This window comes from Pteropus medius, unplaced genomic scaffold, assembly GCF_902729225.1.
Source record: "Pteropus medius unplaced genomic scaffold, Ma_sr-lr_union100, whole genome shotgun sequence".
Lineage (NCBI taxonomy): Eukaryota > Metazoa > Chordata > Mammalia > Chiroptera > Pteropodidae > Pteropus > Pteropus medius.
In genome coordinates, this window is record NW_024349803.1 from 19137517 (window position 1) to 19265444 (window position 127928).

The 127928-nt window shown below is 45.1% G+C and overlaps 3 protein-coding genes, 2 long non-coding RNA genes and 1 pseudogene across 12 annotated transcripts; 3 read left to right on the forward strand and 3 right to left on the reverse strand.

Annotated features, from left to right (window-relative positions):
- Window positions 1-16940: 16940 nt before the first annotated feature.
- On the reverse strand, window positions 16941-57154 carry KIF9 (kinesin family member 9). 6 transcript variants are annotated; one of them, XM_039837588.1, is made up of 23 exons: window positions 56972-57154; window positions 56545-56599; window positions 55730-55781; window positions 52667-52764; window positions 51000-51165; window positions 49167-49273; window positions 47100-47324; window positions 39197-39280; window positions 38993-39085; window positions 38107-38254; window positions 36969-37033; window positions 34736-34813; window positions 29075-29143; window positions 28210-28314; window positions 27002-27057; window positions 26142-26232; window positions 25539-25669; window positions 23845-24036; window positions 22466-22680; window positions 20744-20920; window positions 20326-20441; window positions 19830-19934; window positions 16941-17227 (listed from the first exon to the last, which is right to left on the reverse strand). In XM_039837588.1, the coding sequence occupies exons 2-23, from the start codon at window positions 56569-56571 to the stop codon at window positions 17177-17179; spliced, it is 2451 nt and encodes an 816-aa protein (XP_039693522.1). In that variant the 5' UTR covers window positions 56572-56599; window positions 56972-57154; the 3' UTR covers window positions 16941-17176. The 6 variants fall into 6 exon arrangements, with proteins under 6 accessions (XP_039693522.1, XP_039693525.1, XP_039693523.1 ...); XM_039837591.1 differs by lacking the exon at window positions 56545-56599; XM_039837589.1 differs by lacking the exon at window positions 55730-55781.
- Window positions 20327-23034, forward strand: LOC120582287 (uncharacterized). Its single transcript, XR_005647527.1, has 3 exons — window positions 20327-20471; window positions 20598-20816; window positions 22094-23034. It is a non-coding gene; the product is annotated as an uncharacterized LOC120582287 (long non-coding RNA).
- On the forward strand, window positions 23961-33591 carry LOC120582288 (uncharacterized). Its single transcript, XR_005647528.1, has 3 exons — window positions 23961-25149; window positions 26065-26613; window positions 33496-33591. It is a non-coding gene; the product is annotated as an uncharacterized LOC120582288 (long non-coding RNA).
- LOC120582685 (uncharacterized) lies at window positions 46831-46949 on the reverse strand (annotated as a pseudogene).
- A 262-nt stretch (window positions 57155-57416) lies between the features above and the next one.
- On the forward strand, window positions 57417-106428 carry KLHL18 (kelch like family member 18). 3 transcript variants are annotated; one of them, XM_039837596.1, is made up of 11 exons: window positions 57437-57576; window positions 63862-63966; window positions 86946-87076; window positions 89531-89671; window positions 91749-91947; window positions 94217-94377; window positions 95623-95759; window positions 97264-97501; window positions 100719-100823; window positions 102363-102474; window positions 103210-106428. In XM_039837596.1, the coding sequence occupies exons 3-11, from the start codon at window positions 87012-87014 to the stop codon at window positions 103594-103596; spliced, it is 1545 nt and encodes a 514-aa protein (XP_039693530.1). In that variant the 5' UTR covers window positions 57437-57576; window positions 63862-63966; window positions 86946-87011; the 3' UTR covers window positions 103597-106428. The 3 variants fall into 3 exon arrangements, with proteins under 3 accessions (XP_039693528.1, XP_039693529.1, XP_039693530.1); XM_039837594.1 differs by lacking the exon at window positions 63862-63966 and having other exon boundaries at window positions 57417-57576; XM_039837595.1 differs by lacking the exon at window positions 63862-63966 and having other exon boundaries at window positions 57434-57576; window positions 97279-97501; window positions 103210-103596.
- A 10180-nt stretch (window positions 106429-116608) lies between these two features.
- Window positions 116609-119594, reverse strand: LOC120581973 (15 kDa protein B-like). Its single transcript, XM_039836852.1, has 4 exons — window positions 119265-119594; window positions 118534-118635; window positions 117806-117895; window positions 116609-117311 (listed from the first exon to the last, which is right to left on the reverse strand). Exons 1-4 carry the CDS (start codon window positions 119439-119441, stop codon window positions 117171-117173), a joined length of 510 nt encoding a protein of 169 aa, XP_039692786.1. The 5' UTR covers window positions 119442-119594; the 3' UTR covers window positions 116609-117170.
- Between the last annotated feature and the right edge of the window lie 8334 nt (window positions 119595-127928).

Below are 127928 nucleotides of genomic sequence, written 5' to 3' on the forward strand. Positions count from 1 at the left end.
TATATTTTGGGAAAAAAACTTAAAAAAATTATCATTAACAATAATATAAAAATATGAACTTACGGATAAATTTACAAAGGCTATTAAAGATCTGTACACTGAAAACTATAAAATAATGCTGAGAAAAATTAAAGAAGACCTTACAAATGGAGAGCTATAACTTCTTCATGATTGAAAGACTCAATATTGTTAAGGTGTCAATTCTCCCCAAATTTATCTATAGATTTAGTGCAATCCCAGCAAGCTTTTTTGAAAACATTGACTTACTGATTCTAAAATTCACATAGAAATTCAAAGAACTAGAACAGTTAAAATAACTCCGAAAATGGAGAATAAAGTTGAAAGGCTAATACTGTCTAATCATAGAGTTATTATAAAGCTACAGTAATCAAAACGATTTGATTTTGACATAAAGATAGCCACATATATATCAAAGCAACAGAGTAGAGTTCCAAAACAAACTCTCAAATGTATGGATAACTTATTTATTTTATTTTATTTTTTACACTTTAACAGTAAGGCATATATATATTTACACTGTGTGTTCACCTCCCATAATTAGATTTCTTTCTGTCACCATATATTTGACCTCCTTTACCCCTTCTACCTTCCCCCTCCCCTCACCCCCTCCCCTCTGGTAAACTACTAGTTCATATTTCATGTCCATGAGTCTCTTTTTCCTATTCATTTGTTGCTTTTAGGTTTATATCCCATATATAAGTGCTATCATGTGATTTTCAACTTTTTCTGTCTGGGTTATTTCGCTTAGCACAATGATCTCGAGGTCCATCCATGTTGTGGCAAATGGCAGTATTTTATCTCTTATTCTGGCTGAGTAATATTCCCTTGTATATATGTATCACAGCCTCTTTATCCAATCATCTATCATAGGACACTTCACTTGCTTCCATGTCCCGGCCACAGTGAACAATGCTGCTATGAACATCGATGTGTAAATATCTTTTCTGATATGGGTTTTCAAGTCTTTGGGGTAAATACTCAGTAGAGGGATTGCTGGATCATATGGTAGACCAATTCTTAGTTTTTTGAGGAACCTCCATACTGCTTTCCATAGTGGCCATACCAATGTGCAGCCCCACCGGCAGTCGGATGACTTATTTTTAACAAAGGCATAAAGGCAATTTAGTAGAGAACGGATACTCTTTTCAGCAAGTGATGCTTGGACAGTTGGACTTCCATATGCAGAAATAAATAAACAAACTTGGATCCGTATCTCACATCATATTCAAAAATTAACTCTAAATTAATCATAGGCCTAAATGTCAAACCTCAAAATATAAAACATCTAGAAGATAAGCAAAGAAACTTTGTGACCTTGGGCAATAAAAAGCTTCAATTCACACACACACACAAAAACAAGTTGATAATTGGACTTTATCAAAATTTAAAACTCCTGCTCTTCACATGACACTTTTAAGAAAATGAAAAGACACGGCACAAACTAGGAGAAAATCAGCAAAGCATATAAAAGATTTCAATTCAGAATATGTAAAGAATTCTTATAAACCAATAATAAAGAAACAATACAATTTTTTAAATGAGTAAAATACTTGAACAGGCACTTCATCAAAGAAGATAATCAGATGGCAAATAAGGATATGAAGAAATGCTCAACATCATTAGTCACTGAGGAAGCACAAATTAAAAAAGAACAAGATACACTACATACCTGTTAGAATAGCTAACGTTAAAAAGACTGACCGTGCCAAATATCGTCAGGGATGTATTGTGCTTTTTTCTTGGTGGTGGAAGTTGGAAGATGCAATAATTTGTCTTCTATTTTGGAGGTGATGTCTCAGACTATTGGACCCATAAAAATTTTCCAGATGTGGTGGACCGCTGAACCTCATAGGATTTACCTCCCAGCCATTGGAGTAATGAGTCTTACCAAAGACTCCACCATGATAGCCATTTATTGCTTATTTGATCCAATTAGCATGGACCAAATGAACAGTTACTTGTCTGACAAAAAAAGGAGGCAGGTGAAGGCATTTCCAGGCGGTGACCATTAGCCCCATTGATGAGTTTGTTAGTAACTTTAGACCATACTTGAAGCCAAAAGAGTTATTCTCTTCTTTCCTGCAGAGAACCAAAGTGGAGATCCCATAGCTTATGTGCTAGGTTGTAAGCATCCGAATGTCTTAACATGGACTTTCAACAATGGAGCAGCAGCTAGCCAAGGCATGGGCTAAGATGGAAGACGGCCCAAAACCATTGTTAAACACATGCTCATGTGAGAATGTCTAGCTCACCTGCATGTCCTGCTTCTTAGGGTTTGTACCATGGTGTACCATCACAACCATCCCCTTCTTTGGGACACATTTTCATAGTGTTTTTAAAATTTAATCCTTTACCAATGTATGAAGAATGAAGATATCCAATGACAATTTAGAGTTGGGCTCCTTGGAGGAGCTTTCTTTCTCGAAGGACACTTAATGACCCTTGGTCAGGTTAGGTCATCACAGTTGAATCCTGGCGAAGTATAATTTTCAAAAAGTTTAAAACATGACTCATTCAAATATAAAATGAACTTATGTCAAAGATTTATTAACTTAATGATAAGGGAGCCAATATGATGTTAAAGCTGATTAAAAGAGCTTATTGAGAAACTGGATATTCACAGGCATTTATAAAGGAATATTAGGAGAAAAAAAAGGAACGGTAGAATTACAATATTACACTAAATATAAAACTGGTTATATAACTGGTTAGTCTAGATATAAAACTGGCCAGCAGGGCAATCAAACCTTAACCTTTGGGGTTATCTTTTCACTGAATAGTATCTAGCATATAACTTCAGAATCTAAGCCCTTAATTGATAGTAAATAACAATGGCACAGGTAATTAAGTAACTCTTGAAAGAAACCATCATCCTCTTAATTCCCAGCATGACATTGAAAGTACATGCCATGTACCTTTTTGTCTTGTTTCCAAGTAATTTTTCTTAATAACATCTTCATATTTCTTTGGCTGGGCATTTGAGTCCTCCCCACATCTGTCCCAGCATGCCTTTATAAGTCCAACTGCCCTCTACACCATTCCCTCCATTCATCCCACACTCTTCCACCTCAGAACGACCGCCCACCTTCTCCCATCAACCAAAGACACTGCGGTTCATTGCTAAATGTCAATATACCACTTATCCTTCGAGGGCAAATGCAGTTGGCCCCCAGAATCAGTGCTGTAATGAATTGAATCAGCCTTGACACTCTTCCAAATTGTTTAGTATCAATCTTTATTGGCTGATGTAAAAAAAAAAATTGAAAAAAAATGGTTTCTTGGGGTTTCACTATTTTATTTGCTTAGGACCTCTCTAGGGATAGCCTGATGAAAATCTAAGTCTCCAATTCTTAAGGCATTTGGTCCTGTTTATTGCGTTTGACAGCCTGGGCATACTTGCACAAAAGCTTTCAAATGAAATGTTCATTTTGTTGCATGAGCCCAATTTAAAACTGACCCAAGGGGATATTTTGTACAATCGGGAAATTTGTGATATTATGTTGAGACTTAAAATGACTAAATTCAGCTTAGACTGAATTTCTAATGCAGAAATCACAAAACCTTGGAAATGATCACACCCACACACAAAAAAGGATAGACCATTAACTCTGGCAGTTGATAATGGGACAGTTGATAATGGGACAATTGCATATCACATGCAAAGGAATGAATTTGTAGTACTACCTTACAAAATTAACTCAAATGGACCAAAGACCTAAATGTAAGAGCTAAAGCTGTAGAACTCCTAGGAGAAAACATAGGGGTAAATCTTCATGACCATGGATTTGTCAGTGATTTCTTAGATATAATACCAAAAGCACAAATAACAAGAGAAAAAAATAAATATATTGGACTTACTCAAAATTAAAAACTTTTGTGCTTCAAAGGACACTATCAAGAAATTAAACACTCATATAGGAGAAAATATTTACAAATCATATATCTGATAAAGGACATGTATCTAGACTATAAAAAGAACTCTTACAACCCAATAGTAAAAGGATAAATGACCCATTAAAAATGGGCAAAGGATATGAATAGAGATTTTTCCAAAGAAGATATAAAAATAGCCAAGAATCACATGAAAAGATGCTCAATATCATTAGTCATTAGGGAGATGCAAATCAAAACCACAATGAGATACCACTTCGCACACACTGGGGTGGCTATAATAAAAAAGACAGATAAGAATAAATGTTATTTAACATGTGGAGAAATTGGTACTCTTATGCACTGCTGGGGGAAGATAAAATGATTCGGCCACTTTGGAAAACAGTCTGGCAGCTACCCAAAAGGTTAAAGCTAATAGAGCTATTTGACCCAGCACAAAATCTTGTACTTTGTTCATAACAACACTATTCATAATAGTCTCAAAATGGAAACAAGCTAAATGTCCCTCAATTGGTGAATGGATAAACAATTGTGGTATATTCACTGAAAGGAATATTATTCAGCTCTAAATAGGAATAAAGTGCTGGTATGTGCTCCAACAAAAATAAACCTTGAAGACATCATGCTAAGTGAAAGAAGTCAATCACAAAAACCACAGATTTTGTGGTTCCATTTATTTGAGTTTGTCCAGAATAGGCAAATCTGTAGAGACAGAAGGTAGAGTAATGGGTCCCTATGGCTGGGAGAGATGAAGTGGGGAAATGAGGAATGACACAATGTTCTAAAATTAGATTGTGGTAATGATTGCACTGCACTGTGAATATACTAAAGACAGAGTTGGATAGCTGTGACAGAGGCTGTACAGTTCACAAAGCCTAACATATTTACTGTCTATCCCTTTGCAGAAAAGTCTGCCAATCTCTCCCTTATAGTAACTTCTAAATTGAGAATTGTGAGTTCTCCAACTTTGTTCTTTCTAAAAATTGTTTTAGCTATCCTGAGTCCTTTGCACTTCCATATAAGTTTTAGGATCAGCTTGTCAATTTTTGCAAAAAACCTGCTGAATTTTAAGTGATTATGTTAAATTTATAGATCAAATTGAGATCTTTTTTTTTTTTTACTCCCAAATTGTCTCAGGTTTAACTTAGTGAAAGCTTCTTCAACTATCTTCTCTGTCCTTCTAATAAGAACTGTATTGTTCTTTGGGTACTTCCTTGCTTTCTGGCATTAATAATTCCAAGCTCATCTCATAATGTTTTCGTCATAGCCAAGGAGCTCTGGTTCTTTTGGTGGAGGATGGTATCTAAAAGCCAAGATCTTGGTATTGGTACTAGATTTGGAGATCTGGGTACATTGCTATTGGGGGTGTTACTGCTCCAAGGCTCTCTCAGTGCACAGAGCTAGGGAATACATACCAACATACATACATGTATACATACATACAAATGTATATCCCCTAGACACACATATACACATTTTCATCTATATCATTATTTATTTTTATGTCTACATGTTATATTTGTATATATTATATACCTATATGTATATATCTGTACATTGACAATCATGAGTAATTTACAGAGTCCTCTATTTCTAATCCAATTCCACAGAGTTCTTCCAGTTTTCTTCCTTTACATATTTATAACTCCCTTTTTTGACAATGAGAAACCTGGCTAACAGCTTTCTTAATATATCCACGTATTCATATTATATATGTATGTATATATATGACTATACTATGTGTGTATATGTATCTATGTCTATTATGTTAGTCTACATTATATACATTTATGGATGGTAGGGTTGGACTTTCTGCAACCTCTGTGACTATCAGACAGCTTGTCTTCTTTCTTCACGTTCTAAAATTGGGAACTCAAGAGGTCAAGGGACATTCCTAAGATCACCCTATTAGTGATGGATATAGTCCTGGCTGAACACAGGCCCCACCCAAATCACCAATGGGGTTGATTGTTTTCTGTGATTCTACAGCAAGCACTGGCCTGACTCCCAGTAGGAGGATGTCTTAGATTGGCTTTCCTTGAAACAGACTCTGAGCTGCAGAGGATTTTTTAAATAAACAAACCTGTGTTCTAAGATTTTAGGGAACATACTCAGTAGACACAGCTACAAGGGGATGAGGGAGGCAGAACTGAGCAGAGGAAAAAGCTGACCCCCAATGAAATTGCAAATGAGGCCTCAAATAACCCTACAAGCAGATCTGGAGCTGGGGTAGCCCCTCAGAATTTACTCAGATTGTGAGATGAAGAGCAGGCTTTTATATCTCTACATCAGCCAGCCGTTGGCTGTGGGCTGGCCCCCGGAAGGCGGCATAGCCTGCACAGGTAATTCCCTGTAGCTGAGGACAGTTCCTAGTGCAAAGTACAGCAATGCATTGTCAGCGACTAATATTTCCAGCAGCTGAGGGGGTGGGTGCATCAGCTCTGAAGAGAGGATGTAAAGGAGTCTTACAGAATCCACTAGAGGGCAAGAGGTGTAGCCTACAGGCAGTGGTGTCAGATAAGTATCCAGCATCGCACAAGAAGTAGAGCTCAAAGAACAGAATTGGGCAGGGCATGGACATTTCAGCTCTGGAGACAGGTACTGGGAACAGCTTGCTAGGTATGAAGAGACCACGTGATGTGAGGAGGCTCTGAGCTAGACTTTTACCTCTGGCCTATGTTTTCAGGGGATGGATGGTCCAAGTAAAGAAATCACAGGGTCTCTCCGAGTTCAGTTCATCAACTTCAAGTGACAATTTTGACTTAGTTTTCAGTTCCTTCTTTAGGTTCAAGTAACTGAACCTGAGACAATTGATAAATTGACCTCGTAAAAATATAAGCATAAGAATCATCAGAAAAATTCTGATTCTTCCAATGGAGTCTTAGTCTGAGACAAGTTATGACCATTGGATGCCTTTACCACCTACTTAGCAACAGCTTAAAATTGTTCCGATGCTGCCCTGTGGTCAGCTCATCCCACAGGGAAAGCCCTGGACAGAGGTCCTCTTCTGCTTCATTCAGGAGACTGCTTTCTGGGACTCTGGGATTTGTGCCTGCTCTCTCCATATCACATGGGGTTCACGTCCATCTTGTGTTGAATCCACCTGAATTTAATCCATTGATTGTTCTCTCAACCCACTCTCTGCATGGGCTCTGTTCTGTGGGAGTGCCCAGAGTCCACTTCATTTATCAGAGCAGTCAAGGATGTCCTTGTGAGACAGCCAATAGCATCAAGGAAAAGCTTAGTGGTGACTGGTCTTTGTAGGCTGGAACTAACACTAGGAGATGCTTTTAGACAACCAGGCTGTCTTGTAGGGGCCAAAATAACAGAAGTTGGGTGGTAGCACTTAATTCTCAAAAGCTAAGTGGGCACAATTATCCTAATGAAAAATGCAGCAAGCTATACAGTTGGTTAATAGAATACAGCATCCTAAGTGGCAAAACAGATGGATAGTCCACAGGGGGACTGCACAGTCAAAAGAAATAACAGAGAGATGATTTAGGAGGCCAAGGATGGCAGCCTCAATAAAAAGTCATGATCCCTTACCCAATTTCCACACTTGAGCAACTTTCAGACCCAGAATCCAATGACTGAAGGACAGCCTGGGTCCCCAAGAGGAAGGACCCTGCCACCCCACAGTGAGTGCATTCAGTAATGATTCCCCAAGTCCTTCTCTAAGGGGACTGTGGCCTTTTACTTGAGTAAAAATGCATTGGGAAAAGGGAAAGATCCAGACCGTTTGAAGACTTGCTGCTTCACCTCACACTTTTATGTTATGAAAATGGCTTCTTTCCTTAAACCTCATGAACTAGGCTCTGGTAGCTTCAAACTTTTCTTCTGTAGCTTCCCCACCTCTCTCAGCCTTCACAGAATTGAAGAGAGTCAGGGCCTTGCTCTGGATAAGGTTTTTGCCTAAGGGAATGTTGTGGCTGGTTTGATCTTCTATCCAGACCACTAAAACTTTCTCCACATCAGCAATAAAGCTGTTTCACTTTCATATCGTTCATGTGTTTACTGGAGTAACACTTTTAATTTCCTGTAAGAACTTTTCCCTTGCATTCACAACTTGGCTAACGGGTGCAAGAGGCCTAGCTTTCGGCCTGTCTCGGCATTTGACATGCCTTCCTCCCTAAGCTTAATCATTTCTAGCTTTTGATTTACAGTGAGAGACGTGAGACTCTTCCTTTTGCTTGAGGCCATTGTAGGGTTATTAATTGGCTTAATTTCAATATCGTTGTGTCTCAGGGAATAAGGAGGCCGAGGAGAGAGAGACATGAGGAAACAGCAGGTCCGCGGAGCCGTCAGAACACACATTTATCAATTAAGTTCACTGTCTTGTATAAGCGCTGTTCATGCTGCTCCCAAACAATTGTAATAGTAACATCGCAGATCACCGATCACCATAAAAATATGCTAATAATGGGAAAGTTTGACAAAAATAGTGCTAGGATTACCAAAATGTGACATAGGTGCAAATGGCTGTTGGAAAAATGGCACTGATAGACTTAATGCAGGGTTGCCACAAACCTTCAATTTGTAAAAACTGCAGTATCTGTGAAGCACAATAAAGCAAAGGACAATAAAACTAGGTACGCCTGTAACAATAATTTTAAAATAAACTAATAGTAATTAAAATTTGCATTTGAGCAAAATGTGTTTATGGTACACTTCTGGTCTACACGATTATAATTTTTAAAGATATTGCCAAATTTTTATTCAAAAAGTATGTGCTAATGTATAAATATATACCAATATATGCATTTTTAAGGCTCTGGAGATATATTGCTTAATTGTCCTCCAGAAAACATGAGCCAATTGATTCTCTCTCCAACACTGAAGAAGAATGCCTTTTATCTGTTATCAAAGGAGAACTTTTCAAAGAAATTATAATCACGACTGTCATACAGATATAAAGTGAACATGTGTCAAAGATTTTATTTAACTCACTGAGGACATTAGTAAGATGTTACAACCAGTTTAAAGAATTTAAAGTACCACATTGATATAGATCAGGAATGCTGCAATTAATTTACAAATAGATGTAAACATAACTTTTCTGGAGGGAGTTAGGAGGGGGACAAAATTTGCATGCCTATGGACAAGTAAGTTGCATTTCTATTATCTACAATCTACAACATGGCAGTAAAATAGCTCAAAGACAATGAAAGATCAGAATGCCTTTGAAATGCCATCACCAGGAAGGGTCGCTAGATATCTCCTTGTTGTCCACTGAATACACTCAGTAATATTTTGATCCATTTCAAAGTCTTTCACAATTTTCCCTTACACTGTGGGCCCACCACACTCGATTTCTTTCTTCTATAAATCTTTATAAACTATATTTTCATTTAGAAAGGAAGGAAGGAAGGAAGGAAGGAAGGAAGGAAGGAAGGAAGGAAGGAAGGAAGGAAGGAAGGAAGGAAGGAAGGAAAAGCCTAAGCAGCTGGAAAAATAGTGACCCACAAAAATGCCCCCCAGCTGGCTGTTTCTGAACATTGGGTCCAGCACCTAGACAATAGCTGGATTTTTACCCAGAAAAACTTTTGATCCTGTTATTATTTTTAACCAGATTGACGTTTTAGATCTGAAAATATAAATATTTTCATCAGAGTCATATCAACAATGGTAAATTCAATTGAGAAAATAGTTTCTTGTATCGACTCCATTAAACCGGTTTAATCCATCAGCTTTCTCCACATTACCACAAGTTAATTCATTTTTTTATTTCAAATGTATTTAGAAAAAGAGTAATAATTTGGAAAAAGAGCAATGATATTTTTTAATTCTTTTATCGAGGTTATTTTTACTACTACATTTTATCTAGAAAATATTTGAATCTTTGAAAATTTTTGTACCAAATGTATCTGATTATAGCATTTGTCAATGTGACTTTTATTTTGTGGCCTTCATCTCTATTAAAGCCAATTTCCTTGGTTTACATTTTTCTGTCTTGATGTCGTGATGAAGATTTGATTCTTTTGTTAATTTTCAGTTAGGAACAGTTTAGCCAGTTTTATTTTTTATTTATTTATTTATTTTTTCATCAGTTTATGTTACATCAGTTATGTTTACCAACTCTACTTTTTCCTAGGTCAGACTTCAGAATTCAGTTTTGCCTTGGAGAATGATGTCAGTGTCTGAAATTTCAAATTCAGCCCTTCTGTATCTTTCCAACTACTTTATGTGTCTAATATTAACTCTCTGTACTATGCTGTTACATGGACAAAGATCAAAGAATGTCCTCAGGGTAAAAAGTTTAGGAACAAAGACATCCAGTTAGGTTTATGAGGCCTGATCATTCACCCATCCATTCTTCCAACCATCTATCAATTTGCCCACTGACCCATTCATTTAGCCATTCATCAGTCCTTCCCTTCATCCATTCATCTACTTACACATTAATCTAACTTATCCAACCAAACATTCTTTCATTTACCCACCCACTACCTACCTATCCACCCATTCACTCACCAATCACTCATCCACTAAACATCCATCCTTCTATCCAAACATCCATCCATCCATTTATTCATCCACCCATCCATCCATGAATCCATTAATCCATTTATCCTCCCAGTGGTTCTTAACTAGGAGCAATATTGCCCCCTAGGAACATCTGGAAATGTCTGGAAACATTTTTAGCTGTCATAACTAGGTGATATTACTGGCATCTAGCAAATAAACTCCAAAGATGCTGCTAAACATCCTACAACACACAGGACAACCCCCCACAAAAAGGAATTATCTGACTTAAAATGTCAATAGTGCCAAGATCGAGAATTCCTGATCTACCCCATCCAACCACCCACCCACCCATTCACCACACGTATTTACTTAAATGTTTATTGAGCACCTGTCACAATGTCTTTCAATCCTGACTGTGGAGCATGTCAAAGGTAACAAGTGCACAGGTATCACCCTTGAAGATTCGGGTTTTGATAATCAGAAACCATGGACGTTTGTGAAAGTTAATCAGTAGAGAAGCTTCTGTGTTTGTTTCCAAGAGAGTATGTGGTATTAAATAGTTGTTAATTGGTTAATCGACAATGAGTCACCATATTAATCAAGTACACAAGAGCATACCAAAGGCAAAAAACAAATAAATGTCCAGGTCTTCTTCTACCTGGGGGAGGGGGTGTCTCGACTCAGCTACACATTAGAATCACTTGGGGAGCATTTAGAAAATACTGATACCCAGATCTTGGAGGCTCTGATTTAATTGATCTGGGACGTGGCCTAGGCATAAGAATTTTATAAAAGCACCCGGGTGGAAATAGTCAGGGATAAGAACAGCTGTGTCAGAACTCAAAAATCCACCTCCCTTTTTCTTTATTGGCTAATTTTTTTTTGCATGTACATAGCACACGTGGTTTTTCCTTTTCGGTTTATTCAGAATCCAATCTTAATAAAGTTTGAGGTAATAATCTGTATCCTCTTTGCCCTTGGATTCTTGGATTGCCTTATTTATTGTATGTGTTGGGGGTAAGGGGGATTGACCTAGAATCAAAGGCCCCCAGGATCACAGGATTGCTGGCCACTAAGGGAAGAGCTCTTAATCCATCTTCTGCTTCTGGGGCTTTTCAAGAGAGTGGCATTGGCAGGAGATCATGAGCTCTAAAACAAGAACTAATTATACATCTTTACTAATATTAGAATTTATAAACAGATGGTAACAAAATTTAGGTGAAAAGATTTAAAGAAAAAAGAAATGGAAACACCTAAGTACCGTTAGATGTCCCGCTCACTAACAACTAGTCATCCACTGGTGATTTAACAGATCCTGTTTTCATGTCAGGTTTGAGTAAACTCAAGTTTCAGGTCCAAAAATCTTTCTTGTGTTTGGATACTACTGCACTATATTCCACCACTACCACTATATTCTTCTACAGCTCTGGGACCTTTTTTTTTTTTGGCTTAAATAATAAACATTCGCTTCTCACAGTTCTGGAGGCTGGAAGGAAATACAAGATCAAGGTGCCAGCAGATTCGATGTCTGGCGAGAGTCCGTTTGTGGTTCACAGATGACCGTCTTCTCACTGCCCCTTACCTTCCAGAAGAGCAGCTCGGGAACTTTTTAATGCTTTACTAGGTATCAAAATGCTCGAGTTCTTTCTTTTCTGTGGCTCTAACCCAAACAGAAGAGATTCTTACCTAATTTGGTTTTCTGCCATTCCGAGGGAACAGGAATGATAACGGATGTTTATAGAAGGCTTTAGGCATTGCAAAGTCCTCATAGACATCATCTCACATGATCTTTTTAGCATCCCTGTAGTGGAATGGGTAGTAACAGCTGCTGCCCCCATTCTACAGATGCAGAGATTGAGCCTCAGAGAAGTAAGGGCACCCAAGATCACAGACTCTGAGTGTGGGGTTCTCACATCCTGTGTTCCTTTTTCATGTAACTGCCACATACACTGGCCACATTCTCTATGCACTCAGCTTTTTGGGAGGCTTCCAGGTCCTTCCTTCAACCTCTCTGACCTGCAGAAAAGACCAAGGCACAGCCCTTTAACAAAGAGGGTTCCTTCCACCCTTGCCATCTCTGCCTTTGCCATCATTCCCAAATTTAAGAACAATACTTGCCTGCTCTACACACTCATCTCCAGCCTCCTAATGCTTTTTACAGCTTTTTCTGGACAGAGCAGATTCTCCTTTAAGGGACTTGTAACAGGAAAAGCTCACCTGGGTTCAGAAATCAGTTTCTTATAAGCCTTTTGTTATTGAATCACATGATCACGGCCAGCTCTTGAGGTCCCTACATGTGAGACTCCCTCTTTTTCCTTCCAGCCTTTGCTAATACATTTCTGCAAGTGGGGTGCCTCTCCTTTATTGTTGGAAAGCTGAGCTGGTAGAAATGTCTTTCATCTGCTCATAGATAGGTTGTTTTTCTTAATAAAAATATTCTTTCTAAATTAAATGTTATTTTTATTAACGAAAGCAATTGACAAAGAAAATTAATTTAAAAACTTTAAGAAGTAAAGTCGCCTCGTTTCACCCAGAAACTACTTTTGACATTTTTGTCTTTTTTATTCACATATATGTGTGAATATCTACGTACATGATGTAATTTTCAACTAACATCATATTCATAGATATTCATACATATATGTGAATAAAACTTTTCCACAGCTGCTTTTATAGAATCACAGAATTTAGATCTAGAAGGACTCTAGAGGCCTCCAAGACCTTTTTCCTGGTTTGAGAGTTTCTCTCATGAGGACCTTGAATAGGGCTCCCAAATACTGCTTGCATCGTCCAGGCACTGGGATCCCAATTTGCACCAAGACCATTCACTCCAGGGCGGAAAACTTGTCCCATTTTTTCCTCCCAAAATGACAGAAAATCTTCCCCCTTTGGACTTCACGTCTCAGATGGAATGTCCTTAGTTTCTGTGATTATTCCATGCCTGATGGAGTTTTCAGAGCTTCTCATGATGTCGGCCACACTCCCCTGGGAAATCTGTCCACTTAAAACACTGCCTCTGGCCCCCAACATGAAGTTCCAAGTGTGGCCTGGAAGACGTGGTATGCAATGGAACTCCTACTTCCTTGACCCAAGACACATGACCTCCAGTCACACTGCCCAGGATGGCACTGGGTATATTTTTAGCAGCCGCTTCTACTGTCAACATTGGATTGGTCTTAAAAAGCTATCACAGTCATAATTAATTGGAGAAAGATAATGCCAGTCTTAATGCTGCCTTTTCAAAACTTTGGGGTGTGTGTGTGTGTGTGTGTTTGCTCACCATCTATCAGATGTAATGCTGGGCACATCGATCTCTTTGTTATTGTTGTTGTTACTGTCATGGTCGTTTCAGTTGGTTGAGGCCCTGCTGTGCACTAGACGTGTATCAATTCCTTCATTTCACAGAGCCCTAAGATTAACTATTGCTTTACACATGAGGAAAGGCAGGCAGGGAAATTGGGCCACTTGCCCAAGGAGTAGTAAAGAGGCCCATGTGGCTAGAGCAGAGAGCCCAAGGGGGAGAGTCAAGGAGATGAGAGGAAAGTCACAGGGGGCAAGATCAGGTAGGGCCTGGTGAGCTGGTTTAATGACGTGGATTTCACTCTGAGAGAAATATGAGCCATTAAAAGTTTGAGAAGAGGTGTGATGTGATCTAACTTATATTTCAGGAGGATCAACCAGGCTGCTGTTCTGGAAATAGACTATAAGGGAACAAGGCAGGAAGCAAGGACACGGTTAGGAAGCTGTTGCAAGATCAAGGCAAGAGATAATAGTGGCTTAGATCAGGGTAGGGGCTGTAGAAGTGGTGAGAAGCAGTCAGATTTCTAATATAGTAAGAAGGTAACGTCCACTGAATTTCTCGACAGATTCAATGTGGAGTGTGAGAGGAAGAGAAGGGTGAAGTATAAAACTAAGGATTTAGCCTGAGCAATTGGGCTAAGATAAAGGAGGATGTGGGTAGACCATGCTTGGGGGCAATTAGGCATTTAGTTTTAAACACAGTGATTTGTAGATGTCTTAATAGATCATTCAGGAGGAGATGCCAAGTTAGCAGATGGCTATATAGGATTAGAGTTTGGGAGAGCAGTCTAGGCTAGATATATAAAGTTGACAGTTGGTATATGGATGATGTTTAAAGCTACAAGACTGGATGAGATCACCAGGAGAGGAATCTCCCTATTACCACCTCTGGATCTGAGATGAGATGTATCCTGAATCTTTCATTCTTTCCACCATGTCTCTTATCTATGCTTTCAGTGTTCCGTATTTCTTCATCCCTCTATACTGCAATTCCAGGCAATTTCTTCAGATCCAACATCCAGTCATTAATTCTCTTTCACTGTTTCTAGTCTGTAATTTTAACTTTTGGAACTACATTTTTTTTTCATTCATAGGAATTCTTCTTTTAAAAAAATCTGTGATCCATTTTAATAGTTTATCATATTTTCATTCCTGTTTGTCTTTATTTGAATTATATATTGTATAATCTTTATTCTATAATTTATCTGAAGTTCTTATAAATCTGATCCTCCTTTCATTATGCCTCCATGATTATTTCCACACACGCGTGTGCACATGCACAAATGTGTGTGTGTGTGTCTGTGTATAATCTTTGGAGCTCGTGTTTACTAGGGTTTTGAGGGAATGCTATGTCACTGGGTAAATGGCCCATACAGTAGATTTTTAAATTTGATTTTACAAGGTGTTTCAGCCTTGGGCTAATTTTTATGCTAATTCCTCAGCCTTGTGGTTCCTGCACCACAGTGTCAATCTGAATCCCAAACCTGTGCATGGTTGCAAATTCTCATAGGACCTGTTCACCCTCATCCCTGGGGAAAGTTTTTTTTATTATTTCTCTATGGTAGTGGGGGAACTTCTTTAGCTTACCTCTTCATCAAGGATGAAGCCTTCGGGCTGCCGGCTTTATGCAGTGGGGTCCCATTTCCAGCTTCCTGTGGGGCATGGGCCAAAGTCTTACTTCTTGTACTTATGTGTGCACTAATGCTCAACAGTCACACTCCACTCACACGCCTTCTCTCCCCATCCCTAGCAGCCATAACCAGTTCACAGTGCTTTCAGCTCTCCAGCTCCTGGCAGTTCTCTTTCTTTCCTACAAATTTAGTTTTGCACTTAAAAGGATGTTATACTTTAACCAGAGTCTGTTTATAGAAGGAGTGTTTTCAGGTTATCTTATCTGACACATAGATGGAATTGGAAGTCCCTTCAGGGGTGATTTTGATGGTCAGATTAACTCAGCAGAAAACTATATTCTAGAATAACAGGCCCATCTGAGGGGACATGCTGCCCCGTCATGTTGGAAGCATCTGCTCCTGTGAGGAGCTTGCGTGGAGCGCCATTTGGGTTTATTCCTATGGCTCTGCCTATATTGATGATTACTTACTGCGGTTTGTGGCAGAGCTGACCAAAGAGGTCTATGTGGTGACAAATGAGCTGAAGACAAAGTGCCATTGCCAGCAGGCCCCAGGACTGGCTGTCCAGGAATTCTGAAAAGTGACGTCTAGCATGCTACATGCCATTCCAGCCAAAGAGGGGGAATGAAGTGAAGGGGGATAGGTAACTCCGCAAATCGCTGCTTCCTGTGTCCCCAACAAGATGACACAACCCCTGTTTGCTATGTCCTGTTTCCTGAGGTACCCCAAAGACCCAGGAACCCCAAACAAGCCCTGGTAAGGGCAGGGGCGGCCAAGAAGGGAAAGAATCAGAACTCTGCCTAAGGCCTCTAATAGCTGGGAGGGTGAGAGCCTGGGCAGACCTGCCTGTTTGGCCACAATCAAGGGAAACATGAGGACTATCCCCAGGGCTATGTGCACACCATTAGTGATGGTCAGTGACAGTCCTCATACGTGTCATCTCAAGGAATGAAGTCGGGAGACTTCAGAGCTGTTCCAGGGAGCCTTGGTGTGGGATGAGTCTCTGAAAACTGTTATAGGACCATTATGTATCGGTCAGTGAAAAAGAAAGGGGCTGGACAGGTGAGAGGGGCAGAGACCACAAGGAGAGCCTTTCTGCTTTCTCTCAACAAGACTGCCACCCATCTGCTCATTGATGGGCTGGGGAACAGAATGACAGGGGCTCTGACTGGATAGATGCCGTCTAGTTCAACCTTCCAGGCGGTGCAGGCTCTGCAACCCCCCTTCTGGACAGCCTCCAGCCATGGGGCCTTTGCTGCTGCCTTTATGGTAGGACTACTTTCACTTTAAGCTTCTTCTTATTTTGCAATAAAAATCTGCCCTTCAGCCATTTCCACCTAGACCAGGTCCTCTCCTGGTTGCTGAGGAAGGAGAGCCTCCCGCCCTCACTGGCTCAGCAACACAGAGAGGATGCTCCAGCTCCATGAGAACCAGCGCTCCTCAGACCCCGCTCCGCCCCAGGATCTCCATGTGGGCAAGGAGAGACGCTGGCCAGTGGGGCAGAGGCTCACTGGGAGGAGCTACTTTTCCACTTTCCTCCTCCTGCAGACTCGGTTCTGACCCCATCTGTACCTGGGGAAAACATCCTCCCAGACAGGAAATAAAATTAAGTTCTTGGATGGGCACTAAGAGTCCAGACTGCAACATTATTTTATCTTGTTCCTGCATATAAGACAGTAAACTGGAACCAAAAGTGTCCTGTGAAGATAAGCAATAGTGTCCTTTGAAGGCCATTCCTCCTGGCGGGCAGGCCATTTGCCTTCCCTGGGCTGGGCCCCAGGCTTGGAGCAGACTGGTTGCGAGTCTGGGCAGGTGCTTCAGCAGGGGCTGCTGGGGATCTTGTCTGTCAAGGCACTGGTGATGAGTCCCTATTTTTTGTGTGCCTGTTGGAGGCCCATCATGGTTTTTAAGTAATTGTGCTGGACACAGAAAACGGGAAAAAATAGGAATTGATTAGGAGCGTGGACTTAACAAGATTTCAGAAGCCATGCCGCTTACCCCTTCCCCCCCTCTACCCCCGCCCCCCATCATTCTTCTAGCAAACATCACAGTTTTGGGAGAAGGATTCCCTCTGACCAGCACCAATTCTGTGAGAAATAATGTTCCCATTCAATCCCTTTCACTGTCTCATCCTAAAGAAAATGTGTAAAACTGTTTCAAAATGGTGTGACGGGCGTGCTTAAAAGAAGACATGCATATTTCAAGGGCCCACTTAAATTCTTGTTTCGGACAAGAATTAGGTTCGAAAAGAAAAACAGAGGGTTCTATCTCTAGAGGGTTGGAGGTGCATGTACTCTGAAGGGCCCGCCCTCCGCAAATCAACCGGATGTTCATTAACCCTACCCTGTTAACGCACTGCTAGGTTCTCAGAAGGCAAGTGGGAAAAGTGGGCTGAAACAAATAGCGGGCGGGGAGCAGGCAAATGCTAAAACCAACTTGGAAGAGATGGAGCCGAGATTCCTTGCCACGCCTGGGGAACTGAAGCTGAAGTTCCCGCATTAAGCTGGGATTCTTTTTTTCCTCCCAAATTTTTTATTGTAGTAAAATACACATAACACGACATTTACCATATTAACCATTTTTAACCGTACAGTTCAATGGTATTAACTATATTCACAATGTGTGACCATCACCACCATCCGTCTCCATAACTCTTTACATCTTGTAAAACTCTATACCCATTACACGACAACTCTCCACTCCCCTCTCCGCCTGGACCCTGGCAACCACCACTCTACTCTTTGTCTCTATGATTTTGATGACTAAGTATCTCATATAAGTGGAATCATACAATATATGTCTTTTTGTGACTGGCTTATTTCTCTTAGTGGCTGTACCACCTTATATTCCCATCGACAGTGCATAAAGGGTCCAATTATTACCAACCCTCGCCAACATCTGTTGTCTGTTTCTTTGATTGTAGTCATCCTAATGGGTGTGAGGTCGTGACCCACTATAGTTTGGGTTTGCATTTCCCTAATGACTTGTGATGCTGAGCATCTACTTTTGTGCTTATTTGTATATATTCTTTAGAGAAATGTCTATTCAAGTCCTTTGCCTATTTTTTGAAACTGGTTTTGTTTTGGGGTTGTTGAGTTTTAGGAATTCTCTATATATTCTGGATATTAATACTTTATCAAACTGGAATTCCTGAAGTAGGTTAAAATAGTCCTGGGTTGGTCATGCCCTATAGCTAACTGTAAAAGCAGGAGCAAACCCTTTTGGAGGAAAGTAACTTCGGCTAATGCACTCGGGACTCCCAGAGCTTAAGCTCAATCAAATATGAGCTTATGATTTAAACACACACACACACAGATAGAAGCCACCATGAGACAGTTTCAGCAACATAGGAAACATTTTGACCTTGAAAAATCTGATCCTACGTATTCCATATACAATAATATATATGAAAGGTTTAAATAAATATAGAGTGGTTCAAGTGAAACATCTGCATGAAGGGTTTGTGCATCGGCACGTCTCAAACATAAAAAAAAGTCCGAAACGGCCAATGTAGAGAGTTCTAGAGACTGAGGGATAGTGGGAGAATATAACATCGATCTGTAGAAATGCATGATTCCCCCATTGAATGATTTAGATTTTAAACGTTTACCTGAGACATTGAAAATAATTAAAGAAAATACACGGTTTGCCTGGAATATCAAGAGAGATTCATGGTGGTAACTATGCAGATCATTTTGGTTCACCTTTTCTACAATCTTGAAGTAACTCATGCCAGTTACACACACCAAGCTTTAAATAATTTACAATAAGCAATAATATTTTTGAAACTCTTCCTCTAAAGCTAAAGACCTTTTCGTCCTCTTACTCAAGATATAGGATGACCTTAATCAATTGATCAAAATTAACCTCACCAATCATGGGACAAAGCAATATCCTGTGCTCCTGTTACAGACTGAATGTTTGTGTCCCCCAAAAACGCATCTGTTGAAGTCTTAATCCCCAATGTGATGGTACAGTAGTCCCCCCTTATCCTTGGGGGAAACATTCCAAGACCCCCAGTAGATGTCTGAAACCACAGAACCCTATACACATACGTACCTTTTCATTTAAAGAGAAACCCTTTATGGCTTCTCTTTGGCACATCCAATGTTCCAGTATCACTACTCTTGCAAGCTTGGGGGCCATTATTAAGTGAAATAAAAGTAACTTGAAAACAAGCACTGAGATACCGCGACAGTCAATGTGATAACCAAGAGAGCGAGTGAGTGAGGTTGTGTATACATTGTAGATACACTGGACAAAAGGATGATTCACCTGCACCGGCTGAGCACTCACCAGCACATCCTGGCCATGGTCTGTGGGACCCTGTTTAGCCTAGTCCCGTCCTAGGACTCTGGAGCTGGCAGAAGATACCCACTAGCTCTGGGTGACCTGGATCTCCCTGAGCTGGCATACTCCTCCGCCTCTCTAAAGTGGGGTGTGTGATCCTGGGTGTCCTAGTAATGAGGTCCCTGAGGCCCCGCCTTCCTGGATACATGAACCCCCCCTCCCCCCAGTTACCTTCTGTTCTGTCTTCACTTTGGCATTGTAAAAGGAGATCGAATCAGGGCCCTCGGGCAGCATCGTCTGCTGCAGCTGGCTGAACTTGTCCTGGTCATCTTCTCCCTAGAGAAGGCCCAACTCAGCACAGTCCCTTCAGCCCGGTATTGTCAGAATTCACCCTGACAAGATTTGTGGTGCACGTCAGGGCAGCTCTTGCTGGGTTTGCAAATCCCCACCCAAGGTAGCTCACAAGGCTGTTGTTGCCAGCATCATCACAGATACCCTGTAACTGCCACGGAGCAGGATGAGCCACACAAAAGGGTAGCTGCAATAATTGGTGTTTTCTGTGTCCCTAGCTTTGAAAATTGGGGAGACCGCCAGCCTGGGCCAGCTGTGGGAGAGGCTCAGAGCAGCCCGTACACTGCCATGTTTGTGGAGAGAACGGAGGACAAGGGGCACTGCCCACTACCCCGTGCTCACTCATCATCCCCACCCATGCCCCTGTGCCACTCACCAGAGACACGATCCTGCTGATAGGCAACAGGCCAGGCCGGATGCTGCCACCTGGCTTCAGTGCCATCTGCATGTCCTCGGGGATGAAGAAGGACTCGTTGTACCAGATATCAAATTCTGCAAGGAGGCAGGAGACAGCACTGTGAGGTACGAGGAAGTCCCTGAGAAGCAGGCAAAGGCCAGGTGTGCCTGTTTTGTGCCTGTCACAGGTTCACCTTCCGTCACTTCCTGCTCCAGGGTCTCACCTTTCCCATCTCCATCTCCTGCCTGCAGAGTCCTGAAAACACACATCTGAAGACCCTGCCCGGCCCCTGCCTCTGCCAGAGAAAAACTCCAAAGCCGCTTCTGGAACCCGGGGTGGCCCTGCCCTGTGCCTCCCGGGACCTCAGATGACTAGCCAATCTTCCCAAATGGCGCACCTGTGAGCAGGCGGTTGCGACACTGATCCACTAGGTGCTGGCAGTACTGGATCTCAGCCCTGAGGTCACGCAGGTCCTGATACTCAGTGCGGTACTGCTTCTTGAGGTCTTTGAGTTTCAGGATCAGCAGGAATTCCTCCTCGTCGATGATCATCAGCCCCTTGTTCTCATACTCTCCTGCAGGGAGATGGAGGCAGTTAGGGGCCAGGGCCCAGCTGGGCTGAGGGGAGGAATGCGAGCCAGAAAGAGGGAAGAGCGCTGGCAGAGCAAGACAGGAGACCAGGGGCAGGGCCGGGCCGTGGCCTGGGGGTGGGCAAAGCATGAGAAGGCCAGCTGCCAGGACAAGTCTCACGGTGGGAGGGGCTCAAATCAGAGAGCCACACTGGCATTTCTAGGACAAACAGGAGCAGTGAGCAGCGGGGGAGGGTAGAGATGGCCCATGTTCCACTCTTATTTTTGATCTTAAACCCCATCGGCCAAAGATATTCAGTAAGCACCTCTATCATATGAATGTTTAACTTTTTTTTGTAAGTTATGTACACGAAGTAGCCATCACTGGCTGGTTTCACAAGGCACTTGGCAAGGTTCTTTATTAATAATAGTGCATGTAAACCCACATTTCAAATCGTCTTTTCGTTAGAGACGATTAGATGTCTATATCATTCACCAGCTACCTTCTTCTTAAAGTTGATTAGACATCTGTGTCATATTGAGCAGCTGTCAGAGGCTCCAGAAAGAGAGGGGTTAGTTGTGCTATTGGTCTTCTCCACTCACAATCGTGTTGTATGGGCCTTTAACGTCTGTCAGTTTGATGAGGACTGTCGGGTTAAGATACAGTCTGTGGAACCATTTGCCCAGCTGTCCACTGTCCATAGCACCTTGAAAGCTCAGCAAAAGTGTCATGTCAACCCCCCAGGGTATGGGGCTTTCACCCTAAGATCCCCCGAGAGTGAGCCCTGCGTGAGACAGGTGTGTGGCTGGGGTGCGTGCAGTAGTCCCAGGTGCTGGAGAAAAACAGTAGCATTTCCAATGATGTTTACTGGGAAAAGTAAGACATTAAGTTTCACTGCCACCATTAATGTTATGTGTCACTGACACTATAACGACACCTTGGTCATGCCGATCTCCCAATTTCAAGATGTCTGGAGTTGCCCTCACAAGGTCCCTTGCCTGCCGTGGAGATCGATCTGGTCTCTGTGCTGTGTGACATCCCTGATGTGGTCACTTTGATAGACACAAATCCTTCATAGAGTCTTTACTGGACTCTGAGATGCGGGTGGCTGTGTTGAGGTCTTAGTGGCAGTGAACCCCTTGGCCCTCTGATACCTACATTCTCATTTCTCTCCTCAGTTCTCATGTCCTGACCAGCACCTCCACCCTAATCAGACCTCTGGGGGCAGTGAGGAGACCACGCCAGGACCCAAAGACCTTGTAGGGATGACCAGCCACCCATCTCCCTGGGCGGAAGCTTCTATGAGGACAAAAGTCTATATCTCTACATCTCCATGGGCAGCAGCACATATCGAGTGGAAGGCCAGCACCTGAGTCTGAGATAAAGCAATAATGTAGGGCTCGAAGAAAAAGGGTGGCTGAGAGAGAAGGACTCTGTGGCTCCCCAGGGCTAACTAGAGCCAAGTGGTGACCCAGGGATGAAAGCCGCACCCCAACAGCCCTGGCTGACCCCCTTCCGTCTCAGTCCTCCAGAGCCCGCATCCCATTTACCTTGCTTCTCTCGCAGTGACTTCTGGAAATTTAGTGCCTCTTTGGCCATGTCGATCTCCCGCTTGATGACATTGATGCGCTGTGTGGTCTCGCTGGCCCTTTTCCTGCGCTCATTCAAGATGGACTTGTTTTCTTTGAAGATGCGATTGATCTCACTACCTCGCTCATTCTTAAAGTCCTCGAAGGCCACGGGCTTGGAGGGTGGGGTGCCGGGTCTGCAGATGGAGTGGGGAGGAGGAGGAGAAATAGGGCAGCTGGTTTGGAGCCACCGGGGACTTCACTTTTCTTCCCCGGGGCTTTGTGAGCAGGAGGCCAGAATTCCTGGGCATCACCTAGCCCAGATGGGAGTAACCTGTAGGAATCATTCCCTCACCTCTATGCTACTCAGCACACAAGGCACAAGACCACTGCAGAAAATGAGCCAAGCAAGGGAACGTGTGAGAAACGGAAAATGAAACAAACCATTCACTACCCATTGGCAACCACAGTTTGGTGTATCTGCTTCATGGATTTCTTTGATAAATTTGTAAATGTCTGGGGCCATGTAGTATATATAATTTTACATCTTACTTTTTTTCACAGAAGCATTCTTTCATGCTCTTAAAAACCTCGAGAACTCCAGGTGGAGTGTTGGGGTAGGGGGAAGAGGACTGTCTGCAACTCGCTATGAAATACATCAAAAAATAAGATGGATGGAGGGATGGAATAATGGACACACGCACTCAAAAATGGGCACGAGATGAAAGAAGTATAGGACCATGTTAATTGTAGAACCAAGGGTATTCACTGTATAATTCTTGCAACTTCTCTGAATGTTTTGGAGATGTTCATAGGCTGAGGGAAAAATTTCATGTACATCCTTGTACATTTCAAGAGCAGAGATGATAATTTACTTAGAGTTATCTCCCTAGTGTTGGCTACTGAAGGTCTTTCGAAAGAAAAGAATTTTGGCTTTTTAAATTAATGATACAATGGACATATTGTTGTATAAATCTCTGTCCATATCTCTCGTTATTTCCTCAGGATAAATTCCTAACTCAATTACTGAGAGGAACTGCGTGGCTGGAGGAGGGTCTCCTACCTCGAGACGTTGTACCTTCTGAGTGCATTACTAATTCCAAAACTATGTAAATTTAATTATTTAAATAACTGCTATTTGGAGAGTCTGAAATGATTCCGTGTATCCTGGATGACTCCTGAGTCTGGACCATTTTGTATGTGGATAAGCCATCATGTTTTCCTTTTGAACTGTGCTCCTAGTCTTTGCCCATTATCCCCCTATTTTATTTCTCTTCTATCCTCAAGTGCTCTTTACATATTGAGGATCATATTTTGGTTTGGAATGACCCGGGGCAAGGGCTAGCGTTACACTAGGTCACCTGGGTGGGCGCAGTTCCTCCTTCGGGGAGTCCGAGGGAAGGGTTTCAATGTTGGAGGTCTCCCGGTCCCGCAGAAGCATGTCTTTGGCGTCTCCATCCTTGGAGGATGGGGTCAGCTGAGTCTTGGAGGTGGAAATTTCAAAGTCCTTGCCACTCACGGGGCTGCTGGCACCTTCTTTTTTTGCCAAGGAGCTGGAAGGAGAAGGCAGGGGACGCCACGTCTCAGTCATGGGCAGTGAGGTGTCTCTGGCGCTGACGGGCGTGACCTTTCTCAGCCCTCACACACCAGAAGCCCCGTCTCACTCAGCTCCTATCTTGAACACATACCTAGGCCAAAGGGCAAAGAATATGACCCTGAGCCATGCAGATGGGGAGGAGGAGGAGAGCATTTTCCTCCCTTTTATCAGAGCAAGGAGCCCTCCCTTCCGCAGCCTTGGCAGGAGACACCTGGGAAGAATGGGCCATCTTTAGGTGTGAAAGCGTATAGATCTGTGGGGTGGGCCACAGGCTCTCAGGAATAATATGGCTGCTGAGGCATCCCTGGGAGGGGGAGGCAGAGCCCCACTCAGCGTGGTTCGTCTGTGGACCAGTGGGATACCAGAACAGTCTGCCCTGGTGCTCGGACCAGTCCACGCCTGCTCTCCCCACCTACATCAGTGACCCTAGGAAAGTAGCTGCCCGCCCTCTCCAAGTGACAGTACCAGGGTCCTTGCTCCCAGAGAGGCACGTCTGAGGCCTGAACTGACAGGAGGGTGCACCCTCCCGCCCCTCACTGTTTCCTCCTTCCTTCTTCTTGCAATAAGTGTGGCTTGGTGGGGGCAAGCCTCGATCCATCTGATATGGCACCCATTGGGCAGCGGCAGAGCAGAGGGCTGGCGTGTGATTGCCCTTTCTGGTGGGGCAGGAGGAGGTCAGGGGCATCATGAACCTCTGCTATGCAACTCCTGGCCTGCATGTGACAGTCTTCTACAATCGGCTTTGGCCTGTGTCCTTTAACAAGTGATAACAGTAACAGATTCCTATCGAGTACTTTCCAAGGACCGGGACTGCGTTTACTCATCCTCACCACAACTCCAACGACTCTGATGCTATCATTATTATTATTCCCATTTTAGGGATGAGGAAAAGAAGGCATAACGTGACCCCTTGGGCGAAAGAAGTACTGAGCGGAGAGGTGAGCCCTGGTGTCACCTCTGGAGCCTGTGTTCTTGCTCACTGCTACAGCACCTCCCAGGGAGGGCGGCTCATTAAGTGAACTTTCACCCTCTTCCCACCTTGCACATGCAAACGAGTCTCATCTGAAAGGTGAATTGGGGTTTTTAGGTGATAATGAGTGCCAGTCAGTGACGGGAGGTGGGGTTTCCACATGAAGTACCAGAGGGGCAAGTGCTGGCCCAGCTTCTCACTTCATTCTACCACTGAGCAGCGGTGTGACCTTGGAAGTGACTTCCTCCCTCTGCGCCTCAATTTCCTCATCACTAATATGCAGACATTAACTCCCACCTCATGGGGTTGCCAGGTGACCAGCCCCAGCCTGGGCCCCACAGATGTTAGTATCGGCAGCAGTGACATGCACTATGACCACACAGTAGCTAAGACACCAGAGGAAAGACGGGAACAGCTTGTGTCCCCCCCTTTTCCTGGCCGAGGAGGGCCAGGAGCTGAACAGGCAAAGCAGCAAGAAGGTCACTCACCTGACCTCTTTCAACATCTTCTTGGACTTGGATTTCTTCCCGGGTTTGGTAGAGAAAGGAGAGACCCCAAGTCCGAAGCCTTGTCCATCGGTCTCGCCCACTAGGTGGCCGTCAACATCCACAAGCCCTGCCTGGATAGAGGTCAGCCACAGGCCCAAGGGTTAGATTAAGGTTTTGGGCCCCCTGAGGACCCAAGTGTATATGGGCTGAAGGCTCAGGTGGGCATTGTTCAGCTCACATCAAGATGTGGCTGCTGCTGCTGCTAGGTTTAGGCTGTCCCTAACAGAGCTGTCTCTGACCACCCCATCAAATGTCCACATTCCACATCAACTCCACTCACTGGTCTGGTGTCTCATTCCATACCCTGAGGGTCCTAAGGCTTGTTCCAACACAAATCCAGGAATTGATCTTGTTTTTATCAGCCACATCTCCAATTTTAGAGATCATTTTGAATCTTATGTGGTTTACTCTTGCATAGGTCACCCCACACTCATCCTGGTGTTACCTTTATCTGTTCCAACCCTAGATCTGCTTTAATGGATACTTGCTGGGGATGAAAAAAATCTGACATGACTGCTGTCAGCAAGAGGCAACTCTGCTTACCTTCTGGACAGCAGAAATGGTTGCAAAGTCATTCTTGTCTATGAAGGTGTACTTCCTGCGCAAAGTGGACTCCACTTCCTGTTCCTGTTGGCTTGGGAGAGAAAGTGAGAGAATATCTCATATCTGGTGTCATTCTAAACCCTCTGGAGCAAGAACCAAGTACATACTGGAGTTAAAGGCATTTGGGTGTCGCTCCTTGTGAAACAACCAGGCCTTAACCATGAACCAGACCAGACAAATCAAGCTCATTCCACGCCCAACTCCCAAATGCACACACCCATCGTCCAGCTCCCAAATCTGCAGGGCTCACCCTATGTGCCTGGCTCATCTGCTCCAGGATGACTTTAACAGGCAGTAAGGAAGCCTGCCTTGGGACCACACTTCCCCACCTGGGTACTGTCTCTCACAAGCCCTTTGGAATCATGTGACCAGCTTCTGTGATATCATCCGGCATGAGCCACTCAGGCTACAGGTATGTGTGCGTCCAAATAAACCTCAAATGCCTGCTGAGGTGGGGCTGGGGGTGGGGGAGCGGGGAGTATTCATGATGCTCTGCTCTGGCCATGCGCAGGGCCGGCGCTCCATAAAGACCTCCTGTCCACCAGGGCCCACTTCCTCTCTGAGAAGCCCCAAATGGAGGGTTGTCCTTCCCGTACCCCCAGGGGAAGGAAGGGTAGGAGGATCTGAGAGCTCAGCAGCAGAGACAACTGGGGACACCAGGGGTCTGGGCACACCCCGGGGATTCTCATGTGGCTTCTCACATGTGAGAGATGGGCGGTGTGCTTGGAGGCCGCATCCAAACCACGGGAAATGAAAAAGGCTGTCCGACGAAGGGGTCGGATGGATGCGGGGTCCCTTACCTCAGAACCACCCGGAACTGGTTGAACACCTCCTGGATCTGTCTGAGGTTAATTATCTGGAGGGAAGAGAGGTTAGACCTCGGCACCACGGGACCAAGGCTATGTCTGTGTTAGCAGAAAACCAGGGCCCCTGGGCTAACCTGTGACCACCTGTCTCGAGAACAGGACATCTGCAAATAGCCTCTCAACAAAGTGGCAGTCCAAGCCCTTCTTGAGAGCAGACCGATACCCGATTAATAGTTTCAAATGAAGCATTTACTGAGGCTATAAAAACCACCTTTTCTAAGTGAAGATGTCTATAAAACCCAAATGACTCTAGTTCTTGAAAATAATAAGAATTTTAATCAAATTCTTCAAATTTAATCAAATTTTTAAAAAAATCAAATTTGTCATTCTTGGCTCTCTGCTGCTTCCAGAAGATTCTGTTACAAGCCGTTCTGTGGGGATACAGACACATATACGCCTTGGAGGAAGGCCATCAGCCTTTTCGCCCACAAGCACTACCCTTGACCGAGGGCCAGTCTAGGGCTGCCCTTGCTGGAAAAGCGAGAAGAACCCACGCCCCCCTTGCCCAGGCTGCCCACAGTAACAGGATGGGGGGTCTGCCCACGCGGCTCCCTGATGAAGGGTTTGCTGGCCTGCACTATGAGAACAGAATGCATCTTCCTCCCAAAAGCCCTTCCCCGTGTGGCACTGTCCCTCCCTCCTTGGGCCCTGAGGGGCTTCCAAAGACAACCAGCATGACCATCATCCTTTAACAGCCTCACTCCACCTGCCACAGCCAAGCACCTGAGGTGCTGCAGCTCGGTTCATCTCAGCTCGTTTTCTCTCCCCACTGTCCAGGTGAGGCCACCAAAGTATGTGAGGTGGAGCATTTTGCTGAAGTCGCTCAGCAAGGTGACAGCTGACGGGGTGGGATTCAGCCCGGGGCAGCCTGGCTGGGCTCGTGCTCCCAGTGATGGATCGCCAGTGGGTATGAGGCTGCTCAAGGCTGCTGGCCACTCTGTGGGGCACAGAGCCTTGTAACCCAAACATGGAAACTGAGGCCCTGGTAGGACAAAGGGACCCTGAGGCCAGCAGTCCTATGCCCACTGCACCCACTCGGTGTGAGGTTCCAAGGCCGGTTCCAAGGCCATGAGCTGAGGTGTGCCCGGGACAGGGCGGCCCAGGTTGGCTGAGCATGGGGGTCCTGAGGAGGGACTCCTTACGTCGATCTCGTCCAGCGTCCCCTCCAGATACCGCCGCACCTGGGAGTTGATCTCGGCGATCTGGATCTCATCCAGGGGGTCGTAGTTCACAAGGGAGCGGTTGGCCTTGGAGGAGGATGAAGGACATGTCCCTCAGCTCGAAGCGCCTGAGCCCAAGTAGGGGCGGCAGGGGCCATTCTGAGAACCAAGGTGGGGAGGTCGGGTACAGGCCCCGGCTGCCCAAACCAGCTCCATTCCCTTCACCATCGGGTCCCGGCGGAGCAGGCCTGACTCACAGGCCAGGTGCTCCAGTCAGCAAGGGACAACCGGGTCGGGGAGGGAAGGAAAAGCTGCCTGACGTGGGCCTGCCACGCCAAGCAAGAGGGTTCTGCCAGCTGAATCTTAGCATACTCTAGGGTGAGGTCCCCAGGAGGGAAGTGGCTGCTTCTGCTTTGAGGCCCTTCTGGACCATGCGTATCAGCACAGGCAGGCCACCACTGGATTCCTGCCCCTCCCCCACCACTCAGCCTGCCCCACCTCCCCTAACCGTGACTCATCACATTCTCTGCCCCTGCACCCCTACCTGCCAGGCCCCTGGCCCCCTGCCCCTCACCCTCCTGCTGCTGTTCCTTGACCACCTTATACTCCTGCCCCCGCCCCTTGGGCCCCTCTATCCCTCCAATCTTTTTTCCCCCTCAGTCTCCCTGCATGCCTTGGGCTCCCTACCCATCAGACCTCCTGTCCACCCAGTCCTCTGCCCACTCCACCTTCCAGCATCCCTGTCCTGACCCTTGTGCCCCCTCCCCATTCCTTCTGCTCCTCTGGTACCCTGCCCCCAGTCCCTCTGGCAGGCTGACCGCTCCTATACCCGCATCTGGCCCCTTACCAGGCTGTCGTGGATGGCTAACTCCTGCTTGAGCAGTGCCAGCTCCTTCTCCAGGTTCTTGACCATTCGCTGCCAGGGAAGCATAGTTGGCAGGGGCAGGGAGGACAGTCAGAGAGGCCACCTTTCCTCTTCAAGCTCACAATCCCCCACCCTGTGCCCGGACACCCTGGCCCTTCCTAGTAATCCATGGGGTGTGATCTCAGCATCCAGACAATTCCCTCCCCGACTGAGGTGAGTTAGGGTCTGAGGGGGCCTCGGAGTCCCTGGCCTCTGCCTCTTAGAGAAGAGGAGGATGAGAACAGAGCAGCACAAGCGCCCCAGGGCACCTCAAAGCCCAAGTCCCAGAGCTCCCAGGATACTTCCAGGATGCCAGGCCACTGTGCTTCTCGGCACAGCCGACACCGCCAGGACACTTTCCATGCACGGCCGTACCTTTCCCCTCATCCTCCCCAACCGCCGCACAAACGTGGCACTGTTCCCCACTGAGTATCACCCGTATCACCTCCAATGTTTTGCTGCTACGAACGATGCTACAAGAACATCTTTGTGCTTATATCTCTGTGTCCTTATGGGTAGGATGACACAGTGATCTCTGAGGCTCTATGCGGCTGTCCCCATTACCTCTTTCCTATGGCTGTCCCCAGCTCACTGCGCTCTCACCAAAATGGCACCCCCCATCCTCGCAATGCCTGTGCATTGCCTGTCCCCTCTGCTTGGGACACTCTCCTCCTAGGTATTTCGTGGCTCACTCCCTCTCCTCCTTCAAAGCTTTGTTCAGAAGCTTCTAAATTAGGCACATTTCAATCGCCCTGTGTAAAACTGCAATCCCCCCCGCACACCGCTCTTTTAAAAAATCTTGCTCTAATTTTTGTCATAGCGCATATCCCCCACGAACCTTAGAGCAACACTGTCTACAAGAACTTTCTGCGATGATGAAAATGTTCCATATCTGTGCCGTGAGCCGGATAGTGTGTGTGATGAGTATGACCAAGTGAATTTTACATTTTATTTGACTCATTTAAGTTGCCACATGTGAGTAGTGGCTACTGTATTGAAAACTGAAGTTCTAGCACTTACCTATTTTGTTTTCGAAAAGTGTTTTTTAAAAGAAAAATCACATACATATTAAGGCGTGATGTTTGGCCATGTATATATATGCAGCGGAATGGTTGCTATATAATGTATGTTAGTCTGGCTAATTAGCATACACATCTCACCTAGGTACCATTTTTGTGTGTGGTAAGAGTATCTGAGATCTACTTTGTTAGCAAATTCCCAGTATACAAAACAGTATTATTAAATATAGTCGCCAACCTATGCATTAGATCCCTAGAATATATTCATCTTATGACCGAAAATTTGTACCCTTTGACCAGTATCTCCCTGTTCCTCGGCCCCTGCCCTACTTTCTAGCCTATGAATTTGACTTTTTTCTTTTCTACATGTAAATTGGATCATGCAGTATTTTTCTTTCTGTTTTCTTCCTTATTTCATTTAGCATAATATCCTCCAGGTTCATTCGCGTTGCTGCAAATGGCAGATCTGGAATTGACTTATTTCTTCCATTAATTATATCTATCTCCCCCACCCCCGGCAGGTTGTTGGCTCTTCAAAAACAGAGATTTGTGTTTCTGTTTGTACACTAATGCATCCCAAGAGCTTCAAAAAGTGCCTGCCACATAGTAAGCGCTCAGTGAATTTTAGGTGAATGGGTAAATGATACATTTCTAGAAACAGAACTGCTAAGTCATTTTACATTTGATAGATACTGTCTGAGTGCCTTTCATGGTGGAGGCACAAGGGACCTTATGATGAAAACCTTCACTGTGAACAGCAGGGCTTCGGTTAGTTGTCAAAAAATGGCCACTGGAGGGAGCCTCTGATAGCTGAATGCTGCGATGGGTGACTAAAGCTGTGACTGACCAGTCCACAGCAACAGGTGACAGAACCCTGGAGTCCTGGTGGCTCTGTGGCAACTCAGGGTACAAAGCCTGGTACTCAAGGCACATGACCACGGTCGGCCCTGGCTCTCTGCGCCCCCCAGGGCAGCACCAAGATGTTCTCCTTCAGGTGGATTTCCTACGAGGTGCACAGGAGAGGCTTGTGGGCCAGCCCCTACTCAGTCCCACACCCCACTCCCAGCTGAGGAACTGCAGCTCTGGAAAATGCATCATGCCCCAGCTAAGAAGAGTCTGGATGAGCTGTTGGGGGTCTCCAGCTGGATGTATGTGGCACAGGAAGTCAGGCTTAGATCCCTGGGCCATTCAGGTGATGTGGGGAAATGCACCATCTGCTCCCACGGTGTCACCAGCCTCCATGTCACACCTGAGAGCGTGAGAGCCACTTCTAATTTCTGGCAGGCTTGGTGGCCTCCACTTGCCCTCTTCTACAGGCAGGAGAGAAGGTACCTAGAAACATAGGGCCGGAGCAGCAGACCCTACGGATCAGGGTCAGGCAGCGCCTCCTGGTGACCAACTCCCTTATAAAAATCAGGGGCATTATCTGGGTGGAATCGATGTCTTGGAAGCAGCACAGACTCACTAAAGTTCCCTGAGGGTCAGGCGTTTTCATCACGAACACAATGAGGATAACTCAGAGAGTCCGGCTAAGCCCCACGACAGGTCGGTGTAGCTCTCAGCCTGTGAAGTTTACCTGCTGGGACCCCACTGCAGCCTGCAGGTGTACCTCCCTTTGGCAAAAGAGGACATCCCAAATCTCTCCCTGCTGTCTGTTCACGCCTGTGGCTCACAATCTTTACACCACTCACAGAATCACAACCTGGCAAAGTGGGAGGGCCACAGGAGGTCATCAGCCCAACCTCTCAGTTAGCAGATGAAACTCTGAGGCTCAGAGTCTGATCAATTCGCCACAGGGAGCTGGTGGAGGAGGCGGATCAGGAACCCTGTCTCCCGCCTTGCAGCCAGCCCCGCCAGCCAAAGAAATTCTGCAGAAGCTATTCCAACCGTCTGAAAACAGGCATCAGTACTGAAGATGGTTCTGAGAACAACCTGGGAATACTGGCTACAGTCTAGGAAAGGCAGCGACCAAAATAATTTTCCACGTCTCTCTCCAGACCTCATGCTTATATAAAGGAAAATGCTTGTCATGAGGACTGTAAACACATTCACATTTGATGACATGGAAACTTGGCTGCCCAAGATCAACAATGCAGATTTCAGAACAGAAATCACATTCAAGAGCATGAAAGTAAAGTCCTTGCTCACAGGAGCATCACCCACCTGCTAGATTCGCAGGTAGTCATGTGGTGGTCCTGAGCTAAGAGGACACCAAATAAGAAAGTAGAAAAAATAAATAAATAAGAAAAGCTTCCCGTTACAGAAAAGGATAGAAAATAATGCCATGAAACTTAGGAAGACCACCCCAAAATCTGAATTTAACAGCATGCTGCCATATTAGCTTTTTTTTTTAAAGAAATAAACATTTTGGATAAATGTGAAGCCCCTGACATCCTAGAGGGAACCTCCAGCCTCAGTTTGGTCTTTTCGACGTTTTTTTTCTTTTACTGCACATACATATACAGATGGTACCCAACTTACGATGGTTTGACTTACGATTTTTCAACTTTATGATAGTGCGAGAGTGATACACGTTCAGTGGAAGCCGGCTAAGCTGTGCTGTTCACTAGGGCAAATGCATTTTCGACCTATGATGGGTTTATCGAGGTGTGAGCCCATCGTCAGTCGAGGAGCATCTGTATCCATCAACAACGGTTAGCATCGCTCTGCGTGTTTTTATACTTGGCGTGAACGATAGATGCTCCCATTAGGTCACTTCGATCGCCAAGTTGTTTCCTCACTTGAGATTGTCCGTACTCCTGGTTCTAGCTCTGGCTCCCTCCTTCCATAACTCATTTAGCTACTCTCCTGTTCTGTTTTGTCTTTTAAGGAAACTTTATTGCTTAGCAATTAAAAGCATTCAAACGTGTATTTTCTAGATAATTTAATGTGAGGTCATCGATGTAAAATAAATTTATTTGCATCATTTGCTTCAATTTATGTCTTCTTGACCAGTTCTTCATTTTTCCTTCCAAAATATTGCATGCCACAGCTCTGGGGCAATGAAGACTTTTGAAACACCACAGCTAGCGACTTGAACCCTCATCTGCAGCTACCTATATGCTCGGTACATGAGTTGTGCTCCTAGTGCTTTTTTTAGTCATCCTCTATAAGTTTTTGGAAAATGTTCATCATGACCAACTTTGTTCATCTTCAACTCGTAGGGTCTGATGCACCTCGAGAAGCCCAGTGACAGGCTCGCAGGCGATGCCACCCAGGCCACGTGACCCATATGGCCGATGGTGCCTCGTGCACCTTCCTCCCTCGGTGGCCGGGTGGAAAAGCTGACTCTCCTGTTAAAGGCTACTGATCACGTTCCTCACTTTTCTCTATTACAATGAGCAGCGCAAGCACCGTCTTCTGTAAATCTCTACACATCTGTGAGAATGCCCCTAGAGGTGACACAGTGGACCTGTACAAGTGAGTAGAGTCCTAGCTAACATTTCCTGAGCATTTACTCCATGACGGCACTGTGCTAAGAAGTTTTCACCCATTATCTTATTCTTCGTAGCATCTCTGAGAGTGGATTCTTTTACACACCCAACTTACAAAGAAGAAACCGAGGCTTAGAAAGACTGAGTATCTGGCTGGGGCTGTAGAGCTGAGGAAGGAAAGGGCAGGCTGCTGAGTCAGGAGGCCCTGATGCGGGGGCCAGGGCTCCTAACAACTGTGCCAGTGGTTCTCAAAGCGTGGCCCGAGACCAGCGGCAGCAGCAGCACCGGGGAACTAACTAGAAATGCAAATCCTCAGGCCCCAGCCCAGACGGATGGAATCGGGAACTCTGGGAACAGGTCCAGGGACCTGTGGTTCAACAAGCCCACGGGGTGATTCCAATGCCCGCTCAAGTCTGAGAACCACTGCTCTAAGCTCTGTTCCCTCCTCAACCTCCAAACTATGGTTAGTCCCTCGGAGCCATGGGGACTGTCATTTTCCTTCAGGATTTAGAATGTGGAAAATTTAACTGGTCTGTCACGAGCTTAGGGCATGCATATGCTCCTGTCTCCAGTAACTGTGATTCCATAACCATCTTAAAGGAAAGCCAAATGGTGGGTAAATGTGTTTTTACTTTACTAGATGTTGCCAAAATGCTCCCCAAAGTGGTGGCATCCGTTATACTCTGACCAGAAACAGAGGCATTCCTGTCTCAGGACAGTCTCGCCATCACTTTGCATTGTCAGAAGAAGTCTAATTTTTGCCAGTCTGAGGCTGAAATTCCACTAAGGTTTTAATTTGCATTTCCCTGATGAATGGTGATGCAGAGCATTCGTCTGATTGGTCAGCTCTGCTGGCTGGGAGGGCTCACTCTGGCTGGGAAGGAGGTTGCATGCATAGTGACATACCCAGATGAGTCTGAGAGATGGGCTACACTGGTGCAGCTCTGAAACGGGTCTAAGAAACTCTCGTACAGAAGCCCAGGGCACTCGGTGGCCCTGAAGCCCCAAATGTGAACTGGGTGGGGGCCTGACCCAGGACGGCCTCTTCAATTGAGGCCGAGGCAGGAAGGGAAGCCAGACTCATGTGACCCACACAGTGAACCCGCACACCTTCCCCGCAGAGAGACGCCTGCCCTCAAGCCCCTCCGTACCTCAGCGTTGTACTTTTCGTTGATAGCAGGCTCAGTGGTGACCAGCTTCATCCTACTGGCGAACCGCAGTGAGGACAGCTGAAAACAGACCAGACAGATCTTTGTTTCGGGCCCGTTATTTATGAGTAGAGATGTTTGCAAAACAGGTAAAAGGAGTCCACTAGGGACAATGAATCCCTGCGTACAGTCGTGCCCCGAAGTGGACTGCAGGGTCCCCTGAGCCCACGGAGTGAAGCTGGGGGTCCTGCCTGAGTTCCTCTGGAGGGGCAGCCAGCCAGACGTGATTATGGCTGGAGGCCCACGAAGCAGCAGGACAAACTGGTGCTGGGAAACGGCCCTGCCACTGCTTGCGGCGCTGGTGTCACACGCGGGTGGGGGGCTGCACCCTGGCAGTGGCAGCAGGCAGTGGTGGCGCAAAGCCAGCCCTGAAACGGGAGAAGACTTGGAAGGGGAAGAGTCACCCGGAAGTGGCCCGCAGGAAGGCTTGGCAGGGCTCCTGTTCCTTTGGGCAGTCCAGTCTGGTGGTTAACAGCTCTGCCACTGACCGACTGTGCAACCTCAGACAGGTCTGTAACTTCTCTGAAAAGCTTAGGAGAGCTGCCTTGCAGGGTCCCTGGGGGACTTGGTGATGAGGTGTATAATGTGCTCTGGACAGAACCGGCCCATGGAGAGCCCTTGGGGAGAGCTCCCTGTCACTACAGTTGGAGTTGCTTCTGTGTGGGGTGAAATCAGACTCTCCCGCTCCAAGCACAGCAGCAAGTGTTACCATAACTCCCTCGCTGTGGTGACTCCCACACACACATACAGTGTCCCTGCATAAAGCAACATGATCCATGACAGGAACAGTTTGAGAAGAGAATCACTAGCTTGCACACCCCAATATGCCTTTGTCCCAAAACCCTAAGGTCCCTCCAGCAGCTCCTCGGCGCTCTGCGGGGTCAGTCCAGGCACAGGTCTCAAGCCATGTGGGCATAAGCTTCTACAGGGGGACGGCAGGTACCAGGAGAACTGCTTCCTGTGCAGTAACTCTCTCAGGATGGGGCTAAGGGGACAGAAGACCTTCCGCTGTCTTGAAGGGCACCTTTAACAAGGCAGCCAGGAGGCTGAATGTTCGTTGATATGTCTCATCTTGGGGTTTGTTACACTGTGAGACCAGGAGGTTCCCGAAGCCTTCCTCTGGGGATGCTGCCTGCACGTCAGTTGGAGCTCCCGGCCCTGGCGTCCCAATCCCCAGGGCCCTGGGTGTGGAGCAGGAGAGCTCCCCCTGGAAGCTGGGACAGTCCCTAACACATGAAGCTGAGAGGCCCTATAAGAGCGTCACTGTCTCAGCCTGTACTCCAGCCAGTCTCTGGTTCTCAAAAGCATCTCCCCTTCCTAGATCACTCGCGTCCTGATGCTGGGTTAATGTCCCTGAGTCACAACTCTGGCCATAGCCCTTTCCTACTCAAACTCCACGACAGCCACAGCCACCTGCGGGAGAACAGCCAAGGCTTCAGCCTGGCCGTCAGGGCCCATCCAGCTGCTGCAGTTTCTTCTCTTTCTTCTCCTTCCTGAGCCCTCCTCTGCAGTGCCCAGATGTCTCTGGCATAGCCACACCTTCTGCCACGAACAACTCTGCTTTCCCTATCACCAAACCACCTTAGTGCCCACCTTCCACGCCCCAGTTCAGGAAAAATCCCCGCTCCTCTGAAAGCCTCCTCCATCACTTAGGGCTGTGGCTGGGAACTCTGAGGCCCGGGGTCATGTATGACTCATCTCTACTGAGCTGCCCCCCCACACACACACACCACCTTGCACGTGGCAGATCCTTAACACCGATCAGCTCACGGCCTGGAACCTGAGTTATTGTTAAGATTTTTAAACATGCGATTATGAAAAACAAGGAATAGCTGTCCTTCTCGATTCCAGTTCACAGGAACAGCACCCCAGGAAGCATGGCCTTCGCCCCCACAGAGCTGGCTCTCAGCCTCCTCTCCTCACACAGGCCCCATGTGGAGCCGGCCTCCTGCCTCGCCTCTTCCTCAACACAGCTTCAGCCCCTTGGCAGTCGGTATTTGAATCCTGGCTGAGCCTTCCTCAGCAGTTTTGGCTGAGGCTTATTCCCTGGGTCCCTCCACTCTTGACAATATGTGTGGCTAGTGTGCCAGCTGAGCCAGCCTGGAGCCAGCCTTACCCGGCCCTGCCACCCACAAGGAGGGAGTCCAATCCGGTTACACCAGCTGTCTTTACGTACCGTCTCCTCTAACTGGGCGGCTTCACCATAGATGTTTGTCACGAGGACCATATTGCAATTTCCCCCTGCAGAAAGCAGGACACAGAAGGACCGTGAACCATGTGGGTTTTCTGCCAAGAGATTCCTTTGAGGCTGGCGGGGGTCTGTTATGAACTGAATGTTTGTGTGTCCCCCAAATTCATATGTTGAAGTCCTAACTCCCAATGTGATGGTATTTGGAGGTGGGGCCTTTAGAAGATAATTAGGTTGAGATGAGGGCATGAGAACAGGGCCCCCATAATGGGATTAGTGCCCTTATAAGAGGAAAGGGACCAGAGCTGCCTCTCTTTCTAGCCTCTTTCGCTTTCTCTCTGCCATGTGAAGACGCAGTGAGAAAGCAGCCATCTAGAGGCCAGGAAGACAGTCCTCACCAGGAACCCTCCTTGCCAGACTGTGATCTGGGACTTCCAGCTTTTAGAAGGTGAGAAATAAATGTCTGTTATGTAAGCCACCCGGTCTGCAGTATTTTGCTATAGCAGCTGGAGCTGACTAAGACAGAGTTAGAAAGGACACACCCAAGCGTATATGAGGCTAGAAGGAAAGGGGGAGAGGGAGGGAAGGGGGAGGAGAAGCCACCAGCTGCACCTAAAAGAGGAGCCAGGGGAACAGCAGAGAATGAGATGGTGTGGGGCCAGGAGGGGAAGGGTCAGCCTTTGCTCATGGTAGCACTCAGTTAATGACCAGTGGCTGTTATCAAGCCCAACACAAGAGCCTGGGGACAGAAGATGACAAGATACAGCCCCTGCCCCTATGTCGGAGAGGCTGTAAGTGAAGGGAAGATGTCACGGGAGAGGCCCTCCACCTGGGTCTTCAAGGTGAGGAAGAATTCTGCCAGCTGGTTTAGGGACAAGGGAAAACAAGAAGGTATTCCTCGTAGACACGAACGCTTAAGCAAAGGTTCTGAGGAATGAACAGCAAAGCATGTTGTGGATGAAAGAAGAGGGAGCTATGCTGGATTCTGCCTTTTCAGGTGTGTCTGAGGTTACTGTGAAAAGGCCGCAGGTTAAGTCCTTGCCAGTGGAAGGAGCAATTCCATTACCAGCAGCGGCAGATATGCCAAGGCCTGTCCCTGCTCCCTGTGCACCAACCACACCCTCACCCAATGAGTCCTTCAGGGCGTGGGTGAGCTTGCACTGCCGGAAGGGGATATGGTCCCGCTTCTGGTCCCCGAGCGCGATGATGGCCTGCTCCAGGAATGACAGGGACTTGTTGATGTAGGTGGCTTCCTTCAGGACTCGGCCCTCGGACTAAAAACCAAAGGTCAGCTCTGTTTCAGATCAAGTAGAGAGGCTGCCCCATTAAGAACACTGCAGGTCTGTGGCCAGGCCACAGCCTCCTTCCCAGGACCAGGGTCTTCTCTCAAGGCCAAAGCATCGTATTCCATCTTGGGCCAATGCTAATACTCACAGGAACACTCCTGCAAATATTCATGTGAATGCTCGTGTGAATATGAATACTTATGTGAACATTCGAATGAATACTCACTTAAGATTGACGCGAATGTGAACGAACACACATGGCAACATTTGTGCAGATACTTGAGCAAATAATCCTATAAACATTTACACAAGCACACATGAATGCGTAAAGAATGCCCGTCTGAATATTCTTATGCATACTTAGGCCAATACTAACTCTCATGAATATTTATTTGAGATGGAATACTCATGCAAAATACTCACGCAACTACTCACAGTCATATACAGAGAAATGCTAATACCATCATGGAGCATTTACTGAGCACTAACGGAGTGCCAGGCACCTTGCCATCATCTCACTTAATGGTTACAAAGTCCTGTCAGGGAGGAACTTCCTCTGTTCCACCCCTGCTAATTCTGCCCCTCCAGCCCCACAGGACCAAGCCCACGTGCTCTACCGTGCCTACCTAGTTCAGGACTGTGCTCATAAATGTGCAGTGAGGGGTGGCCCACAGACACGGACACTAGGCCGGAAACGAGGCCCTGGCTCCTGCTCCCCGCACTTACCCCAGACTTCCCCAGCCTCTCCGAGCCTGCTAGATCCACCAAGTTAATTTTGGAAGTGATGTACTTTTCTTCTGATAAGGTCCGTGAATGGGCCTATGAAACATCCAAACAGAGGTTAGACTGTCAGAGGGAGAAGCTTCTGATTGAGCAGGCCCCAGGGGAATCAGCTGTCCCTCCCAGGCTATTCAAAGAGCTCACACTTACCTCCACGTAGATGGTGAAAATGCTGTGTGACCTAGATGAGTTTTTGTTCATCGTGTGAGAGGCTATAATCCTATTGGTTTCTCCCTGAAGAAGAGGAAAAATGTAGACAACATTTTGAGAAATTTAAGTAACAAAGCATTTGGGTTATTTCAACTACACGGACATCTGCACAGGTGATCTTGCATCATAGCAGTCAGGTGGACCTTGCAGGCAAATCCCAATTATAAACTAGTAGAGTGGGAGACAAATTGGAGTCCAGTCCTACACTTTCACCCGCTGCTGGGATCTGTGCATTTGTATAGCTTTCTAAAAGCAAAGTGGCAAGATGAATTAAAAGCCTTCAAAATGTTCATAAATATTGAATCATAACCTACATACCCAATAAGTAGGGAATGGCCTATCTGTACAATGGGATGTTTTGCAGGCGGGAAAATGCTAGCGAATAGTTTTTAATAACAAAGAGAGTCAGAATCCAAAATCAGAGCAAACTGATAGCACATTAAAGGATCTTAGGCCACGACCAAGTGGGATGTGCCCCCAGGAAGCAAGGACAGTTCAACAAAAGCAAGTAAATCAAGGTGATACACCACATTACCAGAATGAAGGACAAAATCATAGGATGGTATAATCTAAAGAATGCAAAAGCATCATAAACAGATACTGCTACCAAGATGGTAATAATAGTCACTTCTTGTTTGGGGTTTACAGGTCATTTTTTCTTTTTTTATATAGGTTTGTGCTTCTATATATATTTTTTTTACAGTAGACGTATTACTTTTAAAAATTAGAAAAAATTGATAATTTATATTTGTAAAGGGATAGCAGGCCCTTGTCTCTAATTCGCAGGGTTGGCCCCTATGACCAGAATATACTTAAAAGGAGGTGTGGTAGAAATGGCTGTTCTTAGAGGAGAAAGGCCCCTGTGAAATGATATGAATAAGCCCCAAAGCAATGATGCCATGGCCCCCTGGAGGGAGTAGGACACCCAAAGAGGAGGGGTGTCCAGGTTCCTCAATTCCAAGTCCTACACCCTTTTCACCGTATCTCAGCCTAAAACATGAAGGGGGCTCCCAGCAATACAACGGACTATGTATTCACAGTCTTACTGTGAATATTCTCAAAGATGATAGAATATTTGAAACTTCCTCTTGAATGCAGGTCTGAGACTGCAAGAAAGTACGGGAAGGGCCCAGGGGCCTGACACAAAGTGGGAGCAGGGATCCAGGAACTATAAGCAAGAACCAACACCCTTCCTGGCCTGAGGGCACCTGCAGACCCACACTGTAAAATAGTCATTGCTGGATTTCTTGGTGTTTCTCTGAGCAATGAAATTGACATGTTTTAAAGACAGAGAATATCTCCCTTTCCCTCCAGAGCCATCTGCTCTTCACATGGAGGGGGGGGGGTTAGACCTGGAGCCACTTGTGTCCTCCCCTGACCCCCTCCACTTCCATCCCCACACCCAAACAATCTGTTCCCATTCAAAGAGTGATAAAATCTTTCTTTCTCCTCCAGAGTGAAAAAGCTTAAATTCCAGGGTAGAAACCTTCCCCTCCTCTCCTAAGAGAGGATTTGCTTACATTTCAAAATAAAGGTATGCTCTCTCTCATTCTCACTTTGCGTTCCTACCTGCCCTCCCTGGCCCCCAATCTCTCTCTACTCGCACAGACGGGAAGAGGAATAAATGTACCAGCTCTTACATAAGCTCTGAGATTCATAACTTTGGAATTCCTCTTCAGTAGTACAGACACCCCTGCCCCTCTGTAAACACATGTGACATCTGTCCTCACTGTGTTGCTCTATGGGAGAATTGGGGTATAGGAAACTATGCTATGACATTACTATCGCCACTATTACCACTGTGAGGCTCTGAGTAATACAGGTCTGGTTTCTGATTCAGAGGCCTAGTGTCTCTGTGTGTGTGTATTTTTATACATATACTTGGGGGAGGGACCCTTCACAGTTCTGGACTCAACACTTTATAATCCAACCATATAGGTGAAGTCAGAAAAAGCTTTAGGTCTATCCGAGGTGAGTGTCTGATATTCCATGTCCCTGAAGTCTATGCCCTCCGGCAAAAGAGAGAGGAAAATCTGCTGCAGAAAGTGGAGAGAAGGAAACTATTTCAGCACTGTAATTATGTCTGGCTAGGAGGGGTAAAATAATGTCTCCAAGAATTCACAACTGTAACCTCAACTGAACATGAGATTGGGGCAGTAATATATACTACTTATAAGTTCTGACAACCTTAAAATAAACATTTGATTTAAAGAGGCCCTAGATTGGTAATGTCCCTTAGGCTCCTGAAAGAAAAAAAACGTAATATATTTTCTAAAGTAATATATTCTCAACCCAAGCCTCAAATAAAGGCCAAGAAAGTAGAGCTTAAAGTCGTATTACAAAACGCATACCGAAACAAAGTACCGTAAGCAAAAATCACTAGGAAGAATAACTGCAGAACTGACACTCAAAATGAGAAGATAGTGGAATTATTAAAGAATATAAAATAAGTATGTTTAATATGTTTAAAGACATAAAAAGGAATAAAAAACATGATATATGAATAAAATTCTATAAAAATAACTAGTAAGAGCAAAAGAGAACAAAACGGAACTTCTGTAAATAAAAAAATATAATACTTAAAATTAAAGAAAATATTAGATACTAATCTGAAGAAAAGAGGAAGCTGAAAAATAAACCTGAAGATATTACCACTCCAGTCTCTGGTTTTACACATAAGAAGCTTGGAAGCTACTATTTCACTTTAATATTAAGTAAAAAGCTGAGCACACTGAAAAATCCACAACCCTTCTTAAATTTATGAGGTCACAAGGCAAATCACTGGCTCTAAGATTGGAAAGACGGGCAGATACAGAGAATTATGACATATTGGAGCAGAAACATCCATGGGAACCAGTAGTGGACAGTTCCATTTATCTAGCGCTTCATGTCCGGATATCAAGAAAAAATTACCAGGCATCTTAAAAGGCAACGACAGCAGAATATACATTCTTGTCAAGCTCACATAGAACATTCACCAAGACAGATCTTATTCTGGGACATAAAATACACCTTGACTAATTTAAAAGAATAGAAATCATACAATGTCTACTCTCAGACCACATGGAATTAACCTAGAAATCAAAAACAGAAATATAACTGGAAAATCTCAAAATAAGTGAAGATTAAACAATACATTTCTAAATAACACATAGAAAAGAAGAAAGATCTAAAATCAATCATCTAAGTTCCCGCCTTAGGAAACTAGAAAAAGAAGAGCAAATTAAATCCAAAACAAGCAGAAGAGAAGAAATAATAAAATTAAAGCAGAAATCAATGAAACTAAAAATAGAAAATCAATAGAGAAAATCAATGAAACCAAAAGCTCATTCTTTAAAATGATAAATAAAATTGATAAGCCTCTAGCCCAGCCAACTCAGAAAAAAAAAGAGGACACAAATTAATATTGCAAATGAAAGCAGGAGCATCACTACAGATCCCATGGATATTAAAAGGATAATAAAGGAATGTTATAAACAAGTTTCAGCCCACATATTTGATAATCTAGATAAAATGGACCAATTCATTGAAAAACATGATCTGCCAAAACTCACAGAAGTAGACAATCTGAATAGGTCTATATCTATTCAAGAAATAGAATTGATAATTAATAACCTTCCGAAACAGAAATTGCCAGGCCCAGATGGGTTCACCGGTGAATTCCACCAAACATTTAAAGAAGAGATAAAAGGATAAATAACATAAAAGAAAGATTAAGAGGTATGGAAGACAGAGTGAGAAGACAGAAGTCTGTCTAATCAGAATTCTAGAAGGAGATAATTGAGATTTTAAAAGGGGGAGGTGGGAAGCAATATTCAAAAGAATTGTGGCTATTTTTTTTCAATTGATATAAATGACATGAATCCTCCGATTCATGAAGTGTAACGAATCACAGGAAGGACTGCTTCCCACCAATGACTGAGTATGGCAGGGATATTAAATAGATCTGTTCTTAGTTGGCCAAACTTGGCTCAAGGATTCCTAATCTCTTTGCACTGAACCTTCTTTACACTGCCTGGATGCTGCCACTAACCTTCCCTCCTGTCACTTGAGGTAAGATTTGCATCATGGCCTGATGCTTATCCAGCCTTACCTGGGTCCTCTCCTACTTCCTTGACACAGAAATTTCTTCTCATAAAATCTTTGCACATTTAATCCCATCTTGGCTTCTGCTTCTCAGAGAACCCAGATTGACACTTTTAAAGGACTATGAAATAGACTGACAGTTGACTTCTCATCAGTAACAATGAAAACCATAACTTTGCAATGATATCTTTAATGTGGTAAAAGAAAACAAATGCCAAAAAGAATTTTATACCTTAAAAAATATCTTTCAAGATTGAGAGTAAAAGACATTTCAAAAAAAAAAAATAACTGTTTATCACCAGCATGCTCACTCTAAAAGATGTACAGTAGAAAGTAGAACAACAATCTCAGGTGGAAAGTTAAGAAAAAAAGAAAAGAAAAGCAATGAAAGTGGTAAATATGAGGGCAAATGTAAACTAATTATATAAAACATTAATGAAATGCCCTTCGGGGTTAAAAAACAAAAAGGTAAAAGACAAAGCAACAAGTCTAAGTTTCTTGTAAAATCCAGGAGGATGAAAAAGTTTTTTATTAATTTCAGATTTTTATAAGTTTTTATTTTTAAACATTTTATTTTGAAATAATTATTATGTTATATGAAGTAATTATAATGTTATGATAAAATAACATTTTATTTTGATTCATAGGAAGTTTCAAACAAATGGCTTTGAGGTCCTCTGTACCCTTCACTCAGTCTCTCTGTGATAACATCTCACAAAACTATAGCACAACATCAAAACAAAGAAATTGACATTGGTATAATCAACAGAACTTATTAAGATTTCACCAGTTATGGATATTCTTTTGTATCAACTAAATATGTAAATTGTTATTTCTAGGATAAACCGAGTGGTGGAGGGAGGGGGAGGGGGAAAGAGAGAGAGAATATAAATATGAATAAATATATAACTTCCAAACTAGTAGAGGAGGAAACAAGTATAATAAAAAATATCCAATTAAAAAGAGGGCAAAGACAAGGAAAAAAATGTAGAACAAATGGGACAAAGAGAAAACACACAAAAATATGACACATTTAAACCCAAATATATCAGTCATTGCATTAATTGTAAATGGAATGAAATGCTTCAGTTAAAAGATAGACTGTCAGACTACCCAGAATGAATCATGGTGAAATAGAAAAAATTACTATTAAGGAGATGGTATCAGTAATTGAAAATCTCCCAGCAAACAAAAGTCCAGGATCAGATAGCTTCACTAGTGAGTTCTACCACTGGACTTTTAAAAAATCCTCTTGTATGCTCTTTACACAAAAAGCCAAAACAAAACAAAAAAAATAAACATTCTAACCTAAAATCAAGAATTTTTGTTCATCAAATAACACATAAAGAGAGAGAGGGGAAAAAAAGCAAGCCACAGGAAATAGGAGATATTTGTAATACATATAAAAAAAGCTATCAAAAAAGAACTCATTTTACTGAAGGGAAAAAAAAACCCTAGTTTTCAGAATATATAAAGAATTTATTCACACAACCAAGAGAAAAAAAGATGTCTGTAAAGAAAATAAACAAAAAAACAGGAACAGGAAAATCCAAATGGTCGATAAACACATGAAAAAGGTCTTTAATTTCACTGGTAATCAGGAAAATGCAAACCAAGGCCACAGTAGGAAACACTACACACCAGACAGATCAGTTAGAATTTTAAAGCCAGAATAATGAGAACTCTGAGAAACTGCTGTGGGAGTATACCATTATGGAAAAAAGTTGGGATCTTCTAAGAAAGCTTAAGACATCTATATTCTCCATGACTCAGAAATGGCAGTCCTTGGCTTTATTTAGAGACATTCAGGCTTACAGCATCAGATATACATACAAGAACATTTCTAGGAAAATCCAAATGTCCATCAGAAATAGAATGGATAACTAAATTGTAGTATAGCCACACAATGTAACATAATGAAGAAAATGAAAAACATACAGCAAGAACATACATTTAAAAAAATATTAAACTATGCTGTTTGAGGAAATGTGGGTGGCAGGACATAAGTGGTAAACTATAAAGAATGTAGAAGTCAGGAGAGTGTACTTATTCACAATAACAATTCTTCATCAACTTGGACCTTCTTTAACCTTAAGCCACCAAAAAACCTACAACAAATATCATCTTTCCTGGTGAAATGTTAGGAGCAACAGTAAGATGAGAATGCCCCATTATTGTCACCTGGGAGGCACTTTATTTCCTGTAGATAAAAGGGGTCTGGTGTAAATTACTCCTGAGGACAGCTACAGGACTTTTTAAAAAAGTTTTATTGACATTTAACTTAAATACCATAAAATTCAGTTTTAGTTACACAATTCAATGATTTTTAGTAAATTTACAGAGTTGTACAACCATCATCACAATACTGTTTTAGAAATGTCTTATCACTTCAGAAAGCTAATCTTTTTGTCTCTAGAGATGAGGATATTCAGACATTTCAAATTAATGGAATCATACAGTATGTGATCTTTTTCATTTCTTTCATTTAGCATGTTTTTTTATTTGTTTGAGATTCACCCATGTTGCCGCATGTATCAGTACTCTATTTTATTTTTTATTGCTAAATAGTTTTCTGTTGTATGGATGTACCACATTTTATTTATCCATTCTCTGGTTGATGGATATTTGGTTATTCCCAGTCTCTGGCTATTATGAATAAAGCTGCTATGAATATTTGTGTACAAGCCTTTGTATATATATATATACATGCTTTAATTTCTCTTGGATAGATTCCTAGGGTTATAATTGCTAGGTCCTATGAATAAAATTAATTTTAACTTCTTAGGAAACTGCCAAATTGGCTACACAATTTTACTTTTCATCAGCAATGTATAAGAGTTCCAACCGATATGACTTTCATAAAAATAATATACACTGTGGAATTTTTTAATTGATTTGTCAGAGCTTTTAAATACTAAGGACATTAATCTTATTTTCTTTTCTATACCACAAATGCCCATGATTTAATGTTAACTAGAAAACAAAAAGGACAATTTCAACTACATAAAGAAAAAAAGATTAGAAGGAAATAAGCCAAAATATATATTATTGTAGAAAACAAATGAGTGAATTCTTTTTTGTTTTTTTATTTATTTTTTCTCCCTCTCTAATCTCCCCGCTACTTTCACCCCGATCTATGGATGTTGCCGTTTTTTTCCAAGAACTGGATCTCTGAAGGCGGGGCGTCTCCTTCCACACACTCGCAGTGTGCACACCGGGGCCTGGTGCACCCGGAGTATGGTCCGTAACTCCACTTGGGGTGTGAACCCAGAACCTTCTGCATGTAAAGCAGACGTGCTAACCACTACACTATGGAGCCACCTCAATTTTTTTTTTTAATTTTTATATTTTTTAAGTACTGGCTGAAATTGTTAAATTAGTATATATTTTTTCTTTTAGAAAAATTTTTTTAGGCGAGGCAACCCTTGGTTGACCTCGCAGATTGCAAGGACCTTGTCAGTTTACAATCCCTTATTTTTTATTTTTTAAGCCTACAGCACCTTGTCTTCCTAGGTGGTCTCCCATCCAAGTACTAATCAGGCCCGACCCTGCTTAGCTTCCGAGATCAGACAGGATCGGGCTTGTTCAGGGTGGCATGGCCATAGACAAAATGAGTATATATTAATTTTTATTCTGATTATCAAAGTAAAAAACTAAGAAGGGCGTGAGGAAAAGAATAAAAGGAAGGAAAGAAATGAAGGAAGAAGGGAGGAAGGGTGGGAGGAAGGAAGGAAGCCTTAAGACTTGATCAACTCACCTCAAAAAGGAGGCTGAATGCATCCTCCTCCTGACTTGTGAGATGGACTGACAAGCCCTTAATGAAGACCCCTTGAGGGTTTTCCACGATGGTCATTGGCGTGACTGAGGGTCCAACATAGGGCAGAGTGGACAGGAGATCGAATAGGCTCTCATTATAAATTTCCAGGTAGGAAACACGCACGGTGATGGCATGCGTGGGGCGTTCCTCGACCATCCTAAAAACCTAGACGGGAAGTTGGACAGTAGTCACCAAGAGCAGAAGTCTAATGACCAGATAGTGTTAGCAGAGTTCTTACTTCATGAAGGAACATCAGGAAGTACAAGAAAATCCTTGTCATAAAAGAATTTACAGTCTAGTTAGTGTGACAGTTATCAATAACTGTTATTATAATTCTTAGTCCCTTGGGTGTTATCTATCATCATCTCGTTTTTTGAGGCTTGACTTACAGATCGACTAATACTGGAACAGTTCTAAGTAGAGGCATGATGAATTGGAACGTTCTTCTCTTGTTTTATGAGGTCTCACCATATATAAGCCTCTTTCACATCCACGATTTAATTCCATCCTCATAGCTCTCTGTGACTGAAGCGGACTAGGGCAATACCCATCTGTGGAGAGCTCCATGCAATAAAATGATTTGTCTATGGTCACTCAGCTAGTAAGAGAGGAGGCAAAGCCAGAACTCAGCCCTCTCAACTTCTAATACCCTCCCCAGTATTTATCAGCCGGGGACTTTGGATTGGTCTTTTCCCCTCTCTGGACCTTAATTTTCTTATCTGTCAAGTGGGGAGTTGGGCTAGATTATCCCCGAGGTCCCATTTTGCTTTAACAGTCTACCACGTCCCGACATGGTAGACACTAGTCACAGACGGCTACTGAGCACTTGAAATGTGGTTAGTGCAAATGAGGACCTGAATTTTAAATTTTACTGAATTTCAAAGGATTGAAATTGAAATTTAAAAACTGACGCTAAACTCAGTTATTGGTAAATTTTTAAATGTGTTGGGAACAACTTGGGGTTATAAATCTACTCTTTCAACTGAAAATTTTGTGGAATCTAAATACAGATCAAGTATTTCTGATGAATATTTAATGTCTAAATTGAAATGTCCTCTAAGTATAAAATACACACTGGATTTCAAAGACTTAATACAAGAAAAAGAATGTAAACTATCTCAGTAATCTTCATATTAATTACAGATAGAAATGGTATTTTGGATATATTAAGTAAAATATTAAAATTAATTTCACACTTTTTAAAAATGTGGCTACTGGGAAACTCAAAATTGCATATATGACTTACATTATATTTCTACTGGGCAGCACTGAGCTAGACTACTGAAGTCTAAGATGATGAGATACAGAAACTTTGACCATGGGATATTGCTTCGAATATCAGAGCACGGATGGTTTATACACCAGAAGGACATCTATACTTCTTACAGGACAGAGTTATGAAAGCTCAAGATGCTTTTAGGTAAAAGCCCATTGCCTCCTGCCTCCAAATAGAGGGTCCTCACAGAACCCGGGCTATTGGACCCCAAAGAGAGGCCCATCTGTCCTATCTTCAGCCACACTTCCCAGACTACCAGGGCAGGCTCGGTCCCGAGAGCTGATGTCACCCTGCTTCTTCCCCTGGCTCTTTCTGAGGCTGTGGTGGTGGAAGAAGCCAGAGCAGGCCAGTGAGGAAGCTCTGCAGGGTCCGTATCCCCTCATTAAAACCAGGAAGGAACATGATTCAGACCTCCAAATCCTCAACTACAAGATCACAGACCATCAGAGCAGCAAGCCAGCCAGCCAGCATGTCCCAACTCCCTTCACGAATGAGGAAACAGGCTTGGCATGGGTGTGGGTCAGAGTCTGAAACCCAAACTCCTGGCTTCCTGATGCCTCTGACACACTGACACACACCTTCCCCACCATGTGCATCCTGTCCTCTCTAAAAGCTGCAACTCCTTTGAGGCATGGACACCACTGTCTCCAGTGGCTGGCGTGGGGTTGGCAGTATCTGTGCTAGAGAGAGGGGGACCCGTGTGGCATCCCGCCCGTGGGCCCACTCTCTACCTGCTGTAGGGCACGAGGGAGGATCCCCCGGTGCTTGTAATTCTCAGTTGCCCCCGTCATGGTGTATGTCTTGCCAGCTCCCGTCTGCCCATAACACATGATGGTGCCTGCAAACATTTCAAAACACGACTTGGTGACATCCGGGAAAATAGCTCCAAGGATAGCTCTCCCATCCCCCAGCATGCCTGGTGCCAGCCAGGCCCCTGGTGTGAAGGTGGCCATGGGAAGCAGCCAAGGAGAGCAGGATTCCTGCCAGAGAGAGTGGGCGGGCGGGTGGGCAAACAGGGACATAAACAGTCAAAACACAGACAGCTGCTCTGAGTGTGTGGGCCATACAGGGCTCTACTGGTCCCTCTATCAGGAGATCTGAGGAGCGCAGGGAACAGAGGAACTAGGGATTTTTCCTAGAAAGATGGAAGAGGAGATAAAGCATTGAACTCCAGCCCTTCCTTAGCAAAGCCATGAACTGCCAGGGTCTCAGGGCTAGGCCTCCCTGGGGGCTGGCCAGGCAGGAGACAAGAAGGGCTTTCAAAATCCCCAGGAAGTAATGGGAGTGGGAAGGGCATTTCCTGTTAAATGTGAAAATTCTTGGAAGACTGTAAGTTCCCACAGGACCAAACAGGGCTGCTGGTTGGTCCCATGCCACTTCTAGAAAGAGACTACGACCAGGTCCTAAGCTGGTGCCACCGCCCTCTCTGGGAAGACTTTCACTTGCACCTTTTACACCCTTTATGTCTACCATCACCACCAGGCTCCAGGACGCAAACCACTGTCAGCCTGGGCTCTGGTTCCCGTCTGCTCTTCCTCCAGGCTCAGGCAGCCTGTACCAGACCCCATCCCAAAGGCTGCTTTTGGGCATTTACACAGCAGACCTGCCCAGGCAAGGCTGGGCCACTGACATCAGTGTTTGCCTTTGCCAAACAGATGCCTTAGTTCCTGGGATTGGTAGGTTTTACCAATTACACGGGGCCCTAATTCAGCATCTGAGCTGGAGTCAGAAAGAGTGTCTATTAACCCAACACAAATGTTTAGGAAGGAGTCACTTCAGCTGGGACCCAGAGCCCATTTGTGGTTCCACGGCACCAGGGGCCCAAGATTCTAAACCTCCCTGGGCCTTAGCTCCTTAGTCTCTACCTCCTCAGGGACACATGGCATCAGGGTCAACCACATCTGTTATCACAGGCAGTGATTACAATGTTTGAGCATCTACACTCCAGGAATTTTTAACAGAAGACCTAAAACTTGCAAACAAGGATTATTCTGGTCAGCAGCCACCATATGGGCAAAGCCTTCATTTAAAATTTTTTAAGATTTTAAAACCATCTTAAATTGAACAAGTTTGTAAAAATTTTCTAATAAAACTACTTTTGTTAAACAAATCAAACTCTACTCAGGTTTTAGTGATCTATGTAAATAAGCCTATACTATAATATGAACAGTAGATTGATTGTGTTGATAGAACGAATAGAAAAAGCTCCTAGCAGGTAGCCAAAAGAAAAATGTTTGGACTCGAATTCATCGTAAGGGCATGATCTTCAAAACTAATAGTCGAGAGATTTGAAACAGGATAATAGTTGAGTCCTCATGACCTTTGGAGAGCCAGGTCATTCCTATGAAGGTAGGGCCCCAGCACATTGGATCAAGCTATGCCCACAGTGTCGCCAAGCAAATAACAAGTTTTCCCCCATAAGAACAGAGACCGACAAATAAGCAAACAAAAGTTAGTAAATGAGGTTATATTTTATTTTATTCACCATAAAATACTTGCACCTCTTCCTCCACAAGGAGTTCCGTGGGTCCTTACGTAAAACAACAGTTAAGGAACTAAATTACCATTATAGCCATCGAGGGCCTGAGCAACCACATCCTTCGCGACCGTCTCATAAACCACTTCTTGGGAGGCGTCATGGAGGACTCCATCCAGCTTGAACGACCAGTCTGTCTGTTGGTTATTGACGACTCCTCTCCGGGTATCTTTTCTTAAGTGAATATCAATGGTCTAGAAGAGAGGGAGGGATGGAGGGAGAGGGCAGAGAGAAAAGAGAGCAAAACAGCGAAAGCAAGGGAGAGAGAGAAGGAGGGAAAGGGAGAGAAAGACTTAGTTACGTGATAAGAAACTGATGCTCAGTCACTGGTAGCCGATGCCTGACCTGGAGGAAACAGAAGACGTGAACTTGAGGACTAACAGGGGCTCCAACGTGTGGGCTGACATTCCAGATGCCTTCTTAGGGTCGGGAGAAGGAAGCTCCTGCAGGGAGGCCACATGACCTTGGAGGTGGAAGGATCAGGAAACTAGAGCACTTACTAGTTTCAATACACTTCTCCTTTGTTTACGGGATGCTGTCTTGGTTCCCCCACCTGTGATATGGGGTCAAGTGTGCTTGGTGACGGAGGCTGGGCTTGCGTGCCACCTCTTTCTCTGGTCACCGGCGGCGTGGCCTCCCTCAGCGTTGTAGTGAGCGCCTACTTCCACAGGCACGCTATGGCCAGTGCGAGTACTGATGAAATAGGGGCTGCAGAAAAGGCTCTGGCCTGGTCAGATACAGTTACTCACTGGTATTGGAGTAAATCATGGGTGCCCACCTACTTGTAATGAGCAGATTTTTAGATGCAAAGATTTAAAAAATATTTTTAGATTTTTTGATCCCTCCATAGCAAGCTGGCAGCAGCTGGTTTAGGAATACACTGGGTTATGTCAATGGCAGATTCTAGTCTCCGCAATGGGGACTTCTGATGTAAACAGATTCTCGTTGGAATCTTACACTGGCTGCCCTAATCCAGGAGCCAAGCATAGCCACACACAGCAAAACTAAGATCAAGAGAGAGAGGCTTGGTCCATTCACGCATCAACTGCTCTGTGCTTCTGTGTTCATTGAAACCATGTGCAGCAGGGTGCCCTTCACAGGGCTGCATGTGAACTTCTGACTGCTAGGACTTTCGAAGCTTGAGCAGGTGCCCTTGAATTCTTCCCTAAGAGAATGTCTCGATGCTGCCCGCAGTAGATCCACAAATGTTTGCTGAAAAAAAAAACATCTAACACTCTCAAGCTGTCCTAAGCCTGTCACAGGCTTCAGTAAGTTTCTCAGGACTGTGGCAAGGACGTGGGAATGGATCAATTTTTCCAGCTCTCTCTATAAGAGTTTCTCTCACTGCTTTGGTAAGTTTAACAGTAATCAACTTGAAACTTCTTCCTGTATCCCCTGATAGATCTGTAATAGCAGATCTGATCACCAAAATTTTACAAGTGTGAACAAATGTCAATTTTTGTATCAGACACAAAAAGGTAAACTCATTCACCAAATGACAATTAAAAATGGGAGTTTCATGAATTTCCTCATCAAACAGCATTGTGAGGGGAATGGTTTAGATTTACAGACTCCAGAGTCCATCTGAACTTCACAAGTTGTCTTGGTCCCTAAAAGGTTGTGGAAACGGGGTCACCGTGCAATGAGCTGGGACAAGGAGGCCTAGGCAGTTGAAGGCAAACACATTGCACTTACTCTGTGGTCATCTCCGTATCTGATCATTTCATGAGCAAAGTCATCGGTGGGTTTGACACGGACGAATGCGTGAACTTTTTTCCTCGTACCCATTCTACCTAAAAGGAAGAAAACAGCAAAATTTTCAGTAGTCATCATCAAACGACAATTAGAGGGGAGAAGCCATTCATTAAGAAGAGCAGAAAAGAGTGATGTGCAGGCCATGTTCCCATCCCAGTGGGGCCAGTCTTCCTTTTCACCTCTTGGCATTTCAGGGAGCAGTCTACCCACAGGGCACTGCTCAACAAGTACGTGTACTCCCAACTTTACAGGCCGCCTCATCATTTTCCAGCAATGACCCCCAAGGGACCGAAATATGAAGCAAAGACTGCTCCCTTTGTGGCCTAATCTAAGAGGTGGTTTCTAGAAATGTTCTCTTATTGCTCTTACGCTTTGCCTCATTCACTATATTTTCCTTGAAAATACTTACTATAAAAGGCCTTAAAACTAATTCTTTTCTTCATTAGCATACCTCACTTCAGATGCAGCACCTCCTCCTCTACCTCCATCAGACTAAGATCAGAAAAAGATTTGCTAGAAGCATATTTAATCTAGCCCATACATATATTCTTTCTTCTCTGGCACTCCATTGAGAGAAAAATCACAGAGTCCTCTACCTCCTCTCCCTCTCCTAAAATCTAATTATATTCTCATTGTTTTCTTTCAGGTAGACACACATATGTTTGTTTTCCTTCATTCATAAGATCACAAATAATTACTATGAATCATAAAATGTTAAAATAAATGTTTGATGTGGCTTCATGGAATAGGATGAATAGGACACTTATAGAAATAATTGACAGGGACGTGATTTAGGCAAATGACCTTCCTAGTATGCAGAGTTGTCCTATAATGGACAAGACTTTCTCAAGAAAGGACCATAAACACCGTAAACTGTGAAGCGCACCCAAGATGCCAAGTGGCAGAGATGCTACAAAAGGAGTTAGTTACATTGACGGGAGAGTTAATTGATCGCCAAGATCCTGTTCAACTAAGGTATAAACATTTTATTGCACGGATTTTTATTGCTTTAAGAGGAACTTCAAACTTAACCAGCTCTTTAGGTGCCTCTTATATACCAATGACAAAGGATTAAATACTGAGAGAAAATGTCAAGAGCTCTATGGAAAGCTAAGTAAAAATCTATCTGCAATTATCAATCATGTTAAATCTAGTTAAGTCATACTAGAAAACAGGATAAAAGTCTAGAAAAATATACAAAATAACCTCATTGTTCAAAACTATTGGGCAAACTAACATAATACAATTTTAAATTGTTCCAAGATGAAGTATTTTCTAATTCTACATACAAATTTTTCTAAGATCAATCTGTTATTTTTTCTTTCCTCCTTTTTGCATTTTAAAAATAATTTGAACAATATCATCAAGTAGTTTATGGTCACGTAGTCCTAAGACTGGGCTCTGAAATTTCAATAATTTCACTTTTAGAGAACCATGAATATAAAGAATGCTAACAACTCATTTAGAGTTAATGCTCCACAATGTACAAAACGGACCTTGAACAGAGACAAGGCCGGAGGAGAATGTCTGGGTTGTGATACGCTTCTCTTTTGATCCCATCAGGATTAGACCAGTTTTATCAGAAAGGAGGCATTTGCCCCTAAAATAACCTGTACTTTCATGGGGCAGGGGACAGGAGTTGAGGCTAAAGAAACTCCTTGATACTTTTGAAAAAGACAACTGACAAATGAATTTACTGAATTTATGAAGAGTTAGGGAAACATGAGGCATAAGGAGCTGATTCCATTTCATCTTCAAATGGGAAAAAAGCAGTATCAACACAATTATTAAGGAAAAAATAGCTTGCCTGGGCTATTGCAAAGCACTCTAACAAACAAACAGAATGTTTAATATTGTTAAAAAGCTAATTTTCAAGACCTTTACTGGAAAGGAAAAGTCAGGTTTAACAGGGATTTCTTCTTTTAAATATAATTATTGCACTTTTTAAAAAAGCACATTAAATGTCAACATTTTACATGTATTATCTAAGAACGGTACAATGCGTGTTACCTGATAAAAATGATTCCGTGTTTCTAAAATACGAATGTTCCTCCACATTTCTAGACACAACTTGCGTTGACCACTTGATTTCCTCTTACAATTATATTAACTATCATCAAGTGGCAGTAAGTATCTCTATAGAAGCAAGTTAAATAGAGACAGGACCTGCTCTTTCGTTTAGTTACAATGATGTGGACATTAAACTCTAACCCCAGTTACAAGCCCTTCATGTGTCAAATCAAATAAGCAAACATGTTGCCTTCATATTTGCCTATTGTAGAGTGTGTATCCACTTCCTACATTCTTCGAGCAGTGATTTATGGAAGTCTTTTCCACTATGGGATCTTCCAGGGCTTCTAATTTTTAGAAAATCTGAAAGGTATCCAGGTGAGCAAGGATAATGGCTTATCCAATTTCAGTCCTAAAATTTTTGTCTGCAAAATTGAACTCTAGAAACAAAAAGCCATGAATAACTCTAACATGAATCCCAAGTTGAGGAAATTGAAGAGAACCTCTCATTTCTAAGTTCACTTTGATCTAGACTACTGGGAATTTGAGAGTGGAGGGAGGTGTTTTGACTCCAGCAAACACTCTCAATCTCTAAAGCTCTGGGAACCATTCCCCACACCAGTTCTAGGACCCATGGTCCTGCCCAGGATGCCCTCTGAAAGGAACCATGAAGTAAGGCAGCTCTGGGGCAGGTGCCCTCCCAACAGCTCCCACCCACTGACGGCACAAATGCAGCACAGGCCAGCTCCAAGCATCGCCCTCCCCTCAGAGCCTGGCCCTTCTCTGCCCTGCAATTTGCCAACATGCATATGCACATGCAGTCGCCCTATCCCGAAGCCCTCCCCATGCACAAGCCCATGGCTCCAGGAACGCCAGGAGCCATACTCCCCCAAGGAAAGCCTTCTCTACTAACTACACCCCTCCTGTGAGTCTGCTACTCAGCAGCCCCTCAATACCCAGATATTTGGGGACCCCATGCCATCTCACACTTACTGAAATGCTTGTTACTGTTCTTACGTCGCATCATTTGAGTGGGTTTCAGCTCCTAAATTAAATTACAAGCTGCGTGAGGGATAGGACTGTGCCTTTTATCTCTTTTGAATCCCCCCTCAATGTCCAGAACAGTGCCCAGCACAGAGCAGGTGCTCAAGAAATGGTGGATGGTGATGGCCGTGATTGGAAGTCAGAGGGTGGCTGAATCTCCAAATGTGGGTCCATCTTCGGTCACTACTGAGAAAGTCCCAAGGGGCAAATAATATCACTCCCCTTCCACACCATCTCCAGTCCCTCAGCCCACAGCCCTTCTAGGAGGACACTTGGTTTCTAGGCACCACTTGCAAGAAACCACGTTCGGCCCCTCACCACACCCTCCCTTTTAGTAGGGTCCTTCTCCTTCAGACCTTGTGGGGAATGCCCCTCCCTTAGCGGCACTATGCTTACATATTTCTGGTGTAAATAAGCGAATCTCTGAGTGGCCACGAGGAAACCACCCTGCTGAGAGGTTCAAGGTTTCCTCATTTGTTTTAGGGGTGGGAATGAACAGAATTGCTACCAAGACTCTAAAGGCTTTATAAAAGCAGAGGGAGCATCCGCTGGGACGGTAGGCACCAGTAGGGTCCCTATCTTCCAGCGCTTCTACCCAGACGAGGAGTTCTCATAGGAAATCCTCATAGCCTCCGGAGTGGTAGCAGTATTTGAACCAAAAAACCAAACCAAACCAAACCAAAACAGGGCCCAAACGCATCCATTCCTGGGCTTAACAAAAGACTCGGATCCAGGCAGAACTGGCCTTTTTTTCTTTTTCTCACCCAATATGCAGTGGACCTGGGGACCATTTCTGTCTCTCTCGAGCGGTTTTCTCATCTGTAAAGGTTTTACAGTAAAGTGAAGGGCTCAGACTGTCGTTCCGGAAGCCTCCTCCAGTTCGAAAACAAGACAAGTGCTGAAGAGCCCAGAAGATCTCTGGCCCCGCGCCTCGCGCCCCGTGAACCTCAGGCGCGACGTAGGACCCTCGTGGGGCTAAAGAACGTTAGCTCTGAAGACCCTAAGCAGCAGCCAGGCTGAAGCCGCCCCCGCGATGCCGCGTCCTCCTCCGCTCGAGTTTCACAGTTCAGCGAGCCAAACCCGGGCACTCCTGGACCGGTGTTCCGATTCCATCCGCTGCAGCCGCCCGGGCGTACACCCACTCTCCACCCTCCCTTCACCTCACCCCGGCGGCGCGTGGCCCCTGCTCACCGCTCCGGGGGCAGCCGCCCTCCCAAAGCGCGACCGCTGCAACTAACGCGACCGGAAAATCGGTTCGCGGGGCTGCGGGGCTGTGTACACAACCGCCATGGCAACGGGCGGCTTCCGGAGGTTCCGGAAGTCTCGGGGTGGTGGCGGAAATGAAGTGCGTGGTCCTCTGTTGAGATACGAGTAAAGTCAGGGCAGAGTTGGAAAGACGGAGATGGTACCGATGATTTTAGGAAGACTGAGGCAGGCGCGGGACCCAGGTCGGGGTAGCGAGGGGACGAAGGCTGGCCCCGAACCAGGAAGCGGGGCAGCAGGGCTTCCGGCGCAGAGCAGGCTTTGGCTACGGTGGCCGCGCAGGCCCGTCGGATCCCAGCCCTGCGCCGGAGCTGCAGTCGGCGTGCGCCGCGCCGCGCCGCGCCCCGCCCGGGTTAGTTTCGAGCCGGCCGGCCAGGCCTGCGCAGTCGCGGCGGCGGGGGAAGATGGTGGAGGACGGCGCGGAGGAGCTGGAGGATCTGGTACACTTCTCCGTGTCCGAGTTGCCTAGTCGCGGCTACGGCGTTATGGAGGAGATCCGGCGGCAGGGCAAACTGTGCGACGTGACGCTCAAGGTATCGAGAGCTGGGCGGCGCGGGGCTGTGGGAAAAGGGACCGAGAGGGGAGTAAAGAGGGGCGGGGCTGATAGGGGAAGAGAGGTCTAGCGAGCTGAGGGGTGGGGAAAGGAGGTTGGAGGGAGACCGAAGAGGGGAGAGAGAGGTGCCGAGTGGGAGACGGGGACTGGGGCTGAGTGGGAGACGGACAGGCACAGCCTCTCAGACCTTAGAAGGCAAGGCTGAGAGCTGCGCCGCTGAGGCCCTCGGAATGGGAGACATTGGGGTGCCCGCCTCCCTTTTCTGTCACACAGACAAGAGAGAATGGACTTGCAGCCCCTCCATGGAGGAAGGGGCGGTGGCTGTCTCTACGTTATGATGGGCACCACTGAAGCACCTCTTGTCACCGCAGCTATTTCTTTGTGCCCCTCGAAGTTAGCTGTGTCGTAGAGGCGCAGGCTTTTCCTTAAGAGTCACTGCTTGCCCTTGATTGTTAGATTACTACCTTGTCTCTTAAGAGCTTTTAAAATCGGATCTGGAAATCTTTTGAGCTGGGCAGCTACTCTGCCCCATACGGGGAGGCACACCATCACCACCACCGCAGAGGTCACGGAAAATGGACTGACAGGCTGCGTGGGGAGCGGGATCTCTTAATCACCTGTTCCCTACTGGCATTTGGGGTGTAAGAGCCAGCCTTCCTCCTGTGCTTTGCATCCATTCCTGGTGGAGAGGCACGCCGGGCTGCTCCTTAGCCAAGCTGCCGAGCCATGTGGAGCCCTCCAGGTGGCAAAGTGCTGCAGCAAGCCATGTTCCCCGTTGTGCTTTGGCTGGAAGGCTCTCAGCATCTGTGGATGACCTCGTTTCAAAACAAACAATACTACAGCAGAGCTCTTTTTGCTCTTTATTTTCTGCGGGGTTAAGGAAGCTTTTTTTCTTCCACATATTTGAGTCAGACCTTTGGAGACAGTAGAGTAGAATGGCTAAGAGTGTGGCTTTGGAGATTGAAGGATTTGGATTAAAATTCTAGTTGTAACCTTGGGCAAGTTTCTTAATTTCTCTAAGCATCAGTCTTCCAAATGTAAAAATAGGAATTAGTCCTGATTCTCAGTATTAGTATGAGGATTAAATGAGAACATTGTGGTATTCTTTTCATAATTCCTGGCATAAGTTTTTCATCACACTAAACCCCTCCTGAAGGAGATTAGTTTTGCAGGAGAGGAGTGAGGTGGCCTGAGCGGGGGAAGGATCTTTAGAGATAACCAAGGGGTTTCAGAAAAATGAGCTGGACTAAAGGAGGCAGAGGAAGTAAATATAAATGGGAGATTTTTGTCCAGGATGATTACGTGGTAGATGATGTCAAGGCTCCTAGAGATTAGTGAGTGAAAGAATGAGCTGGTTGTGGCGGTAACCCTTGGGGCGAGTAGAGACTGGTGTGAAGTGGTAATAGGGGAGAATGTTTGGATTTAGCCTGAAAGGGTGACCCAGGGAAAGCTCATAAGACACAGAGAAGCAAAAAAGGCATGATAGAGTGAGACGGCCACAGATACTTCTACATAAGTTAAACCAGTGCATTTTTCCTCTGAATTTAATGCAAATACAGAATATGGCAATCCTTTAGCATAAAAATGCTTGTATGATTTTTCCATTGAAATGCTTTTTGTTCATACAAAGGGACAAATAAATTATCAGACATAGTTCCAAATAAGTAAATTATCAGAGAGAGTTCCAACCAAGTGTGTCAGTGTAAATTGCTGTATTAGATCTGAGAAATAAAGGCACAGGCAAGAGGTAGACAGGACTGGAGAGAGCATCTGCTTCACTGGTTTTCTAACTGTTCTGTAGAGCCTGAGACGTAGCTCACTGGCGGTGTGGTGGTGGGGGCCAGGGAGAGGCCAGGCAAACCAGGCTCTGCTCCATTTCCCTCCCCTTCGCTAGAGCTGCTCTGGGAAATCTGTTTTGGTCTGTCTTTCAAGATAGCGTCTTTCCTGAAACTTCTGGTGATTCGAGACTGTCTTCCAAATATGCGCTGAAAAGCTGGTTGGAAACTTTTTGATGTGGGATGGGTTTTTTGACTAGTGGGCCTCCCTATAGGGCAGTGGTTCTCAAACTTTAGTGGGCATTAGAATCTGGCCGCCTTGTTCACTGGTTTTTGGGCCTCACCCCAGAATTTTGTATTCAGCAGGTCTGGCATGGGCTTGAGAATTTGCGTTTCTGACAAGTTCTTCATTGGTGATGCTCCTGGTCTGGGACCACATGCTGAAAGCCACAGCTGTGGGGTGATGGACTTGTACTTTTAAATGGAATGTGTTCAGAGTCCATGGGTGATCTTTAGGCTTCTGTCTTGTTGGGAGAAGCCTGGCTATTATCCTTAGGAGCCTGATGGTGGGAGGGGACTAGGGGCTCTTCCTTCCGTATGCAGACTTTCACTTAATCCCCCTGAATGGTGTCACACTCTTGTGTCAGTGTTGCCCTGGTTATCCAAGTCTGAAGTCTCTAGTTTATCCTGTCCAGAGAATAAACCTCCAGTTGTCTGCTGGGGCAGTGATGGAGCATTTGCTTGCCTGGTGAGGGGACTAGTCCTACCTGTTTTCAGACTTCCTTATCCTCACACCTTGAGAGGAATCCTTTGTGTCTCCAAGAGCTGAGTTTTGGAGAGGATTCTACAATGGCTTGCCACCTGCAGCACTCAGTGTTCTCCATTTAAATCAGTTACTACTCATTTGTCTGCTTTTCATCTTCCATAATGTGGTGACATTTCTAATCTGCTCTCTCTGTCCGCTTTATTTTTCCCCTTGAGAGCTTTGCTGTTCCTTGACTATCAGTCTGAGAGGTAGCACACATAGCACAGATTCGAGCTGACTACCTGGATTTGAATCTTGGCTCTGCCACTTACTAGTTGTGAAAACTTGGGCAAGTTCCTTAAACGCTGGTGATTCAGTTCCTTCACATGTAAAATAGGGATCATCACCGATGTAATAAGAGTGTTAAGGATTCCATTAGTTAATACACTTAAAGCAATCATGTGGTTAAATGCTCAGTAAGTAGAAGATATTTATGAATAATGATTTAATGGGTTTCTAAAGGGAATGGAAATAAACGCGAATGTCCAACCTGCCATTTTGAATTTGTTTTAGCTTCTGATGAATTCTAGATGATGTTCATTGCCTTAAAAGAGTTTGCAAACCACTGCTCTGCTTCAGTAGCTTGCATTTTACAGATTAGGACCCAAGCACAGGAGAAGAAGGGACTTGTCCAAGGTCACAGATTAAATTAGGCAGAGTTAGGATTAGAGGCTAGACTCCTGGTCTCTGTATTCCAGGTCGAGTATTCTTTCATGTGCTCCCATTGCCTCTTCTGTTACTGATAGTGTTGATGGTAATGAACTGACTTCAGATGCTCCTGTGCAAATTAATCTACTTCAGGTCAGTTGTACTCACCTTTAACAACATGTCATCTTTTCTACTCGAGTTTTAGGGAGAGTGTGAAAATCAACATTTAGCAGGTAGGCCATAGTCTCAAAATTCACTGTCCACTCTTGAATCTTGCTTAATTTTCTTTTTGGAAATATTTGAAGTTAAATTCTTTGGGTGCCTGTTTGATAATTAAGTCGAGGCATAACAGAAAAGGGTAATATATTGGATTTTTTTAAAAATCACATTTTATATCCATGATGACTTAAACCTCTTTGAAAAATGAAAGTGATGAACCTTCTCCCCAGAAAAATACACATACTTATAGATGTGCAGTATTTTGCATTCAGTCTTGAGAGCAGAAGCCTGTCTTCGGATCTTGGGTTATGGATCCCAACTGAGAAATCTTCTGTCAGAGAAAGCCCATGGTCCTTCTCCTTGGCAAATCATTTTGTCTTAAAGGTTAGAAGGAACATAGTACAAGGCTTCTTGGCAACCTATAGCATAAGGATTGGTCTGCATAGAGAGGCTCGCATCCACAGAGGCTCTCATCCCCCCTTCCCAACAGTCAGGTTCGTCTCTTTTCCTCTGGACTGCCAGGAGCCCAGTGCCTAGGCCGTGTCTGTCAAGTTCATCTGGGTCCAGCAAGCTGGGCAGACTCCCCAGATTCAATGAGTGTTGTCCATGACTTGCTGTTCATGAGCATTAGACCATCCAAATTCATACACCTTTTTTTCCTCTCACTTCACCCACTCCTTTCTTTCTTGGTGAGAGCAGAATGGGGTCACCAAACCTGTATACTATTTGCTGACCCATAATTTTAGGAGAGAGGGCTGCCTACACAAACAAACACTTTGTTTTTCAACCACTAATAAATGGCTCCTCAAGATCTGCTGGCATCAGTCTTCCCAGCATTTTCCCAAGGCCCCTGCTAAGGTTACGAACCCAGATCTAAGAATTTAGCCTCCAGAAGGAAATGTCTTTTTCATAGGTGAAAGGCACAATATTAGAATATTCCCTTTTGACCCACTAAATCCAAGTACACAGTTTTCACTGAAACTGGCTTCAGGAACCACACTTTGAGTCTGGAATCTTGGCTAATTTGTCACACTGATTTTGTGATGAAAGAGTAGGTGGAGAAGGATATCAGGAAATGAAGTACGGACTTGTTGGTGCATGCCATTTTTATATTATGTGTAATGCAGTGAGCTACACAGGTATAATTATAAGAGCTAGAATAATCGTCTTAAAAGGAGCCATAGAAGTCCTGTATCAAAGCCATTCCTTTTATAGATGAAAAAACCCTGAAGCTTAGAGATATTAAGGGATTGCCCAAGGCACAGAGCTATATTATCCGAGCTCCAACACAGCTGTTTGTTGGTGGAAGCCATGCTTTTACATCCTCTGTCGGATTACTCACCTGCCTTGCTGATGGAATGAAGCAGAGCAGGGAGCAAACATCATCTGCAGTGTCATCTTTGAGGGTGGAGGGCAGCGAAGTGTATGTCCAGATGCAACATCACTCTCTGTCTCAGGAGAGAAGAAAGATGCAGGCTTTTTCTGCTAGTCTTCTGGATATATGAAATTCTTGACTTTTAATTTTGAAACGACACCATATTAGAAATTTTGTGCTTCTGAATAGTGTTCATTCCTGGGGTTTTCTACTGACTTTTTTCAGGTAGTAGTGTTCATTTTTAGCCTCGCCTCTTTTTAACGAGCAGTTAGAACCGAGAGGAAGACCATGCGCCTTGAGAGCACGTGTGCACTCGTGATGTCAATTTGTATTCATCAAAAAGTCAGTTTTGCTCTCTTCAAGTCGTAGTGTGGATAACGCTGTTAAATTTGGACGCTGATAGATGAATGAGAGAGCTTGATGCTTCCTGACATGTGGATAGGAGAGAGAGTTGGAGGTATCCAAAAAAATCAGTTACCAACCAAGCAACATTCATGGGGTTCACCCTGAGACTTCTGGAGCATAGCTGGTCAGCTGGGTAATTTAAGAAGCCTGTGTCTCAAAATGCTTCTTAACTACAGTTGGTTTCTTTATTATTATTTTGTTTGAGACTCCACTGTTTGTCCCCTGGCCACTCCTGGTTCATCTTGTAGGCTGATTGATGGAAAATGAGACCACATTGTTTTTCTCAAGGTGCGTTCTGTGCCCCACCTAAATTACAAGCACGGCATCTCCTTTCCTACTTTTGTTGAGTGTTGGCACTCTCATTGCCTCTCTGGTCTGGAACCAGCCAACTTCCCCACAGTTAGTTTAGTAAGGCTTTTTCTGCCCTAACAGCTGATCATGTCACCACTTGTTTCTAGTTGGGGAGAATGTACCAAGATGTGTGAACCAGGAGTTGGCAAGCATTTTCTGTAAAGAGCCAGATAGTAAATATTTTAGGATTTGGGGGTCATACAGTTTCAGCTGCAACTACTCAACTCTGTCATAGCACCGAGGCAGCTGTATACAATACATAAACTAATGGGTATAGGTGTGTTCCGGGAAAACTTCATTTAGAACAACAGACGTGGGCCAAACCCATTAGCTGTGGCTGGCCAACCCTTGTTGTAGTCTGATTTGGCCTTTGTAAAGTTTAAGGCTTTTAAAGTAAGTTACACTTGCTTTATTGTCCCAGGGTAAACTTCTGTAGTTTCAACACAGTATCTAGAAATTGGAGGCATCTCTTGTTAAAAGGCTACAGATGAACCAGAAGTGAAGAACTTTTTTTTCCCACATCACTGCAGGTGATCATGGGACTATCCTGGTTGCTGACTGAATAACTGACATAGGAAAAGTACTGTTAAATTTTGCATCTCATCTTTAAAGCCTTGTAGCTCTGCTGGAGCTTGAAGCAGACTATTTCCAAAGCATTAACTAAAGACACCATGCTCCCTTTCTCAGTTGAAGCTGAGGATGCTTAGCTGCTTGCAGAATGGCAGGCCAGAGGAGACCGTGATGGCTCCTGTGTTCCGGTGGACCTGACCGGCTGTGTTCAGGGCCGTGAAGGTAAGGGCCAGAGTTTGGGCTTTCGGCAGGCAAAGTAGATCAGTAGTTCAAATGTGGCCCAATATGTCTGGGCAAAGTGTGCTGTATATCTGATCAGAACACAAAAATGATTTCAAAAAATAAGCTTAAGAATGGGTATATTGTCCATTCACCCATGTTCATAGCAGCATTATTCACAGTTGCCAAAAGGTGGAAGCAACCCAGGGATGCATTGACGGTTGAATGGATGAACAAAATGTGGTACGTTTTTCCCCCATCTACAATGAAATATTATTCAGCCTTGAAAAGGGAGGAAATTCTGACATATGCTACAACATGGATGAACTTACAAAACATTGTGCTAAGTGAAATAAGCCAATCACAAAAGGACAAATATTGTTAATTATTCCACTTAAATGAGGTAACTAGTCAAATTCTTACAGAAAGTAAATAGAACAGTGATTGCTCAGAGACTGAGAGGAGGAGGGAATGGGGGTTACTGTTTCATGCAGTTGGGGTTTCGGTTTGGGCAGATGAAAAAGTTCCGGAGATGGATGGTGGTGATGGTTACACAACAATGTGAATGTGCTTAATGCCACTGAACTGTGCACTTAAAAATGGTTAAAATGGTAAATTTTATGTATAGTCTACCACACAAAAAAAAAAAAAAGAGAGAGAATAAGTTCAAGACAACTTGTTACCAGTTGGGCAAGTGAGATTTGTGATGGTCAGACACTGAAAACAGAATTTACTCTCTGTATCCAAACTTCCTGATCAGAAACATTTGATATTAAGGGGTAATCTTTCTCGTTCTTTAGCTTTTGTCATATGCTGCCTCAGCTGTTCAGAGCCAAATTTTACTAGCTCAGCCCTGGAGCTGCACTTCGAATGGTCACATACAAGGAATCAACTTCTAAGAGTTACACATTAAGTGATGCACACGTGTCAAAGCTTATTTTTCCTGTGCTGATTTATAAAGTCTAAATGTTGTGTAACCTTGACAGAGGTATCTTGAGGACCAGCAGATCACACTGTGCTGACATGTCTTCCAAGTAAAGGTTTGTAGGCGTAGTCTACAAATTACAAATGGCTTTCAAATCTGTATTTCTACCCCTTATTTTGTTCCTAAATACTAGACCCGCATTTCAATTTGTACTCTTGAGCCTCATACTCGTTATGTCTAAAATGAAGCCTCTTTTCCTTCTAAACCATCTCTCATTCCTTTTGTGTGAGGATGGCACACTGTCCATCCAGTCACGTAGGACTGAAACTCTTGGACTTGGCTTTGGCTTGTCCTCTCTCTTTTATGTTTATTTTGTGGCATTTATCACAATAACAATTACATAATTATTTACGGTATTGTAACTCCATGAGAGCGGGGGCTGTGACTGAATTATTTACTGAGGTGTTGACATAATAGGTGCTCAGTAAACACTCTCCTAATTCAGACCCTCTTCGCTTTTCGCCTAAGCCAGGATTTCTTTAACTTCAGCAGCTTGCTGAGAGAATTCTTACCCTGTAAGGGATGATCCTCGTGCAGCTAACGGATTGTCTTACTTCAGACTCGGCTCTCGTCATGTCGTTCTGCTGAGTGGCTTCCCATTTCATTCTCATTCAGCACTGTTCTCAGCAGATAGGCCAGTGCCCTCCATGTGCCAAGCACTGTTCTAAGTGCTGGAGACACACCAGAGAGCAGAGTAGGCAAAGCTTCTATGAGTATGACCTTACTTTTTTCGTGGGGGGCGGTGACAGACAATAAAAAATAAATCGATATAAACTGTCCAGCAGTGGTAAGTGCTATGAAGACAAAGCGGAGTAAGGGGACCGAGGGCACTGTTTTTATTAGAGGGACCAGAGCCAGCCTCTCTGAGTAGATCCAAAGGAAGCGATCACTCTGTGAGAGAAAAATATTCTAGAGTCCTGAGGCATACTTGGTAATCTTGGGAAGCAGCAAGCCCCTGGTTTGACAAGAAGTGAGTGACCTAGGAGAAAAGTGGGAGGAGCTGAGGCCGGAGAGGTTCAGCATAGTCCCTTGCACGGTACAGTATGACTCAGCGAATACTTGTTGAAAGAGTGAATGAATGAAGCTAGACAGAAATTATTCATTTATTTATGAATGACAGTCAGGGCAGGGTGTTAGGGGTATACCCCAAAAACGTAGGATGCGTTTTTCATAGTTCATCAAAAGAGCACAGGATTTCACCTGCACCGTCCCTGCTTCTGTGGTTCAGGAGAGAGGATGCTAACGGGCAAAGCAAGAAAGATCAATTCCGGCTTGTTCTTGAAGGAACTTCTAGTCTTCTGCACCACAGGGAAATCAGAGGTTAGAAAGTTGTCAGGAAGCAGGAAGTAGAGCAGAACCACTCAATCTTGGTAATTTTACAAGGTGCTCCCACCCATGTTGGATAAAGCTTGTCTTTTTTTTTTATGCCCCGCATCCATAGGCTCACTGTAAGTCAACAAGACATGAAGGGAGAGCCATGGAGCGGGGATGCAGGAGCGGCAGGTGGTGGCTGGTTTTCAGTAGGATTAAGGGGAGGACTGCTGATTTAACTGAATCTCCGATTATTGTAAGCTGCTCACGGAAATCCGTCACTGCCGTCTGTGAGACGCAAGAGGGAGAAGCTTAAGGATGTCCTGTTGATGCTGACCGTCACTCCTGGTTGCCTTTTCTAGGACTGCCAGCTGTGTTCTTGATACTCAAGGCCCTCCAGACCTGGCCGCTTCGCTGCCTTTCTCCCCTGGTTGCGCACGGTCTCCTCCTGCTGGCCGTCTTCACAACCGATGTTTTCCAACTTCCAGCCCTCGCTCTAGTGTTCTTCTGGCTCGGACTAGCCACTCACGTCTGCCATCAGAATCCTCCCCACGCTTCAAGGCTCCTTTTGTATTTTTTTTTTTCTCAAGGAGAGGGAAATGGCTAAACATTCCTTCTTTTGTTCTAAGGCACTTTGCTTTTATGTCTGTTCAGCATTGTCTTGTGGTTACAAGTTTACACCCTTGTCTCCCTGCCAGTCTCCACGCCATCTCTCTTTTGCCCTGCCCTGTCACAGTGGGTGGTTGTGTGATATCCTGTCTCTCTGAAGACCATCTTCTCATATCCTTCTTGGTGCCGTTGATCTCTTCCATTGTACCTTCTCCCCTCATGGCTTAGAGTACTGTCAACATGCCAAGAGCATCAGTATTGCCTGAGAGCCTGTTTGAAATGCAGACTCTTGGGTCCCGCCTCAGACCTGCTGAACCAGAAGCTGGCGACTCTTCCATCCTGCGCGCATGAAGCTTTCTGAGAGGTGTTGCCGTAACGCTTCGCTCCTTCTCCCCATACCACAGTGCACGGAGTGTGCTTGAGTATCTTTCTCCCCCTCTAGACGTTGAGCTCCCGAAGCATGTGAAACACCTATCGTCCAGCACAGCCTTTAGCGTGCGTCAAGTGCCCAGAAGTGCTTGCTAAATTACCCTAAAGAACCCCTGGCTTTATATTTTGAGATGCTCCTTTGGTCAGGTTACTGAAGTGCATTCAGCTGTGCCTGGTGCTTTGCTAGGTGATTGAGGCACCCTGGTAGAAGTGGGAGTCAGCCCCTATCTTTGGCATTTCAGTTAATTATGAGACAAAGCAGAGTCTGATAAGTTCTGTAACTGCGTAGGTATCACCTCAGGCCCAAGGGAACACCAGCGGAATGGCAGTGATTTCCAGTTCCAAGTCCAAGAATTTGTGGTGGTTTCATGGAGAGGATGGTGTCTGATGATCACCTTGTGGGATGAATAGGACTTTGACAGACAGACACTGTGGGAAGAGGCATTCTTGGCTGGGAATGAGTCTGTTTAAGGTCCCAGGCATGAAAGTGCACATTCAGGATGTTTCTTGAGCAAGGAAGACATGGAGGAGCAAAGTGGAAGCTGCGATTGGCAAGGTGGGTTGGATGCAGACTGAACTTCAGGTCCCATGGTAAGGAGTCTAGGCTGGTAAGAAACATCTGCAAATCACATGCTGTTGGCACAATTAGATGTTCAGTGGTTTCTGTGGACTCTGCCCTGCTGTCTCCCACTCTTCTCCCATTCTATGTTGCTGGACATGGGTGGGAAACGGGAGGGTTTAGAAGAGGTGGGACAGGCCTGAATGTTTTCGCCTGCTCTTTATATGGGACCATAGCCTCAGGTCTTTTTTTAATGCTAAATGGTCAGCCACTTCCTCTCTCACCCCCTTCCGGAGTCACCCAGCAGGGCCCCCCTAAGGCAGAAAGACTCAAGCTCAAGCTCCATAAATAAAAGGTTTCAGACATTATGCTTCTAAAATGCCACCAAACCCCAGACTGAACCCAGTATGTTTTATTATACTTGCTGTCTGTTTCCTAACCTCGTGAGTTTCTGAGGACTAATTGTTTCTGCTTATGGTAGAATAGACAAGTATCCCTCTGCTCATGTTATAGGCTGGTGGACAGGCCATCCAACATTCAAGATGAAGGGACACACCCCTCCCCCCATTTCCTTTACATGTCATCTTGTTAGAAATGCCCCTGAATGAGGCAGCTGTAGTGTGACTTATTTCTCCTAGGGTTGGGAATGCACTATTAACCTGGAAGTTAAGCCCTACTCTAACTGGCCCCAAGCTTTACCATCTTTTTCTTGAGCCTTTTACTTCAGCTAACTGAATTTTTGGGTAAGGTTGGAGAGTATCACTCTTTATGCTTTAGTCAAGCACCAGTGCCCTCCTTCCACCAGCTCCACCAGTCCTGAGTCAGAAGATCAAGGTTAAAAAGAAGAGGTGCAACTTACCAGAAATTTGTTGTTCGTTTCTCAGATGAAGAACCAAGAGCTTCCTTTTAGGTAAAATAGGCTTTAGGATTCATTAAGTGCACTTGAGAATGAGGCACTGCGTTAAGTGCTAGGACACAACCTTTCTTTCTGCAGGAAAAGCATTCAGTCTGGATGGAGGGACATTCACTAGGGACCACATGATGCAGGCTGTAATGTGTGCTAGAGGCTTGTACAGGTGCGACAGGAAGCGGGAGCTGACTGCTGGAAGTCAGGGAAGGCCCTCAGAGGAGGACACATTGAATTGGATCTTCAAGGATGAAGAGTAATTCACTGAACAGAAAAATAAGGGGTAAGGATCCAAGCAGAGAGAATCAGATGATTTTAGGGGATTTGCCAGCAGCTTAGAAGAGAGGCATAGTGGAGCATAAAATTGGTTGGGGTAAATGGGAACTAGTTTAGGATTTGGATCTGACAGTAGGGAGCCCAATAAAATGACGACTGACATGACAGACTCAATTATGTATTGAGTCGATTCATTCAGAAACTTCATTCGTTCAACAAATACTGAACGTTAATTGCTAGACTATTCCAGGAAACATGAAGATTGCTTCCTTGGTGGACCTCGTGTTTTAGTAAGATAGGTAAGTTATGTCAGGCCAACACCATTTGCTCTTGTCAAGGTTACCAGTGACCTCCCCACACAGAATAACTTCCACAGTATAGAACTGTTTCGTGACTACAAACACCTCCCTTGTGCTGCCCCTTTATGGACACCCCCATCCGCCTCCCACCCGCAGTCTCTAATATCTGGCAACCACTAATTTGTTCTCCACCTCTCATTTCAAGAATGTGTTATAAATGGAATCATAGAGTATGTGACCTTTGGAGATTGGCTTTTCCCCTTCGCATAATGCTTAGAGGTCATCCAAGTTGTTTTGTGTATTATTGCTTTTTTCCTTTACATTTCTGAGTAGTGTCCATGTATGGATGTACCACATGTTTAACCGTTCACCTTTTGAAGAACATTTAGGTTCTATTCAATTTGGGGCTGTTAGGAATAAAGCTGCTATGAATCTGAATGGAAGTTTTTATTTTTCTGGGATAAATGCCTAAAAGTAAAATTGCTCTGTTATATGGTAAATTGACTTTCAGTTTTAGAAGAAATTGTCAAACTATTTTCCAGAGTGGCTGCACCATTTTACATTCCTATGAGCATGTGTGAGTGCAGTGGTTAATTTTATGTGTCAACTTGACTTGGCTCTGGTGCCCAGGTGTTAGATCAAACACATGTCTAGATGTTGTTATGAAGATATTTTTAGATGTGATTAAAAATTTAAATTAGTAGACTTCGAGTAAAGCAGATCACCTTCCATAATGCAGGTGGGCCTCATCCAATCAATTGAAGGCTGTAAGAGCAAAAACTGAGGTTTCCTGAAGAAGAAACAATTCTTCAAGATTACAACATAGAAACCCTGCCTAATTTCCCACCTGCTGACCTGTCCTGCAGGTTTTAGACTCCAGACTGCACCATCAAACCTTATCTGAATATCCATCCTGCCAGCCCACCCTAGAGATTTCAGATTTATGAGCCTCTGTAATTGTGTGAGCCAGTTCCTTAAAATCATCTCCTCTGTCTCTCTGTCTCTCTGTCTCTCTGTTTCTCTCTGTCTCTGCAATGTCTCTTGCAGACACTCCCTCTCCTCTCCCTCCTCCCCTCTTCCTCCCTCCCTCTCTCTCTCATCTCACACACACACACACATATACACATCCAATCCTATTAGTTCTCTTTATCTGGAAAACCCTAATACAAGGAGTGCCCCAGTTCTTCTGCATCCTCACTAGCATTTGGTATTATCACTTTTTTATTGTAACCATTTTGTTAAATGTGTAATGATTTCTCATTGCGATTTTAATTTTCATTTCCCTAATGGGTAATGTTGATCATCTTTCCATGTATGTCCTTTTAGTATATATCCTTTTTGATGAAATATTTCTGCATGTCTTTGCCTATTTTCTCCTTGGATTGTTTTTGTTTGTTTACTGTTAAGTTTTTAGAATTCTTTATGTGTATTTTTGTCAGGATTCATATTTGACAAATATGTCAAAATATATTACTAAATAATATTAAGTCCTATTATTAAATAGCATTATTTGCAAATAAGAATACAAAAATACAAATGTAATCTGCCAGTATTTTTGTTTTTATTTCATCACACCTCTGTGTGTGATGGGAGGATTTCTACGCTGGCCTACTCCGCCATTTTGATGAAAGTGGGAATTTTTTGTTTGTTCAGATCTGGGGAAGCCTGTTCGTACTGTACAGAAAACATACTCTTACTGATCTCCTTTCCTCAGATCCCTGCAGAGGAAGGACAGGAGACCCACGATCTGAGCCCTTAAGTGAGATCCTGCTGACTCTCTAATACAAGACTCTTTCGTTTCTTTTGTATCATTTAATTTTTAAATAAAGACTTTCTTAATATCAGTATAAAGCCTCCCCATTTTATAGCAGATAAAGTTGAGGCCCAGAGAAACTGGGCTTTTAATTTGCAAATAAAACATTTATTTAGATTGCAGGTTTGCAAATATTTTTCACAGTCTGTCTTCTAATTCTTTTACCAGGGTCTTTCACAGAGCAAAGGTTTTAAATTGTGATTTAGTCAATTTACCAATTTTTTCTTTATGGATTATGTGTACTTTTGGTTTCATTACTCTTTCTTCACCAAGTCCTAGGTCCTGAAGGGTTTCTTCTCTGTTTTCTTCTAAAAGTTCTGTATTTTAAAGTTTTACGTTTAAAAAATCTATGACTCATTTTGAGTTAATTTTTTTGTAGGTGGAAGTTTTTTGTTTTAATCTACAGATGGATATATCCAGTTGCTCCATCCAGCCCTGGTTACTGAAAAGACTGTCTTTCCTCCATTCGAGGTACAAATGCTTTCGAGCCTTTGCCAGAGATCAGTTGGCTGCACTTGCGAGGCACTACTTCCCGGTCTCTGGGGCTCAGTAACCCGTCCCTGCATCAGCCCCGTTGTGCTTACTCTAGCTGTGTAATAAATCTCGAAACGGGACTAGCGATGCCTCCTACTTCATTCTTCTTTTATTTTACTTTTCTTTTTTTACCCTTTTAAGCATTTTTAAGTGTACAATTCAGTAGCATTAAATGCATTGACAGTGTTATGTAACTCATCACTGCCTATTAACAAAACTTTTTCTGAGCCCTATAACCATTAAGTAGTAATTCTTTGTTGTCCCTCCCCCTACCTGGCCCCTGGTTGCCTCTATTCTATTTTCTGTCCCTGTGATTTTGCCAATTCTAGACCCCTCATATAAGTAGAATCATACAGTATTGTTCTTTTGTGTCTGGTTCGTTTCACTTAGTACAAGTGTTTTCAAGGTTCATCCATGTTGTGGTATGTATTAGAATTTCATTCCTTTTTTAAAAAAAAATAGACTTTATTTTTTTGAGTAGTTTTAGGTTCTCAGCAAATTGAGCAGAAGATACAAAGATTTCTCATATACCCTTTACCCCTACAGCACACACAGCATCCCCTACTGTCAACATCCCACACCAGAGTGGTACATTTGTTAAAATTATTGAACATATATTGACACATTATTATCACCCAAAGTCCATAGTTTACATTCAGGCTCACTTCTGGTGTTATATGATTTTTCAGAAATGTATAATGATATACATCCATTATCATAATATCATACAGAGTAGTAACACTGCTCTAAAAATTATCTGTGCTCTGCCTGTCCATCCCTCTCTCCCCACTAACCCCTGGCTGCCACTGATCCATTTTCATTGTTTCCATAGTTTTGCATTTTCCAGATTGTCATATAGTTGGAATCATACAGTATGTAGCCTTTTCAGATTGACTTCTTCCACTTAGTAATATACATTTAATGAGTTTGATAACTCATTTTTTTTTTTTAGTACTGAATAATATTTCATTGTCTGGATGGACCACAGCTTATTTATCCAGTCACCCGCCGAGGGACATCTTGGTCACTTCCAAGTTTTGGCAATTTTGAATAAAGGTGCTATAGACATTCATGTGCAGGTTTTTGTGTGAACATAGATTTTTAACTCATTTGGGAAAATCCCAAGGAGCATGATTCTAGATCATATGGTAAGAATATGTTTTATTTTGTAAGAAAGTGCCACACTGTCTTCCAGAGTGGCTGTTCCATTTGGATTCCCACCAACAGTGTATGAGAGTTCCTTTTGCTCCATATCTTCACCAGCATTTGATGTTGTCAGTATTTTGGATTTTGGTCATTCTGATAGATGCATAGTGGTGTCTTGTTTTAAATTGTATTTCCCTGATGATATATGACACGGAGCATATTTTTTATATGTTTATTTGCTATCTGTATATCTTCTTTGCTGATGTGTCTTTTAAAGTCTTTTGTTTATTAATTAAGTTGGTTGATTGTTTTCCTCTTGTTGGGTTTTAAGAGTTCTTTGTATATTTTAAATAAAAATTCTTTATTAGCTATGTCTTCTGTAAATATTTTCTCCCAGTCTCTGGTTTATCTTCTCATTCTCTTGATTTCCTTCCTTTTTAAAGCTGAATAATATTTCATTGTATGTATATACCACATTTTGTTTATCCATTCATCTATTGATGGGCACCTGGATTGTTTCCAACTTTTGGCTATTGTAAATAATGCTGCTGTGAACATGGGTGTGCAGATCTCTCTCCAAGACTGCTTTCATTTCTTTTGGGTATGTACTAGAAGTGGAATTGCTACGTCATATTGTTATGTTTAACTTTTTGAGTAACTGCCAAATTTTTTCCACAGTGGCTGTGGCATTTTACATTACCACCAGCAGTGCATAAGCATTTCAATTTCTTCATATCTTCGCCCACACTTATTACATTTAGTTTTCTTTTCTTTCTTCCTTTTTTTTTTTTTTTTTTTTTTTTGAAAATAGCTACCCTTGTGGGTGTTAAGTGGTTTCTTACTGTAGTTTTTACTTGCATTTCCCTGATGACTAGTGGTATTAAACATCTTCTCGGGTGCTTATTGACCACTTACTTGCATTTTATTCTTGTTTAAAATTGTTTTAGTTTTTAATTCCTTTGTCTTTTCATATAAATTTTTGAATGATCTATGTCTATATCTATAAAAATAACCTTGCTGGGGATTTTGATCAGAATTTAGTCAAATCTGCACATCAGTTTGGGGAGTATTTGAGTATTTTAATCCTTGAAGTCAGTATGTTTCTCCATTTATTTAGATCTTCTTTGATTTTTTTAATCAGCACTCTATAGCTTACAAGTCCTATACATCAGTTTGTTAGATTTATGCCTAAGTATTTAATTTTTTGAGTGATTTTATATATATATATATGTATATATATATATATATATATATATATATATATATATATATATATAAATTTTCGTTTCCACATGTTAATTGCTAGTATGTGGAAATACAGTTGATTTTTGTATGTTGATCTTGTGTCCTGTCACCTTGCGTCCTGTGACCCTACTGAATAAACTCACTTATTAGTTCTAGGTAGGTTGTTTTGTTTGTTTGTTTTGTAGATTACTTTGGATTTTCTACATAAGCTGTCATGTCATTGGCAAACAAGGATAGTTTTATTTATTTGCCAGTCTGTATTCCTTTTATTTCATTTTGTTGCCTTACAGCACTGGCTGGAACTTTCAGGATTGTGTTCAGTAGCAGTGGTGAGAGTGGACGTCCCTGCCTTTTCCTGTATCTTGTGGAAGAGCATTCAGTCTTTTACCAACAAATATGATGTTAGCTAGAGATTTTTTCGTAGATGTTCTTTATCAAGTTGAGGAAATTCCCCTATGTTCCTAGTGTTTTGAGAGTATTTAGCATGAATCAGTGTTGAATTTTGTCAAAGGCTTTTTCTATATCAATTGAGAGGATTGTGTGACTTCTTTTTTTTTTATTTAGCCTGTTAATATGATGGATTACATTGACTGCTTTTTTAAATATTGAACCTGCTTTGGATCCCTGGAATAAATCCTACTTGGTCACGGTGTATAATTCTTTTTATACGTTGCTGAATTCTATTTGATAATATTTTGTTCAGAATCTCTGCATCCATGTTCGTGAGGAGTATTGGTCTATAGTTTTATTTGCACTGTCTTTGTCTAGTTTTGGTATTAGGCTAATACTGGCTTCATAATATGAATTAGGAGTTGTCCCCTCCTCTTCTCTTTTCTGAAAGAGATTGTTTAAAGTTGATATTAATTTTTTTAAATATTCGGTTGAATTTCTCATGAAACCATTTGAGCCTGGAGATCTCCTTTTGGGGAGTTTTTAAATTACAAATTCAATTTCCTTATTAGTTACAGGACTCTTAACACGATCAGGATATCATTATGGCATGAGAAAAGGAAGGTGGAGCTGTGGGCAAGGAGGAGCATCACTTCAGAATCTCCTTCCCAGACTTACCGAGAAGGGACTAAGTGGCCCTTGTTTCCATCTTTCTGACCTCAGGCAGGTCACATACCGCAGAGTTACGAAGGGGATTCAGATGGCAGGTTTGGTTATCCCTAACCAAAGTAATGAAAGCTTTTCCAAGAAAGTAAACTGCTAGGAATCCAACAAATGGTCATCCATGCAGAAGATACCTTTGACCATTTCCACGTGCCCTACAGCGTTCCCAGTCAGTAAAACTGTCTGCATATGCCTTTGATACCTGTACTGGGTGCCATCACCACAGTGTTTTTACAGATGGGGTCCTTTAAGACCTGACTGGTGAGCAGAATGGGAGCTCGAGGCACTGCAAGGGTCCAGTCAGAACTGAAGCCACTTCTAGTTACAGCCCATCTCCTGAGGCCAGGAAGGAATGTTTCTCTTTCCTGAATTCCCCCAGGGCTTTCTCTGGACTGCAGTGCTCAGAACTCTGGCTCCTAATGGCAGAACTGGCCTCAGCAAGACCAATCACATATAAGCTCATGTAATCAAACTGGAGAAAAGACAGGGTTGATGATGGGCCTGGGGGGACTGAAATGCTGCCAAGACACTCGCTCTCAGTCCAGCACGCTCCTCTTATGGAGTTGGTTTATCTCACATGGAGCGTGATAGAGCATCTGATGGCTCCTTGCTACTCCAGAGAGATTGCTTCTTTCTTTTTCCTGCGAAAAGTCCTGAGGCTTAATTGGTAAGGCTGAGGTCACATGTTCTATAGTGTGGTTGGAATGAAGATACGGGAAGTTCCCAGAAGGAGATCAGGAGCACTGGACAGAGCTGACATGAGATAGAATCGTAGATAGTCATGCTTTCAGAAGTTTTGTAGCAACATGTGTTAAAGCCACAGGTGTTTTCTCTTAACCTTCAGGTATCCCAAAATAGTTTAATAGATCATCATCATAATATTATAGATAATTGATAATATATTATTATAACATTTATATATAGTTAATGGCTAAATCTATGTTAGATAGCTATATAGAAATATATAGTTAGTAATTGGTAAATAATAATAGATTGTTATTGTAACAGCCTTCAAGTGTTATGGTTATTTAAAAATTTACTGTTACCTATTTATATATTTAAGAAAAATTTGAAGGAGAGGAGTAGAAAAATCACAGCGCCTCCTGCTCAGTCTCCAATATTTTTTTTTTCTAAATTTAACCAAGAGAACCTGCAGTCCATTTTGACAACAGCCTTTAGTGAAACTGCTGTCATTTCCACAGGGTTAATTTATTTCATAGCGATTTGTTGATTTTCTGGGCTGCTATTGAGGATAGAGTTGGTATTTTGATTTCAGTGAATATTTACCGAGCTATTAACTACCCTCAAGGAGTTTGAAGTCCACTAGAGTAGGTAAAAACAGAGAAGTTCAGTGCTTGAGCCTGAGGCTTCACGTCTCTGCATGGACTAGCCTTACTCATCTGACATCTGAATAAGATTTTGGTCAGGGGCGGTGAGCTGGGCTGAGCTGGCCTTGTGCTTGGTGGTTGCTGAGTAAGGTGGAGGATTGGTTGATACCTGAGGTAGGAAGGCAGATACTTCAAGGAGTCTCCATGCAGCCCACCTCCTGTGTTTCTGATGGACAAGGCTGCATTAGTTACAGAGGCTAATTAGCATTTACACTCCATGGGCAGAAGCAGGGATTGGAGAAGGATAATAATTGTTTAACTATGGTTAAGAAACTGAAGTTTTAGAAAAAAAGGCACATTGGTTGTGGCAGGCCCATACAGGCCATTAGTGGTTCCAGTTTGAATGCCTCTATTTCAGGCTTTAGCTCATTTCCTTTTCAAAAGGAGCAAGCATTTTGTAAAAGACACTTTATCTCAGCGTTGAATTCCGCAAAGAGTGGACAGTTCATACTAGTTCAGCAAAGGGAGTCTATGAATACCAGCAGAAACTCGAGTGTGATGTGGGCTGGGGTGTGGGGGAGTCTTAAATAAGTGATCAGCATCTTCTCCTTTCTAGAAGAGTTCATATTTGTTCCCTGTGACTCTAAAGCAGAGGTCAGCAAATTTTTTTTATCAAGGGGCAGATAGTGAATATTTTTAGTTTTGTGGGCTAATCGTCACAGTCACTGCTACTCAGTTTTGCCATTGTATGAGCATGTCTGTGTTCAATAAAACTTTATATGTGGACACCGTAATTTGGATTTCATATAATTTCCCATGCCATGAAAAGTAGTCTTCTTTGGATTTCTTTTTCAACCATATAAAAATATAAAAACTACACTTAGCTCATGGGCTGCACTAAAACAAGAGGCAGTCCAGATTTTGGCCCATAGACCATAGTTTGCTGACCCCTTCCTCTAAAGGTCTTAAAAATAACTTCTATAAAGTTCTAAATTTGAGGACATTTATGTATTTATTTAACAAGCAGTTATGCAATTAACAGCACTTCATATGTGCCATGCACTGTTTTAAATGCCTTGTAGATGTTAATTTAATCCTCACAATAACCCCATGAGGGGGATACTATTTACCTCATTTTGCAAATGTGTAAATTGAAGCCCATAAAGGTTAACTAGCCAGCCCAGAATCACACAGCTAATAAATGGCAGACCCTAGGTTTGAGCCCAGAGTACCTGTTCTAATCTAGCATGATATGCTGTGTCTCTTAAAGAATTTATAATTATTGGCTTTATAGCCTAAAGGAATTTTAGAGATTAATCCATGCCTACTACGATGTCATTTTGTAGACTCATTCTCACATACCAGCTTTATACCCTTTGTGATTCAAATTTGTGCCTCAGTGAAATTATGGATTGCTACTTAAGTACTTTCAGCCTCTCTTGTGACTGCCTAAAAGCTTAGTCTTAAACCCCACTGATCTCAAGGGTAATCCGTCTGCACAGGGTGGGGGCTTAACTGTCACTTACTGTTTTATTTATGTTAGCTGTGAGCTCCTTGAAGGTAGGAGCAGTAGTATCAAAATGTTTCCCATCAAAAAGAAATCTGTTCTGGGCATATCTTTTGCTTTCTTTAGGAACACCCGTCTGAGATTACTCCCAGCTCAGATTTTGCCCTGCTGCTTTTCCTGCTTGAATAAGCAGCTGGTTGTTGAGCCACACCTGCCTGTGACAGGGAGTAAGATTTGTGGTGTCATGCTACACTATCCCTGTTGATCTAGAGATATCACCAGGGCAGGGCTGGGAATGGAAAGTTTCTCAGGCTTTCCAAGGAAGAATATGGGAAGGTATGGGTACATGTGTGTGTTAAAACAAGTTGGAACTTAGGTAGATGCAGCGGTGCTCGAGGCTTCTGGTTCCTTTTGCTTAGTTATAGTCTTAGTCTCTGCTAACCAGGAGGGACATCAGAGCACATCAGGTGAGGGGTTCGTGGTCCATGGGGATTCTGCAGTTATTGCAAGGGGCCCTCATCCACGTGCACCTCTCTGTAGGCCAGATAATGGTATGTGCGAAATGTGTATCCAGTTACTTTTCAAGTGTACGTGGATGTCATCAAGGTCAAAAAGAAAGCTCAACTGAATCCATGTAAGGCCACTGCTGTTAACTAACTAGCTGTTGAGAAATCCCACCCAGTTAAAGCCCCTTGTTTGCTGATGAAGAAACTGAGGCTCAGTGAGGGGGAAGAGATTTGCTTGGGTCATCACCTGGCTTGGCAGCTGGCACAGTTTGTATGTACCATGTGACTCGTCCTTGCCGTTCCCCCTGTGGTGCGCACAGATAAAGATATTGGCAAGTATTTTGACCTTTAATGCTGCGCTGTACTTTCTAATATTGTCTAATGGAGTGGTTGCAATAATGTTTACCGGTATTTATAGTGCTTCTCTTGAGAATCTCAATTTTTTTTACTGTCTTCCTTTCCATGCTCCCATAAGTGAAGTCTTGTATTCCAGCCTGGAAACCTGAAGCATAGTAAAATTGGGCAGCTTGTCTATGTCTATAGTAGAGCTGGCCCTGAAATTCATAGCTTTCATCTCTTGACCAAGGTTCTGTTAATCAGACTGAACTTGTGAAGATCTCAGTGTTTTATGGCTGTCACTTTAAGCTGGGTGTAACAAAAACTTTTGTTAAATCTCCAGTAAGTGCCTGGCACTGCTGGGTGTTTCATATGTCTTGTATATCACCTAATTTAATGAGGCCAGCGTTGCCATTCTGAGGCCCTCTCAGAAAAAGCTAAATAGCTCCAGTCCACTCCAAGCCCATCCATGCAGTCATTTGTTTATTCATCTCTTGACCATCACGGCTCACCTCTGTCAGGTTTGCGAATGTGCCTTTGAGTAATATCCAGTTGGTGGCCAGGCTGGGACAAATCACAGATTCATCCCTCCAAACAAGACCGCGACTGGCGGCCGCATCACTTTGGTCTGTACAAGACAACAAACACTTCCTCCCACAGAAACTTCAGGAATGCAGAGTGCCGCAGGTGACTTGGTCAGATGACATTCATGTCAACCATCCTCGTACACCTTGAGGATTCGGGTGGATAGGGACGATCTCGTTTCATAAGCTGGGAAGGCCTGTCTGGCGGCAGTGTGCACCGCCCCTGCCCCTGCCCTCTCTACCTCCAGACACCCCCACCACCCCCCACCACCCCCCGCTTCTCTTATTTCCCTCTTCCTTTCTGTACTTTCCTTCTCTGTCTCCTTTGCAGATGCGTCCTCTACTGGGTGCTGTTTAAACGTCAAACTTCCTCAGGGCTGTCTTACGCCCTCATCACACTCTGAGCTCTCCCTTACTGATGTCTTTTTTGTCTTCACACCAGTGACATCCAAAAGTGTCGGTTGAGCCTAGACTCATCGCTGTGCTCCAGACGTACTCGTCCACTTCCTTCATAGCACCTCCGTTTGGATGTCTCCCAAGCGTCAGTGTCAGCTTGTCTAAAACTTGACTCACTCTTCTGCCCACAGCCTAGCCCTTCTCTGCCCTTCCTGATCTAAGTGAACGGCACTTCCAGTTCCTGCTCTGCCTGCACGGAGTGGCCTGATCAACTCGGAGATCCTCGCTTTGTGCTATTCCCTGGTTTCCTGACACTCTTAAAGTCAAATGCGGAAGTTTGGAGGGCCCTGTCTCCTTTTCCAGCTTCTTTCACGTTACTTTCCTTTCCATATCTGTATATCTGAATCACGGAAGCCACTTTGATTTTTAACATTTACCAAAGGAGTAGTTTGTTCATGATTTTAAAAACCAAGTACAGTGGAGTTGCAACACATGTGCATTGACTTTTAGAACCTAATCTTTCTCCCTTTAAAGTAACTCCATTAGCTCTTAATTTTCCAAACAAAACTGTTAACACGTATTAAAGTTACCGGGGCTTAATAATAAAAGCAGCATGGAGGAACCCCTTAAGCAAGCAGGAATCTTTCAGTTTCAGTCGTTAGATCATAAACGGAACCTCTGCTCAGGAGGTTCTGTATCCACTCTTTGTAGAAGCCAAGCGGCATGAGTGCTGAGTCTTTGCTGCAATTTTAGTGGAAGTGGTTTGGGCTTTCCAGTTTGAATTGATTTTTTTTTTCTTAGAAGCACATTTGGAGGTGTAGTATGCACCTAGGAAATCCTGCGATTGCCCCTAATTTGTTTGGTAGATGCTCATCATTGCAAATCATCCCACAGCGGTTAAGTGGCCGGTGCTGGCGGTACACGTGCTGATTAAGTGGTAGTGCGAGCATGGTACTCGGAGTTTGTTGTGTGCCCAGAGACCTAACACTCCGATCCAGCCGAGGCAGCTTCCATGTGTGCTCATGAGTTTAGCTTTTTTAGTCCAGAGCGTTTCATTACAACATAGATTCATTTCTATCCTTCGATCCTATCCTGCACTTCGAACCTGGCTCTTCTCAATACTTTATATTTACTATTTGGTTCCATTTCATCGATAATACTTCATGATTATAGTAGGTATTGTCTCAGAAGTAGGTAGAGCAAAATGTGATTAAAGGTAGGCATGTGTGCCAAATAGCCTAAACTTTTATGACCAACCAATTACATGTTGCTTACTGCATTTTTTTTTCTAAATTCTGTTATGCCTGTTCACATTTCTTTGCCACCTTAGGCATGGGGAAGAGGGGGGATTTGAGGCAACAGCACGTAGTCACGGATCAGTGGAGAAAGTGGCCCTTGCGTTGGCCTCTGTAATTCAAGATGTTAACATAGAGAACACACTTGTCCTCCTATATAAGCCATAGCTTACAATATTAGATTTACCAGTAATAAAAGAATATTTTGATTTCCCATTTGCTTTGCACATTTTTTTAGAATGAGCTTTTTAGTTTGAGATAATTGTAGATTCCCGTGCAGTTATAAGAAATCAGAGGTACTGTGTATCCTTTCCCAGTTTCCCACAGTGGTGATATCTTGCAGCGCTATGTAGAGTACAAGATCACAACTGGGATCTTGATGTTGATATAGTCCACCACTCTGATTTAGATTTCCTGTTTTACTTTTATTCTCTTGTGTGTATTTGAATACTCTCTATAATTTTGTCATGTGTGTAGGTTTTTAATTTTTATTTTTAAAAATTTCTCAGTTGGCTGAGAATTTGACCCGGAGGAAGTGTGTTATTTACTGAGCCCTCTCAAACTTCACTGGTAAACAACTCAAGCATAATCCCTTCTTTTTCACATAATAGCTACTTAACTTTTGGGCAAGTCACTCAACTTCTAAATCTTGTTTTCTTCATCTATAAAATAGAATTTATAGTAGCTACTTAATGCAGAGGGTTGCTATGAGGACATTTTTAAAACTGAGATTACAAATGAGAGTATTTGGGTTTTTTTTAAAGCTTTTCACAAAAGTGTAATATCTCTGGATTGTAGAATTAGAAGGTCCCTTAATAGTTTTAGAACCAGTGAAGGGCTCCCCCAGACATTCTTAGGTGATAGGCTCTTATTCTTTATGATGAACTAAAATCTGCGTCCCCGTAACTTATCTAGATCTGCCCTGATCGGTGCGATAGCCCTTCTAGGATTTGAGGATGACCGTTGTGCCCTAACCCCCAAATTAGTTTTCAGACTAACTATCCTTTAGCTATTCCTCATAAGATGTAGCTTCCAGATCCTTTCCCATCTTGGTCTCCCTCTTCTAAAGACAAATTTATTTTTCCCCTTAACCAAACACAGAATTCAAATGCAATCTGACTAGCATATCCCAAGATAGGCCTGTCTTCTTTTTAGCTGAGCTTTTTTGGGAAACCAGGTCACCCAGTTCATGCACATACCGCTTGTTCTTTTGTCTTCTTTTTACTTTCGAGATGAAAAATAAATGCATAGAAGTTTAACAGCAAATCGAACACGCATTTTAACTTCCATTTCCTCCTGTAATCTCATTAAAATGATAGTAAGTGGGAGAAGAGATCTCAGCAAATAAGAGATAATGGAATATTGAAGGTTAAAAGCACGTGTGATAAACTCAGTGGGCTGGAGGAACTGAAAGTACCTGCTAGGGAAGAGACTAAGAAGAAAGGGGATTTGTAATGCAGAACCCCGGAATAGCTCCAGAACTGAAGAAACCAAATACTGAAAAAAGGAAGATTAGTTGAAAGTCTGTGTGAAAACCAATCAGATGCCTATAGTCCCTCCCCTACTCTCTGGAGACAGGAGTTTCAGTGTTCGATATTGAACCAGAGGCATACCAAACATAGAAGAAGGAATGAAATACGGAGCAAAACTGAAAATGAGGGCTTGGAGACAAAGTTTTAAATATTGAGTGGTAGGATCATTCTCTCTCCCACTTTCCAGAATTTCTGTAGGCAGGCACTCCCTTGTAAGAGATGGGAAGATCTTTCTGATAAAATTAGCCCCAGAGAAAAAGTTCTAAAGATACTACTTCTGAGAGTCCTCAATAAAATGTCAGATTCTTGCCTGATCACCCTTACGCAAATTCCACAAGTTGACAAGCCTAGTCCCCACCCAGAGCTTTCAAATAGCTTCTAAAAGTATAAGCAGATAACCAAGCATCACGAGACATTTAAAGATAAGCCTCTAACATAAAAGACAGAGACCAAAACAAATGGAAGAGAAAAAACTCAAGAGTAAACAGTTAAAGCACGGAGGAGGAAGAGAAGAAACTTTAACTATTCATATCTTGAGAAAGAGTAGAGAAAATATTGCATTCATGAAAGAGGAACAAGATTCTTTCAAAATAGAAAAAGGAACCTTTAGCAAACAAAAAAGACCTCTTGGAAATTAAAAATATGATAGCCAGTGTAAAAAGCTACAGCACAGAAATATTGGAAGATAAAGTTGAAATAGATTCCTGGAAGATAACCAAATGACAGATATGGAAAATAGGGGAGAACTGAGTATCATTCCAATAGGACCAACACCTGACTAATGGAAATTTAGAGAAAAAATAGAGTATAGAGAGGAGGAAATTATCAAAGAAGTATACGAAAAGGTATTTCCAGAACTGAAATAATGTCTAGAGTGATACAATGAAAGAAAACGAACACCAGAGTACAAACCTTGTGAGATTTCAGAAGGCTGAGAATAAAGAGAAAGGCTTAAAGGTTTCTAGAAAGAACAGTCACATATTTAGGGTTACTATTCAAAATGGCATTAGGTTTCTAAGAGCAACAACCTGGAAGATATTGGACCCTCAAAATTCTGACAGAAAAAAAACACTCCCCTAAAATTTAGAATTTTATAGCCAGCTAAACTATCACCCAAGTTTAAGGATAATAAAGACATTTTCAGACATATTGTATATATGCTCTGTAATATTGTGATATAAGAAGAAATATCTGTTTGGTCTTTGTTCCTGGTTACTTGGCACAGAGCTCTTAAAATTCTTGTAATTTCCTGAGTAGTAGGGGTGAAAAGAGCATCTTTTGTTATAATTTTTGGTTTTTGTTCCTAGTTCCTGACACAAGAGCTTCTAAAAACCCTTGGAATTTTCTGAGTAATAGGAGTGAGAGGAACAATCAACCATACCTGAGTTTATGCTAATGAGGTAACTCTGGGCACCTAGATAGCTTCAAGATGGGGTTTGGTTGCCAGAAGAACCAACCATGTGATTAGAGATTGGAACTTTCAGCCCCACCCCTTGACCTCAGGGGAGCTAATCACCAATGACCGATAATTTGATCAGTCATGCTTTCATAATAGAACCTCCATAAACTTCCTAAGCAGTGGAGTTTGGAGACTTTCTAAGTCAATGAATGTATCTGCATGTAGGGAGGGTGGCATACCCCAATTCCGTGGCAACAGAAGCTTCTATACTTGGGACCCTTCCAGACCTTGCCCTGTGTACCTCGTCATGGCTGTTCTTTTGTATCCTTTATAGTAGTATCCTTTGTAATAAACCAGTAAGAGTAAGTAAACTTTTCCCTGAGTTCTGTGAACCATTCTAGCAAAATGATGAAAGCTCAGGTGGGGTTGTAGGGCAACCCTCCCCTTCACCACCAACTCTAGCCCATCAGTCAGAGGTATGAGTGGCCCAGACTTGCAGTTGGCACCTGAAGCAGGGCCAGTTTGTGGGACTGAGCCCTTAACCTATGGTGTCTACTCTAACAGCCTAGTCAGTGCCAGATTTAAGTCGTAGGACACTGTTGGTGTGGAGAGTTGGAAAATTAGTTTGTATGAAGAAAAAAAAAGAACCCACACATATAGTGCTGTGAGTAAAAACAGTTTACAGTGGACCCTTTCTTAGGAAGCTCTACTAGAAGATGCTGTCCACCAGGACAAAGGAATAAATAAGGAAGAAGACTAAATGGGATCCAGGAAACGGGGTTCCAGTGTGAAACGAAAGGAATTCCCAGGACAGGGTTTCCCGTAGGGATGTCTCAAGAGCAAACTGACAGGGTACCTGACTGAACATATTAAAAGGAGTTTTACTCTTTTTTTATTATCTCCAGGGAAAATAAAAATTATACAACAAATGAAATGTAATCATAGTATATATACCATGGCTTGTCTATAAATAATATTCATGTAGTCCTAATAATGTAACTGTTAATTTAACCAGAATTTGACGATAATTATACTGAAAGATAGAGTAACTGGAGTAGATTGTAAAGAAACAAAATCTTAACTTTCCGTCAAAAGAATTAAATAGATAATGTAATAGCTACCTTTTGCTGAATAACAAATCACCCCTAAACTTAGTGACTTAAAATAACATTTATTTCTTATCTCAGTTTTTGTGGGTCAGGAATTCAGAAGCAGCTTAGAGACCTCTCGTAGGGTACAGTCCAGGCACAGACTGGGGCTCCCTCAGGTTGCCACAGGAAGAGGCCTCAGCCCCTCCTCAAAGGCACCTCTCCTCGCGATGAGTGGTTACCTGGCTTTCTTGGGAGCAAGGGACCAGGAGAGATGGTGAGAGGATATTGACAGTAAGTGCCTTTTATGACGTAGCCTTGAACGTGACATACCATTATCATCACTGCTATATTCTGTCAGTCACAGACCAACCTTGAGACATTGTGGGAAGGGACTGCACAAGAGTGTGACTATCAGGAGGCAGAGGTCATTGGGGGTTATTTGGGCTGACAACCACAAGTAATAACTAAAAGTGAAAATCAAGAAGTAATAGGCACATTACTTAGGTAGAAATAAATACTGGAATAGTTGCCCCTGGGAGCAGGAAATGGCGAGGCAGAAACTGCTGATTTTCATCATAAAGCCTTATGGAACTTTAAGAAATATTTGTATGTATTACTGTGATGTTTTTAAATTATGAAAACTCCCCCAAAGCACACAGCCATTTAATGTCCCCAACCCCAGTTGTAGAGGAACACCTAGAATTATATGAGGAACTCAGAGAATCTGAATCTGATAAGGATCTTTTGGTATTTGGAAGATTGTGTGTGTGATCTTGAAGGATAGTTCACAGGTAATAAACTAAAGGTCATTGAAAAAGAGAGCATAGTGACAGCCTGAGCTAGAATCCTTGCATAAATGTGACGCGAACAGATGAGCATCGATTAGTGAGATGCTCTTGCACCTCACTAATATGGATCTCGGGTGAAGGAAAAGCAGGACTGTTTTGCTCTTTCTGAAGAGTGGGATGTTCTTCAGTGGAGATGCTTATGTGGCTTGGAGCTATAAATGGCAAAGCTTAGAAAGGGAATATCCTTTTGGCAGATGGGTGGAAATCACTTTATAGATCTCGCCAGGCTAAAGATGCGTCAGTCAGTGAGGATTCAACACAAATTGGAGAGTTTGCCTCTGTCACTATGAGGACCATGGTCCTGAGCCCTGTGGGCCACACAGAGCACCCGCCAGTCCACATCAGCCGCCTCCAGCTGGCTGCTACCAGGGTCATTTTCCCAAGAGGAACTCTGGGCTCCTTGTGGTCTACCACAGCCTGGTTGGTACCCAAGGACCCCCAACATTTGTGCCCATGACACCTGCTCTGTCCTGATCCCCGCAGGTACCCCCTATTCAAGTTTGGTCTTGTTTCTCCTCATCTTTTCCTGTCACTAGCTATTTACTTTTTCTGAGGAACCTACTGCAGGAACTCCAGGGTTCTTGGCCAGTTTGTCTGTTTCATCTGCCTTCTAATAAAACTGGGATCAGGACAAAGTGTTAGAGAAACCAGGTCTTTGAGTTGATGTGGGAGTTGGGAGGGGTGCAGCAAAGCCCACCATATAAGTAAAAATTACTGCTCAAGACTTTCAGGCTTACATTTTTAACCATTTTAATACCTCATTAAAATATTGTTTACATTCTTGATGGGTCTCCATGCTAAGCCTTGGCTGTCGTGTAGTGGGATGCCTCCGGTACCATCCCCATGGACAGAGGGTTAAGCTGTGGAAGGGGCAGGTTGGGTCTTTGTGTTTGCATTCCTCAGTCTCTATCTTTGTTTTTACTTTTGCCCACAGATTGGGGACCACAAATTCAGTGCTCACCGGATCGTCTTAGCAGCCTCTATCCCGTACTTCCACGCTATGTTTACAAATGACATGATGGAGTGCAAGCAGGACGAGATAGTGATGCAAGGAATGGACCCAAGGTACCAAACCCCTCCATTAGGTGTCACAGGCTGCTCCCAGGTGCAGCTTCAGCCTTGTGCCTGGTGCCATTTGGAGCCTGCAGCAGGATACAGTATTTGTATCTGGCATGTTCCACACACATAGTAGGTGATTAGTTAACAAATTAGAGCCTCAGCAGGTGACCTGAGACAGTTAAAATGAGAGTTTTGATGTATTTTTACTCTGTTAGAGTACATATTTAATAGGAATAAGTTTAAGATACTTTTTTTTTTAGCAAAGACAGGTACAAAGCTGATGGTATATAATCCTGTGCACTTGTCCGTGCTAGCCATTCTAACTGGCAAAATAGTTTTTCAGATAAATGTCTTTATTCATTGCCCTTCTCATCCATCTAAAGCAGTGTCGTCCATTAGAACTTCCTGCAGTGATGGAAACATTCTGTACTCTCCAGAATGGTAGCCACTAACCACATGTAGCTGTGAGCATGTGAACTGTGTCTAGTGGGACTGGGGAACGGAATTCTACATTGTATTTAATTTTAATTTTAATGTAATTTCAAATAGCCATGTGAGGCTAGTGGCTACTGTGTGGGCAGCACAGGTATAGAAGATAGCAGAAATCGTCGTTATTTGATGGATGAGAATATTGAAGCCCAAGGAGCTCAAGCTCAAAGGTTATCTCATCTAAACATCTTTCATCCAGGACAGCCCTCCATAACAAAGAATAACGTTGACTCCATATGTCTACAGTGTTGAGATATAGAAAGTCTGCCCTACACCTATAGTAATTTAGGGGCAGGAGGCAGTAACATAACTCCTGAAATCACATCGTTTAGGCACTTAAAGTTGTCCTTACATCTAAAGTCACTTACTACTAGAACCTCTTCGTGGAAATACTTTCCTGATTTCTGTCTGAAGACTTTATATAAACATTCCATAGTATGCCTTTTGGGGCCTTGAAAGGAAAAAAGCCCTGTTTATGTGACTTAAAAGATTTTGCTGCAAGTATGTGAACTGAGGCTGCATATTTATATCCAAGGGTCCCCTGTATACCTACTACGTGCCTGGCCTTGTTCTGGGGTCTGGGAATGCAGCAGCAAACATGACACACAAGGTGACTCAGGGCACTGATATCCTCCTTGGAGGAGAGACATTAAACAAACCAGTAACTCTGCAACACTAGCCTGTAATCTGTCATTTATTGCCTAACTTCTTCATCTCACGATGGTGAAAACTAGGGGGAAAGGAGCTTGGGAACTGTGGTACCCACTGAGTGACTGAAGGTGATCTGCCCCCGGACACCGAGAGGGTTTATACACCCACTGCAAGGCAGAAGTCTCAGGCCAGGTAGTTGTAAGGAAAGACACAGAAGTGGGTCTCCAAGGGCTATTGTACACTCTCTTCTCTGGGTCAGTATCTGAAAGAGCCGTACTAATCACCATGCACGGTCCAGGTGCTGCCTTTAGCAGGGGTAGACCGAGCACCTGTAGTATGTGCTGCTGCAGGCACTGAGGTATACCATTGGGAAAACAGAAAGCTTCCTAATAGCAGGGATCTGGCAATAAACATACACACATGGAATGGCTAGGAAGGGAAAGTGATAACAAAAAAGTAAAGAGTAAAGGCTACAAATCATGGTGGGCGGTCTGCTATTTCAGGGCGATCAGGGAAGGCCTCTGATGAGGTGACATTTGAGCCAAGACCTTAATTGAAGTGAGGGAGTCAACCATCTAGGGGAAGAGCCCTCCAAACAGAGGGAGCAGCCAGTGAAAAGGCCCTGAGGTGAGAGCGTGTTCAGCATGTTGGACTAGAGTGAGGGGGACAGAGTGGAAGGTGAAGTCAGAGAGATGGAGAGGGGCCAGACCACATACAGCCCTATGAGTGGAATTCGGATTTCATTCTCTGTTGGAATTGGAAGGGAAAAAATGTTGGAATTCTCATTCTAAAAATTTATCCCAAAGAAATAATAATCCAAAAACATTATTTAAATGACAATCAGATGGTAATAGCTATTATACCTACCAGTAAAGGAAATAAATGATAGTATATTTTCATGCCGAAATACTATATAGCAGCCACTAAAAATGATCAACGTGAAGGCAGTGAAGCAACATGGGAAATGGCCTCAAAAGTATTATATGATTATATCCATACAAATTATGCACGCAGGCAAGTAAGGACTGAAAACGAACCTAGAAAAATGACCATCATTGACTCATTCAGTAGTGAGATTGTGGGTAATCGCTTTCTCTTTAGAATTTTCTGTTATAAAATTATTTGGGCAGTAAATACAAGAAGTAGGATGAGTCTAGATATGGCGAAGTAATTATTCCATTCCCATAGCTTCTCAAAGGGCCTGCGCTAAATGGGTTTCAGAGTGGGGCCCATCCATTCCCCAGGGAGTGACATCAGCTCACCGGGGGCCTGAGTCTCCTGTGGCCTGTCTCTGAAGAGCATCCTTCCTCTTTCCTCTAGCGCCCTGGAAGCTCTGATCAACTTTGCCTACAATGGCCACCTTGCCATTGACCAGCAAAATGTCCAGTCGCTGCTGATGGGGGCAAGCTTCCTGCAGCTGCAGAGCATCAAGGACGCCTGCTGCACATTCCTTCGAGAACGGTGAGGTGATCGGATGGGCCTGGCCTGGAGTGGAGAGCGTGGCCATTTTACTTGCTGAGTCTTTGGGGCACACAGTTTTATGAAGAGAGTGAGCTGGGAAGGTTACTCTATAGAAATGTCCTTTCTTGAAATCCGTATGAAGCAGTACCCAGTTCTTTGGGTTGAACCTTTGAGAAACATGACTTAGGAAGCCCCGCCTGCACTCTCCCTTGGCCTGACTCGTACCTCTTCGTCTGGTCCTCTTTCTCCAGTCTGACCAGCTGCTGATTCAGCTGACTGTTCTCACCACTGGTTTATTCAGTGCTCCCTGACCATTCCACAGACATCTCCATCTCTGTTTAGCTCCTTCCTCCTCCTTCAGTTTCTTGATCTTTGTTTTCCCTTCAGCTCTTTAAGAGTCCCCCCAAATTTTATCTCCTGGAATCCTCTGTCCCCTTGTCCCCTGGGAGCAATCATTGTAGGCTTTTTTAGGGTAAAGACCATGGATTATACCCCTACCTATGTCCAGCACTTGGCAGTGACCTCACTGAGCAGATGAGCCTCTTCTTCCCCCTCAAGAGGCAAAAAGCTCTTGGTCTAGTCAGAAAATAAAAACCGCCTTTTAACCACTAGAGGCTTTTGGGGGTGAGGGTTAGTGCTGGGCTGCACACAGGCAGGGAGAAACCAGAGCAGCGAGCGCCTTATGTGTGTGCTGCTCTCTAATGCCTGGTCTCCACCCGAGCACTCCGATCACCAGGTCCCTGGCCTGAAGGCCAGCATCCTTCCCACTGCAGATCTGCCCTTCGAAACTTATCCCCTCTTAGAGCTGACCCCTCCCGCTCCTGTTCCATCTCCACCAACCCAGCTCACTCAGCAGTTCTGTGAACCTCACCTGCGGCCCACCCACATCCTGCCCGTATGATGTTTGTGGATGTCACTGAGCACTGCTGGGTGTGCAGGCAGTCCTATAAACCATGGTCACAACACGTCACATGCAGGGGACACTCTGCTGGGTGTGGGTGAGTGGTTTCATCGTGAAGGAGGCGGTCCCATTCCGGGTTTTGCAAGCGGAGGCCAGGTGGTGAGAGTGCAGCCCCGGAGCCTGGCTTGACCCTGCCCTTGACGCCTTCTGGGGCAGGCTGCAGGGCTGCATGTGGGCGTGTGGGGCACCGCTGTCTTTCCTCGTTTCTGAGCTTCGTAAGGACACAGACTGGACGTGGTTCATCTCTGTGTTCCTACAGAACTTGGAGAATGGTTAAGTAGGCACTCTGGAAAGGATTAAGTTGGCCACTCACAAGGGGACAGCAGCTCCCCCTAGGGGCTTTGGAGGTCATCACTGTCAACACTGGATCCAGGCTGGTACAAAGTCGTGTCACCTAAAAAGATGCTAAGAAAAGTGATTTTTTGGCCAAGGCAGTTTCTTCACGCCCCAGTGACATATCCTTCTTAGTTTCTCTGGCCTCAGTTTTCCATCTAAAAATGAGAGATAACTACTTGGCAGTGTTCTTGAAAAGGTTCTGGAGAAGGCCTACAAAAGGCCTGGGGAAGTACCTGACTCCCGATGGTGCTAAGTAGGTGATAGCAGCCTGGATGTCATAGCTGGCTGTCTGAACAATTAGACCCATCGTGCCCCTTTCTGTTTAAAAATAGAGAAAAGTGTAAGGGTCCCAGCATTAAGGAGGTCATCTCTCCTCGTGGTTTAAACTCTCATGCTACAACTTCAGTGCCTTCTTGGTGACCAAAGGTGGACACTCAACCAAGAATGTCAACAGGTCCTTCAGTATGTGTTCTAATCTTTCTCCTCTGAGAGCTACATCATAGGACTTTGCAGAGAGCACGTTCCATCTGGACGCACAGAACAGTAGGCCCAGGAGGCAGGGACCTTTGAGGATAATCTGTCTTAATTTTATACCTTTACAAGTTGAGTCCCAGAGAGGCGCCTGATGTCACACAGGGCATTTCCAAAGTTGAAGACAAAGTCTGTTGTTGTTGTTGTTTTTGGTTCTGTGGTTTTACCCAGAACCAACCTGAGAATGATCAAAGATAGCATTCTTTCTTTCTCTCAATTTTTTCTTTTCCTCTTTTCTTATACCAAAAGGCTCCACCCAAAAAATTGCCTAGGTGTACGCCAATTTGCTGAGACAATGATGTGCGCTGTGCTGTACGATGCAGCCAACAGCTTCATCCACCAGCACTTTGTGGAGGTGTCCGCGTCAGAAGAATTCCTGGCCTTGCCCTTGGAGGACGTGCTCGAGCTGGTGTCTCGGGATGAGCTGAATGTCAAATCTGAGGAACAGGTCTGTAGAGCACACTGGCAGACCGTGGGTGGCAGAGGTGTCGCCCTTTGCTTTCTATCCTTTGCTTTCTATTTTTTATTTATTTTGACAAAATGAAGATCATGGTGTGTATGCAACTGTTGTTCATTGTATCGTGCATTTTTTCATGGCAACTTTTTATACATTTTAATATCTAAATAATATTCCATTCATTTTATCAACCTTGCTTTCATTATTTTGGATGTTCGGGTTATTTCCAATATTCGCTATTAGAAATAGTGCTGCTATGAGCTGGAAATAACTTTTGAAAGAGTCTTTTTCTAAAGAAGAGCAGAGCATTGGGGCAGTCGCTGGTGGGGAGTACAAAGTCAGGAGGGGTTTTTTTTCAAGTTGAGAGAAGTTACAATATAATTTGACTGCTGATGGGAATTTTCCAGAGAAGAGGGAAGATAGATAAGGTAGGAGAAAAGGGAGAATAGTTGCAGGAATGAAGTCCTGAGGTGAATGAGAGGGGACATTCACCTCAGGACTACGAGTGTGTATTTGGTAGGCGTGCAGGCTGTTCAGTCCACACACCTAGCTGTAGGGGAGGGGCGGGGTGAAAGGGAGATGCTGGCACATTCTATTGATATTCTCTTTCGACTTGTTTCTATTTTCTCAGCTGAGGATGAGGGAGGAGTATTAGAAATTTGAGGAGAGCTGAAAAGGTATGCTGTAGACATCCAGGACAGGGGAGAGGAAGTGGATGATGCTAAGGAAGTAGATAGGGCTTGATAGGAAGCAGGACCTGATGAGATCAGTGGTCACAAATTTAAGATAAACTGGTCAGCTCCATTGTGCATTTTCTGTCAGCCAAATATACAAGTAAAGGTACAGAGTAGGAGGTGAGTCTCCAGAATAGGGATTTTTTTTTTCCCAAGTAAGTGTGATTAAGGGAGATAGGTGCATAGTATGGGAATTGAGGGCACCCGCATAATAACCCAGGGGGCCCATGCTGGATGAGAGAGAGGTGAGGAAATAGGCTGGAAGTGGGGACCTAAGAGGGAGGTTGGGGGAGGGGGAGCATGTCAAAGGCTACTTGGCATCAGTTACTGAGCTGGAAGGATTAGAGGCGGCAGTCAGGTGCTGCTATATTTAAAATTATGGAAGAGGTGAAGCTATTGGCAAAGCAAGGTGTGAGTGATTATAGGGTCCTCTGTGGACAAAGGAAATATCTTGGGGTGGTCAAGAAAAGCTTCAACGAGAGTTTAGGGTGTTAGTAACCAGAGAAGAGCAAAGAGCGATCCTTTCTGTTCAGTGCAGATATGGTGCAAGTTTTTTTAAGAGAATGGTGAGTAAACTCTGCTTTGAGCAGAGGGTGGCGAGGGCTGGGCTGTGAGGTGCACATTTGGGCCTGGCCCTGCAAGCACTGGGAGCACTGCTGTGTCCAGGCCTCTGCCACTTTGGTCAGTGGGGAGGTCCAGCCAAAGCCCATGGCAGGGCAGCTTGGCATATTTGAAATCAAGAGTCCTAGCCTGTCATGGAGCTCTGCTTCAGCAGGAGGAGCCCCAGTCCCCAGGAGGCAAACCACTGGGCTGTTAGTCCCAACTCAGCTCATTTTCATAATGTCTAAAGAGCCCTTACCCCAAATATTAGCAGTAGAAAAGTGGACCCTGAGCTCAGCAGTGTGGGTGCTCGCTCATCTTAGGAGCAAGGACTCTGTCCCTAGCTCTTCCACTAATTAATATGACCTGGGCAGCTCACGTTTATTGGCGTGATACATTTGTAAGGCCTGGAAGGTTTTAGAGAGAGATGACCTTGTGGTTAGAGCTATTAGGGAAGGCTCCATGGAGAACATGGATCTTGAGCCAGACCTTGAAGAAAAGAGCGTGGGTTTGGATGAAGAGAGGATGAGGGGACATTCTAGGTGAAGGGGACAGTGTGAACAGGGGACCAGCCAGCCTGGCTAGAGTAGAGGGTGGTGGGGCGAATTTAGGAGTAGGGTTCAGGAAGAGCAGGAAGGGAGGTAAACAGGCACTTTGTTGCGATGCAGAAAGGAATAAGGAGCCGTTGACGGTTTCGTTAGGACAGCATAATGAAAGCCAGAGCTGTTACAGTAACGAGACTGGACTGAATGGGGTAGCTGGGGAAGTGGAGAGAAAACAGTGCATTCAGGAGAGAAATTGGAAAGATTGAACAGCCCAGGGACAGCCTCACTAAGGGTAGTGGAGGGCTGGAGGTTGGGAAGATCAGGATGTGGCCTCCGGCTGCGAAGAGTTGCCCCTGCAGCTTCCGCTGTCTGTCATGGCAGGTCTTTGAAGCCGCGTTGGCCTGGGTCAGATACGACCGGGAGCAGAGGGGGCCCTGCCTGCCTGAGCTGCTGTCCAATATCCGCCTGCCCCTCTGCCGGCCCCAGTTCCTGTCAGACCGAGTGCAGCAGGATGACCTGGTGCGTTGCTGCCACAAGTGCAGGTGAGCAAGGGTGGGCCTGCACAGGATCCTGCTGCCAAGGGTCTGGGCAGAGGGGAGAACTTGGCCACTTAGGCCATTTCCGTTCAGCTCAGGAGAGGAAGGGTCTGGAGTAGTCAGTCTTAATCCATGGCACACAGATTGATCTGTCTTCTGTCTACACCATGAGCAGAGATATGTGCCGTATGGAGCATCAAAGCAGAAGGGGCTTCCTCCCAAAGTTACCTGAGAATTTTCTAGCATCTCCACCCAGTGCGCTACTGATGAACCTACAGGCATCTATACTGCCTGCCCTGACCCTGTCCACACCAGCAGCTGACATAGTGGTGACTGTCTGGGGCTCCTGTCCCCTTCAGTCAGCAATAGTCAGTGCATTGGCCTCAGGTGGGATTGGGCCTGCATCTACAGTGATGGGCAAGGAGGGGGCCGTATTTACCAGCACATGAAACTTCTGCCCAGAATAAGTCCATGATGACATGGCATAACGGAGCTACCAAAACAACATAGAAGATGGGAGCCCTCCAGGAAGATCGTTGCAAAAGCAGAGCAGCAGAGAAAACTGTTTCTCCTGCAAATTGCTTGTCATATTCACAGCTAGTTCAGTGGCTCGATGCAAGTGGAATGAAGACGTGTGTCACTTAGGGGTGGAGGTGTGCCCGGAGGTAGCTGGGACCCTGTGACATGCAGTCTCACGGATGCTGTTGAGTTTGAACTTTATTATCTAGGCAAAGGGTAGCCATCAACAGTTCTTAGAAAGGCAGCTTGGACTGAGTGTGGAAGGTGAAATGGAGGAGTAGGGCTGGTGGCAGGAACTTCGTCAGGAGCAGTTGGCTTCTGTTGCCCCAGTCCAGGCAAGAGATGGTTAATTGCAGGGTGTGAGCCACAGGGATGGAAAGGAGCTGGGCCTGGGTAGCAGACAGGATACAGTTGAACCTCTCCATAGTCAGCTATTTTAGGCACCACCCTGTTTTTCTCCTGCCAGGTATATGCCTGTTAGAGGATATTCACTGTGAGTGCAGTAGCCTAGGTGGACTCAACTCGTCTTCTCCCTCCAATTTCGAGCATGTCTCAGTAGCTCTGTATGGTTCCTCCTGGATTCACCTTGGTTCTTTGAGACCAAACCTTCCAGAATTCTTCTCTTCCCGAGTTCCTGCCACAGTTGGAGATGGGGGAGCCAGGCTTTGAAGTGCAAATGTAGACCAAGTGGGGAAGATACTTCCTGTCCTAGCATCTTGCACCTTTTTCCAGGGACCTGGTAGATGAAGCGAAGGACTATCACCTCATGCCAGAGCGCCGGCCTCACCTGCCAGCTTTCAGAACTCGGCCTCGCTGCTGCACATCCATCGCTGGCCTTATCTATGCCGTGGGAGGCCTCAACTCAGCAGGTATCTTGCAACTCCCCCTTTGCAGAGCCTTGTCTTGGACTCCGTGGACAAGGAAGCACCAAACAACCTAGCCTGACCCTGCTGTTCCTCTCCTCGTGTGTCACCGCCCCTCACCCATCCTGATTTTATGTAATTGTTCTGCAGTTAGAGCACGTCAGGTATTAACACCATTGAATATCAGAGCTAAAGAGGCCTTTAGACATCCTTGAGGGCTAGGCCCCTTACCTTACAGATGGGGAAATTGAGGCCTAGAGAACTTCCACCATGTTCACACAAGTTTTCAGCAGAGCAAGGACTCGGTCTTGGGTCCTGGTTCCTGAGCCAGAGCTCTTTCCCTGATGTCACATTGGCTGAGGGATTGGCTCAGGCCTGGATAGGATATAGTCAGAGACCCAGTTGTGTCACCAGGCTGATCTCATTTGGTTGTATGGATCCCTGGGGTTAGACTGAGGGCGTCACCATAAGAAGGATGATTCTCCACTGTCAGTACTTTATACTCTTCACCTCTTAGCTCCTGTGACACACACACATGCTTTACGGTTTGTGTGCTGTTGGCAGGTCTTGTGTCACGCAGTTAAGTTTTCAGGGAAGGTCTGTGGGAATCCCTCCCACCCTTCCCGCCCAGGCACCATTGCAGGGCAGTAGAGGTTTAGTAGAGAGGGCAGTATGGACACCTGATTCCTGGCGGTACAATGGCACAGGGAGGTGTCATCTCTGATGTGGAGGCCAGGCCTTTTCACAGTGCCAGTCCAGGTTTGTGGGAGGGGGGAGTTGGTGGGCAGTCTTGGCAATTTTTTAATTGAAAGTTAATAAGAGGTCTAGTTTGTCCTACTCTTTAACCATATGACCTGGTAAAGATAGCTCCTCAACTAGTCGATGCTATGATGTGGCAGGTGCTAAGTGCCCCAGCGCAGAATAAAACAGGGAGGAGGAGTCTTTTATTTGATCCCCACGAAAACCTAATGCAAAGGTAAGATTGGAAGTACCAGTCCTTGCTACTTTGACTACTGCTTATTGAGCACCTAGTCTATTCTAGAACTATGCTAGGTGATTTACCTATTATGTCATTTAATCTACACGGCAGCTCTGCCATAGAAAGTATCTTCATTTCACCTGCGAGGACAGAAGATGGGGATATGAAGTCTCCTGCCCAGGGTCATGGGCTGGCAAGTGAAAGTGGGCATTAGAACCACGCCCTCCCTCTGGGCTTGCCCCTTGCATCGGGGAAGTAACGTATCCACCTGCCTCATCTTTGGTTTAGGCGGTGGAATACCTCATGCAACTTCAAACATTGCCCTCTCTAGAAAGTAAATGCCTCCCGTCTGATTCTGATTTTTCTTAAAGAATTAGGTTTGAGGTTATCATGGCTGGAATTTCTTAGTGAGCCTTCCGGCTCGAGAAATCCTGTGGGAAGAGCCGATAGAACCTAGTCAATCGTTCCATGTAATCAGTACCCAACAGCTGTGATCTAAACGAGTGGTCTCATTTGTTTTAATTTGAGTAGCAAATTTTTATGCAGGTGATTCCCTGAACGTGGTGGAAGTATTCGACCCCATCGCCAATCGCTGGGAGAAGTGCCATCCCATGACAACGGCCCGCAGCCGCGTCGGCGTGGCTGTGGTGAACGGGCTTCTCTATGCCATCGGGGGGTATGACGGCCAGCTGCGGCTGAGCACTGTGGAGGTCTACAACCCAGAGACGGACACGTGGACCCGAGTGGGGAGCATGAACAGCAAGAGAAGGTATTCTGGAAGCCATTTGCGCAGCCCGAGCACACACGCTGAGCATCTGGGGAGCACCGTGCTAGATACACGGGGACACATAATAAGATAAAACACAAGCTGTGGCCTGGGGAGTCCCTGCAGCCGGGCGGGTACCCCCAGGAGCAAGCCCCCATCTGCTTAAAAGATGAGTCATGGCTGTTTGGAAGTCGTATTGTTATTTAAGTGCCTGAAAATATGTATGATGGAAGATTCCATGAAGGAGAGAACCTGGACAGAAACACCGAGAACGGTTCAGGGAAGAGGTGGGATTAACATTGAAAGAAACTCGAACAAGGAGGATTTAACTTTACTAGCGATAAGAGAAAGTCCGAGATGTTTTCTTTACTTCCTTCCCGGATCCTGCCAGGCCTGTGCTTCTGCGCCCCGGGAGCGGTGAGCCACAGCAGTGCTCTCTACTTGGTGACTGGACGGTACCCCAGGCCTGAGCGCACAGGTCTTGGGGAGGCGGACTGAGTCTGCATGTCTCTCAGCACATTCCAGCTGCTTGTTTCCTCCATCACTTGCCTGCTCACATTTCTTGAATTAGTATTGGGATAAGAGGACATCCGAATAGTGCCCGCATTTAGCCTTTTTAGTGCCAGAGTGACAGCCAGCTTCTTTCCTTCCATCCGATGAGTGTGGAGCTTTGGAGAGGGGGCGCAGAACTTCCCCTCTTCTGCCCTCGGAGAGGCCACACTGGGGCAGTGGTGTCTAATGGCACCCCGATGTTTCTCTTCCAGGGCTGACAGAGGAGAGGAAGGCAGTCCAGGCCCCCTGCCCACTTAACCAAAACAGCTCCTCGTTCATCTCTTTTACATAGTGAGCATCCTTGACATATGCCCCACTTTAAGGCCATAAAGTGACATGATTTTTTTTTTTTTTTTTGAAAGGGGCAGTTTGAAAGCCACTGGACAGGTTACTGTTTAAGGGGATTCTTGCTTTGTAATTCCTTGGTGTAAAGGCTTGCCTCACAGACCTCTTTGTCTGGCCATACCTTCGGTTCTCTATTTGTCAGATCTCGTGATCACAGGAAAAATGATCAAGTGACTGCACGTGTGGTGAGGAAAAATTGTGTGTGTGTCCTTTGCCACATGAAAGTGTCACAGCCGTGATACACATTCCACTTTTATCACTGTTAGCGTGTGGCCTTGAACCAGGAGGAATCTGCCTTTGTGCCAATAAGACCAGATGCACCAAGGGTCAAAGTAGGTTTGTTTTGAAGGAAAAAAGTGTACATATAAGATCCGCTCGTGCTGCTTTCCTCCCACGTTGCCACCTCGGGGCCTCCCCTTCCGCTCCTTGGATATTTTGCAGTTTTCTGTGGCCTCAAATGGCTCATTGCTCTGTATCCCCAGCCATGAGAGCCTATTTTGCTTTGACTGCAATCAGTTGTTCTTCCTTGTATGTCTGCTTTTGGCCTACTTCCTAGCTTTGATGTCATGGGGTTTTGGAGCGTTGTCTGGAAGGAAAGCCCTCTGGGCATTCGTCCCCTCTCTGTGGCTAATGGCCTGTTATTAGTAGCATGGGCCCAGCTCCATTTCATCCCCTTCAAATTATAGGCTACCTTAAAATGTTCCCTTCACATTTCTCCTGACATCCCACACAGCTCTCTGTCCTGCCATTTCTGCCTTCGTCACTTCCCCTCCCCCCAGGCTTCCGGGCTGCTCCCTGGCGTTTTCTCGCACAGAAGTCTCGGTCCCGGCTGATCAGCATCCCTTTATCTCTCCACGCTTGTTTTTACCACTTAGCTGATAGTTCATCTCATGGAGTTTTGTGGCACCTCTTAATTCTTTCTCATATTTTTGTTGAACTCCTGTACTGTTACTTGTGTCTGCTCTAGAAGGATAGTGACCTGTCAGGTGCATTTGTGATCTTCCCACGGTCCTTGCCTAAGACAAATGCTTTTCCTCCTTCATGCTGGTTCAAGGGGTCTTTTACCACGTCCCTCAAAGGGACATTGTGCGGATCAGTTTGATTTGCTATGTACATTTGAAATGTGGCCGTAAGCCTGGTATATTGTATTTTCCTGTTTGTTAGACACTCTACCCACCCACCCCCGAGATTCATTTTTAATCTGCTCCAGCATCAGGTTTGAAAACCGTGCATCGGGCAGTTTGGCATTCGTGCTTAATTTCTCATGAGGCTTTGTGCAGAGCAGAAAACTATGATTACGCCAGACCCCTGGGTCTTTGGTATTAGGCATGGTGAACAGCACAGGAGTCAGGCTTGTCCCACTTGAATCCGAGGCGTGCTTCCCTCCGGGCAGCTAGAGAAGAGAGCCCAGCTCTGCAGGCCGCGGCTGCCCATCGGCAGTCAGGATGCTGGTGCTTCCTTGCAGGGTGTGGTGAGGGTGGAAATAGCAAGCACAGAGTGCCTGACACAGTTAGTAAGTGCACTACAAATGGGAGCTGTCACATCGCCCACTGAGACAAATGAGGGCTGTGCAAAGCCGTGTATGTAATGAAAAGACCTTTGTTGAACTTTATAGCGAATTGATGGGAAAATCAGGGTAACACGACAGACATGTTGAGGGCCTGTTATGTGTGAAGCGCCACACTAATCACTGTAAGGGTCACACTGATGAAGACCCCTGTCTTCCAGGAGGTCTCCACATGTGAAGAGGTGGCAGGTCAATTCCTGGACTCTGTGGTGCCAGAATGTAAGCACCTGTGAACAGGGGCTTTGGTTTGCCAATCATTCTAAGCCTAGTTTCTGTGCCAGCATGCCTAATGAAAATACGATGAATGGATGGATGGATGGATGGATGGATGGATGGATGGATGGATGCGTGGATGCATGGATGCGACAAGTGCAGTAGTAAAGAGGCTGCTCCAGAGAGTAGGGCGGGGAGAGAGTAAGTGGTGCTGAGGGGTCTAGGGTGGCTCTTTGAGGAGGAGAGCGAGGAACTTCACCAGGGCCTTGAAAGTAAATTAGACCACAGCACAACAAGGCGAGCACATCGGATCAAAGACAGAAGACTTGGAGGCGGGCACCCCCAGGCAGGGGGTGGGAGGTGAGAGGAGCCACAGGGAAGCTTCTCGCCCCTCAGTTGGACACCTTTACTTAATCACTTACCTGGGATTTAGGTCTGTTCTAGAAAGAAGCAGTGGGAGGTGGGAGGTTTATTTCTCAGGATCATGAAGGGTGCTCCAGGAAGTTTGAGGTCCATCTGGGATGACAGCTCTGTCTGTTTCAGTGCCATGGGGACGGTCGTGCTGGACGGGCAGATCTACGTCTGTGGGGGCTACGATGGCAACTCTTCCCTCAACTCTGTGGAGACCTACTCACCTGAGACGGACAAGTAAGAGCTCAACTCCCCTGGGGCAGCTGGAGCCTGCTAAACGGAGTATAAAAAATTAGAGCTGCAGGTTTTAAATCACGCTTCTCAAAGATAGAGTACCTTTTTAGCTTTGTATAATACCTTGCATATAATAGGCATTTAATAATCTTTGGTTAAACAAATTAATGATTAAATAAATTTTAAAAACAAATAGTCTTCATAGAGACTTGGAAACATTTATTTAGTGCTCTTTACCACTTAGCTAAATCAGCCCATTATAATGGAAATGCAAGGGAAAGGGAATAATAAATAGATGAACAGCATGTTCCAAAGTGGGCAGGATATGATTTGAAAAAAGAAAAAAGTTACATGGTCAAAAAGTTCAGGAAATATTGATGTCTATACAAGTCCTTATCTTTCTGTAATGCAATATTAACTTTTTAAAGAATGAAGAGTTCTGTGGAAAGAAACCTATTTAAGCTGATTTCATATAACACCTATCCGCATCTTGTAGAATTATTTTGTGGAACACTCTTTGGAAAACACTAGCCTAGATTTTTCATTTCAGTACTTGAATCTCCTCATGTTATGTAACAAAACATAAGCACATTAGTAGAGTCGGTTCATCAGAGTACTGTTAAGCCAAGATTCTGTTCACTGAACTAGCTTATGTAATCGGGCAGCAAGCAGGGTGTCTAAGATTCTTAGGTAGTACGTAGTCTTCTGGGGCCACAGGCACATTGTGATCACCCTACCCTGGGGACCTGTGTCTGGAACTTTGGGCACAGAATGGGGAACGCCTTCATCTTCCCCAGGGTTGCGGGGAGAGGCAGGGTTGCAGAGATGCCTTCTGAAGGGAAACGCATCCTAGATCACGGTGATGCGCACCACAGGCAGGGAGCCAGCAAGAAGAGAGGCTCAGAGATAAGACAGTGTGATCGGGGAGCAGGCTGGATGGCACATGTCAAGAGGTGAAGCTGGAAAGTAGACAAGGTCCCACACGAGGAAACTTGGACTCTGCCTTAGAGGGAGCAGTGAGGAGCCACGGGAGGGACATGCTACGCAGGGTCCAAATGGGAGTGGTCTGAACACAGTCCACCTGTAGGGGCTGTCATGATGGTCCAGGTTAGAGGCCAGAGCCAGGGTGTGGGGATGAGCAGTGACTAGGAGGCAAATCATCGGGGACTTGTTGACCACAAGAACATTGAGCATGAGGGAGAAGAGGCCATAAAAATGCTGGGTTTACAAGTATTATAACTAGGTAGCTGGTGGTCCCATTAAGACCTGGGGTGCAGGGGAGGAGCAGGTCTGTAAGAGGCCTTGGCTGGGACGTGCCGATTTGAGCACCGACAGAGACAAGCAGAGAAGACCGTCTGAAGCTGAGGGAGAGGCGGCCATCAGAAAAGGCCTTTGGCAGGTGGTAGAGGCGGTAAGAGGCGGAGAGATTGTCCAGGGCACGAGGGAATACAGCACAGCACGCCCAACCTTCTCTCAGCTGTCTTGGGACGGTAGGGACACCGGGTCTCATGGCACCCCTTCTGCTATGGCTCTTTCCCGAAGGTGGACGGTGGTGACCCCGATGAGCTCGAATCGCAGCGCTGCCGGGGTCACAGTCTTTGAGGGCAGGATACACGTGTCGGGCGGCCATGACGGCCTGCAGATCTTCAACAGTGTGAGTGTGGGCTCCTCCTGGGCTAAGGGCGCCGTCTCCTGCCATCTTCGAGAGTTATTTTGAAAGGCAGTTCTCTGGAAAAAACTGCAGCCTTGCCATGGCCGAGTGAGGCGTCACGTAGTGAGGTCTCGGGCCATCTGCTGCGTGCTCTGACATTCTTCTGAGAATGGGACAGTGTGGCCAGGGAGGGTGGAACGTAGCCACCCCGCCCCACCCCACCCCGCTTAGTTCTCCACTGAGCGCTGTGTGAGACCCAGTGAGAGTTCTACCCAACGTGATCTCAGTTATATATGGAGTGTGACTTTGCAAACAGTGTATTCTTCTGGGCAATTTGTTTGAAATTGCATTTATTCTTTAAAAAAACTTCAACAGCCATTTAGTAGTCATTCTCTAGAGCCCATCAATGCTGTGATGGAACACACTCTGGACAGATTTCTGGAGACCTGCTGTCATCCAGCTGTCACTACATAGCAGTGCAGCCTTGGGCAACTCTTCCATTTGTTTTTGTAGATGTGAGTGCAGGGGTCAGATTAGGCGCTCTCACCTGTCCCTATAAGCCCAAGAGCAGGTGTGCAGCTGAAGAGACAGCATCAGAGCCAGAGCACGTGCTGGTATAGCTCCTCGTCCCCAGGCTTCCCGCTGACACCATATGGGCCATTGTGTTCCTTGAGGCCACCCCATGGACTGAGCTTTGGCTCTGACTGTCCTGTGCCTGTGCCTCTCTCCCTGCTACAGGTGGAGCACTACAACCACCACACCGCCACCTGGCACCCAGCAGCTGGCATGCTGAACAAGCGTTGCCGGCATGGAGCCGCCTCCCTGGGGAGCAAGATGTTTGTCTGTGGGGGCTACGACGGCTCGGGCTTCCTCAGCATCGCCGAGATGTACAGCTCTGTAGCAGACCAGTGGTGCCTGATTGTCCCCATGCACACACGCCGGAGTCGCGTCTCCCTGGTGGCCAGCTGTGGGCGTCTCTACGCTGTGGGGGGCTATGACGGACAGTCCAACCTGAGCTCGGTGGAGATGTACGACCCCGAGACGGACCGCTGGACGTTTATGGCCCCTATGGCATGTCACGAGGGAGGGGTCGGTGTGGGCTGCATCCCTCTCCTCACCATCTAAGGCAGAGGGTGGGATGTGGTGGGGTAGGGATCTGGTACAAACAGGCACTTCCTTCCAGGGACAGTCCCTCCCGGGGGAGGTGGTGGACCAGAAGATGCAGTGCAATGGGAGTTTGCCGGAGGTAACAGTTTCCCAGGTGCTTAAGTCCTCCCTCGCTGTGCTGCCCTTGTGACCTTCAGGTGTAGGTCATCAAGATGCACAGCATGGGACAGAAGCTCCTCTGGGTCCTGCAGCTGGTGACATGGGACTGCTTTGCTGGTCCACATGCACACAGGTTCCATCCAGGCCCAGCTCCCACCTGCTGTAGCTCTGGGCGGCCCGCGGGCAGAAGGCCTTCCATCTGACGCTCCTTGCCTGCTGTTCTCCAGCCATGTAGTGGCCAATTTGTGATAGGGTGGCTGCAGTGGCCAAGCCTGTGGCTGGGAGAGGACGACACACTCCAAGTGTTCTCACTGCCCACGATGATGCAGCCACAGCGACGTGCTGGTTGTACACCAGCACCTCCTCCTTCCATCTTAGGGTACAGAAGATTTTGTCCTCATTGCTGGGTCAGCAGGGTGAACAGAAGCTTTTCCCATGTCTGGTTTTGGGATTTCAGTGAGGTCTTTTTCACCTTATTCAGGAGAAACAGAAGGAAAAAAAGATACTTGAAAGAAACTGAAGGAAATTTTAAGAAACACTTGAAAGAAACTGGAGAGAAAAGTACTTTTTTTTTAAGTGAACATTTGTTTGCAAGAAGAAAACGCAAATAAAAACACACTAAAAGGAAATATGTGTTTAAATAGAAAACCACCCAACATGAAAAGGGCGGTATCCGCTCCCACGTTCGGATCCCAGGGTCCTGAGGCCTCGCATAGCACTGGGGGTTCCCTCTGAGCCCCACGTGTCTGGAATCAGTGCTCTCGACTGGTCCCGTAGCAAGGTGCTCATGGGGTTTGTCTTCCCACTCATCATCAGAGGACTTTTTTAATCGTAGGCTTAGTGAGTCTGCTGAATTACTGCCGCTGTTCTAGGTTGGCGCTCCCAGCGCGTTGCTGGAAGCTCCGGGCGCCCCCGTGGTTACCTCGCACTACCGCCATGGCTCCGTTCAGATTGTCCGCCCCCACTCTCATTCCTTCCTCACTCAACCAGCAGGAAACCGCAGGTCTGGCCAGATTCTCACCCGCCCATCTATCATTCTTCGATAGCTGTCCTCATTGTGACGCTTCTGAGTCACGTTGACCGGACGTCTGGAGCCTAACCAGGGACTTGGTCCTTCCACCAGCCATGGGCTGGCATGGTCCAGTAACCGTCTACCCTGCCAGTCCACTGTTCCTCCATCCACTTGCCAATTCCACGGGTCTGGCCTCCCTCCAGCCCTTGGCAGACCGACCAGCAAGGTGGACCTTTACATTCAAGCAAAGCTGGCTTTACATTATGAAGAACTAAAGGCCGAAAGGATTCTTGCTGCTGCAAAGAACAGACTTTGTATTTCTTCCTCTGATCTTAGCAAATGACCTCTTGAGGACAGTTCATGCTCCTTCTTCCTCCTCCCTGGATGGGACCTTGATGTAGCACAGTGGGACCCAACCAGGAGGACACTTTGTGTTACCAGTGCACTGGGCAGTGGACCTGTCCTTCAACTGCTGCTGCCAAAATCTGGTGTTCTAAAATGCTTCCAGTAGAGACCGAAAGAGGGCACAATTCCTTTATTGCAAGACAGGGGCTTAGGGTCCTGCATCTCCACCTGGTTGGTCTGTCCGTTGTTGCCTGCCTGGGGTGGCCCGGAAGCCTATTCAGAAAGGCACAGTGTGGAGCCTGAGGTTTCTCCCACCCCAGGACCACAAGGTTTACCAGTGTGTGCAATCGCCATGTATCCAGAGGGAAGTATCTTTGTTACCTGCCACTTAGGAGCTGGGCCTCTGCTACAAGCACTTGAAAATGATGGGGTCTCTTTTCAATGACTCAGAAATCAGATATAGCTTAACCCGGGCTCCTGGAGCTCAGGCATTTCTCACTCTCTCTCAGTTTGCCTACAGAGGTGGCCTCGAAGAACACTGGGGTCTGCGTTTCCTGTTAGGAGTATATCAGTGCTCATCTTATTATAAGCTCCTTTTGTAAATTTGAAGCAGCACTGACAAACCTGCATTGTGAAGGTGTTGAGAACCAGTCAGCGGGCTAATGAGTGGGCCTCGCCAGGTCCTTAGGATGCTGGCCCAGATTCTGCCATTGGTGGTGGCAGATCATTTTCCCGTGATCTGCTGCTCTTGGAGTGGCCTTCCTAAGTCCACTGCCATCTCCTGGTGTGGAAGTTACACTGCTGCACCTTGGAGCATTTCCAGGTAAGATGAAGCCAGGGCTTAGATCTGGGCTCTGAGCACAAGCGTGCAAACACCAACATCTCTCCAGTCGGTTCCTCGGTGTGATAGTGAATGTTTGCAAATGGCTGGTCTGGCCCTTCGGTGTTGCAGCCTTTCCCATAACCATGAAGGGAAGAGACATCACCCAGGAATATTGTGAAAGGGTGTGGCAAGGAGGTAGGACAGATGCTGTGCTCAGTGGGCCTTTGGGTCCAGCCCAACTCTGAGCGGAGGACCGCGGCCTCTGTCTTAGGGCATTTCCCCGCCTCAGATAACATGGAGCCGCCTCTGCGGTTTCACCTGAGAGCAAATCCAGGATGGGAGCCGGAGACCAGCCTTTGACTCGGCTGGGGAGATGTGATTCGGGAGAAATTCTGCTCTTCCCCCCACCCACAATTTATTGTTTCCCGGAAAATCTCATTTCCTTTTATTTATAGAACGCATGTCTTTTGTGTTAAGAGACCAAAGAGAAATAAAGAATACCATTCTAATATCTTCTTGCCCCTTCCTGATTTATTTTTTAAATACACATTAGAAGTAAATCTTATTTTTATTGTAATTCAGTGAAAAAATATAGTGGACAAGGTAAAAATATGCCTGTGAAAATAAGGGAAAAGCCAAATATAACAAAAGCAGTCTTCGAAGAGACGTGTGTGTTTTATTTAATAAGAAGGGGTTCCGTGAGAAATATGCAAAAGATTTCATTAGCCATGTTGCATATTTGCTCCAGTCCCCATCACCACTTCTCGTGGATTTCCCCTTTTCTTCACTCACTACCATAAAACTCCAGAGTCCCCCAGTGGGATGTGGCTGACCTAACTGCCTGGAACCAAAACCTCCAGCTCCTTTTTTATACTCTAGGCCAGAGGTAGTTAACTTTGGTGCACTTGATTCAGTTTTGAGGAGGGTACGTCCCTCCACATACACCCCACCAGCACGTTTCCCGTATAAACACTGTCGATTCTCACTTGTCCCTTCAGAAAGCCCTGCAGAATAGATAGCAAGGTTCACTTTAACAAAATCAGAAGGGCTGAGTACTCACCTGGTTCAGCTACCTGGTATCAAGAGACCAAATCACAGTCACTGTACAGTTCACCGAAGGGGAGCAGAGCCTTTGACCTTTGAAGCAGCCGATCATCTAACCTCTGTGCCCAGTGCTTAGGGGTCTGCTGCCCAGAGCTGTGATGGACTTCGGAGAAGCAGACTGGGCAGAGAGGGAAAGAAAAAACCATGTTTAGAGTATAGAAGCAGGCATCTCTGTGCTGACACAGGAAGCCAGATTATCTGTGGGCTCCGTGCTGCGGAAGAAAGGTCAAATGCCTACAAACCAATAACGTAAACTACACCGCTTGCTCAGAACCAAAGAGCCCGTGGGTGAAGAGTGGGCTGGTGAGCTTCGGCTGCACCCGTCTGCCTGGCTGCATTTCCTCTGGACTCCTTACACTATTGCAGAGCCCACTCCCCTTCACCCGAAAGACAAGCACTGCTGGTTTTTACTGCTGCTCACGATACCATGACACAACCCAAAAATGGCAAGGGAATCGTGCAGTTCTCAACAGATATTATCCCAGACTTAACTGTTGCCAATTTCATCTCATGTAAGATGTTTTTCTCTTTAATGGAGTTCAGTTCCCTATTTAATTTCCTTTTCCTCGGTTTGCAGTTCAGGATAAAAACCCAAGTTCCATAGCATAGCATGAAAGGCGGCCGTGAGCTGGCCCTTCTTCCCACTCTGCCTCCCTGAAACAGCCCTTTAGAGTGTCAGTTTAGATGTCACCCCTGCAGGAAAACATGTCTGATGCTTTGTCCCTGACTATCCCACCAGGGCAATGGCCTCTTTGCTTGTCTTGCCCAGTAGATGACGAGCTCCTTGAGAGTCTCCATCATTGTGCACCCAGCACCAGGCACATAGAAGAGGCGCAACAACCGTGTCTTGAACTTGAGGACAATCAGGTAAATCCACATTCAAGGGTCGCTTAATCATGCTTCCTAGTCTTCTGCTTTGCATTGCTGATTTTTAAAGAGTTGTACTTACTGAGTTATAATTTACATACCTTATCATTCATTTTAAGTGCAATTTTAATGATTTTTAATAAATGTACAGAGTTGTGCGATCATTGCCACTATCCCATTTTTAGAATGTTTTCATCTGAAAGTTCCCTTCTGCTTGTGTGCAGTTAGTTAATCCCCGCTCTCTCTCCCATCCTCAGGCAAGCACTATTTTGCTTTCTGTCTCTAGATTCGCCTATTTTGGACAGCTCATATAAATGGGACCATACAATATGTGGTCCTCCGTGTCTGGTTTCTTTCTTTCAAATAATGTTTTTGAGGTTCATGTTGTAGAATATTGTAGAATGTATCAGCTTCTTTTATTGTTCCTGAATAGTCTTTCACCTTATGAATATACCACATTTTATCTCTTTTCCCGCACTAATTAATGGATATTTAGATTGTGTCCAGTTTGGGGCTATTATGAATAATACTGCTGTGATGTACAAGTCTCTGTGGACATACATTTTTGTTCATCTTCAGTAGACTCCTAGAAGTAGAGTTGCTGGATCATATGGTAAGTTTAACTTTTTAAGAAACTGGTGAGCTTTTTTAAAGTAGCTGTGCCATTTTACGTTCCCACCAGCAATGTATGAGGTTTCAGGGTTCTCCACATCCTTGTCAGTTCTTGGAATTATCTCTCTTTTTGGTTATAGCCATTCTAGTGGATGTGAAGTGGCTTCTCACTGTGGTTTTAATTTGCATTTCTCTAACACCTAGTAATTTTGAGTGTCTTTTATGTCCTTGTTAGCCATTTGTGTATCTTTAGTGATATATCCAAATCTTGCCCATTTTAAAATCAGGTTACGTATCTTATCGATGAGTTGTAAGTATTCTGAATATAAATCTTTTATCAGGTATACGATTTGCAAATATTTTGTCCCAGTCTGTGGCTTGTCTTTTCACCATGGTGTTTTTTGAATTGTGGAGGTTTTTAATTTTGACGAAGTTTTGTTTATCAATGATTTCTTCTATGGATCACGCTTTTGGTGTCACATCTTAAGAACTTTTTGACCAACCCAAGACCATTAAGAAATACTAGAAGTTTTATAGTTTTAGTTCTTATGTAGGTGTATGATCCATTTTGAGTTCATTTTTTTAAATTCATCTTTTTGTGTGTAGATACCCATTCTTCTCAGCACGTTTGTCATAAAGACTATCCCTTCCTCCACTAAGTTGCTTCGGTACCTTTGCTGAAATCACTTGACCACATGTAAGTTTATTTCTAGACTCTCAATTCTGTTGTCGATCTTACATACCTGTCTATGAGCCACTACCACACTGATGGTATGGTATGTATTTCTCCAGCTCTGAAGTAAGTCTTCAAACTGGATAATGTAAGTCTACCAACTTTGTTCCTTTTCAAAATCTTTTGACTATTTTAGGTATTTTGCGTTTCCATATAGCTTTTATGATCAGCTTGTTTATACAGAAGCGCCTTCTAGGGTGTTAATGGATATCGTGTTGAATTTTTAGATCAATTTGGAGAGAATGGCCATCTTCACAATATAAAATCTTCCAATTCACAAACATAGAATATCTTTTGTTTAAATGGTTTTTGGTTTCTCTCAGCAATATTTTGTCATTTTCAGTGTACAAGTCTTGCATTTCTTTGTTTAAATGTTCCTAGTATTTTTTTTTAATGCTGTTATGGTTGGAGTTGTTTGCTTAATTTTATTTTCAGAGATTTTTGGTACTGGTATACAGAAATGCCATTTTTTTAGATTGATCTTATATCCTATGACCTCACTAAACTCATTTATTTTTATCTTTTTTAGAAAATGTGTATTCCTTGGGATTTTCTTTGAATAAAGACAGTTGTACTTCTTCCTTTCCAATCTGGATGACTTTACTTTTTTCCTGCCTTATTGCAATGACTGGAACCCCCAGCACAATGTTGTGTAGAAGTGGCAACAAAATGGACATCCGTGCCCTGTTCTCGGCGTTAGGGAGAACATTTAGTCCTCCACCATTACATATGTTAAGCTGTGGGTTTTTTGTCAGTGAACTTTTTCAAGTTGAGAAAGTTTCATTCTATCCTTAGTTTGTTGAATTTTTGTCATGAACTGGTATTGTATTTTATCAGATGCTATTCCTACATCTATTGAGATGATCATGTGGCTTTTGTCCTTTAACCTTGACTATGGTATATAACATTAATTGATTTTTAAAGTGTTAATCCAACATTGTATATCTGGGATCAGTTCAACTCAGTCATGGTATATAATCCTTTTTGTGTTGGTGGATGTGGTTCAGTAATATTTTAAGTGTTTTTGCATCCATGTTCACTCGAGATTCTTTCGGTAGTTTTCTTTTGATATCTGACCAGTAATACTGGCCTCATATATGAATGAAGTGTTTCTGACTCTATTTCTGAAAGTGTGTGTGAAGGATTGGTATTAATTTTTAGATATTTGATGGAATTCACCAGTGAAGCCATCTGGACCTTTTATTTGAGGGAAGATTTTAAATTTCTAACTCCATTTCTTCACTTGCCAGGGGACCCCGAAGGGTGGGCACCTGCTTCTCTTAGGGTTTGGACCCTTGCGGTTAAAGAAATTCTTGCCCCATGAGCAGAACTTGAGATTACCCAAGTAAGCCTGATCTGCGTCCTTACAAGCCCTTCATTTTTCCTCTCTTTTCTGGGGATGTTCACCTCTTGTCTCAAAGATCATCTCTATTATCTACTCTTGTACTGCCCACCTCCACCTCTTTCTAACCTCCAAATATAAGAGGCCTCAGCGCTCAGCCCTGAGTCTGATTTCATCTCATACACTCTCCCTAGCTGATGTTCCCCTTTCCCGTATGTGAGGAAGGCATCGGAATCTCATCTCTGGACCAGCGCAGATCACACGTTCACTTGGATATGTCCCGACATCACCATGCCCAAAGTGGAACCTCAAATCTGGTCACCCTCTAGTTTTCCCCATCCTCACGTTGCACCTCTTTTGTCTTCCCAGTTATCAGTCAGGAGCCCAGTGGTGGGTTTTGGAGGCAAAAACAGATGAGAGTCATTCATCTTCTCCATCAGCCAAGCCATAACCTAGTTCCATGGATTCTACTTCCAATCCAATTCTCTCCTCTGCCTCCACGCTAGTCCACACCACCAGCATATCCCTTGGGACCTGGATCACTAAACGGCCTCCTAACTGGTCTCCCTGCTTCTATCCTTGCACCCCTGCAGCCTACAGACAGCAGAGCAGCCAGAGTGAAATTGCAAAGCTGTAGATCAAATCATGTCATTCCCTTGTTCCGGCCCCTCCAGCAGTTCCCCAGGGCCTCAGGCCATATTCTGTTGGGGTGGTTTAGGGGGTGATTCAGACACAGCTCCCCTAACACAAAATATGGGCATCCAGGGATGGATGGTCTGGAGCATTTAGCCCCCGCATCCCAAGCAGAGCTCTCCTTGGTTCTTTATGGAGCATTTGCACATCAAGTCTTGTCAGATCCTCCCAGCAGCCTGGCTGAAAGACAGCAGGGGTATCCTATTTTCTAGATGAGCAAACTAAGCCTAAGAGAGGGAAGGAGACCTCCTCAAGGTCACTCGATAATAAATGGCAGACAAAAACAATCAGCAGGTAAATTAAGATACATCCATACTCAGCAATAAAAGGAATGAACTGTTGATGCGACATGAATGAATCACTAAATAATACTTAATGAAAGAAGCCAAACACAAAAGAGTATGTGCTATATGATTCTGTCTTAGTTCGTCTGGGCCACTGTAACAAGACAGGGTAGACTCAGTGGCTTATAAGCAACAGAAATTTATTTCTCACAATTCTATAGGCCGGGAAGTCCAAGATCAAGAGACTGGCAGATTCGCTGTCTAGGAAGGCCCTGCCTCCTGGGTCACAGACAGCTGTCTTTTTACTGTATGTGTCTTTAAATGGCAGGAGCGGCAAGGGAAATATCAGAGGTCCCTTTTATAAGGGCACTAATCCCGCTCTTAAGGGTTCTACCCTCATAACCTAATCGCCTCCCAAAGGCTCTACATACAAAATACCATAACTTTAGAGGTTAGGATTTTAACATATGAATTTTAAGGGGACACAAACATTCAATCTACAGCAGATTGCATTTACATAAACCTCTAGAAAATACAAACGAATCTTTAGTGACAGAAAGCTGATCATCAGTTGCCTGAGGACAGCAGGGTTGGGGAGGGGGTGCTGGGGAAAAGGCAGGGATTATAAAGGGGTGTGAGAAAACTTTTGGGGATGGTGGATGTATGGACTATCTTGATTGTAGCGATGGTGTACTACGTCAAACTTATCAAAATGTATACTTTGTGTGCAAGTTGTCGTATGCCAATTATAGCTCGAAAAGCTGTTTAAAATAAAGAAAAGCAGTAAAATAGTGATTCTCACGGAAGCTTCTGAGTCCTCAAAGTCTGCTGTCTCCTCTGGAGCTCCAAATCCTGGGATGAGGTTCAGCCTGGGAGGGTAAGGGGACCTGTGGGCTCCAAGAGCATCGTGGTCTCCATCACAAGGGAACAACCCAGTTTAGCAGCTCTCGTTCTGGAGTCAGGCGTGTCCTCCCTTGTGGGTAAACCTCAGGATCCTGCTTTTGCCATTCGACACACTTTCCTCGATCGTACATGATCTTAAGACTATCAGTGTTTTGACATTTTTAATCCCTTTATGCACACGTTCATCTCCTTATACCCTCCTATTTCACATGAGTGCAGAAGTCATGCCTTGCTAAAGTGCAGTTCCACTTTTTAATTTTCCTTTTCTGCTTGACGTCCCCCCTCTATTCTCCTACCACGTGTACCAGCAGCACCCACAATAAACCATGTTAACACCCTTGTGTATTTTCTATTTTTCTCACTAGTCATATAAACCATCTAGAAGTATCTGCAAGTTTGGGAATTTTTGTCCATTTTACAGAAAATGGATTCTATCGTATGTTGTTTTTTGAGCATTATTTTCCCCATAGCTGCTGAAACTCTAATCCATTTTGAAAGGGCGTGTCTTGTTCCAGGGTGTATTTGTCCCAACGTGTATTCAGTCATTGCTCAGCAGGTTTCCTCGTTAGCTCACATTTGGGCCATTTGGTTTTCTTGAAAGATGTTATTGTTTTATTTTTTACACATGAATCTTTAATCCAGCTGGAATGTCAGCAGGTGGTACATTTTTTTCCTTCAGGTCGCTGTCCATTAGGCATGCCTCCGTTTGTTAAAGATCCACCGTTTCCCCACGGAACTGAAATACCACTGTGATCATATAGTCCATTTTCATCTATAGGGCAACCTGATTCCAGGTTCTCGTCTGTTCCACCAGACTCTTCATCTCCATTGCTGGACCATAGTCACTCTGTCCCCAACTCACTGTCTTTTTCACAGATTTCTTGGCTATTCCTGGACATTTATTCTGACATGTGAATTATTTTCTTCCCTTCAAAAACACATAAACCCTGTTAGGATCCTAACGGACTCTAATGCATACTATTTACGTATTTGGAGAAAACTAAACTTATTTGTGAGAGTAAATTTTTCCATTTGTTCAGGACTTATTTATAAGTAACAAGTTTTAGTTGTAGAGATAAAACAATAAATGAAACTGATCGAATTCCCTGCCTCTTGGAGCTCAAATTAGAAGACGGTTTCTTTTTCCATTTCGGGTCTTACATTGTGTCTTTTAACAAGACTGGGCTCTAATTTGATTGAACTCAATCTGCAAAATTCTAGAGGAAGCCAAAACTGGAAGTTTTAGGATCGGAAAAGATTTGGCTTCATATGTGCTTGTGTAACACGGTGTGAGTAAGGGACACTGGATCCCAGATCCCAGAGAAAGAAGGACAACAGACATCACGACCAACCTTGCTTTTATTATTATTTGCCAATAGTCTATGGAGAATGAGTTGATAATGTTATTTTTTTATACTATCTTTAGATTTTAGAAATAAGTATATTCTGAGACTAAGAAAATGAAGAGCTTTTCATCTTTCACCTTGATTTTGAATTAAAAAACTATTACGCATATATATAAATTTACATGTAGTTTATAAAAACCATTAACAAAGTTTCAATAACTTTGGAATTATACGTCTTTTAAAGCCTTGCCACTCCAAGTGTGGTCCATGGACCACCAGCAGCAGCAGCATCTGGAAGCTGGTTACAAAGGCAGATTCCTGGGGCCACCCCAGGCCTACCAGGCTGGAATCTGTGTTTTAATGAGACTCCTCCGGTGACCCTTACACAGATTGGGAAGCCCCTGTCTTCAAAACTAGATAAATCTCAGCTGTGGACCATGCGGTCCTGGCCCTTGAATCACCTCTCTATGGTCTTCTGAGAAAATTGGCCTTTTCATATTTTCCCCTTCTGGTCCTGGGTCCAGGTTGATAATTCATAGTTATCTAGAAAATCATTTCCTCCAGGTTCTCATATTCTCATATAAGTAGTCATAAACGCTTAAATTCTGTCACTCCTATATCTATGGTTACCCCCCTTGCATGTGCCTGGAACTCGTTTTGCCTTCTGCCTGTTTAATCACGCTTACAAAGGCTTTATGCATTCTGCCACAAGCATTTTCCCTGACGTAACATTGTCTTCCATTTTATTATAAAGGCTGCACAATGGTCCACCCACTGGCTATAACAAATGACGTCATCATTCCCCAACCGGGCGTTTAGGCGATTCCCTATTTCCAGTAGCATAAAGGAAACTGCCCAGAGACCTCTACCCCCATCCTAGATAGTAGCGTAGCAGCACATCGAATCCTTAAGGTGGTCACACGCTTTGATGACACTTCCATTCTACGAATTAATTTTCATCTCAGCGTTGTTACGACAGTTTCAAAACAGAACAAAGAAGAAGACGGAAGCAACTTTGGCGTTCACCAGCAAGAGCGACTTAAATGAGCGGAGGCCTTGCCGCCCAGTGGAGCGTTAGGCAGAGAGGAAAATTTCCGTGGTGTCATGAGAAGTGCTATAGGTTAAATTCAGCCGATATGTTAAATGAGAAGAAGCCGGTTATAAAATGGAACGTATACCAGGAGGTCATTTTTGTTTTAAGAATCAAATGCACATTTGCCTGTGTGTATTTGTAGATAGGAGGTATGAGAATTTGATTTCTGCAGCCATTTGAACGTTGTCCTAGAGTCCTGCTCATCTGTGTGATTCCACCCCCGTCCGCTAGCGAAGTCTCCCTTCTCAGTCCTGCTTCTGTGGGCCCAAAGGTGTTCAGAAGCTGCCGAGACCCAGAGACTGCGCAGTATTTGGAGCCTAGGGGCTATCTTGGGATGGCTGTGAGAAGGCAGCAGTGTGGTGGCCGGTCCTCTAGGCCCGCTTCTCTTGCAGGGGACAGCATGATGGGCTAGTTTCCCCAGACTGTGTGTGACCACCACAGTTGGGCCTTGAGCTTCCTGGGAGAAGGAAGTATCATAGCATCATTGCTCAGCCCAGTGTCACAGTGTCCAGGGCCCAAGGGGCTGAGCCTGATGCCCCCAGGACACCTGGTGAGGCCTGGAAGTACCCTTTTTCAGGAGTGGGGGTCAGGCAAGGGGGTGGCACGTGGTGTGTGTGAATGGGGTGCTGCTACATTCTGTGGGGCTGCAGGGTTTAGACGTGGCCTTCTCCAGCTGAACTTCATTTCCCCACCATGGGGAGAGGGGCTGAGGGTCGCGGTTGATCCTGCTCAGCCCAAACCTGCCCATTTCCCAGCCCCACCCCAGGGTCACTCTCTGCAGCATCCTCTACCCTTCTCTGCCACCAGTGGGTGCTGTCCTGGTTTCAGGTGGCCCCGGGGCCTGCAGTGTGCATTGTAGGCAAGTCGACCAATTTCCCATAGACAGTTTTCTCACTAAATGTTGCAGATGACGCATACAGCTCACAAGGCAGTTCTGAGAGCCGAGGCTGTCTGGGAAGTGGCCTTCATAAATGACATTGTCCTGGGCCTCCCTCTATGACTAAAAAGCCCATTACCCCAAGGGATTCTCCACCAATATCTGTCCCTCAAATGAGAGACAGATATTTCTGTATCAGATATATTTCTGTATCACAGACTTTTGAAGGAGGAGCATGCCAGGGAGAGGAAAGGGGCAGTCATCCATTGACAAGTACTCGCTGAGCCACTATGGTGTGCCCGGCACTGTTCTCAGGGCCGGATGCATCAGCGATCAAGACCAAGGTTGGCTGGTGGACCAGATGCTTGTTGCGAGAGAGCACGAGAGCCAAGGATGACAGCAGGTGTGGGGAGGGATGAAGTTGCCATTAGGTGGGCTGGAGGAAGGGCAGGTTTGGAGGGAAGCTACTGAGTGTGCGACACCCTTTGGACATCCATGAGAGGTGTCCAGGAGGCAGTCTGATACGCAAGTGTTCGGTTCAGGGAGAGGTTCTAACTGGAGCTTTATGATAAAGGAGGAGGCATAAAGGAACTAAAGGCAGTTGAGGAGGCTGGGGACAGATTAATCTGCCTCCCTGAGCCTCCAGGGCGGCCCTCGAATGGCCCCCCTCCGCCCTAATCCCATGTTTCCCTCCATCGTCCCTGCCCTGACCTCAGGGACCGTGGGTTCCGTGAGGCATGGTGAAACCACCCACAGGGCCTGCCTCATTGGTCTCCTCGCCCCAAGTCCAGCCAGTCCAGCTCTAACATTTTGTTCATCCACTTACTCACTTAGTCATTTATTGCAGAAACACTTTATTGAGCTTCTCTCTTATGGTTCTCTCCAGAAGGCAGACTGACCCCCTTGGAGGTGCCTCGATATGTGAAGGGACATATTGTCACCATGACTGGGCAGGGGGCAGGGGTGCTCAGGGTCCTGCACAAAAGGAACTGTCCTCCTAAAATTCCAGGGACACCTGATTGAGAAAGTCATTCCACAGCCACCTGCAGCTGGCTCAGGAGGGCCCAGCTACGAGCAGACACAGTGCTATCTGGCTGGCGGCACGGCAGGCAGTGCAGCGTGGTTTTGAGATAGTGAATGCTCAGATGAGGGAAGGACATTGGTGCCCAGGGGAGAGCCGGGAGGCTTCTTGGAGGAGGTGACTTTGGAGCTGTGCTTTAAAGGGTAAGTAGGATATACAGACACAGGATGGGCAGGAATTCTAGGCAGAGGGAAGCAGGTGTGCAAAGGCAGAGGAGTGTGGACAGGTTCAGACCATCCTGAGGGCAGCAGAGGGGATGGATAGGTGGGAAGAGGAGGTCATGGTGGGGATGTGGGACCTCCCTTCCCTTCTCCAGCCCTAGAAATTACTCAGGATATTGGCGATGATTTCATACTTGGCTCTCTCGTACATGTCCCTGACCGCAGGCGGCAGCTTGGAGGTGTCAGCCCCCGCAGAGGCTGTCTCGGCGGACTCGGTGGAACGCTTCTCTCGGAACGTCTGTAGGAGTGATGCTGGGTGGTCACTCCTGTCATTCTCACTGATTGACCCCCTTTCCTGTCCTGCCTACGGCCCCTTTCCTCAGGCCAGGCCGAAGAGGCCCAGAAAGCAACGTTGGTGATGGGGCTGGAGGTGGTCCCCTCAGGCCCTTCCCCTTGAAGCCCTAAGGGTCTGAGCTGGCCTGGACTCTGGGACGCACTCCCACCCTGGCTGTTCCTCCCACCGGCCAGGGGGCTCCACCCCTGGTTTCAGTTTTCCCAAATGTGGGATGGGGAGGAGTCTCTTGGGCCCAGTGCAGGGCCAGTGCCCTGAGAACTCTGAGTCCCTGTCCCAATGCCCTCCCAGCCCCGAACACCGGTCCCTCCTGCCCGCCTCCTGCCTAACGACTAGCCGTCCTCAAGATCCCTCCTGACAACTTGCATGGAGAAGGGCTTGATCAGCTCCGTTCTCCAGATGAGGAACTGAGGCCCCACGCGCCCAAGTCACTGGCTCACCTCAGGCTGGCGCAGGGGGCCCGGGCGGCAGTCGACCAGCAGGATGCGGCCATGCCCCACGAAGAAGATACCAGTGCAGTTCCGCTCCTCCTGCAGGGCAGTGAGCACAGGGGCTGGGAGCATCCTCACTTCCCCGTCCCCGGCCAAACACACCCACCCCACCACCCGCTCCGGCACGTCCCTCATCCTCCCAAACCAGAGATGCAAGCCGAGGATTACCCCAGGGCCGAGGAAAGGCCACTGACGGAGAGGACCCTCGTGGACCAGACGAGAGCCCATCAAGATAAAGGACATTCGGTGGGAATAAGCATCATTACGTTAGCATCAGAGGAGCCGTGTTGGTTTAAACGTGTGTGCACATAAAAAAGACAGACGATGCGCACCCACAGTTCCCGTTATCTGTCCCTGGGTCCTGAGGCTGGAGCCGATATTTACCTTATTTTATTTTGCTTCTCCACATTTTGTTAATATGCTATCACAAACATTGTTTTTCTTATTTTATAAAAGCAGTTATCTCTAGGCAGATTACGGTCCTGCTTTGTTTTTTTTCTATCGAGCATTTTTTTTTTTTAGCATGAGTTGCTAAAAAAAAAAAAAAACGATCGATAACAATTTATAGTAAGAAAAAGCAATAAGGAAAAAACCAATTTTTAAAAAGGCTTCCATAGTGAGACCCCACGTGGCCAGGTGAGGTGGGTGGAGGCAGATGCCCAGGCTGGGAGACTCACCCCGTCTGCCTTGAATGCGCATTCTCGGGGTTCTCTCCGCCTCCCTGAAATGCACACCGTCTCTTTAATCCTGAAGCTGAGCTTCGTCCTGGTGGTGGAGTTCTACGGAAGCGAGAGAAAACCCCTGATCGCCTACCTCCCTCTCGCAGATGAGGGAACAAAGGTGTGGAGAGGTCACAGTGACAGGCTGGAAGGGGTGGAACTGAGGTCTGCTCTTAAGTGGCCTCAGCAGAGATTTGGGGTGTGCGGGGATTTTGGAAACTAGCCGAAGGAAACCGCTTCGTAGCTGTCTGACCTGGAGGGGTCACTTCTCATCTTTGCCCCTCAATTCCCTCTTCTGTGACATAGGAACAAGTATACCAACTTACCAGGAGAGAGGAAATGGGGCGGGAAGGGGACACTGGAAGCCCCAGGGGAGGCTCTGGTGAGACCAGTCCCTCTCCTGTCTGTCCTTTGAAACAGTTCTGCATATTCCTTCAAGCCCAGGGCCTGAGTGCAGGCTGATTCCCAGAACCCCTATTTCATGCCTGGCTGAAGCCCCAGATTTGCCAGCTAGTCAGCTGTCAGGCCTGGGGTTACAACCTTTTCTTACCTGCTGGCGGGAAAAGCATTAGAACAATAATAACAGCTAATGTTAACCAAGTCCTTTGGGCCTGCGCCCGGCATTCTCTCCCAGATGCCACCCTCAGAGCTGTCACCCACTTCCCTGGCCAGGATCTGTGGACACTCACCGAATTTGCCGGTGGGATGGCTTCCACCAGGCCGAAGAGGGGCTGTCCCCGTCGCCCCTGATTGAAGATCCACAAGGCCTCAGTGACAATCTCCTCATAGCTCAGACGGCGTTGGGCCACACAGGCCGTTGCTGCCAAGCCTACCACCAGCATGAGTGCCATCCAGGCCCGTGCCATTGTCCTTTCTCTGATCCACTGCCACTTGCAGTCCCTTTTAAATGCTACTCTGGCTGCCTTGCCCAAGGGCTTCTGGCGACATGCATGGCTGGTGCCTTCCTGAAAGTGGCCTCTCCTTTCCTGGCCAGACACCTAGTGTTGACCAACATTCCGAAATATCATTGGTTAAGAGGCAAGGAGGTTTGGGCAACAGGCCAGGGCCTCGGAGTGAGGCAGGAGGCCTGTGTGATGTTGGGCAAGTTCTTTCGCTCTGGTCCTCAGCATCCCACCTGTGCCATGAGGAGGCCGCCTCCAGCTCTGACAGGCCAGGACTCTGTGCTGTCTCTGCCTGGCTCTTCTGGTTTGAGCCCCAAACAACTGCCCACAATGTAAATTCTGTAAATGGCAGTTCCTTAGCCAAGTGCACAAAGAGTTAGTCCAATCTGAGGCCGTGCTCGGGTTGACATTCACAGTGTCCCATAGATTTTAAAAAATTGGTTGTCACCCTTTAAAAAATCTGGATGCCTGACTTCAAAAACATCATAAGATCTGACAATTCATGGGTCACAGTCCCTCGTGGCTGTGATGGCAGCAGCCTCTCCAGGAGAGCCTCACTATACCCCCTCCCCCTGGCTGGTCCCTGCAGGCAAGGCTGGGATGCTGTCCAGGACGGGATGGGGTGAGGATTCCCAGTTGTGGAAAAGGCAGCCCCGGCAGCAGCTTAGAGGGGGACCATCCTCCTCTCAAGGGCTCCCATTTCCTCATTACTGGGATCTGCCTGTTCACTTTCCAGCCCACCCTTCGCTGTGGGGCTCCTGTTCTCCTAAAGGAGACTCAGAAACTGGGCAAACGGAAGAGAGCAACTAAGGGCGTTCCCACCGAAGCCCACCGGTGGGGAAACCAAGGCCCAGAGCAGCTCATGGCACTTCCTCCGAAAGCTAAAGGTAGAGCTGGGAAGGTCAGAGCCACAAGTAGAGAGAGGAGGCAGAGGACAAAGCAGTCCTCCTTAGGTCCAACAGGTCTTCAAAGCCCAAGTCTCATCTTAAAATCCACACAGGCATGATGTTTAATGGTGAAAAACCAAAAACGACCTAAATATATTTCAAGAGGCTGTCGTTTAGAGAAATCATGGCGTGTCCACCCATGGAATACTGCTACTGCTTTCTGGAGCACACATCCATTTATGGGTGGTTGATTATGTTCATCATAGGTTCTTAGCCAAAGAATGAGGGTTCTACTGCAGCTGGTCGTGTGTCCATCACACAGAATGTGGATAAGGAAAGATGGTGGGTGTACACGGTGCAATTCTAGGCAGCAGTTAAGCAATGGTTCTCAACTGGGGTGATTTTATAAAATTCACTTTTTTTTTTTTAACGCCTTCAGCATCTGGTCTTCCTAGGTGGTCTCCCATCCAAGTACTAACCGGGCCTGACCCTGCCTAGCTTCCGAGATCAGGCACGTTCAGGGTGGCATGGCCGTAGACAAAATTCACTTTTTTAAAGTGTACAAATCAGAACGTTTTTATCATCCTAAAAAGACATCTTGTGCCCATTAGCGGTCACTCGTCATTTTCCCCTCCTCTTTGCCGCTGGCAACTACTAATCTACTTTCTGTCTTTATGGATTTGCTTATTCTGGATATTTTATATTTTATATGAATGAAATCATGTATTATGTGTCACTTTGTGTCTGGCTTCATTCACTTAGCATGTTTTCAAAGTTCAATGTTGTGGCATGAATCAGTACTCCATTCCTTTCATGGCTGAATAACATTCCACTGTATGGATAGACCACATTTTGTTTATCCATTCACCAGCTGATAGACAAAAATGAGTTTTTTTTGCTATTAGGAAAAGTGTCACTATGAATAACAATATACAAGTTTTTGTGTAAACATATGTTTTCGGTTATCTTGGCTATATAAATGATTGATTGTTAGATGAATAATAGGTAATGATGATGATAGATACATAGATGATCGATGATAGAAAGATGATGATGATTGATAGATAATAATGATGATAGATAGATAGATAGATAGATAGATAGATAGATAGATAGATAGATAGATAATACACATATAGATATAGATATATATACCTAGAAATGGAATTTCTGGGTCATATGGTAACTATGTTTAAGTTTTTGAGGACTTGCCAAACTATTTTGGAAAAAGCCTATAACATTTCCACCAGTGATCTGTGAGGGTTCCAACACTTCCACATCTTTGCCATCATTTGCTATGTCTCTCTTCTTTATTATAGCCATTCTAGTGGGTGTGAAGTGCTAGTCCATTGTGGTTTTGATTTGCATTTCCCTATGGAGTATCTTTTCATGAGCTTGTTATCTATTTGGATATTTTCTTTGGAGAAAATGTCTATTCAGGTCCTTCGTGCATTTTTAAATTGGGTTATTTGTCCTTGTATTGTTGAGTTGTCTACAGTAAAATATTTCAAATATCCATCGGGGGAAAAACCTCCACTAAAATCAGGACTTTAAATGCTATAGAATGTTTCTTTGGGGATTTTGCCAATACCCATTACCTGGCTCCCCACCAGTTTGAGAAGCTCAGATTGTCCCTAGCTTTGGCAGACGAGGAAAATGAAGCCTGGAAAAGTTAGGAAACGTGTCCTATATTATGCAGCTGAATCCTATGTAGAACAGTGAGAAACTAGGGAGCTTTACCTGGAGGAGAACTGTGACAAGGGGACCTCGATTCCCTACTCTGACTCCAAAAAGCTGCCAGACACAAGAGAACCACCTTGTTCTTGGGGCCTCAGCAGATGAAGCCAGGACCTAAGATAGGACTCCTGGGGGAGACACGTCAACAAGAAAGGCCTCCTGACAATGGCTGGAGGTGGCCTAGGAGACACTGAACTGAGTCCGGACAACCACTTGGCAGGGAAATTGCAGGAGACCAAACTGCAGGGGCCATCTGATGCCTGGCCTCTACGGCATTCATTTCCCCTTCCCGCTCTGCCTCCCAATCAGGCCTCAATTTCCCTTTGAGGATCTGGGGAAGGGACATTCGACTCAAGTCAGCTGGAGCCTTCGGTTTCCTCACCACCACCGGTGATTGTCCAGGGTGCATATGTGATTAAGCCAGTCCACTTAGCACACATCTCAGAACTTTTGGTGGGAATGCCAGGCACTCTCTCTCCTCCTGGAAATAAACAAGGAAGCGTGGCTAGATATGACAGAGAAGACATCTTGGGATGCGAGGCAGGCCCCTTAGATCAGCACCACGGAAGGCAGAGTGGAGAGCGTGATCCTTATGACATCACTGAGCTGCCGGGTCACACCTTGCCTGCAAGTGGAGGTTACTGTGTAAGCTAGTTTGAGTGGACTTTTCTGTTACCTGCAACGTAATGTTGCAGCCGATGTAGGAATTCTGGTATCCATTAGAGAGAGGTGAGGACAGACCATGTAGCCTTTATGATTCCATCAAATCGTAAGACTCTATGACACATCTGAAGGTTTGAGGTTGGAAAGGAATAGTCAGGCCTGGGTTCTCAGGTAGGGGGCTCTCAAGTCAAAGAAAGCGAAGTGAGGTTTTTTTGACAGGTAGACTTTACAGAGTACGAGTTCAAATGGTCAAGCTCTGCTATAGCTACATAAAAATCCTTTAATAGTTTGCGCTCGATCATTGACCCAGAGCAGCTCTGGGGTACAGCCATGTGAGCCCCACCTCAGTTTCACCATAAACTTGGGTTCAAATCCCACTTGCGCCACTTCCCCGCTGGTTTTTAGTCAATCTCTCTGGGATGCTGTGTCCTCACGTAAAGCAGAGATAACAACTCTTACCTTGTGAGGGTGGGGAGAGGGTCAAAGCCAAGGCGGGTGGAGGACCTGGGCCAGCACTGACGCAGAGGAAGCCTCAGGCCTGGTGGCTTTTAGAGCAGTGATGGCTCAGGATATACCGCTGAGACTGTTAGCAAATGTGGAGCTCGCACCCCTCTAGGTTCTGACCGGGGGACTCCCCTGAACCTTATGTTGCAGGTGAGGAAACTCAGGCCTTAGAAGGTTAAGAACTGGGCCCAGGCACAGAGACAGTAAGTGGACGTGCTGGGAGGTGCTGGGATCCCAACCTGGGGTAGTGGCATCCACCGTGCTGCTCTGCCTTCTGCTCTCAGCCTGCGGGAGCTCAGCCTCAGAGGACAGGGGCAGGATCCCAGGAGTCCGACGGGGACTTTCTCCAGCACTCACACAGCATGTGACTAGACCCTGGGGCCTGCGGTTGGGGCAGGGGGGTGGGTGAGGCTCTGGAGGGCACCCAGAGGATGCAGGGAGCAAGAAGTGACATCCACTCGCAGGAGGCAAGAGAGCCCATTCAGCTAAGTGGTTCTGCTCCATAGTGGTTTACCCAGCCAGCGCCACAGGCAGCTGCAACTTACGGCTCCTTCTGAATGTCCCTGTGGCTTCCACACTTCTCTGAGAAGATGGTTGAAGCAGAAAACTTTCATAAGAGCCAGGGAATTATGAAGAAGAAGCCCGGTGGGCCCTTGGGCAAGCCTCTGCCTTTCTGAGGCCTCAGCTTACCCCTTGCTGTAAGGGGGTGGTCACGAGGGGGCACAGTACTCCAGGAACACTTAGCCCTTGCCCAAGTGGCCTATGCAAGTCAAGTAGAGTGGTGAAAGACTGTGGCCCCACTGGTCCGATGGGGACACACACCTGATGTTACAGAACCAGTAATGTGGACACAAGTTGCCACACTACCCACAGACAGAGATTTTGGCTAGGAAGGCCCTGGCATCCCAGCATTCCGCAGGTGACCTCAGCCCTGACCCAGCGGGTTTGGTACCTACCTCCCAAGGGGCTACCCTATCTCCAGGCTCTCACTGTAAAGGCCAGGATGTCTCAAAGTTCTGCCACGTTTGGCTATGCCAATGCTCACTGCCTGGCACCGGGCAATTCAGGAGGCCCCATCTAGCCTGGCCACCCTCCCTTTCAGCGGCCTGAACCAGGCAGTTTGTCCTAAGGGGTGGTGGAGGGAGGGCGTGCGCTAAATCCTCTGTTGTTCCCTTTCCATTCACAGACACTTGCCCAAGAATTAAACCTGGTCCTGAGCAAAAACAAACAAACAAATAAACAAAAAACAAAAAACGTGATTGCACATCTGCTGGGCCGTTGGCACACCACTATGGCCTTGGCGCCACCTGCTGGCTGAGTGGCCTTCGGGAGCTAGGGAGGGGTTCTACTTTCATGTACAGGCCCAGAGGCCCCTGGCTTTCTTGCATATTTGCACACCTGTTGTGCTCAAGCCTCTCCTAGGGAGAAAGTACCCAGTGCTGTCAGGGTTGCTGGAGAGCCTGGGACACCCCGGAGGGAGGAGGGATGCTGAGTCACTGGGCAGATTCTTCTTTGCTCCTCCCGTGGGAACCTCTTTCTGGGACAAATGTTGGGGCAGCTAACTCAGAATCCCCTCCCGAAGCTCCAGGAGCCTGGATGGTGGCTGGGAGAAAAGAGATACATTGGGGATCCTTCTGCTCCGGCTTCCAGTCCACCCGGTGAGACCAGGAGAGCTTCCTCCCCTCTTCTCCCTTATCCTTTTCCTCCTCTCCCCTCCCCTCTTCCCATTTCTCTCTTCCCCTCACCCCTTCCCTGCCGTGCAGACCTCCGACCCTCCCTCAGAGCCCACATCGTGTTTCGGGCAGCTTCTTTTCCACTCCATGCCTCAATTTCCCCAACCGTAACGCAATGATTCTGAATTCTCATCCAAGGAAGGTGGCACGGGGAGGGTTCCGTGGTTCCTGTTCAGGTGGCTATGACCATTCTTTCTGGACAGACCTCCTGGCACTTGTGGGCAGCAGTCTTTCCAGGGTATACAGACACCTAGATTTGCTGGGGCACCGGGGACATGTAGTATCAACCCAATTAGATACTGCCCAATGTTTCCCAAAGTGGCGGCAGCAGTTTACAGCCCCATCCGCAGTGGATGTGTGCTCATCTGCTCCACATCTTCAGCAGCGCTTACCTTTGACTGATGTATACTCGTCGCTTCCTGACGAGGCTGGACATCTCACTGTATGTTTCGGGCTGTTCCCGTAAGTTCCATGTGAGATGTGTGTCCATTTTTCTGTTGGGTTGTCTTTCTTGAGAACTCATGAAAGTCCTTTACGTACTCTAGATGGCGATCCTTTGTTGGTTATGCGTCACAAATACCTTCTCCCCGTTTGGTCTTGTCTTTCCACTTTCTTTATGGTGTCCTGTTTTACTTTTAACTTTTTATTTTGACATAATTTCAGACGTACGCAGAAAAGTGGCAAAGTAGTATAAAGAATCCCTTCCTATCCTTTACCCGAATTCTCCAAATGTTAACAGTTCACCACATTTGCATCTTCTCTCTATATATGTGTGTGTGTGTGTGCATGCGCGCATGCGCATGCGTGCGTGTGCACGTGTACGCGTAAAATGATATTATATATAATACACACACTTATCATCCCCTCCCGCCTCGCCCCTACCCATGGGCTCTCTGAGCCCATCTCTTGCTGTTCTCTGCACTCACTCACTTGGCCTCAGCCCCCCTGGCCTCCTTGCTGGTCTTAGGCATGCCAAGTAGCCTTGGCTCTAGGCCTTCGTTTTTGTTATTCTCTCTTTCTAGAATATTCTTCCTCTCACTACGACCCTGGTTTGCTCCTTCACATCTCTGCTCAAATAGTATCTTCTCAGTAAAGCCTTCCACGGCCACCTGATACAAAAGATATAAAATTGCAAATGTCCCCCTCCTCATATTCCTACCCTCCTTCTTCTTACCATAGCTGTTATTGCCATTCGATATACCATATAGTCTTTATTGTGGAAAGGTCTCTCTCTCCTCACTAATCATGACCTCATGAGGGCAGAGATCTTTGCCTGTTTGATTTAACAGCTCCTAGAACGGTGCACAGGGCATAGTGAGTGCTGAATAAATTAAAATGTCAAATAAATAAACTGGGAGGGAGAAGACCCAGGCCCAGTCTGGACTCTTCCATTTACGTGCTGGGAGACTTGAGTGGTCCAAGCCCCCGCCCAGACCTCAGTTTCCTCATCAGTAAAATGGGGCAGGATGTCTGCGTGTCGCTGAGGCTCTTCCGGCTCTGCTGAGTGTGATAGGTGTTTGTCTGGAGAAAGAAGTGAGCTGACCTGGCTGGATGGGGTTTTTGCTGCCTCTTTGTGATGGGGACTCTTCCCAGTACTGTCGTGTCTATGCTTCTCCAAACCCCCAACTCTGCCGTCTCTTTGAGGAAAAAATGTGCACTAGGAAGGCACCCCTGACCTCAGAGATATCCCTTCTGCTGACTCACCTCCATGGCCCACCAAACCCTGATGCCATAGTATTCGAGGTCCCCTCACAGGGCCTCTTGGTCTTTGATGCCTCACACCAATTGCCCTTCATGTCACTGCGACCCTGTGTTATGGACTGAATTGTGTCTCCACCCCCTGCAATTCACATGAAGAAGTCCTGACTCTCAGTACCTCAGAATGTGACTGAATTTGAACACAGAACATGAGGTCATAATGGTGAGCCCTAATCCAATATGACTGGTGTCCTTACAAGACATTAGGACACAGACATGCACAGAGGGAAAGCCATGTGAAGACACAGGTGGAAGACATCCATCTACAAATTAAGGAGTGAGGCCTCAAGAAACCAACCTGCTGACACCTCGCTCTCAGATTGCGACCTTCAGAATAGCGAGGAAATTATTTCTCTTTAATCCCCACAGCCTGTGATACTTTGTTATGGCAGCCCCAGTGAATGAACATGCCATGACACTCATGGGGGATGTCTGTTGTCATAGTTCAAACTCAGAAGCACCCTGTGGGGCCAAGGTGGTCCCATTCTACAGAGGAGGAGAGTGAGGTTAGGGGAGGGAAAGACATTTGCTCTAGGAAGCTCATGAGAGAGGGACCCACCTGCCTGGCGCCTCTGAATCCTGGAGCCCAGCCAGAACTCCCCTTTGCACCTGCAGTTCCACGCACCTGGAATGCCTGCCTCCACAGGTTCTCCCTGTCTCGCAAGGCCCAACGGAGGGCTTCCTATTCCTCCCGTCTCTTCTTTCCTGGCTGTTCCAGCCCATACTGACCTGCAACTGCTTAATCCTGACCGCTTGCTGGTCTCCTGCTTGAGGCCTGGGCTGCCTGTGTCCTGTGGCCAAAGTGCTTCCTGTGGCTGCCTGCTTCCCTGGTCCCACATCCCACATCTTGCTTTTCCTTGCTCAGCATTGCTATGTTATAGTCTCTCAACCTCTAGCCTGCTTTGGTTCTAGCTGCTACTGCTAGGTCTAGTGACTCCCCTGTGGCTGACCACTACCTCACCATCAGAGAACCCCAGGATGGGCTGCTCCTTGCTCCTGCATTGCATTTACTGTAAATTGTGTTGGGCCAACTTTCTCTCCTCCCTCACGGTTGGGATTTTTCAAGGCACAGACCTTATTCTCGATTCCTCCACCTCTGACCAGATAACCCCAAGACAGTCCGCCAGAAACAAGCTCTTTTAACATGCTAGTAAAATTGTCTCTTTTCT

What these genes read in the sequence shown, in the direction of transcription:
- KIF9 (XM_039837588.1), bottom strand. Translation starts at nt 56,571, where the DNA reads ATGGTCCCCAGGTCCACTGCATATTGG. An exon ending in GATACGGAGATGACCACAGA is followed by an intron (nt 51,166 to 52,666) that starts GTAAGTGCAATG and finishes CCTCTCTTCTAG; the next exon opens with ACCATTGATATTCACTTAAG. An exon ending in CCATTTCTGCTGTCCAGAAG is followed by an intron (nt 25,670 to 26,141) that starts GTAAGCAGAGTT and finishes ACCTCTATCCAG; the next exon opens with GCAGGGCTTGTGGATGTTGA.
- KLHL18 (XM_039837594.1), top strand. Translation starts at nt 57,448, where the DNA reads ATGGTGGAGGACGGCGCGGAGGAGCTGGAGGATCTGGTACACTTCTCC. An exon ending in ATGTCAAATCTGAGGAACAG is followed by an intron (nt 91,948 to 94,216) that starts GTCTGTAGAGCA and finishes CTGTCATGGCAG; the next exon opens with GTCTTTGAAGCCGCGTTGGC. An exon ending in GCCTGCAGATCTTCAACAGT is followed by an intron (nt 102,475 to 103,209) that starts GTGAGTGTGGGC and finishes TCCCTGCTACAG; the next exon opens with GTGGAGCACTACAACCACCA.
- LOC120581973 (XM_039836852.1), bottom strand. Translation starts at nt 119,441, where the DNA reads ATGGCACGGGCCTGGATGGCACTCATGCTGGTGGTAGGCTTGGCAGCA. An exon ending in CCATCCCACCGGCAAATTCG is followed by an intron (nt 118,636 to 119,264) that starts GTGAGTGTCCAC and finishes TCGCTTCCGTAG; the next exon opens with AACTCCACCACCAGGACGAA. An exon ending in GCGCATTCAAGGCAGACGGG is followed by an intron (nt 117,896 to 118,533) that starts GTGAGTCTCCCA and finishes ACTGCCCTGCAG; the next exon opens with GAGGAGCGGAACTGCACTGG.